The sequence below is a fragment of the Neoarius graeffei genome, chromosome 25 (assembly GCF_027579695.1).
Source record: "Neoarius graeffei isolate fNeoGra1 chromosome 25, fNeoGra1.pri, whole genome shotgun sequence".
Lineage (NCBI taxonomy): Eukaryota > Metazoa > Chordata > Actinopteri > Siluriformes > Ariidae > Neoarius > Neoarius graeffei.
The window spans coordinates 46,543,927-46,688,105 of NC_083593.1; the positions used below are offsets into that span (position 1 = coordinate 46,543,927).

Consider the following 144,179-nt stretch of genomic DNA (forward strand, 5'->3'; position numbering starts at 1 on the left):
ATGTCATTCTTTGATGAATAAAAATTTGACAGCCCTGAAAAATTGGTATGCTATAAATAAACAATAAAGCACTTTGGGATATGCACTGCTTGGACAACTATCAACTTTGGGGTGCAAACAGTAACTATGGTCATGGCCTAATGGTTAGCAAAGCAGTTTTGAGACCAAAAGGTTGCTGGTTCAATTCTCTGGACCAGCAGGAATGGCTGAAGTGCCCTTGAGCAAGGTACCTAACCCCATCTGCTTCCCAGGATGCTCTGGGTATGTTGTATGTTGCTCTTAGGCCCCCCAAAAGCTCATGGGTTCTATATGCTTGGAGATGCATTTCCTGGCTCTTGCAGGCCTCCCTGAAAGTCACTCTTTTTGATAATATTAATGGTTGTTTTTGATTGAAGACTTATTAAGATTCAACTATATTGGTGAGATATTAATGGAATAAGAATAAAACCAGCAGCACAGTGGTGTAGTGGTTAGCACTGTCGCCTCACAGCCAGAAGGTCCAGGTTCAAGCCCCGTGGCCGGCGAGGGCCTTTCTGTGTGGAGTTTGCATGTTCTCCGGGTGCTCCGGTTTCCCCCACAGTCCACAGACATGCAGGTTAGGTTAACTGGCGACTCTAAATTGACCGTAGGTGTGAGTGTGAATGGTTGTCTGTGTCTATGTGTCAGCCCTGTGATGACCTGGCGACTTGTCCAGGGTGTACCCCGCCTTTCGCCCGTAGTCAGCTGGGATAGGTTCCAGCTTGCCTGCGACCCTGTAGAACAGGATAAAGCGGCTAGAGATAATGAGATGAGATGAGATGAGATGAGACTCTCCAGATCTAAATCGGGGACCGGCGCGTATTACATGCATGGTGCGTAAGCGCCTCTTAACACGGATGGCACTTTACCGCAAACTCAGCATAAGGAAGGAGGTAAACCAGATTAGCATGATCAGCAACTATCTCCACACGGAATGACTCTGGCAGCTATGCAGTAGGTGCTTACTTGGACGAGGAGTGCAGTATGTCCGAATGTAGAACATTCGCATGGCAGTGCGCCGTCGCTGCCGCATAGGGTTAACAAGACAAAATTAAACAAAAAAAACCCCCACATTTTCAAAATTGACAAGTCTTTTTATTGGTGTAGTAGCAACTTTTACAGCCATGTCGGCAATATCGTGGGCATAGCGGTAAGGAAATGTTGCATATCAGCCCGATATGTTGAAAAGGCCTAGTTAGAACCCTGCATCACCATATCATTCAGTATGTTTGCACGCGCTAATATTTCACAACTTGTCAAAGTTGATAGAGGTCATGTCAATTTTTTTATCGCATGTACATTAGAGCACAGTATACCTTTCTCTGTATTTAACCCACCTGCAACAGTGAGCATACACATACTCAGAGCAGTGGGCAGCAGTTGGGGGTTAGGTGCAGAAAGTGCTGTTTATTCACTCCACCCACACATTTTCCTGCTGGTCCTGGGAATCGACTCAGCAACCTTTTGATCCCAAAGTTGCTTCTCTAAGCTTTAAACCATGGCTTCCTCAAAACCAGCATATTCCAATTGGCTATTCCAAATTCATCCTTATTCCAAATTCAGCATTTTCTGATTAAGATTGTGGGATATGCTGATATTATTTGGATTTTAGGAGTATTCTTTGGATATGTATACAGCGCATGCAGAATATGCATCTCATTTGGGATTTTTATGGCAGTTTGTAGCACACAGACTCTTGCCTGTTTCCAGTCAGCTCTGGGTGTTGGGCACAAGCCAACTAGACAACAGTTAGGAAAGGGTGGGGTAGAGATGCGGTTGCATGTAAATGGAAACATTAATATTCATAATATTACTTTTGTCACGCATTTGAGTGGCAAAAGTATGTGAACCTTTGCTTTCAGTATCTGGTGTGACCCCCTTGTGCAGCAATAACTGCAAATAAACATTTCCGGTAACTGTTGATCAGTCCTGCACACTGGCTTGGAGGAATTTTAGCCCGTTCTTCCGTACAGAACAGCTTCAACTCTGGGATGTTGGTGGGTTTCCTCACATGAACTGCTCACTTCAGGTCCTTCCACAACATTTCGATTGGATTAAGGTCAGGACTTTGACTTGGCCATTCCAAAACATTAACTTTATTCTTCTTTAACCATTCTTTGGTAGAACGACTTGTGTGCTTAGGGTCACTGTCTTGCTGCAACCTTCTCTTGAGATTCAGTTCATGGACAGATGTCCTGACATTTTCCTTTAGAATTCACTGGTATAATTCAGAATTCATTGTTCCATCAATGATGACAAGCCGTCCTGGCCCAGATGCAGCAAAACAAGCCCAAACCATGATACTACCACCACCATGTTTCACAGATGGGATAAGGTTCTTATGCTGGAATGCAGGGTTTTCCTTTCTCCAAACATAACACTTCTCATTGAAACCAAAAAGTTCTATTTTGGTCTCATCTGTCCACAAAACATTTTTCCAATAGACTTCTGGCTTGTCCACATGATCTTTAGCAAACTGCAGACAAGCAATAATGTTCTTTTTGGAGAGCAGTGGCTTTCTCCTTGCAACCCTGCCATGCACACCATTGTTGTTCAGTGTTCTCCTGATGGTAGACTCATGAACATTAACATTAGCCAATGTGAGAGAGGCCTTCAGTTGCTTATAAGTTACTCTGGAGTCCTTTGTGACCTCACCGACTATTACACGCCTTGCTCTTGGAGTGATCTTTGTTGGCCGAGCACTCCTGTGGAGGGTAACAATGGTCTTGAATTTCCTCCATTTGTACACAATCTGTCTGACTGTGGTTTGGTGGAGTCCAAACTCTTTAGAGATGGTTTTGTAACCTTTTCCAGCCTGATAAGCATCAACAACGCTTTTTCTGAGGTCCTCAGAAATCTCCTTTGTTCGTGGCATGATACACTTCCACAAACATGTGTTGTGAAGATCAGACTTTGATAGATCCCTGTTCTTTAAATAAAACAGGGTGCCCACTCGCACCCAATTGTCATCCCATTGATTGAAAACACCTGACTCTAATTTCACCTTCAAATTAACTGCTAATCCTAGAGGTTCACATACTTTTGCCACTCACAGATATGTAATATTGGATCATTTTCCTCAATAAATAAATCACCAAGTCTAATATTTTTTTTGTCTCATTTGTTTAACTGGGTTCTCTTTATCTACTTTTAGGACTTGTGTGAAAATCTGATGATGTTTTAGGTCATATTTATGCAGAAATATAGAAAATTCTTCAGGGTTCACAAACTTTCAAGCACTACTGTACATCTATAGTACCCCCATTGAATAGTAAGGGGCACAAACGGTCTATTTGACCAGGATCCCAAAGCAGTTACTTCAGCTCTGTTCTCAAAGCTTCAGAAGTCTGATCAAAGAGGTGCATACAACATGTCTAAGTGCCTGAAGGGAAACGAGAGTCTAAAGAATGCAATTCACTTAACTAAACCCTGATTGTGACAGAATAAATGAAGAAATAAGAAATATGAAGACAGACACCATCTTGAAAAATGTTTATTAATCCTTTTAAATCATTGCAGTTCCAACCATTTTTCCATTTTAATGATAAAACTCTATATTTATTTTCCTATAAGTCTTTCTACAAGAGCCAAAGGGCACATAAATAGACGAATAAAAAAGTACTGGGGCAACAGAGGCTGTACTGAACTAAGATACGTCTGGTACCTGAAATGAGGTTTTTGTTTTTTGGCATGTGACATTTTTTGGCTCAAAAAGGCATTGTTTGGCTCAGGTACTGTAACTGTTCAGCAGCAAAATTTATTCAAATTATACTTTTAATACACAAATCAAATGATCAAAATGCTGTATGTTAGCATCTGTCTGCTACCTGAATCTGATATTGGTGCTGAGTGACACTAAGCTATGTGCTGAGGAAGAACAAGATGAACAATATGATTGTTTTGAGCTCCGTGTCATACTTTTGTCCTTTTATCTATAGATAACACTGTCACACAGTGTCTGAAATTCTGTTTAAGACACTGATCATCATGACACAACAGTTTGACACAAGTGTGTAATGGTTCCGGTATGCAGTTTGGAGACTATAAGCTTAAATCACTTATTAAACATGTCCTGCTGATTCAGGTACCTAATTTTTAACTAATCCTTTTGTGACACATTCTCATTTACTGAGATCAGATTTTTAAAAATGTTTGATGACAACTTTACAAAAAACTTATTTGTACACCTTCTTGTTGGCAAATAAAACATCCTGATTCAGATTTGGTCACTTGGTCAGGTATGAAGGAAGATTTCCATAGAGGAGGAAAAAAAAAACCTGACTAAAGTTTATCGCCAGCCGGTTCATGGGAGGAAAAAGCCCCAGAAAGCTATCCCGAGTCATTTACTGGAGTGAAATGTGTCTTGAAATTTGGTGCTGGTGTATTGGATGTGAAATCCTTTTTTACTGATTGTATCATCTGTGTGGAATTTGAGGACAATGGCATCCCCGGCTGAGTAAATTTCATCTGGAGGCTGCAGTGATAAAAAAATTAATTAATTTTTTAAATTATATACATAATAATATAAAATACATGCACACACACACACACACACACACACACGCCACTTTATTAGGAAGACCTATCCACCTGCTGTGAAGCACAATGCATAAAATCATGCGGATACAAATCAAAAGCTTCAGTTAATGTTCACTTCAAACATCAGAATGGAAAAAATTGTGATCTCAAAGTGTGACTTCCTTTCACTGTGGTATGGGTGTTGGTTTGAGCCAGATGGACTGGTTTGAGTATTCCCGAAACAAACAAAAAACAATGAGTGAATGAGGGACGGTTCTGTGGGTGGAAACAAGCATCTTGTTGATAAGAGAGGTCAGAGGAAAATGGACAGATTGGTTCGAGCTGCCAGGAAGAATATAGTAACTCATAGCAACTCTTTACAACCATGGTGAACAGAAAAGCATCTCAGCATGCAACAGCAGAACAACACATTGGGTTCCACTCCTGCAGCCAAGAACAGGCATCTTAGAATCAGGAACAAGTTCCTATTAAAGTGGCCGGGGTGTGTTTTATATATACAGTGGCATGCAAAAGTTTGGGCACCCTTACTGAAAATGTCTGTTACTGTGAATAGTTAAGTGAGCAGAAGATGAACTGATCACCAAAAGGCATAAAGGTAAAGACAACACATTTCTTTTCAGCGTTTTCTGCAAGATTTGTGTATTATTTTTGTTTTGTACAATTGGAGAGTGAAAAAAGAAAAGGAACACCATGTGAAAGTTTGGGCACCCCAATACATTTGAGTGCTCAGGTAACTTTTACCAAGGTTCCAGACCTTAATTAGCTTATTGAGCTGTGGCTTGTTCAAATTCTTCGTTAGGAAAGGTCAGATGATGCAGATTTCAAAGCTGTATAAATTCTCTGACTCCTCAAACTTGTCCCTAAAATCAACAGCCATGGGCTCCTCTAAGCAACTCCCTCGCATTCTGAAAAATAAAATAATTGACGCTCACAAAGCAGGAGAAGGCTACAAGAACGTAGCAAAGTGTTTTCAGGTAGCTGTTTCCTCAGATTGTAATGTTCTTAAGAAATGGCAGTTAACAGAAACAGTGGAGATCAAGGTGAGGTCTGGAAGATGAAGAAAACTTTCTGAAAGAACTGCTGGTTGTATTGCTAGAAAGGCAAATAAAAACCCCTGTTTGACTGCCAAAGACCTTCAGAAAGATTTAGCAGACCCTGGAGTGGTGGTGCACTGTTCTACTATGCAGCGACACCTGAACAAATATGACCTTCATGGGGGAGTCATCAGAAGAAAACCTTTCCTGCATCCTAGCCACAAAATTCAGTGTCTGAAGTTTGCAAATGAACATCTAAATAAGCCTGATGCATTTTGGAAACAAGTCCTGTGGACTGATGAAATCTCATCTCATCATCTCTAGCCGCTTTATCCTGTTCTACAGGGTCACAGGCAAGCTGGAGCCTATCCCAGCTGACTACGGGCGAAAGGCGGGGTACACCCTGGACAAGGCGCCAGGTCATCACAGGGCTGACACATAGACACAGACAACCATTCACACTCACATTCACACCTACGGTCAATTTAGAGTCACCAGTTAGCCTAACCTGCATGTCTTTGGACTGTGGGGGAAACCGGAGCACCCGGAGGAAACCCATGCGGACACGGGGAGAACATGCAAATTCCACACAGAAAGGCCGACGCTGGCCACGGGGCTCGAACCCGAACCTTCTTACTGTAAGGCGACAGCGCTAACCACTACACCACCGTGCCGCCTACTGATGAAATCAAAATAGAATTTTTGGCCACAATGTGCAAAGGTATGTTTGGAGAAAAAAGGGTGCCAAATTCCAGGAAAAGAACACCTCTCCAACTCTGAAGCATGGGTGTGGATCGATCATGCTTTGGGGTTGTGTTGCAGCCAGTGGCACAGGGCACATTTCATTGGTCGAGGGACGCATGGATTCGAATAAATACCAGCAAATTCTGGAAGCAAACATTACACCATCTGTAAAAAAGTTGAAGTTAAAAAGAGGACGGGTCCTACAATAAGACGATGATCCAAAACACACCTCAAAATCTAAAATGGAATACCTCAAGCGGTACAAGCTGAAGGTTTTGCCCTGGCCCTCACAGTCCCCTGACCTAAACATCATTGAAAATCTGTGGATAGATCTCAAAAGAGCAGTGCATGCAAGACAGCCCAAGAAACTTGTAGAACTGGAAGCCTTTTGCAAGGACGAATGTGTGAAAATCCCCCAGGTAAGAACTGAAAGATTATTAGCTGGCTACAAAAAGTGTTTACAAGCTGTGATACTTGCCAAAGGGGGTGTTACTAGGTACTAACCATGCAGGGTGCCCAAACTTTTGCTTCGGGCCCTTTTTCTTTTTTGTCATTTTGAAAATGTAAAAGATGAAAATAAAAAAATTGGTTTTGCTTAAAATATAAAATGAAAGAGTCATCTTTAACTTTAGGCCTTTTGGAGATCATTTCATCTTCAACTTGCTTAACTGTTCATAGTAACAGCAATTTTGACCAGGGGTGCCCAAACTTTTGCATACCACTGTATGTGTGTGTACCTGTGTATATATGGCTGTTGTTAAAATGGTGTCTTTTAGTAGATGTTTAGGGAGACTGACATCTTTTCAGATGTGGAAGTTAATAAATAATTAGGGATATTAGGGAGATGGAGATTATTGGCAAACTTATTGGGAGATTATGCTTTTGAAGAATATTTCCATGACATTTTGTGAGATTAACTGATTGTTGAGGCAGGTTTATAGCAGAACTAATATTTTAAGGGTATTTTGGGCATGATGGTGTTTTTTAATAGAGATAAACATAAGGATATCTGGGGAATTTTAGGAAGACAGATTAATAAAAGCCTTACCCCGGATCCACAGTATCGCCCAAGGCGTGGTGCTTTAGTGTCAGTTCCATCAAACAGCTCCAAGTAATCATATGTGCACTCTGCCTCATTCTCCAGATCAAAGATGTTGAAGATGAGCTTAACTCCAAATCCTTTTTCAGCTGAAATTACCCACTCACACTCCTCGGCTGCGCTGTAATTATTATCACCAAACTGAGCATGAGAGTACAGATCTCCAGGTTCCACCTCAGCCTTCAGAGCTCCACCACACTCTGCAGGATTTTAAAAAAAGATGAAAAAAGGACAAGTTTCTATAAAATAATGCTCGATATTGTATTTCGTTCCTCTAAAATGTTTTTGGGTGTAGAAAGGCAACAGACACAAGGTATTATTTTTATTATCTACTAAATTGTAAGCTTTTCTGAATGAGCCAGAAGAAGCATACATTTGAAACACCAGTCTGTTAACTTAAAATAAAGACAATGGGGAAAAGAAAAAAAAAAAACTTTCAGTCTATTGCACAATTCTATCGAGCTGCCAAGTAAAGGTCTGTTTCACCAGTTTGTGCCAAATATTTAATGAAGGCCATGTGTTCGTATGATGTTACCAAAACATATTACATGTGGGATGTAATAATTCATGCCCAGAAGATATTTAGTTTGTGGTTTCAGAATATTAACTTGTGGCCTCAGTATAATAATTTGTGGCACAGCTTATTAAAAAAAATAATAAGATATCAATTAGCATTTCAGCATAGCATTCAGTATGTTATTTTTCATATTTGGACTTTCCTGTCACACATCCTTTCAGTATCTTTCAGTCTTATCATTTTTGTCAATTCCATGATTTTTCATTTGGCACTACGATAGCCATCGTGGAATCGTTCATCAGTGAAACTTGATATAATCACTGGGATTCGTTACCTTAATCAACCACTTTGTGGAATAAGTCTGTTTTGTTTTTTTAAAGAAGACAACAATGAGTCATTAAAAAAATAGCCTCAATGAGGCTGGCTCTCATACCGGCTGCTGTTGTTGTGTGAGAATTTGAAATCTGATCAATCCTGCAGGAGAAGTAGGGATTTTTGTGAAATTGTACACGACCCCTGTGTAGCCGCATCCATGGTAAGTGGCACCACTTGGTGAACAATTCTTGTTGGTACATGTCTTTAGAGTCTTAGGGGTGAATTTCAGTGAAAACATCCTAGCAGTTTATGAACAGTAGTGTTTAATGTGACGAGTCACCCAAAATTTTCAGACGCCCATAAAATGTTAAATATGACAGGTGGTGCCACCATCTTGACAACTTTTATACATACAGTGGGGCAAAAAAGTATTTAGTCAGCCACCAATTGTGCAAGTTCTCCCACTTAAAAAGATGAGAGAGGCCTGTAATTTTCATCATAGGTATACCTCAACTATGAGAGACAGAATGGGGGGACACAGGGGTCGTGTTGTGTGAGAGTTTGAAATCTGATCAATCCTGCAGGAGAAGTAGGGATTTTTGTGAAATTGTACACGACCCCTGTGTAGCCGCATCCATGGTAAGTGGCACCACTTGGTGAACAATTCTTGTTGGTACATGTCTTTAGAGTCTTCAGGGTGAATTTCAGTGAAAACATCCTAGCAGTTTCTGAACAGTAGTGTTTAATGTGATGAGTCACCCAAAATTTTCAGACGCCCATAAAATGTTAAATATGACGGGTGGTGCCACCATCTTGACAACTTTTATATATACAGTGGGGCAAAAAAGTATTTAGTCAGCCACCAATTGTGCAAGTTCTCCCACTTAAAAAGATGAGAGAGGCCTGTAATTTTCATCATAGGTATACCTCAACTATGAGAGACAGAATGGGCAGAATGGACAGAATTGTGCAAGTTCTCCCACTTAAAAAGATGAGAGAGGCCTGTAATTTTCATCATAGGTATACCTCAACTATGAGAGACAGAATGGGGGGACACAGGGGTCGTGTTGTGTGAGAGTTTGAAATCTGATCAATCCTGCAGGAGAAGTAGGGATTTTTGTGAAATTGTACACGACCCCTGTGTAGCTGCATCCATGGTAAGTGGCACCACTTGGTGAACAATTCTTGTTGGTACATGTCTTTAGAGTCTTCAGGGTGAATTTCAGTGAAAACATCCTAGCAGTTTATGAACAGTAGTGTTTAATGTGATGAGTCACCCAAAATTTTCAGACGCCCATAAAATGTTAAATATGACGGGTGGTGCCACCATCTTGACAACTTTTATATATACAGTGGGGCAAAAAAGTATTTAGTCAGCCACCAATTGTGCAAGTTCTCCCACTTAAAAAGATGAGAGAGGCCTGTAATTTTCATCATAGGTATACCTCAACTATGAGAGACAGAATGGGGGGAAAGAATCCAGGAAATCACATTGTAGGATTTTTAATTAATTAATTAATTGGTAAATTCCTCTGTAAAATAAGTATTTGGTCACCTACAAACAAGCAAGATTTCTGGCTCTCAAAGACCTGTAACAACTTCTTTAAGAGGCTCCTCTGTCCTCCACTCGTTACCTGTATTAATGGCACCTGTTTGAACTCGTTATCAGTATAAAAGACACCTGTCCACAACCTCAAACAGTCACACTCCAAACTCCACTATGGCCAAGACCAAAGAGCTGTCAAAGGACACCAGAAAAAAAAAATTGTAGACCTGCACCAGGCTGGGAAGACTGAATCTGCAATAGGTAAGCAGCTTGGTGTGAAGAAATCAACTGTGGGAGCAATTATTAGAAAATGGAAGACATACAAGACCACTGATAATCTCCTTCGATCTGGGGCTCCATGCAAGATCTCACCCCGTGGGGTCAAAATGATCACAAGAACGGTGAGCAAAAATCCCAGAACCACACGGGGGACCTAGTGAATGACCTGCAGAGAGCTGGAACCAAAGTAACAAAGGCTACCATCAGTAACACACTACGCCGCCAGGGACTCAAATCCTGCAGTGCCAGACGTGTTCCCCTGCTTAAGCCAGTACATGTCCAGGCCTGTCTGAAGTTTGCTAGAGAGCATTTGGATGATCCAGAAGAGGATTGGGAGAATGTCATATGGTCAGATGAAACCAAAATAGAACTTTTTGGTAAAAACTCAACTTGTCGTGTTTGGAGGAGAAAGAATGCTGAGTTGCATCCAAAGAACACCATACCTACTGTGAAGCATGGGGGTGGAAACATCATGCTTTGGGGCTGTTTTTCTGCAAAGGGACCAGGACGACTGATCCGTGTAAAGGAAAGAATGAATGGGGCCATGTATCGTGAGATTTTGAGTGAAAACCTCCTTCCATCAGCAAGGGCATTGAAGATGAAATGTGGCTGGGTCTTTCAGCATGACAATGATCCCAAACACACCGCCCGGGCAACGAAGGAGTGGCTTCGTAAGAAGCATTTCAAGGTCCTGGAGTGGCCTAGCCAGTCTCCAGATCTCAACCCCATAGAAAATCTTTGGAGGGAGTTGAAAGTCCGTGTTGCCCAGCGACAGCCCCAAAACATCACTGCTCTAGAGGAGATCTGCATGGAGGAATGGGCCAAAATACCAGCAACAGTGTGAGAAAACCTTGTGAAGACTTACAGAAAACATTTGACCTCTGTCATTGCCAACAAAGGGTAGATAAAGTATTGAGATGAACTTTTGTTATTGACCAAATACTTATTTTCCACCATAATTTGCAAATAAATTCTTTAAAAATCAGACAATGTGATTTTCTGGATTTTTTTTTCTCATTTTGTCTCTCATAGTTGAGATATACCTATGATGAAAATTACAGGCCTCTCTCATCTTTTTAAGTGGGAGAACTTGCACAATTGGTGACTGACTAAATACTTTTTTGCCCCACTGTACCAACCTGGAGAATATTCCATACGAGTTTGATCAAAATCTGATCACCCCTGTAGAAGGAGTAGCGATTTTTGTGAAATTGCACATGACCCCTGTGTTGCCGCATCCATGGTAAGTGGTGACACCTGGTGAACAATTCTTATTAGTACATGTCTTTAGAGTCTTCTGTGTGAGTTTCAGTGAAAACATCGTAGCAGTTTACGAAAAGTAGCGTTTAATGTGATGAGTCACCCAAAAATTTCAGACGCTCATAAAATCATAAATATGACAGGTGGCGCCACCATCTTCACAACTTTTATGCACACCCACCTGGGGGACATTGTATGCGAGTTTGATTGAAATCTGATCAATCTTGTAGGAGGAGTAGCAATTTTTGTAACTTGTGGACGGACGATGACAATGGACGACAGATGGACAACAGATGACGCATGATGACATAAACTCATCCTGTCTGGCCTGCGGCTGAATGAGCTAAAAACGGCAAATGGAGTGCAGTGCACCATGTACACTACCGTTCAAAAGTTTGGGGTCACTTTGAAATTTCCTTATTTTTGAAAGAAAAGCACTGTTCTTTTCAATGAAGATCACTTTAAACTAATCAGAAATACACTCTATACATTGCTAATGTGGTAAATGACTATTCTAGCTAAATTCTACTAAATGTCTGGTTTTTGGTGCAATATCTCCATAGGTGTATAGAGGCCCATTTCCAGCAACTATCACTCCAGTGTTCTAATGGTACAATGTGTTTGCTCATTGTCTCAGAAGGCTAATGGATGATTAGAAAACCCTTGTACAATCATGTTAGCACAGCTGAAAACAGTTGAGCTCTTTAGAGAAGCTATAAAACTGACCTTCCTTTGAGCAGATTGAGTTTCTGGAGCATCACATTTGTGGGGTCGATTAAATGCTCAAAATGGCCAGAAAAATGTCTTGACTATATTTTCTATTCATTTTACAACTTATGGTGGTAAATAAAAGTGTGACTTTTCATGGAAAACACAAAATTGTCTGGGTGACCCCAAACTTTTGAACGGTAGTGTATAAGAAATACAAAGTCATTTTCCAAAAAAAAAAAGATCTTAAACTGAAAAAAAAAAGGTTCATTGACTTAGCAAAGCAATAAAATATTTGCTTTCCTAGCAGTGGCTAAAGCCTTTCTTCTGCATTACCCAACGGCATTAGAAATTGAGACAGCTGGCACAGAAAAGTACCTGCCTCAATGTACTGTATCTACCCCCCAGTGGTTGTACTTCAACCAGTGTTTAACATAGCAAATCTTGTTCAACAGACTACTTGCTGTTAGCTACCTGTTGTAAAAGAAGCCTCAAAACCCCGTTTCTGCACGGAATTATCAGAGAAAAATTGTAGAAACATCTTGTTGGTGCTGGAAATAACAGGTGGTGGTTCTTTACTTCCACAAAAGCGTCCCAAACTTGGTGATGCATTGTTGGGGCCATTATAAACATCCAGATGATCGTAGGAACATTCAAGTTGGCTCTCCATGTCGATCTCATTAAAGGCCTAAAAGAGGGAAAGCGATATATAATGAAATGGTGCTTGGACGCTCGACTATATTTTCAATATCTGTTAATGTTAACTATGGCTTACTAACTACTTCATCACAATACTTCCTGTTTAACTGCTGGAAAAAAAAATGAGCCACTTCATATTCAAAAACTACCTGACAGAAGAGACTAAGTTTTTGTTCAGTCTGTGGCAGAAACAGGTTGAAGATGGTGAAGGTGTGTGGAAGGGCCAAGGGGTGTCAGGATGCTCCATTAGGAATAACAACACTAGTAGAAAAATAAACAGGAAACATGGACTTACTAGTTTGATTCGATGACCTGGTGTAGTGGTTAGGGCCCAAGTACACACCTTCTTATTGGGATATTTATCTGGCCAGTTGGGACTCAGAATGGATACAGGAATGCTGGTGATCACATGGTCACAATCAGCTGAACATACCAACACACACAAAAAAAAAAAAAAAACTTTCAGCAAAATATTTCATCTCAATTCAGAAATGACAAAATGAACTGTCCATCTGAACGAAGGTTTAAATGGTGGATGTCAGTCTGACAGTTTAATAAACAAAAACAAGAATATCCCCCTCATATAAAACTGTCATGTGATATTAGTATAAATACGCAGGTGATTATCGAAAATCATGCATGCTGAGTGGTCGAGAAATTCAGACTATTTCTCAGTAATCATCTCAAGTGACTCGGCAAAATGGCGGCCAATCAGGCAGTCACCGTAAGTGAGGAAAAATTGCAAATGATGAAAGAAAATGCTGTTCCTAAAAGCACTAAAGATGCTACGAAGTTTGGTCTAAAACTATTCAAAGGTAAGGTGGAATTGTGATTTATTTTATCGATTTCAAAACAAAATATTTTACGTGAATAGGCATAGATAAATGACAAGTCTGTGCTGTGCCTTTATTACACTTTCATGCCGCTTTTGAAGTATGAATTAAATGATCATTTTTGTTAATAAAATTTTTTTTAATAGTCACCTGTGTATTTACACTAAAACAATTATCCGCCTCAGGCTCAGTGAATGTTGGTGAATGATAACCTCGCATGATATTGAACGAGTCGAAGACGAGTTCAATATCATGCTAGCTGAATGGAATATACAGTATCTGATAAACCACAAACAAAAGCCAGTCAATATTATTATTTTACATACAAACTCTCTTCATATCAGCATTCTCGAAGGCCAATGCTAGCTTAACCACGAGTCAGCACAGCAGTGAAGTGACCTTCCAGCCGGTGTAGCGTTCATCAGTAGTGTTAGCGAATGGTAAAAAAGCAGTTAAGCCAGTGCTATCAAGAACAAGCAGCACAGGCTAACGACCGAGAAACTAAGATTTCTGTCTCCAAGCTCTTCTTCCACGCCGCACGCTCGCTACAGTATTTTTCACTCAGACTTAAGTATTTATCTCCCTTTGTAATTTACTTCATTACTTTTAAAATCAACATCGACAGCGACACACAACGGAGCAACCTGGTATCCTGCTGCTAATCCCTTGCAAAATCCTTTGCCCTGTGTTTTTTTTTTTTGGTGTATTTGGCTAAGTTTTGTCTGAGCTGAAGTCCCAGCTCTAATAGTAAGCTGCTTGTAAATATGTGTGAAGAATATCTAATGAAGCACTATAATTTAACACCATCACATTTTACTGCTACAGTATCTCTTTCATTTCATTTATTTTCACTGTATTAGTTCAACCTTCCTTGACTCGGAGACATCAGACATACAGTTCAGCAACTGTAGCAGCTTAATCAGACCTTCATCATAAAGGAAAATTTTCATTTAAAGGTAAACTGTGCCCTACGTAAGCATGCTGGACTACAGTGTATTGGATTAAAGGAGAACTGAAAGCAAATTTTTTATTATCAAAATTCTATTTATTGACTTCCGGGTATGGCGGCCACCTAGGGAGACATGCTTCGCGCCGCTCTGCCGTAGCCACTAACATTTCTACTAAAAATACTCGCAATTATAACATAACTTGGTAATATAAGGTGAGCGTGGATATTGTAATGCCGAAGGCTGCCAATGTAAGTAAAGGAAAAAGCAAACCGTCAAAGCAGCCGAAGCTACCTGACTACCGTGTTAGTGGTGATGCACGGAAAGCTGATGAGGACATGGCGGAGGATGAGGCTAGCAAAGGAGAGACACTCAGAGGGGTGACGGCGGAAGCGGTGCTGGCTGCTATAAGCTCCATGAAAACTGAGTTGACGTCAAGATTTGATGGAGTTATGGCGGCGATAGAAAATATGAGGAGGGAGATAAATGAGTGCACAGAGCGAGTGTCGCAGACCGAGCTGTGGCTATCAACCACCGAGGACAACGTAGTTGGTTTGCAGGCCAAAGTCCACACACTGGAGTCAAAAAATAAAACTTTGGAGAACAAGTTTTTGGACTTGGAAACCAGATCCTGCTTAAATAACTTGAGACTGGTGGGTCTGCCGGAGGGCGCCGAGGGACGGGACCCATGCTCCTTTTTGGAGGAGAAGTGGATCCCGGAAGTACTGGATGCTGCGGCTAATACTGAACGGGCACACCGAATCCGGCCAGCGAGGGACCCAAAGGTGCCACCGAGAACACTTATAATGAAGTTTCTTAACTACAAGGACAAGCAGGCAGTTATGGAAGCTGCAAGGGCTAAAAGGGACATCTGCTACAAGGAACAGCAAGTACGGTTTTACACTGACTTGGCTACGGGGATACACCAGCTGAGGAAGAACTTCGACCCAATCCGCCAGGAGCTGCGCAACTTGGGGATCCGACATGGAGTGATTCACCCCGCCAGACTGCGGATAACACATAAAGACCGGACTTATACTTTTCAAACACCAGCAGAAGCCCGAGAGTTTGTCAGGAAGATCCAGGAGGACACCGGCGGGAGTTAAAATCAAATGGTTGATCATTTGAATACGGTAATGTGGGTGCTATTGGTCTTAAGTGATCAATCTCATTAAATCAGTCTCGAATCAGTCTCATTAAATCAGTCTCATTGAATCATACCATTGAATCAGTTTCACTGAGTCAGTCTCATTAATAATACCATTAATTTTGGTGTTTAATAATAAATTACCAAATACCTAGATTATGGTATATTCCAAATTATTATGGCCACTACTGATGCAGCAATAATATATATTACTTACCGTAGTACATAAACATTACAGCCAATAGCACACTGAAGGCAATTTGGAGTTCTTTGAGATTGTGTGACTTCCAGTATATAGTAGCAACACAGACACAGTTTACAAATTAATTAAATTTATTATAAAAATGATAAAAAATGGGTAATAGTAGTTTAAAATACATTCAATAAGTCAGCAGCAAAAACAGTGAGGTATATGTGTGTGTGTGTGTGTGTGTGTGTGTGTGTGTGTGTGTGGTAGCGTGTGTATGTATGTGTGTGTGTGGGAGCGCGCGCGTGTGTGTGTGTGTGTGTGTGTGTGGGAGCGCGCGCGTGTGTGTGTGTGTGTGTGTGTGTGTATCGCCTCGTGGCCTAAGGACAAAAAGGGGGGTCACCACGTGGCTTGAGACAAAAGAATTAGCCTTGGTTGCTAATGAGACAAAGGAATTAGCCATGGTAGCTAATTCCACTAGCTTATAACATTACTAAATCCACTGAAATCTTGATGTCAAAATATGTGTAATAATGAAATTAAAGGTGTTAGAAAGGATAGGCTGTTGCATGCTTTTTGCTATCTATTAAACAACTGAGAGAACAATATAGAACACAAGATCAGTATGCATAATTAAACAGTTCCTGAGTTTAAATTCACACTGCTTCGTAAAGCTAATTCCTAAGACTAATTTGCCCAAAATGGCAGTCTTACTTCCAGTATCTTGCTTCTATGCAAGATTATGCAGGGATGTCCCAAAATTTCTGGAGTTCACAGAGCTCGTGGAGGCTTCTGCAGAAAGCAGAGAATTCTTGGTCCGACGCTTCGTCGTTCATGAGAAAGAGTCTCTGCTTAATCAATGTGCACAGCGATTAAGTCAGAAGGAATCCGGTCGCTTCCAACTTTTAATTAACTGCTTTGGGCTGCAGTCGTAACATTATTATAACATTATTATTATAATGAACAAATAAAAACCGGTTGTAACTCAAAATGAGTGAGATGGCGCGATTTAAGTAGTTTTACCGTGGCCAGTGGTAAACGAAAGCGCGCTGAATCTTCTTTCTTGCCAGGCAGAAGTCGTGGTTTCGGACGGTCCGGTGGTGGTGGGGGGGGCTCTTTATGTCTGTGTGACCCACGAGGTTCACAGCGCCAAAGAGACCGAACTGGAAGTTTCCGGGTCACTTATAGAGTCATGGAGGAAGTGACATAGGTAATCCCGCCCAGGCGTGACGTAGGTCATCGCGGAAGTTGGTTGATGGGATCTGTAGTTCTAAAAGGGTGGCTGTACCTACAGTAATATAATACCTGAATTATGGTGCTGAAAATCACCATCACAGATTCAGCTTAACCTGTGTTCTGAAGGCGTATTAGTATTTTGAAGGTAATTTCAGTTAACAATATATTATTCATAGTGCATAAGTCTCCACTTCATGATGAGGCTGTAATGTGAGCCCTGGTATCAAGTGCATACATTGATTCACAGGCAGTTGCAGAAAAAAAAAAAAAACGCACACACTAAAATACGTTGGGCTTTTGAACGTACACATTAAACTTAGGATGCATTTGATTTGTGGGGCATATTTGATAAATAAAAAACGCTGTTGGGTATAGACTAAAAATAAACACGCTACATATGTTGCAGATGAGTGTTAATTATTGTTATAACATAGTGGTAGAGATTTTTTTTTCGGTTAGAGGATAACGGAGTGGTTTGACTGATCCTCATTAAGTGTGGAACAGACAGCGATATTGGGAGTCAAGATGTTTTCAGGAGGGCTCCCACGAAAGTGGGAAAGGGGAGGTAGTTCATGTTTAGTGTGTTGGATATATGTTCAAGAATCCATGTTTGTTATGCTCCTCCATAAGGTTTTTTTTTTTCAATATTGCAAGGTAATCCATCATTGTCTCTTGTTAAAGATGTCTCAAGGAGTAAACCTTAAATTTTGTTTCTTGGAACTGCAGAGGTCTACAACAAATTAGAAAAAATAAGGTCATGAATAAAATAAAGCAAATGGACTCCAAAATAGTGTTTCTACAAGAAACGGATCTCTTAGAAAAGGATACTATTAGGATACAGAGGAGATGGCAGGGTAGTGTATATACAGCATCATTCTCATCCCAGGCCAGAGGAGTTATGACCCTCATTCATAAAACCGTCCCATTTCAAGTGAAAAATGTAATTAAGGATTCATTTGGAAGGCATTTAATCATCCAGGGCTCTCTATTGTCAGAAAACTTCTCATTCATCTCATTATCTCTAGCCGCTTTATCCTGTCCTACAGGGTCGCAGGCAAGCTGGAGCCTATCCCAGCTGACTACAGGCGAAAGGCGGGGTACACCCTGGACAAGTCGCCAGGTCATCACAGGGCTGACACATAAACACAGACAACCATTCACACTCACATTCACACCTACGGTCAATTTAGAGTCACCAGTTAACCTAACCTGCATGTCTTTGGACTGTGGGGGAAACCGGAGCACCCGGAGGAAACCCACGCGGACACGGGGAGAACATGCAAACTCCACACAGAAAGGCCCTCGCCTTTCACGGGGCTCAAACCCGGACCTTCTTGCTGTGAGGCGACAGTGCTAACCACTACACCACCGTGCCGCCACTTGGTAAATTTGTATGGCCTTAATACAGACGATCCTAGTTATTTTGTAAATCTGTTCCTTACTCTCTCAACACTTGCAGGACATTATGTAATAGCAGGGGATTTTAACTGTACTTTGAATCCTAGTATGGACAGATCTACAGGAGTAGATCAATCTCATAATAGGTGTAGAGCAGTTATTCATCGCTTTATTAAGGAATACAGCCTGTTAGATATTTGGAGAGAATTGAGACCACATGCCAAAACCTACTCTTGTTACTCAAACACATTCAAGTCATACTCTCATATTGATTATTTTTTAATCTCCTCACAATTGTGATCCAAAATTCATGACAGCTTCTATGATAATATCGTGATCTCAGATCATGCCCCATGTTGTATAGTACACTACCGTTCAAAAGTTTGGGGTCACTTTGAAATTTCCTTATTTTTGAAAGAAAAGCACTGTTCTTTTCAATGAAGATCACTTTAAACTAATCAGAAATACACTCTATACATTGCTAATGTGGTAAATGACTATTCTAGCTGCAAATGTCTGGTTTTTGGTGCAATATCTCCATAGGTGTATAGAGTCCCATTTCCAGCAACTATCACTCCAGTGTTCTAATGGTACAATGTGTTTGCTCATTGCCTCAGAAGGTTAATGGATGATTAGAAAACCCTTGTACAATCATGTTAGCACAGCTGAAAACAGTTTAGCTCTTTAGGCCAACTTTACATTAGACCGTATCTGTCTCGTTTTCTTCGCGGATGCACTGTCCGTTTACATTAAAACGCCTGGAAACGCCGGGAAACGGGAATCCGCCAGGGTCCACATATTCAATCCAGATCGTGTCTGGTCCGGTGCTGTGTAAACATTGAGAATACGCGGATACGCTGTGCTGAGCTCTAGCTGGCGTCGTCATTGGACAATGTCACTGTGACATCCACCTTCCTGATTCGCTGGCGTTGGTCATGTGACGCGACTGCTGAAAAACGGCGCGGACTTCCGCCTTGTATCACCTTTCATTAAAGAGTATAAAAGTATGAAAATACTGCAAATACTGATGCAAATACTGCCCATTGTGTAGTTATGATTGTCTTTAGGCTTGCCATCCTTCCACTTGCAAGTGGTAAGTGACTTGCGCACAGCGGCTCAGTCCCGAATCACTGCTCGTGCGCTTACCTCGCGCGCTCTGTGAGCTGCGGAGGGCCGGAGTGCGCACCCTCCAGAGGGCACTCGCTGTCCAGGGCGGAGTGATTTGGAGCGCAGCCGCTGAGGAGGAAGCGATGAGCCGCACTGACACATTTCTCAACTTACGTGCCGAATGTGATTAGCGTATCCGTGTATTGGCGTTGCTGTGTGCACGCGAATCGTGTATTGGCGTTGCTGTGTGCACGCTAATCGTTTTTAAAAACGTTAATCTGATGATCCGCTGATACAGTCTAATGTAAACCCCACCTTAGAGAAGCTATAAAACTGACCTTCCTTTGAGCAGATTGAGTTTCTGGAGCATCACATTTGTGGGGTCGATTAAATGCTCAAAATGGCCAGAAAAATGTCTTGACTATATTTTCTATTCATTTTACAACTTATGGTGGTAAATAAAAGTGTGACTTTTCATGGAAAACACAAAATTGTCTGGGTGACCCCAAACTTTTGAACGGTAGTGTATATGTGGATAAAAAATTGACAAAAGACCCAGCTAGATGGCACTTTCATCACACATGGTTACAAGATGAAGAATTTGTAAAATATATAGGAAAACAAATAGAAGAGTTTTTTGAACATAACACCACACAAACTTCTGCTAGTATAAAGTGGGAAGCATTTAAAGCTTTCCTAAGAGGACATATCAGTTATACAGGTTCAAAATCAAAAAAGGCACACGAGGAGAGAGTACAATTGGAATATAGAATAAAGACTCTCCAGGAAAAAAAGTTTATGAGAAAAGTGATCCACAAATGGAAAGCGAATTACTGATTTTGAGGGCTGAATACGATAAGCTGTCTGCTTCTAGAGCTGCCTCTAGTCTTCTGAGACTAAAGCAATCGTTCTTTGAACACGGTGACAAATCGGGTAAATTATTAGCATGGCAGATTAGACAACTGGAAACCAAAACATCAGTTACGGTACAACCATTACATCTAATGGGGAAGATATATAGTGGACCCTTTAGAAATTAACGATGCCTTTAGAGGCTACTATAAAGAATTATATGATACTAAAAACGAGATCAACGTGCAAAATCTGAATAGTTTTCTAGATGAACTATCTATACCTAAGTTACCTAACAATGATAAAGATCTGGAGATGGAAATTATTGCAGAGGAAATAGGGCATGCCATTGATAATATGAAGTCAGGAAAAAGGGCAGGACCAGATGGTCTCCCAATCGAGCTATATAAAAAATTCAAAAATAAGTTGCTAATACCACTTTTGGAAATGTTTCTGGAGGCATTTCAGAAAGGCAGTTTTCCACCCTCTATGAATAGTGCTTTGATTACTTTACTGCCAAAATCAGGTAAACCTAACAAGTGTGAAAACATGAGACCAATAAGTTTGTTAAATTCTGACCTTAAGATACTATGTAAACTGTTGGCAATACGCTTACAAAAGTTAATGCCAAATATTATTAATAGAGATCAAAATGGATTTATAACAGGAAGGCAGGGTTTTCACAATGTAAGAAGAGTAGTGAAGATTATTCATACAAACAAAGAAATGTCAGATGCAGCACTCTTATCATTAGATGTGGAAAAGGCCTTTGATAGGGTCGAATGGCCTTATCTTTTCAATGTTTTAGAAAGGTTTGGAATTGGAAGTAATTTCATAAAATGGGTTAGGGTGTTATATAAAAATTCTACTGCAGAAATCTTGACAAATAGAAATATTTCAAAACCAATAAAAATCAGTAAAGGGTGCCGGCAAGGTTGCCCATTATATCCTTTATTGTTTATACTAGCAATTGAACCTCTCGCAATCGGAGTACGTTCACATCAGCAATTTTGTGGTATAACAGTGGGGCCAACAGAACATAGAATATCCTTATATGCTGATGATGTTATTCTATTTATATCAAATTTAAACAAAACAATACCAGTTGTGTTACAGCTAATTAAAACATTTGGTGATATTTTGGGATATAAGGTGAATAACACAAAATCTTCTATATTACTACTCGACTCAAATGAAAGAAAGAATCCAATTCAATTTAATGTTGTGGATCAGTTTAAATATTTGGGGGTACAGATTCTGCCAAGATTGGAAAACATTGTTGAAGCTAATTATGAACCTTTAATGATGGAAATCAATGAATCAATCGATAGATGGATGTCACTACCAGTATCTATAATTGGGAGAATTTATATTTTAAAAATGAATATACACTAAAGAACGCCCACCTACAGTCACACTATGGTACAAGGAAATCTTCAATAATCTCCCACATGAAAGATTGATGGCTATGGCCAAGGGGAAAGAAGATATGTTTCGCAAAATCTGGTCCTCTTTTATAACCTATCTAGCACAAGATCTAAGTTCCCTACTCCTGAGAGGGGAGCTGAGTGAGTTTTGGTCACAGACTAGGCCTAGATCGCCCTCATAATTCCAACTGACCCTAGATGCCCGACTTACTTTTTTTGTGTGTGTGTGTGATAACATTGTCCTCCTGTGTTGTTGTTGCTGTGGACACACCTTTTTTTTTTTATTTATCATTTATGTATTTATTTTGAAATTTTATGTTTTTCTTTTTACCCCTTTATGTATCTTGTATTTTCTTTTCTGTGCCCTTGTTGCTGTCTAGAGGGTGGGGGGTGGGAGGGGATTGTTTTGTAAGTTCTCATCTCATCTCATTATCTCAAGCCGCTTTATCCTTCTACAGGGTCGCAGGCAAGCTGGAGCCTATCCCAGCTGACTACGGGCGAAAGGCGGGGTACACCCTGGACAAGTCGCCAGGTCATCACAGGGCTGACACATAGACACAGACAACCACTCACACTCACATTCACACCTACGGTCAATTTAGAGTCACCAGTTAACCTAACCTGCATGTCTTTGGACTGTGGGGGAAACAGTCGGAGGAAACCCACGCGGACACGGGGAGAACATGCAAACTCCACACAGAAAGGCCCTCGCCGGCCCCGGGGCTCGAACCCAGGACCTTCTTGCTGTGAGGCGACAGCGCTAACCACTACACCACCGTGCCGCCCTGTTTTGTAAGTTGTTGTACAATTTTGTGAAAAAAAAGCAACAAAAAGTATGTTAAAAAAAATGAATATACTGCCGAAGCTACTCTATTTCAAAATATTCCTCTGCCACCTCCTCCAGATTTTTTCTCAAAAACTACAAATATGTTTGCGAGATTTATATGGAAGGATAGGAAGGCAAGACTTTGTTTGTCTTTGTTATATTTGCCATATGACAGAGGGGGCTTAAAGTGTCCAAACTTAATGTGGTATTACTGGGCTGCGCAGCTGAGGTCTGTTATGCTCTACTTTTCAGCAAATGAGCCTCCACATTGGACTGAAATGGAGTCTCATGGTCTGGCGTTGCCTCTTCCCTCATACATATACTCAGACACAGTAAAAAGACTAAAGAAACAAACTAAAAACCCAATAGTAAAGCATATGTTAAAGATATGGTATGATGTTCAAAAATACTTAAAGGAACAGCATACATTATCTCAATATAGTCCAGTATGGGGTAATTGTTTCTTTGTACCAGGGAGATCGGATGCAGCGTTTAAATTGTGGCACTCTAAGGGACTTAAAATGGTCCAAGATCTTTACTTGACAGACTCAGATATTATGATGTCTTTTGAGGAGTTGAGCTTTAAGTTTGGCCTCAACAGGAAACATTTTTTCAAGTACCTTCAGCTTAGAAGCTTTGTTAAAGCAAATCAAAATAATTCATTTACTAGACCCCCACATTCATCCTTGGAGGAAATTATGATAAAGAACAGTTTAAGAAAGGGTATCATATCAGAAGTTTACAGGTTGCTGACATCTTATTCATCAGAAAATGCACAGTATAAGTTGAATACATGGAAGGAAGATTTGCAATTAGAAGTTTTAGATGGGGATTGGAAAACAGCCTGTGCTAAGGCTCACACTATGTCTATAAATACACGTCTTAAACTCATACAGTACAAATGGTTAATGTGGACATCAAGGACGCGTTATCCTAATGGGCTTCATGGTCAGCTGCCCAGGGCCTCGGCCACTAGGGGGCCTCAGAGGTAGCGAGATCGGAAAATATGAAATGATATTTTCAGAAGTTTTGATCATATTGATAACATTTTTGATGCATTTCGCCACCCGTAAGGAAGCCCACCTTGCCCCGTCACATAAATCACCCATCATTGTCAATATGATCACTGTCCACCATGTCTTCACACGCTACGCCAGCTTGAGTTCAATGATTTCATTAATGACTTCGCTTTCCAGAAAAGTAAGAAAGTGCTCTTGTAAGTTGACCCATGGCTGTCAAACTGAATGTGCAAAGCTGTGTGCCACTGCTGTTTGGGACATTACGTGTGTGAAAGGATGAAATGTTTCACATAGCCTAACATTTTGAGATTTATTTCTGAGAAGCAAGATATTTTTCTTTCTTTGTTATCGCTCTTTGTTTTCACGAGTTAAAAGTTGCCTGGATTCCAAAATGAAAACGAACGGTTATATACCAAATGAATGTTCTTGTTCTGAATACTAAAGAAACTGTTGTAGGCCTTGGTTACGTTCTTGACATGTTGTTCATTGACTCACTCATTCAAAGGCTTCTTGAGGCTAAACTTTAGTTAACCAGACTTGTTAACCGTGATGTCTGATGGATTTTTTCACCATGCAATTGCCTATTTCACCATTGCTTTTTCTCGATTAAATAGGTGTTGATGGATATAAAGTTTTATCGTTCAATAGTATTTCTAATTGTGCCACTGTCATTATTTAAGTTTCTGTGTCTAGTTAGACAGGCACGTCTGAGGGGGTGAATTTGCTGAGCGCAGTTGACAACAGGCGGGGGTGGGGCCTCGGGGGGGTGTCTGCCCAGGGCCTTGGCAAGGGTTAACGCGGCCCTGGCGGACATATGTGACACCGATAGATTTAAATAGATATAATAAAAATGTACCAGATGTATGCACAAAATGTATGGAATCCAGAGGTACTCTGTTTCACTGCATTTGGCAATGCAGAAAGATTAAAATATTTTGGGAAGAGGTAAGAGCTATAGTTGAGAAGATTATTTCAAAACAAATCTTACTGGACCCTAAACTTTTTTGTTGGGCTTATACCCAGAGAAACATAAGTATAGTAGGAATGAGCGGGCATTTATAGACCTCAGCTTGCTTTATGCTAAGAAATGTGTTGCATTATTGTGGAAAAAGATTTATAGACCAAGCACTACTCAATGGATAAGACAGATGTTAGCAAGCCTTCCATTAGAGAGAATAACTTACATATTAAAGGCTGAACGGCATGTATTTAAGGACATATGGAGCCCTTTCATCAATTACATTAAGGACTTGGATTTAACAGACGAAGAAGTGGATGACTAGTCTTTGTGGACAATGCAGATCCCGATGACACAGCAGAAATCAAAGTGACCAACAAGAGAGGTGCCTGGAGGTTAAAGTCAGGAAACTGAGAACTTGCGAGCAAGATGGCTGACACTGAGGTCACCGGTGTTCCTGAACTTACCTGTATAGCTCGTTTGAGCTGCTTAAGCCAAAGCTAGGAGCTCAAAAGTACTTTGTTAAGTTTGAGAGATGAGTGCCACTAAAAAGATTAAAAAAAAGAGATGGAGGAAATCAAGCAATCTCTGGCCAATATACAACAGGAGATTGGCAAAATTGCCATGCAGCAAACACAGATCCTCCAGTTGATTGCACAGGTGGACAGCCTCCAGAAGGACGTTGACAAACTTAAAAAGAAGAACAAAGAGAAGGACCAGAAAATAGAAACCATGAAAAGGAGAATTGACGAAATGGAACAATACTCTTGCATTGATGATTTGATTATTACCAGGTTGAAGACCACACACCACTCCTTTGCAAGCGTCACAGCCTCGGCTGCGGCTAACGAGGAGTCCTTGCAAACCGAGGTGGAGACGCTGGAGACCCAGGTCATTCAATTCCTCGGTAGCATGGACTTGCCCATTCAAAGAGAACACATTGCGGCTTGTCATACTCTCCCTCGAAAATCAACCACCCTGCCGCAGCCACCACCAGCAATCATAATAAGGTTTGTGATTCGAAAACACAAAGCCGAGTTACTGAAGTAGCGCAGCAAGCTGAAAGGGACAGGTGTTTACCTGAATGAGCACCTCACGAAAAAAAAATGTTGACATAGCAAGAGAAGCCTGCATAAGCGTGCAAACGGCGCGCTTTTCGGCGCATTCCGCTTTTTCCCCGGCATTTTGGGCGACTTGTGTAATTCGTGCAGATCCTAAGAGTTTTTTTTGGGGGGGTTGCTCTCCGGCAGAGGTGGAAAAACCCGGGTGCAGAAAGTAAAAACCCTGCCACATTTTTGCTCCAGCCAATTCAATGAACCAGCTGATCCTAATTACCACATCCCCTAAGCCAGGTTGATGAGCTAATTGGTGAAATCACCTGTGTTGAGAGCACAGGCAGAAGGAAAACCTAAGCAGGACTTTTACTTTGCCAATCCAGTTTTTCCACCTCTGCTCCAGTAATCCACTCTGGTAGTAATGATAGACCCTAGTACTGTGCAGCCCATACAACGTTTGGTTCCCCCTGGTGGATATATGGAACCATTGACAGCAGAGATAGTAAGATTGACAGTGTAGCTGCTGGCTGCTATTATAATATTCAACAGCGTTCCGTTACAAACTGCTAGCTGCTACACTGTCAGTGGATGGAACCGATGGCTGGGCAATCTGGTTGCTAAGGAACGTGACTCCCAGGCTTTTCCTCAGATAGGTGTGTTCATTTATCAACTTGCTGAATTTCATCTGCTAGTGTGTATTTCTTTGGAGCCTCGGTGACTGGGAGTAAACGATCAGCGTTGAAGTGGAAGTCATTTACTCGTCTACAATCAAAGCGTAAGTGTTAAAATAATTGTGCATATATGACAGCACGGTGGTGTAGCGGTTAGCGCTGTCGCCTCACAGCAAGAAGGTCCTGGGTTCGAGCCCCGTGGCCGGCGAGGGCCTTTCTGTGTGGAGTTTGCATGTTCTCCCCGTGTCCGCGTGGGTTTCCTCCGGGTGCTCCGGTTTCCCCCACAGTCCAAAGACATGCAGGTTAGGTTAACTGGTGACTCTAAATTGACCATAGGTGTGAATGTGAGTGTGAATGGTTGTCTGTGTCTATGTGTCAGCCCTGTGATGACCTGGCGACTTGTCCAGGGTGTACCCCGCCTTTCGCCCGTAGTCAGCTGGGATAGGCTCCAGCTTGCTTGCGACCCTGTAGAACAGGATAAAGTGGCTAGAGATAATGAGACGAGATATATATATATTAACTTTGTCTCTCGTAACCTAGCCTCCTTCATCTAACCATATTAGCCATGACCTATCCTTGGGGTGAAAAACGTAATGTTATTTGAGGAGTTGCATGATGACTGTATATGTTCTCAACGTAGTGTCTACATGGGTTAATGACTATTGTTTTTTGTTCCTAGATAATATTTAAGTGCCGTAATACCGTTCTATACGTGCAAGAATTGGTCTTATTAAAGCTTGTGGCTGTCTGGCTTAGTTAAAATGCTAACCGTTAGCACCCGACTAGCTGCTATTTTAGAACATCGAGTGATCAAATGCAGCGGTCTCAAAAGTAGCCGGTCACCGGCGGCAAATCGCCGTCTGTGGCTTGTTATGCCGCCGGCTATTGTCAGTCGAGTCACAAAACTTAATATTAAATATTTCTGATGGCAAAAAAAGTTGTGAACATAAATTACATCCACTATGTCATGTATGCCCGTTGCCACGTCAACTTTGTTTACATCCTCAACATGAGTACAGCCATTAGCTGTGTTGCCAGATTGGGCGGTTTTAAGTGCATTTTTGCGGGTTTTGAACATATTTTGGGCTGTAAAACGTCAGCAGTATCTGGCAACATATTTATTTACTTAATACAAGAAATTAATGGATGCCAACGTTTTTGCCAAAATGGTATTTTATTTTCCATTGTTTAGGCAGCTTCAGCATCATACTGTGAGATTCTGTTCAAATTTTTTTTCTTCTATGAAGCCTGAGCCATTTATTTTATTAGTTTATAATTATTGTTTAATTTAGTCTTCAGGAGAGACTGCCTGCACACAGTACTAGTATTAATAGTTTTTTTTTTCTTACATGAAAGCTGAGGCATTTATATTATATTTTAAGGTAACTTCATGTTGTGCTGTGAGGTTCTCAGCACTTTAACTTTTGAACCAACAGGTGCATTTGGATAAGTAAAACCTATTTTTCTGCATTTTTGTAGTCCTGGTAATCTTTTTTATTGGTAAAGAGCAATTCCAGCGTTATGGACGTGACACGAACTCAAAATGGCAACAAATGACCCAGTGCATGTTTTATTGTCTCCCAGTATTTAAACAGGTGTTGCATATTTTAAGGCTGTACCATACTGGAGAAGTGATAGAACAAGAACAATTCCCATAGTACATCTCGGGCATGCCAGAAAATGCCAATAAAAGATGCGTTATGGATGTGACAGAAAAAGTATCACTTTTCTTGGGTGACTGTACATTTTTATCAAACTCTGTGAAATTGTAAACCTAATGTCGAAATGGAGATATCCATTTGATAGAGGGGTCCAAGGTGAATATTAAAAAATCTTTGTTTAAAATATTTTGTATTTCATGCAGAGTTTCGGAAGGAAAAGTCAGCGTTATGGATGTGACGAAATTCCGTTATGGATGTGACGCGTCTGAAATAGACATGGCATATGTTTAGAAAATCAGCAATTTAACCACCATAACCCTTTGAAAAACTCTCTAAATATCAGCTAAAACTATCAAAGTTCTTAAATAATATTTAGGATGGCTATTGTTTTGCTGTTTTGTGGATTTTAGCATACATTTCTGTGGCTTGTGGGAATAATATAGAATTGTACATGATCAAAGTTGATTTTAGCTTGGGGTTTACATTATAAGAAAGAAAGACTGACAGTGAAATATTAGGTTGGTTACAAATTGGTTCAACTTATTCACATCTGTAAAATACAGGCCTAGGTGATATCTCTGGGAGTGGTTTTGATGTATTACATGTTGCTTTATTTTTGCATGGTGAGGTTGACATTTACATGGAATTGCCCTAAAGTTGTTTATAGGACCATTTCTCAGTGTCTTTGTTTTTTTAATCAATAGTTTTTCAGTAATAACTTAATATTTAACATATCACTCAATTTTAACCCCCCCTCCCCAATGGGCTGCCCCCATAGTCTCCAAAATTTCTGTGGGAAACACTGGCGTGCGTGACGACGCTAATCAAGCTTAAGCTAGACGACCCGCCTCGAATACCCGTCCCGGGTAAATGTTATCCCAATTTTAGATGACCTGTTCCAAACCATCCCGCCCCATGAAAAATTCGTACTTGCATCTCTCTCTCTCTCTCTCTCTCTCTCATATAACATATATATCCCTATCTCCCTGCACGCTTTGCGTGCATTATGTCTGCTGCTGGCAGACATTTTACCATTTTGCACCCTGCTGTAAATTATTTGTACCCTGCTACTGAGGTTTTTCACCCACGTGACCAAGTCATGTGATGCATCGTTAGGCTGCCATTTTGGACATCACGGCTCGAATCAGTTTGAATGCGAAGAAGGCGACAAACGAAAAACATAAAAGAAAAAGGAGCGAGATGCAGAAAACACCTTCACTATCCAGCGACGTAGGGCATTTACAGGGCGAGCAGAGGGAGAGGTATTTGCAAAAATTGAGGTTAGCAGGCTTAGAGAACGACGTTTACCTGCTTCCACCAGGATTGTTCACTGACGTACGGAAGTACACGAAGCCCTCGTCTTTACCTGACTTCGGCCCACATGATCTGTATACCTATGTATACCTCATTTACTTTCGGTCCTCAGGATAAACAAAATGTTATTAAATGTCATTGAAATAACTTCTTAGTCTGTTGAGACATGGCCCGTTATAAATTTGCTGTTACCAGGCAATGACCAAGAACTGTATTATTAGGGTCGGTGTCTGTGTTGTAGCAGTGTACTAGCAGATAGCTGTTAGCACTAGCTAATATCAACATCATAGTAGCTAGTATGTTACTGTAGCAATGTTTATGTTCAGTCATTTGGATGACTGTTAAAACCTTTCAGTCTCAAGTTTTTCCTTTACTGTATTTACTAGTTTACTGTAATTATGATCCGGCAGCTATTTACACCGGATCCAGTGTAAATAGCTGCCGGAGCGCACTCCGGCTTGCTCCCCCTCAAATTAAGCAGCGCGCTCCGGCTTGCTCCCCCTCAAATTAAGCAGCGCACTCCGGGAGCAAGCCGGAGCGCGCTGCTTAATTTGAGGGGGAGCAAGCCGGAGCGCGCTCTGGAACCTCGGCCGGAGCACTCCGGGAGCAAGCCGGAGCGCGCTGCTTAATTTGAGGGGGAGCAAGCCGGAGCACGCTCCGGCAGCTATTTACACTGGATCCGGTGTAAATAGCTGCCGGATCATAATTACAGTAAACTAGTAGATACAGTAAAGGAAAAACTTGAGACTGAAAGGTTTTAACAGTCATCCAAATGACTGAACGTAAACATTGCTATAGTAACATACTAGCTACTATGTTGTTGACATTAGCTAGCTTGACCTTCAAAATGGCGAACACCGGGGCGTCACGTGACCCTGTGACGTCAGGTGAAAAACCTCAATTCTCCCAAACTTTGAAGCCCCTGCAAATGGTAATGTGTGTGTTATGAGTTCATGGTGCATACATCCATCCGTGGTAGCCACAACATTAGTCACTTAGGCTGTCTAAATTAAGCAAAAACATTGGCAAATTTCGCCTCCTTTCAAAGTCAATGAGAGCGAAGAGAAATTCGTTTGTGTCAGGATGGACCGTAATGAAGTCTGACTGATATTTTGTGTGTGTGTCTGTGTGGTGGTGGTGGGGGGTCCATGTCGCCGCACTACCTCACTCTTTTTTGACCATGGTTGTGTTTGCATCCCTGCCTGCAGACTCAAGAAAGAGAAAAAGATCAAGGCAACATGGACAAGGAATTGTAAAGTGTTCATACGACTCAATGGAGCGTCACCGGAGGAAGAGAAGGTGCTTGTCGTAAGAGAGATCAATGAATTGGAGTAGTATGAGGAACAATGAAGGACTGCCTACTGTGGGGAACATCAAATGGATTATGACATTTTGTCGTAGGCCTACGGATATGTCTTTGGCAGCGACTGGACTTTATGGACCATCACTACTGAACGGTCAACAGTAGCTGGACGTGGAGTGAGCCCAGCCCTGCGCTACAGACGGTTGACTGACAGATGGCTTGCTCAGAGGGATCTGGGTCTGTTCGGTCAGCAGTGTGGTTTTTCCAAACACCGCATCAAGCCGAGACTGACCGATGACCTGCTCTCCAGGTATAGATCTTCTTTTTCTCTATGTCCTCCAGTGACTTACTCCCCATAAACATCGGGGCGATCGCCCCTACCGACTCTGATTTATTAGCATTCAGTCCCTTTGAGCTCATTACGGACAATGACGGAATCTATGAAACTTTCTTTCATCCTGATGTGTCTTATATTGACACAAAATCTGCTAAACTGTCATGTAATTATTTCACTGAAAATCAGTTTAATAATTTGTTTCATGCGGCTGCTTGTCGAGATGCTTTTTCTACTTTCTACCTGAATGTACGCAGTTTGTCTAAAAACTATGATTGTTTGAAAACTTATCAACTCTGACACACTCTTTCAGTTATAGCTTTTTCAGAAACATGGTTAAACGACGATATTTTCAGTCTTTATCCTCTTTTGAAATATAATGGCATTCATTCTTGCAGAAACAACAAAACAGGAGGAAGAGTTTCATTGTACTGTATGTGTCGGATAACTATAATTTCACCAGTAGAAAGGATCTGTGTGCTGATTTTGACATGACGCTTGTAGAGTCTGTATTTATCGACATTCCATCCCTCGGTAGAAAAGGCATTATAGTCGGATGTATTTATAGGCCACCCAACTCTGATATAAACACATTTATTGATGCATTGTATTCTACTTTAGAAATCATAAACAAGGAACATAAATTGTGTGCATTACTTGGTGATTTCAACATTAATTTGCTCAAAGATGACCTGACATCAACAAAAGACTTTGAGTACTCTTTATTCTGTAAATTTTTATCCCTTAATAACAAAGCCATCTCGAATTACTAGATCATCAGCTTCATTAATCGATAACATCCTATTCAATTCTCTAGACTTTGAAATCACTTCGGGTCTATTGGTGTGTGATGTCTCAGATCATTTCCCGGTTTTCCAGATTTTACATGCTACTGACTATCCAAACTTTAAATGCACTAACTCTGATTATGGACAAATGAAATATCACAAATTCATTAGAAATAATTTAGAATCTTTTAAAACAGCCAAATCTTCTGAGATGAAGTTCTCGAGTTACAAGATGTTGATGAAGCCCATCACTCATTTCTAGTACAGTTTAATTCTGCTTTAGAATCATCTTTTCCTTTGATCAACTCAAAATACGATATTAACTCTTCTAAGGGGAAACCTTGGATTTCAGATGAACTGAAGAAATGCTCCCGCAAAAAAATAAATAAATAAATAAGCTTTACAGGAAAGCTCTCACAAACCCCACCCCAGCAAACATAAAAACCTATAAGAAATATAAAAACATATTCATAGCCGAGATAAGAAAAACCAAAAAAAAAAATATACTATGCAGATAAATTCACACAAGCTTCAAATGATATCAAGTCAACCTGGAACCTCATAAACCACTTATTAAATCGCAAACAATCACCTGTAGCTGCACCTACAGAGATGCATGGGAAAGAGAGGATTCTTTCAAATCCCAAAGAAATAGCTGACGGCTTCAAAAATTTTTTTGTCAATGTTGGTTCTGTTCTTGCATCGAGTATTTTGAATTCCCATGTGGACCCATGTAATATGATTAAAGGGCGTTTTCCTCCTCTCCATACCTTCGACTCTCCAAGTGTACAGGAAGTCCATGATATCATCTTGGGATTAAAAAATTCAGCACCAGGTCATGATGGCATAAAGAGCATTTTAATCAAAGAAACTATTAATTATATAATTCAACCTTTAACCCACATTCTTTCCTTATCGTTACAATCTGGAGTTGTTCCCCTTGATCTCAAAATTGGTTAAGTTATTCCTATTTTCAAAACAGGTGATACCAAGGACTTCGGTAATTCTCGACCTATATCCATCCTGCCCTTCTACCCTGCAGTTCTAAAATTTTGGAGAAATTAGTTTATTCAAGAATATCTAAGCATTTACCTGAAAATAACATCCTATATGCACATCAATATGGATTTTGAAAAAAAATACTCAACAGAGCATGCATTACTTCAGCTAACAAATGTTATTTCAACCGCCATGGATGAAAGAAAGTTTGCTCTTGGGGTCTTTTTAGACTTAAAGTAAAGCTTTCGATACTGTCAACCACAGTATTTTGATTTCCAAATTAAATAGATATGGAGTGGAGGATATTGCCCTAATGTGGTTTAAAAATTACTTAACAAACAGAGAACAATATGTATCTCTAAATGGATACTCTTCCACCAAATCCAGAATCATACACGGAGTTCCTCAGGGTTCAATTCTTGGCCCTTTATTATTTTTGATTTATATAAATGATTTAGCCATATCTTGCAAACATCATCTTCCCATATTATGTGTCCAAAATCGCTCACTCGTTCACTACTCTCTATTCCCTATATAGGGAATTACTATATAGAGGACTATTATAGTGAGCTCATTGGTAAAATTAAAACCCACTTTCGGACACTAGTCCATCGCGCTGGTATTTACATCATTACTGTCGCACAATTAAAATGTGCCAGATCAGTCAGCTGGTGGGTTTTCAAAATAATAAATACATGCATGCATTTTTGTGATAAATCCATATTATACTGAGCGTATTTCCTACATTAATCAATACAAAATACCTGCATCTTTCAGTTTTTTTTTATCAAGGCGGAATATTTTTCTTCTTTGCCGCTGCCTTTTATTAAATCAAATTTGAGACTTTTGATTTCTTTCAGCGCGACCACAATGCATGATGGGATATATTGCTTGGTTAGTGATCATCATCGTACACTACTTTTCGTGATGCATTGTGGGATACTTTGAGTGCACTATATAATCCTCACTAAGGTTTCAGACAGCACTACAAAATGGCGTCCCCACTTTCTAGTGCCCTATATAGTGAATAGGGAGCGATTTCAGACAAAAGTCAAAAGACGCACGCGCCCTCTTTCGAATGCTGATGTAATCAAGTTGGAAGTTCTGTTTGTTTTGATGGCAATCAGGAAAGTTTGAAAAAAGTAGGTAGTAATCGTCATTCAAACTCGTTTTTGTGCAATATTTCATTTGGAAAACAGTTTTCAAAATGGCGGCACTGACACCTGGCTGACACTTCACGTTTCAAAGTCTCGCACAAGTCTCATGAAGATCGCGCAGATAAGCGACGCGTGCCGTGGACCAAATGAACTAAATTCAACATGGCTAAAGACCGAATAGGCCGATAAGTATAATATTTAATTGCGATTAGTTGTCAATACGAGTCATGATATAAGGTTACTAAAAGCGAAAACGTAATTGAATAACATGTTAATTAAGAAATAAAGCAAGTTTAAAATGACTTTAGTTCCCCTTTAAATTGTGGGCTGCTTTAAATGCTGCTTTAATGAGTTGTACACTGAGTTGTACTGGAGAAAGAAATGCACACTCTAGTGTGTAAGGGCAATGCAGTGAGAGAGCGTACCTTCCTTGCAGTCATGCATGTTGGCGTGTAAGGTGAATCCGCTGTAGCACTGACAGCTGTAGCTTCCAAATGTGTTGATACACTCATGCTGGCACCCGCCATTCTGACGCGAGCACTCGTCCACGTCTCCAGGGTAAGAAACATAGGTGTTTTATTTACTAGTATACAATTTTATATTATTATATTCAATATTTCATTATTGTTGTCTATATAAGAAGAAGAAGCCTTTATTGTCACATGTACACTCAAGCACAGTGAAATTCCTCCTCCGCATTTAATCCATCTGAAGCGGTCAACACACGCACATACCCAGAGCAGTGGGCAGATATGCTACAGCGCCCAGGGAGCAGTGGGGGGGGGGGTTAGGTGCCTTGCTCAAGGAGGGGAAAGTGCTGCTCATTCACTCAACTCCCCTCACAGTTTTGTTGCCGGTCCCAGGAATCAAACCGGTGACCCTTTGGGCCCGAGTCTGCTTCTCTAACCTTCAGGCCATGGCTGCCCATCTATCTAGCTATCTATCTAGTCTGTCTATCAATGTACACTACCATTCAAAAGTTTGGGGTCACCCAGACAAGTTTGTGTTTTCCATGAAAAGTCACACTTTTATTTACCACCATAAGTTGTAAAATGAATAGAAAATATAGTCAAGACATTTTTCTGGCCATTTTGAGCATTTAATCGACCCCACAAATGTGATGCTCCAGAAACTCAATCTGCTCAAAGGAAGGTCAGTTTTATAGCTTCTCTAAAGAGCTCAACTGTTTTCAGCTGTGCTAACATGATTGTACAAGGGTTTTCTAATCATCCATTAGCCTTCTGAGGCAATGAGCAAACACATTGTACCATTAGAACACTGGAGTGAGAGTTGCTGGAAATGGGCCTCTATACACCTATGGAGATATTGCACCAAAAACCAGACATTTGCAGCTAGAATAGTCATTTACCACATTAGCAATGTATAGAGTGCATTTCTGATTAGTTAAAAGTGATCTTCATTGAAAAGAACAGTGCTTTTCTTTCAAAAATAAGGAAATTTCAAAGTGACCCCAAACTTTTGAACGGTAGTGTATCTTCCAGAGAAGATGGATAAAGTAAGTGTTTTTGGAATAGGCTGTGGATCCAACACCACCCTGATCAGGATAAAGTGGTTGAAGATGAATGAACGAATGCTCGAAATGGTCAAACTTTACTTCACTGTTAATCATTTTGGCATATTTTTATGAAGAGTGGCAATAATTACAGAGTTGAGAGAATGACCTGACTGACTGACTGACAGACAGACAGACACGGCAGGTTTTCCCAAAAGCCTCTTAAGACTAAGAGCATCTTAACTAGGAGAGAGAGTGTTCATTGTGCTGCTTGCTCTACCATTTAGTGATGATCTTTGTGTTATGATGCTTTTGGGAAACTCGGCACAGATCGACAGACAGCTCGTTCGCTCGCTCGCTCACCGGAGAAGAAGGTCGCTTTGAAGCCCCTACGGGACACGGTACTGTCAGATTTGAACTCCATGTGCAGGATGTTGGAGTCGGAGGTGATTGGTTCTGGAATTGCAGCTCCGCAGAATCTCCCATGGAACCTGGATTCACTGCGAACTTCCACATAATCATATTTACACACCTAAAAATTGTTCAGAGAAAGCGCATGAAAGCGAGCTGAGACATTTTACTGCAATCTTTTCTCACATAATTCATAATTCACTTAATCAGATAATAAAATAATGAAAAATAAAGACAGAAAGGCAAACACATTAAAACACAGAAATACACATTAAATTAATAATAATTAATCGTATCACAGAAATTCTAATGCAGTGTTAAATGTTGCATGTGTGAATGCAGCATGTATTAAAGCCTTGTAATCTTAAAGTTGGTTATATATATATATATATACACACACACACACACACACACACACACACACATACATACATACAACCCCGATTCCAAAAAAGTTGGGACAAAGTATAAATTGTAAATAAAAATGGAATGCAATGATGTGGAAAATTCCATATTTTATTCAGAATAGAACACAGATGACATATCAAATGTTTAAACTGAGAAAATGTATCATTTAAAGAGAAAAATTAGGTGATTTTAAATTTCATGACAACAACACATCTCAAAAAAGTTGGGACAAGGCCATGTTTCCCACTGTGAGACATCCCCTTTTCTCTTTACAACAGTCTGTAAACGTCTGGGGACTGAGGAGACAAGTTGCTCAAGTTTAGGGATAGGAATGTTAACCCATTCTTGTCTAATGTAGGATTCTAGTTGCTCAACTGTCTTAGGTCTTTTTTGTCGTATCTTCCGTTTTATGATGCACCAAATGTTTTCTATGGGTGAAAGATCTGGACTGCAGGCTGGCCAGTTCAGTACCCGGACCCTTCTTCTACACAGCCATGATGCTGTAATTGATGCAGTATGTGGTTTGGCATTGTCATGTTGGAAAATGCAAGGTCTTCCCTGAAAGAGACGTCGTCTGGATGGGAGCATATGTTGCTCTAGAACCTGGATATACCTTTCAGCATTGATGGTGTCTTTCCAGATGTGTAAGCTGCCCATGCCACACGCACTAATGCAACCCGATACCATCAGAGATGCAGGTTTCTGAACTGAGCGCTGATAACAACTTGGGTCGTCCTTCTCCTCTTTAGTCCGAATGACACGGCGTCCCTGATTTCCATAAAGAACTTCAAATTTTGATTCGTCTGACCACAGAACAGTTTTCCACTTTGCCACAGTCCATTTTAAATGAGCCTTGGCCCAGAGAAGACGTCTGCACTTCTGGATCATGTTTAGATACGGCTTCTTCTTTGAACTATAGAGTTTTAGCCGGCAACGGCGGATGGCACGGTGAATTGTGTTCACAGATAATGTTCTCTGGAAATATTCCTGAGCCCATTTTGTGATTTCCAATACAGAAGCATGCCTGTATGTGATGCAGTGCCATCTAAGGGCCCGAAGATCACGGGCACCCAGTATGGTTTTCCGGCCTTGACCCTTACACACAGAGATTCTTCCAGATTCTCTGAATCTTTTGATGATATTATGCACTGTAGATGATGATATGTTCAAACTCTTTGCAATTTTACACTGTCGAACTCCTTTCTGATATTGCTCCACTATTTGTCGGCGCAGAATTAGGGAGATTGGTGATCCTCTTCCCATCTTTACTTCTGAGAGCCGCTGCCACTCCAAGATGCTCTTTTTATACCCAGTCATGTTAATGACCTATTGCCAATTGACCTAATGAGTTGCAATTTGGTCCTCCAGCTGTTCCTTTTTTGTACCTTTAACTTTTCCAGCCTCTTATTGCCCCTGTCCCAACTTTTTTGAGATGTGTTGCTGTCATGAAATTTCAAATGAGCCAATATTTGGCATGAAATTTCAAAATGTCTCACTTTCGACATTTGATATGTTGTCTATGTTCTATTGTGAATACAATATCAGTTTTTGAGATTTGTAAATTATTGCATTCCGTTTTTATTTACAATTTGTACTTTGTCCCAACTTTTTTGGAATCGGGGTTGTATATATAAAAATACACACACACTGACATCATTGCCCTCTGTGTCGAAGCTGTGGAACAGCAGTGTGATGGTGTAATGTTGAGGAGCGATGAGCTGCCACACACAGTGTTTATTAGGTGGGTATTCATGAGGCCAGCCAGGACTGAACACGGAGCCATTTAATGCAGTGAAGAAACCTCCACACGCAGCTGCTACACACACACACAGAAAGAATAATTAACATACAACATGCTTTTGTCTAACCAGACTCTGTACTAAATATATTGTAACTACTGGACAGTACAGCAGGAAGGACAATTAACAGTTATTCCATGAAATCGAGTCATACATGGGCTGATAGCCACCGAGGCGCGTAGCTCCGAGTCGGCTATAAGCCATGTACGACAAGATTGAGTGGAATAACTGTTTTATTCTGTCCACATTCACTGGATTTTGAGAAACAGAGCATTTTTATTTAGATTTTTTTGCAAATTCAATAAATTAAAAACTTCATACAAAACGTCCGAAAAAATCATTTCCGCTTAGAATGTAAACAAACCAGTGAAATGACAGTAGCAATTTGTGAAAAAGGCTATAATAATAATTCTTGAAAAATAAAAAAAATTATACGTTCTTACCATCAAATACTTTCATACCATATTTTGTTGCTTTTTTATTTTGGGGGGTTTTGTTTTCAAGTAGAGTTTTTATTTCATCTTCAGTTGCTTCAACAACATGCTCCGCCACTTTGTTTTTCTCTACTCACAGTAGAGGAAAAGGGTTTAGGGTTTTTTGGTGGTTGTCAAACCAACTTAAAGGTGTATTACCGCCACCGACTGGGCTGGAGTGTGGAACAGGAGATATTGGGGGGGGGGGGGGGGGGGACATATTCTTTTAGCTATTTCTCTATCCATTACCCGTAACCGCTTATCCTGTGCAGGGTCACAGGCGAGCTGGAGCCTATCCCAGCTGACTACGGGTGAAAGGCGGGGTACACCCTGGACAAGTCGCCAGGTCATCACAGGGCTGACACATAGACAAACAACCATTCACACTCACATTCACACCTATGGTCAATTTAGAGTCACCAGTTAACCTAACCTGCATGTCTTTGGACTGTGGGGGAAACCGGAGCACCCGGAGGAAACCCACACAGACACGGGGAGAACATGCAAACTCCGCACAGAAAGGCCCCCGTCAGCCACTGGGCTTGAACCCAGAACCTTCATGCTGTGAGGAAGCAGTGCTAACCACTACACCAACCTGCCACCCCTTAGCTGTTTCTGTTTCTTTTAAATACTTGATAAAGTGATATATTTGATTGATGCACTCTGCCGTTTTGTTTTTCTCTACTCATGGTATATGAGCCGATAGCCTAGTCGTAGTGTAGACAATCAGAGCGTGCAATTGCTCATATCCACTGAATGTGGATAGAATATACATATACACTTGCACTGAAATTAACACCACAAGTACAGTGTTCAGCATAAATTAGTCCACCCCCTTTGAAAAGTAACATTTTAAACAATATCTCAATGAACACACACAATTTCCAAAATGTTGACAAGACAAAGTTTAGTATAACATCTGTTTAACTTATAACGGGAAAGTAAGGTTAATAATATAACTTAGATTACACATTTTTCAGTTTTACTCAAATTAGGGTGGTGCAAAAATGAGTACACCCCACAACAAAAACTACTACATCTAGTACTTTGTATGGCCTCCATGATTTTTAATGACCACATCAAGTGTTCTAGGCATGGAATGAACAAGTTGGCGACATTTTGCAACATCAATCTTTTTCCATTCTTCAACAATGACCTCTTTTAGTGACTGGATGCTGGATGGAGAGTGATGCTCAACTTGTCTCTTCAGAATTCCCCAAAGAAAATAATTTCTTTACACCACAAAGGTGAAGGCGACAAGAAGATCAGCAAAGCTTTACTTATCAGTCAGAATACTGTAGCAGAAGTGGTACAAAAATTTAAGAAAGATGGAACTGCAACCATCTCACAGAGACGTCCAGGTCGTCCACGGAAGTTAACACCTCGGCAGGAGCGTCTTCTGATGAGAAGGGTTGAAGAAAATCGGCATGCAAGTTCACTGCAGTTATCTAAAGAAGTAGAAAGCCAAGCTGAGGTGACTATTTCCCGTGACACAATATGGCGTACACTGCAGAGGAATGGCATGCATGGATGCCTTCCACGAAAGAAGCCTCTCCTAAAGCCCAGGCACAAAAAAGCCTGCCTAGAGTTTGCCAGGGCCCATGCTGACAAAGATGAAGACTACTGGGACTCTATACTCTGGAGTGATGAGACCAAGATAAATGTTTTTGGAACTGATGGCTTCAAAACTGTATGGCATCGCAAAGGTGAGGAATACAAAGAAAAATGCATGGTGCCTACAGTGAAACATGGTGGTGGCAGTGTCCTTATGTGGGGCTGCATGAGTGCTGCTGGTGTCGGGGAGCTGCATTTCATTGATGGCATCATGAATTCACAGACCTATTGCTCTATACTGAAAGAGAAGATGCTACCATCACTCCGTGCCCTTGGTGGTCGTGCACTTTTCCAACATGACTAAACACACATCTAAGGCCACTGTTGGATTTCTGAAGAAGAACAGGGTGAAAGTGATTCAGTGGCCAAGTATGTCTCCTGATCTGAACCCAATCGAACACCTATGGGGAATTCTGAAGAGACAAGTTGAGCATCACTCTCCATCCAGCATCCAGTCACTAAAAGAGGTCATTGTTGAAGAATGGAAAAAGATTGATGTTGCAAAATGTCGCCAACTTGTTCATTCCATGCCTAGAAGACTTGGTGCTGTCATTAAAAATCATGGAGGCCATACAAAGTACTAGATGTAGTAGTTTTTGTTGTGGGGTGTACTCATTTTTGCACCACCCTAATTTGAGTAAAACTGAAAAATGTGTAATCTAAGTTATTATTGACCTTACTTTCCCGTTATAAGTTAAACAGATGTTATATTAAACTTTGTCTTGTCAGCATTTTGGAAATTGTGTGTGTTCATTGAGATATTGTTTAAAATGTTACTTTTCAAAGGGGGTGCACTCATTTACACTGAGCACTGTAACTTAGCAGTAAAACAGTGGATTTTGGTGGCTCAAAGTAGTACAAGTATGAGGATGAATGAATCGTTGATACAGTCTGACAGTTTAATTAATCAAAGTGGTGGAAAGCAAAGACATAAAAATTGGTGAGAATGAAGCTGTGTGTGTGTGTTTTGTCTTGTATTTATATGCCCTCACCCTCACAGCTGCGTCGGTCCGTGGTAAGTTCGTATCCGGGGTCACATGCACACCGATAGCTACCCAGTGTATTAATACACCTCTGAATGCACTGTCCTTTATCAGGTCTGGAACATTCATCCATCTCTCCAGAGTAAATGTCAACACACAGGATTAAAAACAACATTTAATTATCTGAACAAACACTGCTTGAATTGCCAGAATGATTTTGCATAACAGTTTACCTTAACCTAGTTCTGGTTTAGTAATTTCAGTTTCTTATGATTGTCTTTATTATAATCATGTATCTTTTTGTGTATAAAACCTTTCACTTCCGATAAAGTATAATTGAATTGTTCTTTACTTATTGTCATGCATATTTACATAACGTGAATTTTCTTTTTTCATTCATTGCAGCAATGGAAATATGCACATGTAATTAAAAATATATTCATTTAAAAATTTGCATGAGTAATGTACCTATTGCAATTGATACAGTGGTGCTTGAAAGTTTGTGAACCCTTTAGAATTTTCTATATTTCTGCATAAATATGACCAAAAACATCATCAGATTTTCACACAAGTCCTAAAAGTAGATAAAGAGAACCCAGTTAAACAAACGAGACAAAAATATTATACTTGGTCATTTATTTATTGAGGAAAATGATCCAATATTACATATCCGTGAGTGGCAAAAGTACGTGAACCTTTGCTTTCAGTATCTGGTGTGACCCCCTTGTGCAGCAATAAGTGCAACTAAACGTTTCCGGTAACTGTTGATCAGTCCTGCACACCGGCTTGGAGGAATTTTAGCCCGTTCCTCCGTACAGAACAGCTTCAACTCTGGGATGTTGGTGGGTTTCCTCACATGAACTGCTCGCTTCAGGTCCTTCCACAACATTTTGATTGGATTAAGGTCAGGATTTTGACTTGGCCATTCCAAAACATTAACTTTATTCTTCTTTAACCATTCTTTGGTACAACCCCGATTCCAAAAAAGTTGGGACAAAGTACAAATTGTAAATAAAAACGGAATGCAATGATGTGGAAGTTTCAAAATTCCATATTTTATTCAGAATAGAACATAGATGACATATCAAATGTTTAAACTGAGAAAATGTATCATTTAAAGAGAAAATTAGGTGATTTTAAATTTCATGACAACACCACCTCAAAAAAGTTGGGACAAGGCCATGTTTACCACTGTGAGACATCCCCTTTTCTCTTTACAACAGTCTGCAAACGTCTGGGGACTGAGGAGACAAGTTGCTCAAGTTTAGGGATAGGAATGTTAACCCATTCTTGTCTAATGTAGGATTCTAGTTGCTCAACTGTCTTAGGTCTTTTTTGTCGTATCTTCTGTTTTATGATGCACCAAATGTTTTCTATGGGTGAAAGATCTGGACTGCAGGCTGGCCAGTTCAGTACCCGGACCCTTCTTCTACGCAGCCATGATGCTGTAATTGATGCAGTATGTGGTTTGGCCTTGTCATGTTGGAAAATGCAAGGTCTTCCCTGAAAGAGACATCGTCTGGATGGGAACATATGTTGCTCTAGAACCTGGATATACCTTTCAGCATTGATGGTGTCTTTCCAGAGGTGTAAGCTGCCCATGTCACATGCACTAATGCAACCCCATACCATCAGAGATGCAGGCGTCTGAACTGAGCACTGATAACAACTTGGGTCGTCCTTCTCCTCTTTAGTCCGAATGACACGGCGTCCCTGATTTCCATAAAGAACTTCAGATTTTCATTTGTCTGACCACAGAACAGTTTTCCACTTTGCCACAGTCCATTTTAAATGAGCCTTGGCCCAGAGAAGACGTCTGTGCTTCTGGATCATGTTTTGATACAGCTTCTTCTTTGAGCTATAGAGTTTTAGCTGGCAACAGCGGATGGCACGGTGAATTGTGTTCACAGATAATGTTCTCTGGAAATCTTCCTGAGCCCATTTTGTGATTTCCAATACAGAAGCATGCCTGTATGTGATGCAGTGCCATCTAAGGGCCCGAAGATCACAGGCACCCAGTATGGTCTTCCGGCCTTGACCCTTACGCACAGAGATTCTTCCAGATTCTCTGAATCTTTTGATGATATTATGCACTGTAGATGATGATATGTTCAAACTCTTTGCAATTTTACACTGTCGAACTCCTTTCTGATATTGCTCTCCTATTTGTCGGCACAGAATTAGGGGGATTGGTGATCCTCTTCCCATCTTTACTTCTGAGAGCCGCTGCCACTCCAAGATGCTCTTTTTATACCCAGTCATGTTAATGACCTACTGCCAATTGACCTAATGAGTTGCAATTTGGTCCTCCAGCTGTTCCTTTTTTGTACCTTTAACTTTTCCAGCCTCTTATTGCCCCTGTCCCAACGTTTTTGAGATGTGTTGCTGTCGTGAAATTTCAAATGAGCCAATATTTGGCATGAAATTTCAAAATGTTTTACTTTCGACATTTGATATGTTGTTGTAGCGCGAATAGCATGTGGGTGGAGCACAGAGGACGGCAGGACAGAGATCAAGGTTTTTCAGATGGCTTTATTGCCGAACTTTTCAGTCTAACAATGTTTTAAACCAAGCAGGCAGAGAGACACACACACACTGTCGGCTCTGCCGGGGAAGAAGCTCCCTTCCGCTCTCCCTTTCCCTCCTTAAGTAGGGCGGTTTACTGGGGAGAACACACACAAAACACAGGTTAATGACACTCAGGTGAAGCGATTCTGCCACTTACCTTCCCCAACTCCGCCCTCCTGTCACAGACCGGTGCTTGACCACGCCCCCGCTGCCACATACCCCCACCACCCGACTCAGGCCGGGCGCCCGTCCGGCCCGCAGCCGACTCCCCCCCCCCCCCCCCCCTTGACGGGAGAGGAAGTCCGCCACGACCATCTGCGCCCCCGGCCTGTGGACCACCTTGAAGTTGAAAGGTTGGAGCGCCAGATACCAACGGGTGATCTGCGCATTGGCATCCTTCATGCGGTGGAGCCACTGGAGGGGCGCGTGGTCCGAACAGAGGGTGAAAGAGCGCCCCAGCAGGTAGTAACGGAGGGCGAGGACCGCCCACTTGATGGCCAGGCACTCTTTCTCAATAGTGCTGTAGCGCCCCTCACGCACTGACAGCTTCCAGCTGATGTATAACACTGGGCGGTCCTCTCCCCCCACCTGCTGGGACAAAACGGCCCCCAGCCCTCTGTCCGACGCATCCGTCTGTAACAAAAAAGGGAGAGAGAAGTCAGGGGAGTGCAAAAGTGGCCCCCCACACAGTGCAGCCTTTACCTCAGAGAAAGCCCGCTGGCACTGCTCCGTCCACTGGACCGGATCTGGCGCCCCCTTTTTAGTGAGGTCAGTCAGCGGGCTGGTGACGTCCGAATAATTAGGTATAAACCTACGATAATAGCCAGCCATCCCCAGGAACTGCCTCATCCCCTTTTTGGTCTTGGGTCTCGGGCAGGCCGCAATCGCTGCTGTCTTATTAATTTGGGGACGCACCTGCCCGTTACCCAAGTGGAAGCCCAGATACCGTACTTCCACCCGCCCAATCGCACACTTCTTTGGGTTGGCAGTGAGCCCCGCCCGCCTCAGCGACCTAAGGACGGCCCTCAGGTGTTGCAGGTGCCGCTGCCAGTCATTACTATAAATAATGATGTCATCTAGGTAAGCAGCCGCGTAGGTGGCGTGGGGCCGGAGGACCCGGTCCATCAGCCGCTGAAACGTAGCGGGCGCCCCAAACAGCCCAAACGGAAGTGTGACGAACTGGTGTAAGCCGAACGGTGTGGAAAAGGTCGTTTTCTCCCGGGATAATGGAGTCAAGGGGATCTGCCAATATCCCTTCGTCAAATCCAGTGTCGAGTAAAAGCGAGCCGTGCCTAGTCGATCGAGCAGCTCATCAATACGAGGCATTGGGTACGCGTCGAATTTAGACACCGCGTTGACTTTTCTATAGTCCACACAGAACCGGACCGAGCCGTCGGCCATAGGAACTAAGACCACCGGGCTGCTCCAGTCACTGTGGGACTCCTCAACGATGCCCATTTCGAGCATGGCCTGAAGTTCTTCCCGAACTACCTTTTTTTTGTGTTCGGGTAATCTATAAGGACGGCTGCGCACTACCACCCCCGGGGGCGTCTCTATGTGGTGTTCTATGAGGTTAGTGCGACCGGGCAGGGGCGAGAATACATCCGAAAACTCGGCCTGCAACTGGGCGACCTCCGTGAGTTGGGTCGGGGAGAGATGGTCTCCACAGGGGACCAGAGAGGTACGAGATGCCAATGTCCCTTTTTGGACCTCCGGCCCCAGCTCCGCCTTCTCCGGAACTACCGACACCAACGCCACGGGGACTTCCTCTTTCCAGAGTTTTAACAGATTGAGGTGGTAGATCTGTAGCGCCCCCTCCCTGTCCGTTCGCCTAACCTCATAGTCGATGTCCCCGACTCGCCGTGTGACCTCAAAGGGTCCTTGCCACTTGGCGATTAATTTGGAGCTCGACGTGGGCAACAGGACGAGTACTTTATCTCCCGGAGTGAACTCTCTAAGGCGCGTGCCCTTGTTGTACAGGCGGGTTTGCCATTCCTGGGCCTGGCGCAAATTCTCCTGAGTTAGGTGGGTGAGCGTGTGGAGTTTTGCGCGCAGATCCATAACGTACTGAATTTCGTTTTTGCTCTGTGAAGGTCCCTCCTCCCAATTTTCCCGCAGTACATCTAAGATGCCGCGCGGCTTACGCCCATATAATAATTCAAATGGGGAGAACCCCGTGGAGGCTTGGGGGACCTCTCGCACTGCAAACAACAAGGGTTCGAGCCACTTATCCCAGTTACGTGCGTCCTCACTTACGAATTTTTTGATAATATTCTTGAGGGTGCGATTGAACCGTTCCACTAAACCGTCCGTCTGTGGGTGATAAACGCTGGTGCGGATCGGCTTAATACCCAGTAGCCCATACAGTTCGCTCAGTGTTCGTGACATAAACGAGGTGCCCTGGTCAGTCAGAATCTCTTTCGGGATTCCAACCTGGGAGATGACGTGGAAGAGGGCCTCTGCAATACTGCGTGCTGAGATATTGCGAAGAGGCACCGCTTCCGGGTATCGCATTGCATAGTCCACCAGAACTAATATAAAGCGGTACCCACGTGTTGACCGGTCTAATGGCCCGACGAGATCCATCCCAATTCTTTCGAACGGGGTCTCGATTAATGGTAGGGGGCGCAAGGGCACTCTTGGAATGGCCGCTGGATTTACTAACTGGCATTCGCGGCACGCCGTACACCACTTACGGACGTCGCCGCGAATCCCCGGCCAATAGAATCGGGCCATTATCCGGGCGAGTGTCTTATCCTGCCCGAGGTGTCCAGCCATGGGATTAAAGTGAGCCGCCTGGAATACCAATTCCTGGCGGCTCTTTGGAATTAACAACTGGGTGACCCGCTCTTTAGTTTGAGTGTCCTGCGTCACTCGGTATAACCTATCCTTCAAAATGGAAAAATAGGGGAAGGGCGGGGTGGCGTTCGGCGGGAGCGTTTGACCATCGATTACTCTCACTTGGTCAAACGCGTGTCGCAGAGTCTCGTCTCGCGATTGTTCCAGTGGGAAATCCGCGAGGGATTCCCCAATAGAAAGAGGAGGGGCCGGGGGCTCCTCACTCTGTCGCGGAGATGACGTAGACGGCTCTGCGACCGCCGCTCCAGCCAAAGCAACACCGGGACCCTCCCCCATCAACCGGCAGGACCCACTCTTTACTAGGCGTGCCATCAAACCCCGAAATCCCGGCCAACCAGTCCCCAAGATCAAAGAGTGGGTAAGGCGAGGATTAACCGCCGCCTTCACTATTGATTTTGCCCCTCTGAAATATATGTGGACCGACACCAACGGGTAGCTGTGAATATCCCCGTGCACACACAACACCTTCACCCCTTGTGCTCCCCCCAATGCCTCGTCTTGCACCAGGCTTTGGCGGATTGAGGTCTGATTGCAACCTGAATCCACCAACGCCTGATATGTAGCCCCTTGTACACTTACCGGTATGCGATACGCTCCGGCCCGATCGAGGGCAGCCTCTGGCGCGTCGGGGAGCCGCACCACCGCCCCCACCTCCATCGCTGCACACTCTTACTGCAGGTGGCCCGGTTCCCCGCAGCGCCAGCAAACTGGCCCAGGCCTCCCCTCTGCAGCTGTGTTCTGAGGCTCACTCACCTGAGGGGGGGAGAGACAGACACAGAAGGGAGAAACGGGAGGGCACCACGGGTGCGGCGGGCCAGCTGGGGTGGAGCCGGCCCCCGCCTCCGTGGTGGGGGAATGGGGCGAGGACGAGACACGGGAGGAGGGGGGAGAGAAAGAGAGAGAGGAGAGGAGAGAGAAGACGATGTTGGTGGTTGTCCTGCCGCCGGAACAGCCGCCAGATGATCCTCCGCCAGTCCCACGGCCTGATCCAGCGACGCCGGGCGGTGGCACTGGACCCACTCCGCGGTTCCGGCTGGTAAGCGGGCAGTGAACTGTTCCAGCGCCACCTGGTTGATGATTCCCTCGGCGTCGCGATCTTCGGCCCTCAGCCACCGCCAGCAGGCGTCCCGGAGCTGCTGGCCGAACGCGAACGGGCTGCCGACTTCCTCCATCCGCAGCGCGCGGAAGCGCTGGCGCTGCTGCTCCGGCGTGCGCCCCACGCGCTGGAGGACAGCCCGGCGAAGGTCGGCGTAGGCCAGCCGGCGATCGGCGGGGAGCTGTAGTGCGGCCAGCTGCGCCTCTCCCGTCAGAAGGGGGAGGAGGCGCACCGCGTGCTGCTCCATCGGCCACCCCGAGGCTTCTGCGATCTGCTCGAACAACGTGATGAAAGCCTCGGGGTCGTCCTGCGGGCCCATCTTAGTTAAGGTGAGGGGAGACGGGCCCGCGGCCGGGGCGCTGGTGGACCCCGCCGACGCGAGGAGACGCCGGAACGCCTCTCGATCTTCCTGTTGAGCCAGCACCAGGGCTTCGAAGCGGAGCTCCTGCTCCTTCTGGAGCGTGACGAGTGCCTGGTGCTGGCTCTGCTGAGCCGTGGCGAGGGCGTGGACCAAGTCCGCGAACGGGGAGGATTCCATGGGGCTGCAGGACTGATGCTCCACCTTGCTCCCGGGTTTCGGCACCACTGTAGTGCGAATAGCATGTGGGTGGAGCACAGAGGACGGCAGGACAGAGATCAAGGTTTTTCAGATTGCTTTATTGCCGAACTTTTCAGTCTAACAATGTTTTAAACCAAGCAGGCAGAGAGACACACACACACTGTCGGCTCTGCCGGGGAAGAAGCTCCCTTCCGCTCTCCCTTTCCCTCCTTAAGTAGGGCGGTTTACTGGGGAGAACACACACAAAACACAGGTTAATGACACTCAGGTGAAGCGATTCTGCCACTTACCTTCCCCAACTCCGCCCTCCTGTCACAGACCGGTGCTTGACCACGCCCCCGCTGCCACAGTTGTCTATGTTCTATTGTGAATACAATATCAGTTTTTGAGATTTATAAGTTATTGCATTCCGTTTTTATTTACAATTTGTACTTTGTCCCAACTTTTTTGGAATCGGGGTTGTAGAATGACTTGTGTGCTTAGGGTCGTTGTCTTGCTGCATGACCCACCTTCTCTTGAGATTCAGTTCATGGACAGATGTCCTGACATTTGCCTTTAGAATTCGCTGGTATAATTCAGAATTCATCATTCCATCAATGATGGCAAGCCGTCCTGGCCCAGATGCAGCAAAACAGGCTCAAACCATGATACTACCACCACCATGTTTCACATATGGGATAAGGTTCTTATGCTGGAATGCAGTGTTTTCCTTTCTCCAAACATAACGCTTCTCATTTCAACCAAAATTTTCTATTTTGGTCTCATCCGTCCACAAAACATTTTTCCAATAGCCTTCTGGCTTGTCCACATGATCTTTAGCAAACTGCAGATGAGCAGCAATGTTCTTTTTGGAGAGCAGTGGCTTTCTCCTCGCAACCCTGCCATGCACACCATTGTTGTTCAGTGTTCTCCTGATGATGGACTCATGAACATTAACATTAGCCAATGTGAGAGAGGCCTTCAGTGACTGAGAAGTTACCCTGGGGTCCTTTGTGACCTCGCTGACTATTACACGCCTTGCTCTTGGAGTGATCTTTGTTGGTCGAGCACTCCTGGGGAAGGTAACAATGGTCTTGAATTTCCTCTATTTGTACACAATCTGTATGACTGTGGTCCACTCACAACTGACTGTCATCCCATTGATTGAAAACACCTGACTCTAAGGCTACATCCACACGACAACGGCAACGAGATGTTATTTAAAAATATATCGCGTCCAAATGGGCAACAATCAGTAAAATATCAGGTCCATATGGCAACGCAACGCTTGCTGAAAACGATGCAATACACATGCCACACCTCTGGGGGCGCTGTAAGACGGTCCCTTCGGAGACACCAGAACAATAGAAGAAGTAACAACGCATGCGCATAAACTATTATGCGCGAGACTTCATATTAGCCACAAAGTCAGGAAAATCTGTTTGTAAAATTACATTATAATGACCAAATACAATGAAAAGTATTTTTCCAGTCTCACCTGTGAAAGGTAATCCCATGTGATCTCGTTTGGACGGCAAACCTGTTGGTACAGTTAAACGCAGCTAATCTTTATTCTCCGCTTTGACCTCTACAATATGGCGGCGAGGATGACGTATGATTCTACGCGGAAGGCGGCATCTTTAATGGTCCGGAATAAATTGAATACTACACGTTGATAGATTAATTTGTTGTTTCTCACCTGTGAAAGGTAATCCCATGTGATCTCGTTTGGAAGGTAAACCTGTTGGTACAGTTAAAGGCAGCACATGAATCTTTATTCTCCGCTTTGACCTCTCCAATATGGCGGCGAGGATGACGTATGATTCTACGTGGAAGGCGGCGTCTTTAATGGTCCGGAATAAATTGGATTAATTTGCTCCTCTACGCCCTTTTTGAGGAATGTATTGTCGGATTTAAATCAACATCTGAAGAGGTGAGATCACTCCTTTTTTTCCCTATTTTTGCTGGTGGGATTGCACCATTACACAATAAATATTCACAGTGAAAATATTTTGTAAGCGCGTTTCATGAACCAAGTTATAGGATTTGTTGACAAATCGCATCGCAATGAGAAGATCATCGGCACTACTGGTGTTAAGAATCAGACCATTTCATAAATGAATATTTTGCTGTAGAGCTGCAGTGTTTGTACAATTGCATGTTTTTGCTTCACTATTACTGTCACTATTCTGCTTCTTGCATTACTACTGTGAACTAACACTGAACATAATAATAATAATAATAATAATAATAATATCCAAGCTCGTGTTTCACTCTCACTAGTGCTCTGTAAGGCTTTTTCCTGGTGATATCCTGGTGATATTCGTTACACTTCTACCCGGTGTGAAGCACTCACAGTCATGTGGTTGTGACGTCATCGTAAACAAATCCTTTCTACTTATCCAGACGACTTCACAACGGCAACGTTGCCAGATCTTTCCACTCTGGAACCCGTTCTCAAAAAGATTGCGTTTTGGGCACCCAAAACACCGGTGCCGTGTGGACGCCAGGCCTAAACGATAAGCAATTGTATCGGAGTCACCTGAATCCGTTGCCGTGTGGACAGGGCCTAATTTCACCTTCAAATTAACTGCTAATCCTAGCGGTTCACATACTTTTGCCACTCACAGATATGTAATATTGGATGATTATTTTCCTCAATAAATAAATGACCAAGTATAATATTTTTGTCTCATTTGTTTAACTGGGTTCTCTTTATCTACTTTTAGGACTTGTGTGAAAATCTGATGATGTTTTAGGTCATATTTATGCAGAAATATAGAAAATTCTAAAGGGTTCACAAACTTTCAAGCACCACTCTAAATGGTCAATTCTTAGTATCATTGTACATTTTTTATGTGCTCTACTGTTTCTTGTGCAATGAAAAGCAATTCATCAAAATAAAATTTCTTTCACAGTTTGGTGGAACAAAAGGTGTAGAACAATTACAGATAACTGTGTCTATAAACAATTCTAAATAGCGGATCATGAAGACTCTGAAGTAAAACTGCACATTTCACGACGAGTCTGCCCTTACTAAAAAGAAGTTTAATCAAGTGTGCTTCTAGTATACTTCTTTTAAACTAAAAATAAGAGTATGCTTTCAGTTTACTTTTTATTTACTTATCAGAGATGTACTTCATAAAGTTATACATAAGTATACTTGGCTTATACTGAAAAGTATCTAGAAAAGTCCAAGTATATTAAGCTTATACTTAAACTTTTGATCAAGATATACTTAACAAAAGTGGAATAAAGTATTAAAATATTTGTGCCTTATGTTTAAGTGGACTTGCCCTGTAGTTAGTTGTGCTTATCCTTTTGGTAGTAGCCTATAAAATACTTCTTTTTCACACATATTGGCTTCTTTGTGATATACGGCAGCATGTTTTAAATCCCATCTTTTAAATCTACATGTACCATCAGTTTGTGGGCAGCTCTGGGGTGGAACAGCTTAAGAGTAAACAGTGTTGGAACTTAAACTTATCTTTTATGTACATCGTGTTATTAACCCACAAAGAGACAGATAAACATTTCTCTTATTTTATTTGCCAACAAATTTGAAAACAAAGGTGAGAATATTGTGACAGACTTGAATCATACTGGCTGTCATTATACGCCATCACCAAAATACATCTGAATTTTTACAATTTCATCAAAAAACAAGTCAAATTTCATCAAAGGTTGTTTTTTTTTTTTAATTTCTCCTGAGGGGGATAATTAAATTTTTTTAAATTATTATTTCTTTTTCTTTAGAGCTTGGATGTCAATTTCAGTTGTCATTGCCATGTTTTTATACTTTTGGCATTTAATACAATGTTGCTTTAAATTTTGATTTTTAAAGAAAATAAATATGTTCTTAAAGTGCCATTCCACCATTGGATGTATTCTTTGGCATAAAATACAATATATTTTGACAACATATATAAATGGTATCACTAGATAGAGAAATCTTTTAGCTTCAAAATGATATATCAAACATAATTTTTTGACAACGACAAGTATATTAATTTTGCGACCAAAGTCGCCTACCCTTTTAATTTCCGCGCGTGATGTCATCGGCAGGTTCCCCTTCTTGTGTACCACGTGACATGTGACATGGCACATATCAGCAATGGCGGATAGAACGCGATAAAAATAATACCAATAAATCTAGCTAATACCAATAAATCTAGCTAACTGAAAGATTAACTCAAAATTTTTCGCAATTTTTTTGGCCCCCATATACGAGGAGAAATGACTCTCTCACTTTGGGGGTTTCCTGGTCTAAAAATAGACCGACACGTGGTACACAAGAAGGGGAACCTGCCGATGACATCACGCGCGGAAATTAAAAGGGTAGGTGACTTTGGTCGCAAAATTAATATACTTGTCTTTGTCAAAAAATTATGTTTGATATATCATTTTGAAGCTAAAAGATTTCTCTGTCTAGTCATGTTGTCATAAAATATATTGTATTTTATGCCAAAGAATACATCCAATGGTGGAATGGCACTTTAATCCTGAGTCTCTGTTGTTATTTTGTGAATTCTTACCTTTATAACTTCATTGTAACTTAAGGTACAAAACACTTAAGTTGTCTACTGGTAGTGTGCATGAGGTAAGGGTTAGGGCTAGAAAACTAATAGTATACCTAGAAGGGTAATTGCAGTATACTTCAAAACTACAAAGCGGACTAGATGTACAGTGCTTCGAGGTCAGCGCGAACCCGGCGGTGGCCATATTGGAAGTCAAACGTCGCTGTGTCAGTGCATTGTTGTTGCTCAGCGAAGCAAAATACGTGTGTCATTGTTGGCTGTAGTAACCGAGGGGAAAAGGGTGGCAAAAGCTTCCACAGACCCCCTAAAGTCGTGACTAACCAGGGAATTGCAGCACAGGAGAAAAGCGAACGGAGGAGACGACAGTGGCTGGCTGCCATCAACCGATCAAATTTAGGACAACTTGACTGTATCCGGATTTGTTCTGATCACTTTGTGGCAGGTAGGTTAATATTGTCTTGAATTTCATAGTTACTAAAATAAATGTGACACAAACTATTATCTTTTAATGATTAATGGATATATTTGTCACATTAGGTAGCTTATGTCTACTGCAGTGCATTGTTGCATCAAATGGCATTTAAGATCTAGGCCTAGTAATGTTTATGTACACATGCTGTTAGTACGTTACATACTAGGCCTACATTTTATTCACTGACTAAAATAATTGATAATTATGCGGCAACAAGCTGGGGTCAGCTTTCCATTCCTTCTCACTAACAGTGTATGGATCTACATTCCCAATGAAACGTACCTTCTCAGCATAACGCTCCCGTGCCTGCTTATCCAAACTTTCACAGTAGTGCTCCATCACTTCAGATGTCTAAATTCTTAAAAAATCCAAGTTTCTAAGCCCTCTAACGCGGAAACGAATCGGTGAATGTTTACTCTATAATGTGTACTTTATGCGCGCTCTGGAGCGAGTGACTTCCAAGATGGCCGCGCCGACCGCATGGTTACTATTTTTAGCATCATCTCGGAGCACTCTATAACCAGTAACTAATAGTATATTTCCAATGTGCTATAAAGTATACTTTTATAAACTAAAAAGTGGACTAGAAGTGTGTAACGAGTAAACCAATAGTATATTTCCAATATACTACAAAGTATACTTTATTAAACTAAAAAGTGGACTAGAAGTATAAAACAAGTAAACTCTTAGTATATTTCCAGTACACTATGAAGTATGATTTTGTAAACTAACGAGTGGACTACAAGTATAGAACTAGTAAACTATTAGTATCCAAGTTTACTTGTGGTATATTGCAGCACAAAATAAAAAATACTAGTTGTATACTCAAAGTTTACTTCTCTTAGACTTAAAGTATACTTTTTATAAACTAAAAGTGGGCTAATTTAGTCCCAAGAAGTATTAGATTTGTTTACTTACAAGTAGACTGTAAGTACATTGATATCAGTATACTTGGTACACAGAAGTATACTTAAGGAAATATACTTTAACTTTACTTAAGTATACTTAATAAAATGAACTTGAACTATACTTCTTTTTGATAAGGGTTGACAGTGTCTGTGCAAAAAATATTCCAAGAAGTCTACCAAGAGTTGGGAGTGTTTAACAATTCATAGTAGGTGAGATGAATAATCATAAAGAAAAGCAGGAATAATAGCCAACCATTACAAAAACAATATCAACCCTGAACATTTCTGGTGCTTTGTGGCCCTAGATATTGCTAAACGGTTTAGGACTGACTGTGGGCATTTAACATAACCATTTTAAAATCAAATGTACCTTTAAAGAAGTTTGCAGCAAATCCAGCTCTATTAACAGAACCATCCGAGACAAACTTCATCCAGAGTTGGTTGGAGCTGCTTTTGATGTCTTGGGGATTTTGGCTCCCACAGAATCGTCCAAGGAGCGGATCACTCTCTGAGCTACCATCACGAACCTCCACGTAATCATACGCACACCTGTCATGTCTCTCCAACTGAGCAACAGAAATACAATGAAATGTGAGTCCACAAATATAAGAGCACACCTCTTCTTCTTCTTCAGTGTTCTGCTTGATGGCAGGTCCAAGTTACTAGGGAAGGATTACAGCAGTGGTTTCCCGTTGCCTTCTACTGGATTATTTATAGAGGTTTGCTCCTCTCAACCCTTCAGACAAAGAGATTAACACCAGGTTTGGTCTAGCTTCTAGCGCCTTTAACGCTCTGAATAATATATGGAAGAATAGAGGGATCACATTGAGCACCAAAATTACAATCTACGAGTGCGAAGTAATCATGACACTGCTCTATGGCTGTGCAACATAGGCTCTTAAACAACAACAGCAACTACAGCATTTGGATGCATTCCATCACAACTACTTACGAAGGATTTTGAATGTCTGATTTTACGACCACGTTTCAAACCGTGAGATAAGGAGAAGAACTAGGTGCTCCACACTAGCAACCGTCATCAGTCATCGACGTCTCCTCTACTTCGGTCAATGCCAAGTGAAAGGCTCCCGTTACGTCTCCTCTACTGCTTGCCCACTCATGGGTCTCGACGCGTTGGGCGTCCCATGCTATCCTTGTTGAAGATCTTAGAACAAGACCTCCGGCTCCTCTTGGGTGACGATTGCAACATCTCGGATGGTGCAAGACTAGCATTAGATCACAACAGGTGGCATCGCCTCTTGTTAACTGCACTGAACGAATGCAAAAAATGTGAACAGGCAGAGCCTTCACCTGACGACGACTGAAGACCTGGACAAGGTAAGGTAACCATTCACACCTATGGGCAATTCAGAGTAGCCAGTCAACTTAGCTGCATGTCTTTGAACTGTGGGAGGAAACCCAAGCACCCGGAGGAAACCCACGCAGACATGGGGAGAACATGCAAACTCTACACAGAAAGGCTCCCGTCAGCCACTGGGCTTGAACTCAGAACCTTCTTGCTGTGAGGCGGCAGTGCTAACCACTGCACCATACTACCAGTTATCAAAAATATGAAATGTATCAAAGTGTCTCTTGTTCCGTTAGTGTGCAGTCAGACTTTCACACATGACTGTACAATTTTCCTCTGAAGCGAAGAGGGACAATGTGAAAGACCTGTGGTTTTTATTTGCTCTTCCTATCTTACATCATCATCATACGTTATCAAAGGTTACATCATTCAGAAGTCATGGTGTGTAAAACAGCCATTATTTACAGAGTTATAAATGTTTTATAGACACTTTTCTCACCTCAAATGCCAGGAAGGAAAGTGCCACTTGAAACCCTTCAGTCACTGTCATCTTCCACACACAAACTTTACTGGGCTGATAGTCCTCAGGGTAGTTAGGTGACTGAATCTGTCCACTGTCAGTCTCCATTTCCCCACCACACATTGCTGCAAATAATAATAATAATAATAATAATAATTGGGGGCGTCGTGGCTCAGGTGGATAAGGCGCCATACCATAAATCCGGGGACCCGGGTTCGATTCCGACCCGAGGTCATTTCCCCATCCCTCCCCGTCTCTCTCCCACTCATTTCCTGTCTCTACACTGTCCTATCCAATAAAGGTGAAAAAAGCCCCCCAAAAAATCTTTTAAAAAAAATAACAATAATATGTAAATAAAGGGTACACATTGTTCCCTATACAAATCTGTACAAACCAAAGAACAAGGGATGTTGAATCAATGTTTAGAATTGAAGGCTATGAGAGAAATCGAATGAAAGAGGCTGAGATGTCTTTATACACTGCAAAAAAAAATTGGAAACTGAATTTGAGGAGAAAATGACTTAATACTTGTGAAATTATCTTGCTGCATGGACAGATATTTTTACTTGATAAGACATCTTAGAATAAGTAGGTTGCAATCGAGAACTAGGTTTAATAATCTCAGAATTGGTGTCTTGTATTCTTCTGATAGGAAATGCTAGATCGTTTCAACTATTTTCAAGATATTTTCACTTGCTAAGATATCATTTTTTTGCAGTGTACAAAGGAAAAATGAGAAACATTTGAGTCTAATCAGAAGGCTGGTGAACTACAACGATTGTAACAACTGGAAATCAGAGACATGGCATGATAGCGAGCCGAGGATTCTGGGAACTGGCTTTCCAATAGAGTGGAGCTCAAGGAATTATGGGAGCTAGCAGCCATAGAGAAATGATTCACAATTTTGAAAATGTGTGTTTGGTCAACCATAGTCAGCCACAATAAGGGAACATGGGTATTCTGTGATAGGTAAGGGACGAAGTTTCCTGCTCAAAGAGTTATGGTTATTTTGGCCTGAGCACAAAAGTCAAAGTCCATCTCACGCCAGAATCTGGTCTTCCCAGGCAGTCTCCTGTCCTGGTACTAACCAGCTCTTTGAGGCATATGGGCGTGGCGCCGGACTTCCCCTACTATTGCAGCATGCCTTGCCAGATGGTAGTAGGTACCATTTTTATGATGGTCTTTGGTATGACCCAACTGCAAGTAGAACTCCCGATCTCCCGATCAAGAGGTGGACACGCTAACCACTAGGCTAACTCATGGTCTGGCCTGAGCACAGACAGAACAAAATAAGATGAACTGGGGAACGTTGTGGATCATACTCAAATGCAAGTCAATTTGGATAAAAGCATCAGATAAATCATTTAAATGTAATGCTGTCCCACCAGTAGGGGGAGTTGGTAAGTCTTGGTCTCACCTGGCTGACCTGAATAAGAGGGCCATGTAATGAGTTCCTTTGTGAAGGTAGTACGTAGACTAACAGTCAGTACCAGTCAAGTTTGGACAGATCTTCTAATTAAGTGGTTTTTCTTTATCTTTATTAATTAAGTGACACTTTATGTCTTAAAGTAATGATGGATGTCGTTTCTCTTTACTTAGCTGAGCAGTTCTTGGCATAATACTGATTACGACTTTTGTTGAATAAGGCTATTTACTGTATTTTTATTATTTACTATTTGATCTCAAACATAGAAAGAAGGCAAGAAATTGCACTAATTACCTTTCGACGAGGCACCTGTTAATTGAAAAGCATTCCAAATGACTACTTCATGAAGCTGGTTCAGATAATGCCAATAGTGTGCAAAGCGTCATCAAGGTAAACAGTGGCTACTTAGAATAATCTAAAATATGAAACATATTGTAGCACTTTTTGTTTACCACATAATTCCATATATGTCCCATACATTATTTCATAATATTGATGTCTTCAGTATTGTTCTTCGATGTAGAAAACAGTCAAAATACAGAAAAACCTGTGAATGAGTAAGTGTGTCTAAACTTTTGACTGGTATTGTAGATATTATCAGTGTCCCATTTGCTTTTGCCTAGCAGCCCTGTGACCAGAAGCTGGTTGAGGCAAGTGTGTGATAATTGAGAAACACATTTTGCTAAACTTACTTGTTAGCTACATTAACCTCATGGCTCCAGGAATCAAACTTCAAATGTACCTTCATACGTGGCAGAGAATCCTTTTCCGACCCAGTTGCTGCTGCTGCGAAACTCAATCCACAAACGACTGTTGGCGGAAACAAGAGACTCCGGAACCTTATCTCCGCAAAAACGGCCTGAATCCAAAAACACAGATGTACACATTTTACACTCCAAACCAAAACCTGCAATTATTTCAAAAACTAACATCCCTACTGACTCAGTATCTCATGTGAGTATCACTACTGATTCAATATCTGATGTGCGTCTCAGAAATGTCCAGACTTGCCCAGCTGCATAGTTAGTTTAGCGAATGTTAATTCTACGTCTAGAGCACTAGCTCTTAATCTGATATTAATTAGCTAGCTAAGTATGCAAGAAATCTAAAATTGGCCAGACGTTGATACTGTGTAATTGCAAACAGTAATTTAACGCTATGCAGTATGTATGTTGAGCTGAAGAAGTGAAAAGATTACAGTAAGGTGAAATACCTATTAAAGGAGATTTCCTCCAGTATCCATCTCGCACCTCCACATAATCATACCGGCAAAGATGGCTTTGGTAGAGATTCATGGAGGTGAAGTTAAGGATGATCTAATCCAAACAGCAAGACATAGGGCCAAAAAATACAGAGGTTGACTGCAGCAATTTAGAGATTAATGGCATAAAATGACAGCCTTTTATCAAGCAGTTCTATAAATGACTTGCAACCATGTGATCAAAATGTGCTACGTCATGAGCATCCGCCATGATGGCAGACATACAAAGCATTTAGGATGGCAGTCGCTGAAAGCGTGTCTGTAAACAATGCTGAATTTTCTCAGTGTTAACACAATTTGAACAGCTGAGGTTTTGACCCATATTATTTAAAAAAGTCAGACTTTTCTGAAGATAAGACACTTCTACCAACCATTGAGGACCCAGATATCGCGTTCTATCTGGTTCGGCTGCCGAAGAATCAAGTCCAAACTTGAACAAAACAAAGCCCATTTTCTGAGTGGGTGCCCAACAGTGGCGGCTGCTGGTTTTTAAAACAGGGGAAGCCCATTTTACGCATTCATCGTAAAACCTGTAGGCCGGATATCAAAGCATAGAAAGGTGTGCCCCATTAGCATAGTGAACTAGACAACCCTACCTAGTGGCAGAAAGTATTTTTGCTTGTACATTTCATGTTATAGTCTGGCTTGCCAGGCTAGTGCCTCATATCCTTAATCAAAAATATCAAACATCCCAAAATCACTGGCTATTCAATGAAGACCCTTGAACATCATACCCTGATATGCAACACAGAGTCTTTAACACAACACCCAGCTGTGCAACACATCCTTGAACATCTTCTGCAACACAGTCTGGAAATTCATAACCAGGTAGGCTATGCAACACACAGAACCTTGAATATTATACCCAGGTATAACCTATAACACAGAGCCCACCATTCTCTTAACATTACTGAACAATATACACACTTCAGATTCATGAACATGAACACTATTTATACACAAATTCTGCCCTCCACTCCTTTTCCAGAAAATGGTCTGTGACCCTGTCATACCAGCTGGTTGTGCTTTCCAGAGACTTCATCAATTTCTGTTAGCAGCTAGCACTGCAGATCCCAATAAGGCTCAAGCTAGCCTACAACCAGATTGAACTACAAATGAAATAAACGGGTGAATTCGCGAATGATCAAACTAATAGAATGGATGAAAGTTAACGGAGCACAACGAGTAATATTTACATTTATTTACAGAGTAATGTACAGAGACATCAATGAGAAGAACCGTTTATATGAAAAGAAATTCGGACAGCACTTTGGCACACGACTACACTTTCTCGACATCCGCTGGGGACTGACTGATCATACTTCCGTGTTCCTCGCCAAAGTACAGAGCCCGCCCTCCTCATGTCTTTCAAACACTACCTCCAATAATCCTTCATCAGCCCGGCTTCTTGTCCCTCCCACTGTCTTGTTTAGTCCCAGAGAAGCCCGGCTTCCCTGGAAGTGACGATTTTGTCGATTTTAACCAATAACAACTAGCCGAAATTGGCTGTTCAGAGCCCTCTCATAGACTGCAACGGATACCCGGCTGCCAGCCATAGAGCCCATTGAAATAAGAAAGGTTACAGCCAGTGTTGCCAGATTGGGCGGTTTTAAGTGCATTTTGGCGGGTTTTGAACATATTTTGGCTGGAAAACGTCAGCAGTATCTGGCAACGCTGGTTACAGCCTGGCAGCAAAGGTGATTCTTGTAGCGAACTGCAAGTTCGTCAGACATCACTCAAATAAGTTACAGGATAGTTATGAACGTAAATACAATCTTGGGCATATATTATGTTATGCAAGTTATTGTTTTAATGAGAATTCAACGTCGTAGATGCCACAGTTTGGGGAGAGAATTTTAGGGGAAGCTCGGCTTCCCTTGTTGTCTCTGAGAAATCGCCCCTGGTGCCCAATGTGGATTGTTTCTATCGTATAATTTTGCTGGCGCTCCTAGAAGCGAAATGGTAATACACGTGTTAAAATTATAACAACGACTGAGTGAACCACAACATTTTATAGCAACACAAAATAAAATTCTTCCATGATATTATCGAGAAAGCTTTTGAATCTTACTGGAGATAAAACGATTACTGCAAACACGAGCTGTTTTGGTTTTAGCCTCTGTTAGATCAGCCCTGCCGATGTTGTTCAGCCGTGCTCGTCTCCTCTCCGTACTAAGACTCAGAGTTTCCTCATGCTCTTTCCGATTCACGGACGGAATGCTAAAAAATCGGAACGTGCCACGGTTACGAGTACTGTTGTGACCACAGCCATATACAGCACAAAGATATGGCAGAGCTAAAAGAATGTTTAAAGCAGTGGAAAAACAAAGAGAGCCGCACACGCATGACTATGTTTTGTATGGAATGTTGCTTGACCCCGCATTTGTATATCCACCAACATGGCCGACATCCGGGTTTCTATTTTGCTTTGATGTCACTTGCAAGTCAAGGATTGCAACCAGACATGACCACTTACGGAAACTGCAAAAATTGCACCAAAACACAGTTTTCACAATGCTAAACACACACATGGCAAACACATTATCGCACAGTCTCTTATAGAATTGGGCAATGATTTTATTGAGATCATCTCGTACAGTGTGTCTTGACTGACTGAATACATTTGTACCAAAGAGCTATTGTGGACATTTCATTTTTGGTCAAAACGTTGGTCTCTATATGAAGGCCAAGACAGCCCTGAAGGAAGGGCTGGGCGGCACGGTGATGTAGTGGTTAGCACTGTTGCCTCACAGCAAGAAGGTTCTGGGTTCGAGCCCAGTGGCCAATGGGGGCCTTTCTGTGCGGAGTTTGCATGTTCTCCCCGTGTCTGCATGGGTTTCCTCCGGGTGCTCCGGTTTCCTCCACAGTCCAAAGACATGCAGGTTAGGCTAATTGGTGGCTCTAAACTGACCGTAGGTGTGAATGTGAGTGTGAATGTTTGTTTGTCTCTGTGTGTCAGCCCTGCGATGACCTGACGACTTGTCCAGGGTGTACCCCGCCTCTCGCCCATAGTCAGATTGGATAGGCTCCAGCTTACCCATGATCCTGCACAGGATAAGCGGCTACAGATAATGGCTGGATGGAGCCCTGAAGGATACGGTGAATAAAGCTGAGCTCAATAAAATCTTGACCCAATTCTATAAGCAATTATCGAATAACATCAGGTTATATGATAGATCGTGTACAAGTATACCTTACTACATTCTGCTTATCTCATTAATCAGCACAGTCCAGGCTCATATAGAAAATCCAATAAAAATAAGCACTTTTTTCAAAGTTAGCTTGAGGTAATAAGGATTTCTTTTTGTCCGTTAGCATGATTTGTTTACATTTCACTATCACCACTGTCTTATCTGTAGCCTGTACCATGATCATCTTTTAGCGGCTTTTTTTTTTTTTTATGAGTAGCGTAGCAGCACTGACACAGATTTTAATTTTTTTTTAAAAAATGGACACCTCAAGATCTCGTTGTTGCCTTCTTTGGTCACAGTGGTATAAAATCACCTACTGTTAAAGGTCCCATGGCATGAAATTTTCACTTTCTGAGGTTTTTTAACGTTAAAATGAGTTCCTCTGACCTTCTTAAGTCACCCCAGTGGCTAGAAATTTCATAATGTGTAAACCAAACATTTGAGAATGGCGCGTCAAAACGGCGTGTTGATAAGCTCTTCCCTTTATTACGTCAGCAAGGGAGATGATCCCCACGCCCCCCCTCTGGATTCCCACCCACTGTATGAATTGCCTCGCCCAGTTGTAGTGAGGAGACCATAGAGGGAGGACACAACAACATGGCATCACCTAAGCGAGCGAAACATGGAAATTGCACTGTACATGGATGTGACAACACAGAAAAGAGTCTGTTTTTACTGCCGACAGGAGAGCCCCTGAAGACGCAGTGGCTTAATTTTATTTACTTCAATAATACGCCGTCAAGTCGACCTAAGACGGTGTATGTTTGTCGGAAGCATTTTCCTGAGGAATGTTTCCACAACTTGGGACAGTACAGGGCAGGTTTTGCACATCAACTGTCACTGAAGCCTGGGTCCGTACCAAGCATCCCTGCCGCATCAGCCACAAACAGCGAACAAGTAAGTGTATAACTGGTCGTTTTGCCGTGTTTTAAAATCGGTGCGTTAGCCTAGCAATGGCTACATTAGCTGTGCAGCTAACCACTTCCTGCAGTTAGCCAGGTAATCTGCGCTACAAAACTAAAGAGTACGCAGCATGCTCTGTTAAACTGAGTTTAGTCTGGAAATTGACTGTAACTTATGAGCTTATGTTTGACTATTGCTCCGCAATGCATGTCTTCTGTTGGATAAGCGATATGTTGCTGTAGTTGCTGCTTCTATCCTCTTTGGTTATGGAGTGCGTGTTCAAGCCTAGGGTATTATACATTCGTAAACTACCACTCCGAACACTCTCACTCTCTGTTCTCTGTGTCACGTTGAGTTTACGAAAGGAGTCCGAGGGAGAACGGGGTTTTGTCTTAGCAGCGTGGCTACAGGCGCTGATAGCAGCGAGTATGTGTGTGCGCAGCTTGGTCAAGCCCCTCCCCCTCCCACCATGGCCCGCCCCCACCCTCTACCCTTCCCCGCCTCCTGCTTCTCATTAGCAAAATGACGCACTGGGAAAAGCGCTGAAATGGGGCTTTCTCCCAGGAGGCTATATTTACGTGCTGAGGGTTCATTTCGAGAAAGGCTGCAGATATAACATCCGGAAGCCTCCACGAGCCCGTTTAAAGCATCAACAAACCACCATGCCATGGGACCTTTAAACATGTTCCATTATGCATTTTAAGACTCGATCTCAACTTGTGATGAAAGAATTCTTTTACACTGTGGTTTTACAACAAGACACAGCAAAACCAGGCTGCAAATAGTTCAGTAGAAACTTGGATTAACAGGAGGTTTTGTTATGGAATGTTGCCTGTGAGTGAGAAAGTGAACCAGAAGATAGCTATATCAGTAATTCTCTCACTTCTGCCTCATCTGATCCTTGTGTCTGTGTGTTTTACCTTTTCTCCAGGTGTAACAGAGATGCTCCATACACAGTGCGTGTAAGCAGAATATCCATCAGGGTATCCAAGAGAAGAGAAATTCCCAGAGCTTTCCTGCAGATTCTCGCCACACTCTGCTCACAAAACATAATGTCATATGAATTCCACCACTATTTCATCCATTCCCCCAGCAAAGCTTTTTAAGTTATTATCTAATTGAGAGGAAAAACTCTCGAAAAAAATAGGAGATGGGTATATAGACGTTAAACTGGGTGGAAACTCCAGGGCCAGGAACTATGGCAAGCTTGGTTTATGTAAACTATGAGGTGAGTTCAGGTAACATAATTTCATATAGTGTCCCAGATAAGAATATGTACAAACTCACATGAAAATAACCTGATGGTTTTGCAACCAACCAAAATGACCATATCTTAACCAACAAGAAGTAGCACAAGTCTCTCCAAGATATTCAAGTTTGCCATTGGGCTTACATCAACAGTGATTTTTATCTGGTGACAGCAAGCAAATGTATGTTGAATTGCTGCATAGACAAGGAACAAAAATATCCAATGACTTCATTTAGTAAGCCAGAATTGTCCCGCTTGGAAGAATCCCTGTGCTGGCTAGGCAGTAGTTGTTTTGCAGGGTTTTCAGGTGGCTTTTACAATTCTTTATCATTTTCATTTCATTTCAATGATGAAGTAATTAAATAATTGTTTAGCCCATGGTTCAAGTCATTCAGATTTCTCCCCAGTGACAACTGGCTGGTAAAATGGTCTACTGTGATGTTCAACTACCCATAAACCAAAAGCAAATAGTGATAAAAGCTGCTGTTCATTTTTTCTTTTTAATATCACCGACAGAATGTTAAGACGTTCCTTTAAATCTGAGACTGTTGTTGTTCCTGCTACTCTGCCAATCCGAACACAGTTGGAACTAGTCATAATTAAAACCATTTGTTCCATGCAGAATAATGACTGACTTACTGGGACATTTGTAGAGCTTTCTTGCTTGAGTGATGTCTCCTTTGCTCAGTTTCATCCTCTGACCAATAGGGGGTCTGATTCCATTCACATCATACCGAGGCAGAATTGTATCAAGGAGGACACTTCTGTAATACACACATTGTGTTCATTTTAAAATAGCTAAAAGATTTTCAACAGATCATTTTGACCATGCAAAGGTCATGGGAAAAATATATATATATAAAATATAGTTAGCTATGGCGGGGCGGCACGGTGGTGTAGTGGTTAGCGCTGTCACCTCACAGCAAGAAGGTCCAGGTTCGAGCCCCGTGGCCGGCGAGGGCCTTTCTGTGTGGAGTTTGCATGTTCTCCCCGTGTCCACGTGGGTTTCCTCCGGGTGCTCCGGTTTCCCCCACAGTCCAAAGACATGCAGGTTAGGTTAACTGGTGACTCTAAATTGACCGTGAGTGTGAATGGTTGTCTGTGTCTATGTGTCAGCCCTGTGATGACCTGGCGACTTGTCCAGGGTGTACCCCGCCTTTCACCTGTACTCAGCTGGGATAGACTCCAGCTTGCCTGCGACCCTGTAGAACAGGATAAAGCGGTTAGAGATAATGAGATGAGATGAATTAGCTATGGCTGGGTTCTTGCCCGAACTGATAATCACATCATCAGCTTTTCTCTGGTTAATCAGACACAAGGTACACCACCACTCTTGAAGGAGCAATTGGGGGTTAGGTGCCTTGCTCAAGGGCACTTGAGCTAGTCCTGCTGGTTCAGGGAATCAAACCAGCAACCTTTTGCTCCCAAAGCTGCTTCTCTAACCATTTCCCCATTGCTTTGTGCTTATAATGCCGAGATTGTGGGTTTAATCCCCGCATGGGCCAAAGGTTTTTATATATATATATATATATATATATATATATATATATATATATATATATATATATATATATATATATATTTTTTTTTTTTTTTTTTTTTTTTTTTTAAATAAAATAATTTAATGATAATTTATTCAACATAATTTCTTGACCATAGGACATTTGGAGCAGGACACCTAGTGAATCCAATTTGTTGATTTGTAAAAGTTTCCGAGTACTCTTTCAGGCTTTTATTTTATATATTACATACATTTCATTTTAGGACATATATTACATAATAATATTTATTTAAATAATATTGGCTGGTGTTGAGTCTTCAACTCCTTCAATATCATGCTAGCTGAATGGAATATATCTGATACACCATGAAATAAAGCCATTATTATTATTATTATTATTATTATTATTATAGTACACATTCCTTTTGGGTGTTCTCTTCTCTTTCAAAATTCTCTCTAAATCTTCCATATTTAATGTAGCAAACCTGGTGGCCATGTTTGTTTACAACTGTCACAGTTGTTCGCTAACACGGAAGTTTTACGTCTCCGGCGTGTGACATCATGTTGTCTTGACAACCATGCAGTATCGTAAACCATATTCAACGCTCATTCTCCTTTGGGTAGAGTGATGTAATGCATGTAAGATAAGCGATATGCTAACAATTTTGCATGCTGTCAAACCAAATCAATGAAACCCGCTAGAAGGGACTAGAGCATGTTTTTATTCCATTGAAAAAGTCTCCTGTATGTATAATAATATATTATATTTAGCTCTTTTAAAAGCTGTTAGATCTTTGTTTGGATATATATTTTTTTCTTATTTTACCCTGTCTGCCTCCCTGCCTCTCCCTATCTATCTTGTTCTCTCTTTGGGGGTGATGGAGGTGATGTGATCACTGTTTGTGGGTTGATTCTGCAGAGTTCTGTGTTCACTTATATCATAGTATTATAGAAATATATATTTAGATAACTATGAATAACCCCTGAGGTGGTGCTGCTGGAAGTTTTCATTTATTTGGGTCAGATCTCAGTATGAAGCAGCTTTGTACCTCTATAATTCGTTTACTCCTCTGTGTGCTAACACGGGGCGTTAATAACTACAGCACGTTTACTCTGTTTGGCTGAATAAATCTCATCTCATCTCATCATCTCTAGCTGCTTTATCCTGTTCTACAGGGTCGCAGGCAAGCTGGAGCCTATCCCAGCTGACTACGGGCGAAAGGCGGGGTACACCCTGGACAAGTCGCCAGGTCATCACAGGGCTGACACATAGACACAGACAACCATTCACACTCACATTCACACCTACGGTCAATTTAGAGTCACCAGTTAACCTAACCTGCATGTCTTTGGACTGTGGGGGAAACCGGAGCACCCGGAGGAAACCCACGCGGACACGGGGAGAGCATGCAAACTCCGCACAGAAAGGCCCTCGCCGGCCACGGGGCTCGAACCCGGACCTACACCAGCGCTGACCACTACACCACCATGCCGCCCCTGAATAAATCTGTGTCTGAGTATTACATAATAATGAATCTGTAATTATTAATCAAAATGAATCTTCAGAGAGTTTATTCAGTTATTTTGATTTGTTATTTTCATTTGTCTGCTTGACGAAGTGCGAGTTATAGTGTTTGAAATGACACAAAACTATCAGAGGAGGATTTTGAAAGGGATTTTTATAACACTTTTAATAAAAGAATCATTTGAGGATTGTCTGGATTATGATAATGTTTTCGATCTGTTACGTTGTTCGTGTATTTTTCCTTTGAAAATTTTTAATCTGCGTGTTGTATCTATCACAAACCTGGCTGTGAGTGGGCTTTTTGTCGCTGTGTGTTTTATCATCATGCATATTTAAAGAAAAGAATTCATCTAGAGGAGTGATATAAGGTTATCACACCTAGAGAATGTGTTTGTGGAGTAGTGCATGATGCTGTCGAAGTCGTACGTCTCTCCTAATGAGTTCACTTCATCCAGCTCCATCTTCAGGAAATTATACTCCTGGCCTACACATATAACAGAACGAAGGTGAACACAGATGATGTGTATTCACTCAATTCAATTCAGTTCAATTTTATTTCTAGAGACATTGTCATGAAACAGTTGAACAGAAATTTAGATGTATATTTATATGTAGATCCTAATGAGAAAGCCAGAGGTGACATTAGAAAGGAAAACACCCTGACACGACTTGAGATGAGGAAGAAACCTTGAGAGGAACTCAGTCAGAAACCCATCCTCTTCTGACTAACACTGCACAGCGTAACTATAAATCATTACTCCTATATGTTATATTACATTGACAAATGTCATATATTATAAAAGTAAGGAGTACCAAGTCTGCTGAAAGGTCTGTTCAATATGAGTATTATCATCTTTATCAATACATCACCAGTTTTTAGGCACAAATATCTCGGTAACAATAAAGGTATTTTATCTCATCTTACCTTACCTTATTTATAGTATCCATGCTACGGTTAACTACAACCCCGATTCCAAAAAAGTTGGGACAAAGTACAAATTGTAAATAAAAACGGAATGCAATAATTTACAAATCTCAAAAACTGATATTGTATTCACAATAGAACATAGACAACATATCAAATGTCGAAAGTGAGACATTTTGAAATTTCATGCCAAATATTGGCTCATTTGAAATTTCATGACAGCAACACATCTCAAAAAACTTGGGACAGGGGCAATAAGAGGCTGGAAAAGTGAAAGGTGCAAAAAAGGAACAGCTGGAGGACCAACTTGCAACTCATTAGGTCAATTGGCAATAGGTCATTAACATGACTGGGTATAAAAAGAGCATCTTGGAGTGGCAGCGGCTCTCAAAAGTAAAGATGGGAAGAGGATCACCAATCCCCCTAATTCTGCGCCGACAAATAGCGGAGCAATATCAGAAAGGAGTTCGACAGTGTAAAATTGCAAAGAGTTTGAACATATCATCATCTACAGTGCATAATATCATCAAAAGATCCAGAGAATCTGGAAGAATCTCTGTGCGTAAGGGTCAAGGCCGGAAAACCATACTGGGTGCCCGTGATCTTCGGGCCCTTAGACGGCACTGCATCACATACAGGCATGCTTCTGTATTGGAAATCACAAAATGGGCTCAGGAATATTTCCAGAGAACATTATCTGTGAACACAATTCACCGTGCCATCCGCCGTTGCCAGCTAAAACTCTATAGTTCAAAGAAGAAGCCGTATCTAAACATGATCCAGAAGCGCAGACGTCTTCTCTGGGCCAAGGCTCATTTAAAATGGACTGTGGCAAAGTGGAAAACTGTTCTGTGGTCAGATGAATCAAAATTTGAAGTTCTTTATGGAAATTAGGGACACCGTGTCATTCAGACTAAAGAGGAGAAGGACGACCCAAGTTGTTATCAGCGCTCAGTTCAGAAGCCTGCATCTCTGATGGTATGGGGTTGCATTAGTGCGTGTGGCATGGGCAGCTTACACATCTGGAAAGACACCATCAATGCTGAAAGGTATATCCAGGTTCTAGAGCAACATATGCTCTCATCCAGACGACGTCTCTTTCAGGGAAGACCTTGCATTTTCCAACATGACAATGCCAAACCACATACTGCATCAATTACAGCATCATGGCTGCGTAGAAGAAGGGTCCGGGTACTGAACTGGCCAGCCTGCAGTCCAGATCTTTCACCCATAGAAAACATTTGGCGCATCATAAAATGGAAGATACGACAAAAAAGACCTAAGACAGTTGAGCAACTAGAATCCTACATTAGACAAGAATGGGTTAACATTCCTATCCCTAAACTTGAGCAACTTGTCTCCTCAGTCCCCAGACGTTTACAGACTGTTGTAAAGAGAAAAGGGGATGTCTCACAGTGGTAAACATGGCCTTGTCCCAACTTTTTTGAGATGTGTTGTTGTCATGAAATTTAAAATCACCTAATTTTTCTCTTTAAATGATACATTTTCTCAGTTTAAACATTTGATATGTCATCTATGTTCTATTCTGAATAAAATATGGAATTTTGAAACTTCCACATCATTGCATTCCGTTTTTATTTGCAATTTGTACTTTGTCCCAACTTTTTTGAAATCGGGGTTGTATCTTCAACAGAGTGTTACCTGGCTGGATGTTCTCTCTAATAATGCTGACGTGCGTGTCTCGATCAGGCCGTGTGTGTTCATGCCAGAAGCCGATCACATGACCCAGCTCGTGAACCACAATGCCGAATTTATCACAGTTCTTGCCAATGGAGATAGCCTGAGGTCCATCACCCCTCCGACCTACATAAGAACAACATCTAAAAAACACAAAAAATTATTTCTGAAAAAACACATACCGTGTCTGCTGTCATTAAATAAAATCTGGGGTGTGGTTCAGAAGGTAGCAAGAGGACATCTGGATAGTTAAAAGGAACATAACATGTACTTTTCAGTGAAGACCATTATAAAATTCTGTTTACCATATGAAAATATGATTTAAAAATACCACAAATCTTAATATCGGAACATTTCTAAAGTTCGTGTGTTCTTACCCACATGGTCGGTACGTGAAGATGATGTAGCTCTCCTCAGACGTTCTTTCTATGAAGGTTACACAGACGTGTCTCTCCCAGTGCCGCATGGCCTGTTTAAAGATGGCTCTCTGACTGCCTGAGAAGAGGAATTTAAAACCAAAAAAATGTGTCACGTCAATATATTTAATTTGTATCACCTTAAAAGTACTCTCAGCCTCAGATGCTTTGTATATATATATATATATATATATATATATATATATATATATATATATATATCTTTGTTTATCTGATAGCTTTTGGACACTTTTCTGGCCACAAGCTTCAGGATCTTGAAGATTGCAGTCAGGCTGGCTCTACGCACTCTGCACATGGATAATCGTATTTGAACACAATAAACTTTTTGGATGATCACTGCAATGAAAAATGTTCACATACACCTGCCCAGGGTGTACCCCACCTCTTGCACGAACTCAGCTGTGATTAACTCCAGCCAGTTTCCCCTGCAACCCTGACGGATATGCGGTATAGATAGTGGATGGATACTCTTATCTCATGTTAGCTCCATTATCTCATAAATATATCAAAGTCACGAGACATCACTGCTGTGATAGAGCAGCAGGAAAAAGATGGAAATGAAAAAGCATGTTCTTCGGTGTGTATGTCATCATGAGGAAGTCTCACCACTGAAATTGGCACTGATGACGTAAGGAATGACACCATCGGGCCAAATTCTCTCAGTCTTCGCAGTAGCAGCTCTCTTTCTACGAGAAATCTTCACCCTGTCCCAAAATTCACTGTTCTGTTGGCTCCGATTGGATGCAGCTTCTGTTTCTCCATTTCTGTTGGCTGAGAGATTAAAAATGTAAAGAAAAGGAAGGAACAACAACAGCCTGCACTGCTTTTGGACAACAAGAGCACAAATACTGGTTATTCAAACCCAACATACTGTAGTCTGCATACACACACACACACCTGAGACAGTGTTATTAGAGCGTGAGGTGGTTTGTGGAGAGTCTTTCCCAGTCCAGTCTCGTCTAAAGAAGCGTAGGTCATCCTTGTCCAGAGCGATGTCTCCCACAAATGCCACTGAAACGCAACCACAGCACCAGCTAATGTTAGAAAAAGCTAATAGTATCACCAAGCACTATTTTCCCACTTAAAAACAATTCATTTTGTTGTAAGTGTATTTTTAGTGTGATTATAACACAGACCATTACGCTTAGACTGCACAGGAAGCATAACTGACATCACTGAAAATATTTAAAGGACGACATTGTGGTCTTTTCAGTCAGACTCATCGTGCTTGGTCATGATGCAGTAATCCGTGTAAATAAGCAGCTTCTTTTCCAAACATGTCAGAGAAAGACGTGATTTCTTAACAAATCAAATCACGTAGACAATTCAAAGTCTCAATCTAGTCCAAAAATCTCATTCATCTCATCTCATTATCTCTAGCCGCTTTATCCTTCTACAGAGTCGCAGGCAAGCTGGAGCCTATCCCAGCTGACTACGGGCGAAAGGCGGGGTACACCCTGGACAAGTCGCCAGGTCATCACAGGGCTGACACATAGACACAGACAACCATTCACACTCACACCTACGGTCAATTTAGAGTCACCAGTTAACCTAACCTGCATGTCTTTGGACTGTGGGGGAAACCGGAGCACCCGGAGGAAACCCACGCGGACACGGGGAGAACATGCAAATTCCACACAGAAAGGCCCTCACCGGCCACGGGGCTCGAACCCAGGACCTTCTTGCTGTGAGGCGACAGCGCTAACCACTACACCACCGTGCCGCCCCTAGTCCAAAAATAAGAAGAGGAATATATTTTTTTAAATCCTTTCAATTGCTCACAAGAACATGTTTGGTGTCCTTAATGGCCTTTTCTCTTCCCCCTATATTTTCCACTGATTCTCCTTTTATTTCTCTGATTCTGTCTCTTTGTAGATCTCTGTCTTTCTTTCAGTCTCTATCGATACATATCCATTAGGGGATATATATATATATATATATATATATATATATATATATATATATATATATATATATATATATATCCTATACACATTCACTGGATATGAGCAATTGTGTGATTGACTACTGTACTACTAGGATATCAGCTCACATACTGTGAGTAGAGAAAAACAAAATGGCGGAGCGTGTTGTTGAACCAGCCAAGGACAAAATAAAAACTCAAAAATAAAAAACCCCAAAAATACAAAAAAAAAAGGAATAAAAGTATTTGATGGTAAGAATGTATATTATTTTATTTTTCAAGAATAATTTTTCCACAAATTTTTCAGCATTTTTCACAAATTGCTCCCGTCATTTCGCCGGTTTGTTTACATTCTAAGTAGAAATGATTTTGTCAGAGGTTTTGTACAAAGTTTTTATTTATCAACTTTGCAAAAAATAAAAATAAAAATGCACTGTTTCTCAAAATCCAGTGAATGTGGATCTCGTCATACATGGCTTCAGGGGAAGCCGTGGCCTAACAGTTAGAGAAGCAGCTTTGGGACCAAAAGGTAGCTGGTTTGATTCCCTGTATCAGCAGGACTGGCTGAAGTGCCTTTCAGCAAGGCGCCTAACCCCCAAGTGCTCCGGCAAGAGTGGTGGTGTACCTTGTGTCTGATTAGCCAAAGAAAAGCTGATGAGGTGATCATCAGCTTCGGTGGTGCCTGACTGAAACAGAAAAAAAAAAACATACATGGCTTATAGCCAACTCAGCGCGATGTGCCTTGTCGGCTATCAGCTCATGTACAACTCAGTTTTGTGGTATAACAGATTTAGATAGATAGATAGATAGATAGATAGATAGATAGATAGATAGATAGATACACACACGTTTGTTTCACTATCCCTGTGAGGACCTTCCATTGACAATTATTAATGCTGTGCCTGCATCTCAACCTAACCCTAGCCTTAGTAATGAAAAGGAAACTTTGTGTGTGTAAAAAAAAAAAACACAACAGCAATTTCCTAACGGGGACCATCCAAATGTCCTCACAAGGTCAAAATTGTCAGATTTTACTATCCTTGTGGGAACATTTGGTCGTAGTATATAAACACACACATACATACATTAAAACAATGTATTAATACTAGTGCTGTCAAGCAATTAAAATATTTAATCGCGATTAATGTCGCGACTGTCATAGTTAACTCGCGATTAATCGCACATTTTTGTCACATGAAAAACCATTGTAATTCTCTTATCAGCATAAAAAAGTGAATGGGCTTGCTCACCGTTCGAACTACGGGGGTACACGGGGGAGCCGAGATCCCCTGAAACAGACATGAGATCCCTTGAAAACATGATTTGGGAAATGTTGGGGGGTCTCTAAAATATTGGCAAAATGATGTTTACTGACATAGCAATCGTGTGTAACGGGAAGCATTTGCATATCCGAAGTGAGCGCGCGATGGAGAGCCGCGCTCTGAGACAAGCGCAAGCACCCCCCCCAAGGGAAAATAAGGGACCCCCCCGAAAATATCGGCATAGTTCGAACACTGGTTGTACCAATGTTTTTTTTTTTTTATTGCAGAGCATAGCACGTCTTGTCACAGCCACTGCAAAGTGGGGCTGGAGCCGCCGATGGGAAAACGAAACCTAAGCCGAGCACCGTGGCTCTTCGGGGGAGGGCAGAGGACTCTGGCTGTGCGGGGCGTGGCATCATGTCACAGAGCGTTAATCTCGCGATAAAAAAATTATCACCGTTAAAATTGAGTCAAGTTAACGCATTAATAACGCGACATTTTTGACAGCACTAATTAATACACAACCCCAAGCTATGCAGCCCTCCTGCTCTGCTCTCACACTTGGAGTAGAACCTATGGTGGGTTTTCTAAATCCCTTAGCAGCAGGATTTAAAATTTCAGTGCTTTAATTAAACTGTGACGGTTTCACCCACCCCTCCCGTTCATCATAACAGAAACAGAACAGATGAGAAACAAACACTTTTGTGACACTGTAAATATTGGACAGCTTTATCATCACACATAATTGATTAGACTGACGTGTGTGTGTCTTGTGATTGTGTCCGATTTGTGATGGACTGACTCTAATCTGATTGGATGTGATGGGGGGGCGTGATCTGTATACAGATCCCCTTCTCCCCTTGCTGAACTGTTTGAGAATGATGAGACCATTTGTGGGTGTGGCCTGATTCTTCTTCATAGTACTTGTGTGTGACATGACTGAACATTTCTGTAGTCGGCATTTCGGGTCTTCATTAGGAACTGTTTATAATCACTGATTCAAGTGGGAAAAAACAACACATTCAGTAACTCTCACTGATAATTTTACTCCAACCTCAAGTCAGAAAAAGTATTTCATTGCAGACAGAATGAATCCAAGATATTTCATGGTTTTTTTCTGGTCAACTTCATTTCATTTGTTAATATACATCCATTCCTGCATTTCAGGCCTGCAACGCATTCCAAAAAAAGCTGGGATGGGGCAATTTAGGGCTAGTAACGAGGTAAACCAATTAACTAATGATATGGTTAGAATCAGGTGATGTCAACAGGTGACTGTAATCATGATTTGGTACAAAATCAGTATTCAGGAAAGGCCAAGTCTTTGAGGAGCAAGATGCTGTGTGCTCTGGACTAAAGGCAAAAGCACCAGGAACAAGTCCAAAACCCAGGGTCTGTCATGGTATGGGCAGAGGTGGACAATAAAGAAGTACATTTACTTGAGTACTGTACTTATTGAGTATCTGTACTTTACTTGAGCATGGGCGCCGCCGGGGGGGAAAGGTTAGAACAATTCTAGGGGCCCAGCACAGCCATGGGGCCCTTTAAGGGGCTGATAATATGCTTTTAATGATTTTAATAAGACTTTTGAAATAACAACAATGCAATATTCCATCTGGTAAAATGAGCTAATTGAACAACGTTGTCTATTTCTTGAGTTCTTCAACATATTGTCATTTAACCCTCCCTCCAGTTCTGGTAGAAGCGCGATGCGTTAAATCTGTGTGCTGATCAGTGCAACGCTACTTGCTGTTGTGTCGCGGTGCAGCAGCCAGCCAGCAGTGGAGTGCGTACAGTCTATGATCGCTAAATATGAAGAGTGGCTGTCAAAAACGTAAAGAAAGGCAGCTGAAAGCTGAGAGGGACTGGAGAAGCAGGCAACTGGTCACTCAGTTTTTCCCAAAGAAAGGTACTGTAGCTATCGCTCACATGTGTGTTCAAAATATTAGCGAATGGTAAATGAACAGTATGAACGTGGTTGGATTAGCCTATCAAGAGAACACTTTTACAGTTTGTACAGTGACATTTTTTCCATTTTAATAACTGAACCGACTTGTGTGATAAACAAGATGAAATATTACGTTATGCTGGTGCTAATAACTAGTGCTAATAACCAGTTTCATAACTAATGGGGTGCCCTAAATATGCACAGATTCAGCCTCAGGGGGACCTCCGCCCTACCAAACCACTGAACCCCCCTTTGGAGAAGGAGGTAAGCAGCAATACAACCCATAAATGCTTTAGGATTGAAGTTTTTAATGAGCGAGCGCCATATACAGTTTGCTAGATTAAAGTGTTGCTAATAACGGACACCAGTCAAGTGTTTGACATGGTTACGTGTGTGGAATGTTCACACGTTCTAAACCATTGGTTTCAAATTGAGGAGCTGGAGAAAGCGCAGCACACATAAAAGAGGGATAGAGGTTACAACATATGAAGAAATATGTACGTAATTGATCAAATTGAAATGTCACTCTGTGTCACTTTGAAATAAATTTATAATAAGATGTTTCCTGTCTTTTATGGGTAACATTTGTAAGGCTACTGAGCATGGAGTTCATTTAAATGCATCAAACTTGTCCTAGCACAAGAAGGCATGTGGCAAAATCTTGAATTTTCATTTGTGACTGTAAATGCACCAGAATTAGTCACTGACCAGTTTTCATCTAGTCCCTGGTAGGTTAATACATACCGTAAAATGTAATAATAAAGTCACAAACTCAAGGTCCATTGGGCTATCAAAAGTCAAATAATGACAATAGTGCAATTGTGACGAGGGTGGGCAAAGTTGGGGGCCCAAAATTTCTGGCGGCGCCCTTGTACTTGAGTATTATTATTTTTGGAAACTTATGACTTTAACTTCACTACATTTGAAAGGCAAATATCGTACTTTTTCTTCTACTACATTTCTATCAAGGTCTTCGTTACTATGCAGCATCTTTGGAAGTGGATGTTTTTTCTTTTCTTTTCTAAAACTCGACTGATTTTTTTGCAGGTGACACTGAGAGCCAATCAGTAATCACTAGGGTCACGTCACATCCATAGACTGGATAAAATCAAGTTCAATGATTTCTCAGCAGCGTTATTTGAACACGATCAGTTGATGGCAGAATGGAAGGAGGCAGTTCTTCTGAGGAATGCACACGCACCCATGGCCTATGAACCCATGTTTCAGTTTTCTGAAAGGAATAAAGAGTCGTTTTGTTTTAAACGTTTGCTTTGTTTGCCTAAAACAAACCACATCACAGCCTACAAAAACTCGCCGTCCAACCTGCGGAAGCATATTGAGGTCTGTAAACATTTTATTCCAAGAGAAAGCTTGTAGTGAAATTGTCTATGCTTTTAGAGCTAGCGATAACGTTGCAATAGCTATGCAGTCTGGTTAGCCAAATGACTTTCTATGGATTTGCCCGTCAAGTTGCCGTAGCCTTGTCCACGGCTAACGTTTACACGTAGCTAGTTAACTTGGACACTGTTAGTTAGCATGTAAAAACTGAGTTATGCAAACATAAATAACTAACTTATCTGAAGTCCTTTCAGAAATATATGTTTTAGCATAATCTTGCCAAATAAACAAAATATAGAAATCTTTCTTTTCTAGTAGCTAGTATGATTTTGAGTTTGAAAAGAGTTTGTTAGCATGTCAGATGGCACTTCACTGACTAGCTAGCTTAACGTTAAACCACAATGATGGACAGCATGCGTTCATTTTATGAATTCACAAAATAATCCAGTAGGTCGCTTCAGAGGCATTAGGTATTATAAGCGTTGTGACAATAATACAACAATGTGTTGGCAGAAAATGTACTTTTAATACTTAAGTATTTTTAAAAGCAAGTAATTCAGTACTTTAACTTAAGTAAAAAAATTGACTGGAGAACTTTCACTCGTATCGGAGTAACATTTGACCAGTGGGATCTGTACTTTGACTTAAGTAATGAAGTTGGGTACTTTGTCCACCTCTGGGCATGGGGTTGTTTCAGTGCTCTTGGCAAACGTAACTTACACTCCTGTGATGGCAGCATTAATGCAGAAAAGTACATTGAAATTTTGAAGAAACATATGCTGCCTTCAGGACGACATCTTTTCCAGGGAGATTTCAACAAGACAATGCAAAACCACATTCTGCACACATTACAGTGACATGGCTGTGGAAGAAGAGGGTGCGTCCCGTCTGTCCCCAACGGAGAATGCGTGGAGAATTTTGAAAGGAAAAATATTACAATGATGACCTCATACTGTTGCACACCTTAAGACCTGTTTGCAGGAAGAATGGGACAAAATAACACCTGAAAAATTTCATCACTTGGGGTCTTCAGTCCCAAATGTGTTGCAAGAATCAAAATTGAAACTCCTGAAGTAAAACATAAAAGAATGTGCTGTTGTATTGTTTTGGGCGTAATACCGGTCAAATATTATTTCCAAATTATTGTTTTCAGTTTTAATTTCAACATACCGTCACAACTTTTTTCTGATTTGGGGTTGTAGACGTGGTGTCTTCATAAACAACTCAGTTTGGATAAAAGTATATCCTGAGGGAATAATAAATTTATCAACATTGTGTTTTGCTTTTATATATATATATATATATATATATATATATATATATATATATATATATATATACACACACACACTACCGTTCAAAAGTTTGGGGTCACCCAGACAATTTTGTGTTTTCCATGAAAAGTCACACTTTTATTTCCCACCATAAGTTGTAAAATGAATAGAAAATATAGTCAAGACATTTTTCTGGCCATTTTGAGCATTTAATCGACCCCACAAATGTGATGCTCCAGAAACTCAATCTGCTCAAAGGAAGGTCCGTTTTATAGCTTCTCTAAAGAGCTCAACTGTTTTCAGCTGTGCTAACATGATTGTACAAGGGTTTTCTAATCGTCCATTAGCCTTCTGAGGCAATGAGCAAACACATTGTACCATTAGAACACTGGAGTGAGAGTTGCTGGAAATGGGCCTCTATACACCTATGGAGATATTGCACCAAAAACCAGACATTTGCAGCTAGAATAGTCATTTACCACATTAGCAATGTATAGAGTGGATTTCTGATTAGTTAAAAGTGATCTTCACTGAAAAGAACAGTGCTTTTCTTTCAAAAATAAGGACATTTCAAAGTGACCCCAAACTTTTGAACGGTAGTGTGTATATATATTTCTGTACTGTATTTATTTTGTTACTATGGAAACAACGAAGCGATAAATGAAGCAACGTATTTGATTTGTTTCCAGGATGATTTCATGTGAACGGCTCACTGTTTGGTATTTGCATGTTTGCATGGTGTGATGCAATGTTGATATTGTTCAATATTTTATTATCTTTCTAGCCCAAGGCCAAAGAGTTCAGGACATCATTCAATCTGACAAGACGGCTTGTTAGTAAAAACAGATGTTGACTATGCTGTGTGTGTAAACACCATACACACTCCCTGAAGATGAGCTTTAATGGAGATGATTATATTGCTCATTTGTGATGAAGAGAAAACTAATTTTGTGAGACAAAATGAAAACGACCTGTAAAATTGGCTGCCGTTCTCTGTTCAGGCATCTATTCAGTAATAACACGGTGTGGGCAAAATCATTTTCTCACACACAGATGCAGACGTGTGTTTTTCCTGTAAATGGAGGTTCGTGATTGTTCAGTGGATTAACGTGGCTTAACGCAGCATGGTATTCGATGCGTGAATAAAGGCCTCTGTGTGTGTGCACGCATGCTATTCACAAATAAAACCAAGTTTTGTTTAAACTCTTGTCCAAGCTGCATGCGAGTTCTTGAAACTGATTGATCAGAAGGTGTTGATTAATTTTCTATAACAGCAGCTCTGACTGTAGGTAAATCACGGGTTTGTATTAATGTGCTAACTCCAATACCGTATTGTTTCTATAGATCATTCACAGGGACTCCTGCAGTGCATCTCTACATAATACAAGACTAATAACGAACAGATTTAAAAAGTAGAAAAAAAATGTATAAGTGTTGATACTGAGATGTTTTCTATTGATGTTTAATATTTAATATAATTTTATTAGTTTTTCCTCCCTAGGAAAGTCTTCAGGACAGAGGACTTTGCACTTTCTAGTTTCCCAGTAACATAATAAGCTGCATTTTTTTTTCTTAATAACTTCAAGGGGGAAATAAAAGAGCAGCTGGTGATGGAATGACATTTATAGCTGCTATAATGAACAATGAAGGATAAAGCAGCTAGAGATAATGAGATGAGATGAGATAATGAACACTATAGCAGGAACTAACTTGTTTCAGGACCTTCAACAATATTAAAGGAACAGTCCACCGTACTTCCATAATGAAATATGCTCTTATCTGAATTGAGACGAGCTGCTCCGTACCTCTCCAAGCTTTGCGCGACCTCCCAGTCAGTCAGACGCGCTGTCACTCCTATTAGCAATGTAGCTAGGCTCAGTATGGCCAATGGTATTTTTTGGGGCTGTAGTTAGATGCGACCAAACTCTTCCGCGTTTTTCCTGTTTACATAGGTTTATATGACCAGTGACATGAAACAAGTTCAGTTACACAAATTGAAACGTAGCGATTTTCTATGCTATGGAAAATCCGCACTATAATGACAGGCGTACTAACACCTTCTGCGCGCTTCGGCAGCGCATTGATACGGAGCTCAGATATCAATGCGCTGCCGAAGCGCGCAGAAGGTACGCCTGTCATTATAGTGCGGACTTTCCATAGCATAGAAAATCGCTACGTTTCAATTTGTGTAACTGAACTTGTTTCATATCACTGGTCATATAAACCTATGTAAACAGGAAAAACGCGGAAGAGTTTGGTCGCATCTAACTACAGCCCCAAAAAATACCATTGGCCATACTGAGCCTAGCTACATTGCTAACAGGAGTGACAGCGCGTCTGACTGCGTCTGACTGACTGGGAGGTCGCGCAAAGCTCGGAGAGGTACGGAGCAGCTCGTCTCAATTCAGATAAGAGCATATTTCATTATGGAAGTACGGTGGACTGTTCCTTTAAAGGTGACTATAAATGTTTAAGTCTGAAGAAAAAAAAGGATGAGGTATACTTTAATTTAGAAAATGTAATTTCTGGCAAATTGCTATATATAAAGAGGAGTAAGTGGAATAAAACACTTCAAAATAAGTGTAGTGTAATTAGTACACAATTTTTCCAGAGGAATAGGATGTGTCAGACAGAAATCATTCACTGTGTGTGTGTGTGTGTGTGTGTGTGTGTGTGTGTGTGTGTGTGTGTACACACAAAAAGTGACAGTGTAAATGAGAGAGAACTCTCAGCAATATCAACATTTCTCTCCAATTATAAGCTTTCTGGGAATAGAGCATTTGAAGCCCAAGGAAGACTGGAGGACTGTCAGGAAAATATGACTGGCAGTGGGAAAGACTGCAGCTAGGGGTGGGGGTGGGGTGTGGGGGTACTTACCTTTCCCACAGGCCTAGTTTCTTCATAATATATAATATTATAAAGAAACAATATTATTATCATCATATTGCTTATCCTCTATGTATTACGCTACTCTCCCCAATGGATAATGAGCATGCAATATTGTTATAATATTGCACGTTGTCAAGACAGCACGACGTCACACGTCAGAGCTTATGCAAAGATCCAGTGGCAAAACTTTTCTGCTGCGTCTGCGCACAATCATTTCTTTGTCAGCCGGGAAAGAGAGAAGACGAGGCTAATCCAGTGCTCGGTTTAAGCAGTAAATAAAGAAACTAAAGATGCACTGGACACCCAAAAGGCTACCAAAACTTCATTATATATTCTTCACGCATACTTACAAGAGAAAAACACACCAAGGGACATTGAAAAAACTGGAAAAGAGACACGTCAGACATGCTAGCGAATGGCTCTGACAGTTTGTAAACAAACTTGGCAGTGAGGTTTGCTTCTTTAAAAGCAGAAGATTTTGAGAGAATTTTGGCCGCCAGGTTGCTCCGTTGTGTGTAGTTGTCTATGTTGATTTTAAAAGTAACTAAGTAAATTACACAGGGAAAATAATACGAATAGTAATACTAAGCAGAAGACGATGACTATTTGGCTTGACTGTGCTAGCAGTGGCCTGCGCTAAAATTACACCAGCTAGAAGGTAACTGGACTGCCGCACTAACAGCACCGAGTCGCAGGTAAGCTAGCATCGGCCTTTGCTAACGCTACTGCTATGCCGGCTGGAAGCTAACTGGACTGCTGCACTAACAGCACCGAGTCGCAGGTAAGCTAGCATCGGCCTTCGCTAATGCTACAGCTACACCGGCTGGAAGGTAACTGGACTGCCACTCTAACAGCACTGAGTCACAGGTAAGCTTTTGAGAATGCTGAAATGAATAGTGTCCATGTATTATAATAATAATAATAATAATAATAATAATATTGGCTGGCTTTTTTTGTGGTATATCAAATATATTCCATTCAGCTACTCGTCTTTGACTCGTTCAGTATCATACTAGCTGAATGGAATATATCTGATATACAGTGGTGATTGAAAGTTTGTGAACCCTTTAGAATTTTCTATATATTTCTGCATAAATATGACCTAAAACATCATCAGATTTTCACACAAGTCCTAAAAGTAGATAAAGAGAACCTAGTTAAACAAATGAGACAAAAATATTATACTTGGTCATTTATTTATTGAGGAAAATGATCCAATATTACATATCTGTGAGTGGCAAAAGTATGTGAACCTTTGCTTTCAGTATCTGGTGTGACCCCCTTGTGCAGCAATAACTGCAACTAAATGTTTCCAGTAACTGTTGATCAGTCCTGCACACCGGCTTGGAGGAATTTTAGCCCATTCCTCCGTACAGAACAGCTTCAGCTCTGGGATGTTGGTGGGTTTCCTCACATGAACTGCTCGCTTCAGGTCCTTCCACAACATTTCCATTGGATTAAGGTTAGGACTTTGACTTGGCCATTCCAAAACATTAACTTTATTCTTCTTTAACCATTCTTTGGTAGAATGACTTGTGTGCTTAGGGTCGTTGTCTTGCTGCATGACCCACCTTCTCTTGAGATTCAGTTCATGGACAGATGTCCTGACATTTTCCTTTAGAATTCACTGGTATAATTCAGAATTCATTGTTCCATCAATGATGGCAAGCCGTCCTGGCCCAGATGCAGCAAAACAGGCCCAAACCATGATACTACCACCACCATGTTTCACAGATGGAATAAGGTTCTTATGCTGGAATGCAGTGTTTTCCTTTCTCCAAACATAACGCTTCTCATTTAAACCAAAAACCTCTATTTTGGTCTTTATTATTATTTTTTTATTTAGCTTCGCCTCAGAAATAATAATACAAACAAAAAACAAATTAAGGTTTAAAAACTAAAGTATAAAAACTATTACAAAAGAGTGAGGCAGGATAACCACAACAGTCCTAGACCAATTACTGTGGGCCCGACTATGAAAATAAAAAAATGAAATTAAAATAATTTACTAGCCAAGAATGAGTTGATATAAATATACAAACCAAACATAATTTAAAATTAAGCTATATACTAAACAATTAGGCATGATAGCCACAATAGTCAGTAGGCCAATTACTGTGGGCCCGACCATGCAAATAAAGTAACTGAAAACTAGGCTATTTGAATATTAATATGGACAATAAATATATACTAACTTAAAAGCAGCATGATAGTTCTCCTATCATGCTGCTTTTAAGTTAGTATATATTTATTGTCTCATCCATCCACAAAACATTTTTCCAATAGCCTTCTGGCTTGTCCACATGCTCTTTAGCAAACTGCAGACGAGCAGCAATGTTCTTTTTGGAGAGCAGTGGCTTTCTCCTTGCAACCCTGCCATGCACACCATTGTTGTTCAGTGTTCTCCTGATGGTGGACTCATGAACATTAACATTAGCCAATGTGAGAGAGGCCTTCAGTTGCTTAGAAGTTACCCTGGGGTCCTTTGTGACCTCGCCGACTATTACATGCCTTGCTCTTGGAGAGATCTTTGTTGGTCGACCACTCCTGGGGAGGGTAACGATGGTCTTGAAATTCCTCCATTTGTACACAATCTGTCTGACTGTGGATCGTTGGAGTCCAAACTCTTTAGAGATGGTTTTGTAACCTTTTCCAGTCTGATGAGCCTCAACAACGCTTTTTCTGAGGTCCTCAGAAATCTCCTTTGTTCGTGCCATGATACACTTCCACAAACGTGTTGTGAAGATCAGACTTTGATAGATCCCTGTTCTTTAAATAAAACAGGGTGCCCATTCACACCTGATTGTCATCCCATTGATTGAAAACAGCTGACTCTAATTTCACCTTCAAATTAACTGCTAATCCTAGAGGTTCACATACTTTTGCCACTCACAGATATGTAATATTGGATGATCATTTTCCTCAATAAATAAATGACCAAGTATAATTTTTTTGTCTCATTTGTTTAACTGGGTTCTCTTTATCTACTTTTAGGACTTGTGTGAAAATCTGATGTTGTTTTAGGTCATATTTACTGTATGCAGAAATCTAGAAAATTCTAAAGGGTTTACAAACTTTCAAGCGTCACTGTACCACAAAAAAGCCAGCCAATATTATTTAAATGTGCAATGTTATTTTATGCATGGGTACTTGTATTTGACTGGATATGTTTTAGGATTTTCTTTTGCCTGAACCAATAGTTATCAATAAACAAAAATGTTAAAGGCTATTACTGTTTTGAAGATAAAGAGTTGGGGGCAAAACTGGTGCTATTATATAATGACGCTCTGTCTAAACACTTGAATTGCATGTTTTTTCATCCATTATGGCATCTGTTTAAGTAATATACACACACACACTTAAGTCCTACTCTTGAGACCAATTTCAGAGTAATATAAATTAGTAGCAATCCCAAGAGAGACACCTCAACTGTGTCGAAGTAGAAACACGATTTGAAAAACATGCATGATGAATATTTATGATGTATTTACCTGCCTTGCATGGATCCCTGTAGTTGACTGCATCTGTTTCAGGATGATATTTAACTTCCAAATTGAAGCCGATGGCCAGCAATAAACAAGAAGGCAGGAGCAAAAACGTCCACTGGGACTTCATGATGAGTTTTGACCACATATGCAAAGTAATGGATTAGAACACAAGCTTAGCTCTCTTCTGGGTCTTTATTCTGGACCAGTGAGTCGCTAAAAGACAGCCGGGCAGCAAGCCATACTCAGAGATTGCAAGCTTTCCACTCACACACACTCTCACACACACACACACACACACACACAGCACCTCATTTCATTAACATGTTGTGTACCGCACATGACTCATCAGTTGAATGATAGTTCCCACAAAACGGTGTGGTTTGTCCATCTCTTAAACATTAATTTAACCTGTATGATTAACCATCACTTGGTTTTACTCTTTCATTAACCAATGATCATTTTCTTTTTGAAAATTTTTTTTTAATTCATGGGTAATATTTGACATCTTTAGTGCAATATATTCTGAAATAAAATATTTTGTATTTTATAAATAAGGCAAGAAATTACAGGTAGAAATTGGAACTTCGGTCCAGGCTTGTAGCACTCGAGTCCGACTCCTGCCCTAATTTTAAGAACTCGTGACTCAACTTGTACTTGAGCACTGATGACTCGGACTTGGACTCGTGCATTAACTGCATTCGGACTTGTAAATTGGAGACGAGGACTTGGATTTTTTCTTTATTTTTTGTAACGTGCCATAATAATTTGGCAAAAGATAATTATCTACATTAATTTTTATACTAATTTCGTGCAAGAGTGTTACACCTGCACCCCTTGGCATGTGCATCAAATAGACTCTCGGATGCGCTCCGGACAGTGCACACGCCAAGTAGACTCTCGGGCGCGCTCCAGACAGCGCACACACCAAATAGACTCTCGGGCGCGCTCCAGACAGCGCACACGCCAAGTAGACTCTCGGGCAGAGCCGGTTCAGACCTCCATGGGGCCCTAGGCAAAATTCTGCTAAGGGGCCCTCTTAACTGAACCCCAAAATGTTCAACAGTCGCACCTGACACCCAGTGCTTCCACTCATCCCCCCCTTTAAACATATTGCACTAGTGTCGCCACCTGTTGGTCTAACTCCAAATAAATACAGACCAAATCATCTCATCTCATTATCTGTAGCCGCTTTGTCCTGTTCTACAGGGTCACAGGCAAGTTGGAGCCTATCCCAGCTGACTACGGGCGAAAGGCGGGGTACACCCTGGACAAGTCGCCAGGTCATCACAGGGCCGACACATAGACACAGACAACCATTCACACTCACATTCACACCTACGGTCAATTTAGAGTCACCAGTTAACCTAACCTGCATGTCTTTGGACTGTGGGGGAAACCAGAGCACCCAGAGGAAACCCACGCGGACACGGGGAGAACATGCAAACTCCACAGAGAAAGGCCCTCGCCGGCCACGGGGCTCAAACCCGGACCTTCTTGCTGTGAGGCGACGGCGCTAACCACTACACCACCATGCCGCCCACAGGCCAAATCAGACCAAATCAAATCGAACTAAATGTGTAACAAATTACTCACCATTAAAAATGTCCCTTTCTGCACTTTCTGGATGCAAAATCATCAATGAATGTCGTCATATGATATTTGCTTCCCCACATCATGGTTGATGCTCATGATGGCCAAACCACTCAGACGTTCCTGGGACATGGAAGATCTCAGATAGTTTTTGATCATTTTTAACTTGCTGAAGCTCCTCTCAGCTGAGGCAACTGTCACAGGCAGAGTGACAGCAATTCTCAGGGCTATCCAAAGGTTAGGATAGAGTTCCTCCAGATTTTTCTCACAAAGGAAAGAAAGCAGCTCAAAGGCAGTCATATTAGCTGATGGTAGGTCCTCTTCTGGACTTGTCTTTGGGGTAAGAAAAATCTACTCCTGGCCTGACTGGACCTCTGCGCACTAACTCAGTCCGCATACAGTCCGTTAAGACTGGGGGCCAGTCTGCTGGATCACTTGGTGGAGCAGAGACTGTTGCTTTAGGGTCTGAGCTAGCTTCTGATGCTTGCTGTGCACACGTGGTTGTGTGAATAGTGGCCGAGGTTGCCTGTTCTTCCCCCGTGTCTGTACTTGACAACGGTGGCTGTACTGGACCTGTGCTGCTGCTTGTACTAGCTGAGGCAGCTGCATATGACTCATCTGTGCTGGTTGAAGGTGGCTCATCTGTGCCTGTCCTATCTGGTTCTGTCCCTCCACTGGCTGACTGGCTGGACTCTGTGCTGCTTGTTAGAAACTTAAGCATAGCACCCGTAAAATATAGATAAGGCTACTATTAATTCGGCTCCTTCAAATTGGCTGCACTTGTTTTACCTTCAGATACTGTACTTAAAATGTGGGTGATTTAGATTATTATTTAGCACCATTGTCATAATATTTCACGAGTTTTATTTATTCACTAATATATCTGCATCTATATTTGCCTGTGGGCTATCCAAGCAAACAAAATTCAATCTTAGTAAATATTTATCCATTACTTTCCATTTTGTATAAGTCCAGTTGTAACTACACTCAGAACGATTGATATAACACTTAAACTGTAGAAGCCAGCAAGATGCACATGGAGACCGTCCGGGGTTTACCCAGGGCTCACCACCCTGTTATGTAGATCAAACACCGACTAGCCCCGTCCCTCCCACTCGGAGAGGAGAGTTACCTGACTGCTGTTCCCGCTATTCATTTTCATGCAGTTTCTTTTTCCTTTTTTCACTCCCCGAGGGATAACTCCGCTTCATCTTGCTAGGTTGATGCACATGCACTGGGAATCTGACGTGCGCGAGCATCGTCACTCCCCCCACGGGGCCTCTATGAGTTTGTGGGGCCCTACGCAACATGTGTAGTGTGCGTATTGGGTGAACCGGTACTGCTCTTGGGCGCGCTCCGGACAGCGCACACGCCAAGCAGACTCTCGCGTGCGCGCTGTAAACAACTTGCACCTGCACAGGATTAAGACCAGCGCACCTATATAAAAACTACGAAAACACACTTACTTTGCGAAGTATTGAGTTGCGTTGCTGACACATTACCAAGCTTTATTTCTTTGTTTGGGTTCCTGATCCCTGATTTCCTGTTTCTCGTCTTTGATTCTGCTGAGTCTACGATAGCCTGTTTGTGCGTCGCTTGACCTATTGCCCGTTTCACCGTTTTACGATTTTGACTGCCGTTCTGGATTGTTTACAGTCTTCACTTGTATTAATAAACACACCTTCTGCACTTACATCCGTCTCCCAACCATCTCTGACAGAATACTTTACACTCCCTGACTAAGAGAATGCGCATTCACCTGTTCATACATCATGTTCAGGAACCAACCAATGTTAATGGCGCTAAAACAGCCACCGTCAAATGGTGCGGTCCGAGTGTTGGACTCGACTCAAAATTTTCTTTAATGACTTGGACTTGAACACTGGGGACTCGAGACTGGGCTTGGACTCGAGGTTTAGTGACTCGACTACAACACTGCTTTGGTTGCATTGAACATTTTTCAGGCGAAACTGTATCTATAAAACATTTATACTTAATTTGCAGTAATAAAAATATCAGATCTCAGCAGTAATAAGTTTATTTCACTAGTTTTGTCCACTCACAACCACCACAACAATTAAATATCATATCATGTTATGCTTAGTATAAATACCTGGGTGTTCACCTGAACAATAAACTGAACTGGACTACCAATCCAGATGCCTTGTGCAAGATGGGCCAAAGTCGTTTCCACCTGCTGAGGAGACTGAGGTCCTTCGGTGTGTGCAAGACACTGTTGAGGACGTTCTAGGACACTGTGGTAGCATCTGCTATCTTCTTCGTCATGGTCTGTTGGGGATGTGGAAGCTCTGAGAGGGACAGGAAATGGCTGAACAAGCTGGTGAAAAGGGCCAGCTCTGTCCTGGACTAACTGCCCTCTGGACTCCACTGAGGAGGTGGATGAGAGGAGGACGTTCGCTAAGCTAATGTCAATCATGGACAACACCTCCCACCCCCTACATGAGACTGTTGGTGCTCTGAGCAGCTCCTTCAGCAGCAGCACACTGCTGCACTCACGGTGCAAGACAGAAAGCTACCGCAGGTCTTTTATCCAAACCCCTGACAGACTCTTCAATAACAGCCTGGTGTAACGTAGCACTGTTTTCCAATCACCTTTGTCACTTTATTCACATCTCATCACCATCTTCTCTTTATGCTGTGCAATTACATTACTACTGGTACAATATCCTTTTCATTTGCAAGTATCACCAAATGAAGGTGATTTTTTTTTTTTAATAGGATGGTGACCTACACTATCTTTGACCTAAACGTTTTGTCCAGAGCTACAGAGGCGACGTGGCTTTTGTACAACAGCTCAGGTGAATGCTAGACTCTGATTGGCCAGAAGGTGCTGATTCATTTTCTATAACAGCACCTTTGACAGTAGTTCCAGCTGCAAGGCAAATCACAAGTGTATATTAATGCACTCATTTCTATAGGAACACCTCATACAGTCTGGCAAACACTCCACAGAACCTAAGGCTAATAATAAACATTAAAAACACGTTTGTTTGTTTCTTTAACAATCACTGACATGAAGTTTTGTCTAAAAAGATGCTCTATCATTTATGGAATGAGTCTCCAGTGTTAGAGCTTTATAAATCATTTGGGTTTCCACTCGAGGAAAGTCTTCCAGGTCTAAAAAAAAAAAGTGTACATGTAAGCGTAGCTATCCTGTTACAGGAAAACAATCAACTTCAGGGTGATAACGATCTCAGCTTTGCCTCAGGCCATATCACACCAGCCTGTCAGTGATTATTTTCCTATAATAGCATGTCCCCGAGTGGTTCATTCATTTTATGCTTTGCATAAATCATGACCACAAATCAAGTTTTTCTGTATCTGTGTCATGGTAACTAGGCCTATCGTCTGTGAGAAATGAATCAGATCATTGCGTTCACAAGAATATAAGCTTGGAGATGATTGATAATTCATCATATTACACCTTACTTAAACCTTAGAAAAAGGGATAAAGACATACTGGAGTCACTGGTAATGTATCATTGCTTCATGTTAAACAAATTCTCAAAGCAAATATAATATATCTCATCTCATCTCATCATCTCTAGCCGCTTTATCCTTCTACAGGGTCGCAGGCAAGCTGGAGCCTATCCCAGCTGACTACGGGCGAAAGGCGGGGTACACCCTGGACAAGTCGCCAGGTCATCACAGGGCTGACACATAGACACAGACAACCATTCACACCTACGGTCAATTTAGAGTTACCAGTTAACCTAACCTGCATGTCTTTGGACTGTGGGGGAAACCGGAGCACCCGGAGGAAACCCACGCGGACACGGGGAGAACATGCAAACTCCACACAGAAAGGCCCTCGCCGGCCCCGGGGCTCGAACCCAGGACCTTCTTGCTGTGAGGCGACAGCGCTAACCACTACACCACCGTGCCGCCCAAATATAATATATGCCAAATAATTAACTGAAAACGACGTATTATGTTCCAACAGCAAATTACGTTGTTGACTAAAATTATATGATTCATTCATAATTAGTGATCACAGCTTAATGAATAGCCCTCAGTCACATTAGTGTAATATATCTGTATAATAAGGGGGGAAATTCAGTGACCTTTTTTTTTTCTTCTTTCACCCAGTGTGATTTTAAACTGTAGTGTAGTTCATCAGTTCGACCACTAGATGTCACTATTGTATTTCATTCCATAATACTGGCTTATACAGTCCACAAACAGCACAGAAAGTGTGTTTATTGGGGTCTTTGATTGTTAGTTTTATAGTGTGCTTTCTGTTGGTTTAAATTAACTACAGAAAGTTTATTTCTGAAGTTAAAGTTTTGAGCTTGCTCAACGGCTACAATATTTATGCCGTATGTCTTATCAGGTGGTCGATTTGGTCAGTCGAATGCAAGACTGAGGTGATTGATTTTCAGAAGCTGAGATCTTTGAACTGTGTGGTAATTTTCAGATGTAAAAAGCAGCAGAGGAAATATAATTGTGATGTAGATACAATTGAGAAAAAAATATATTATAGGTACTATGACCATATATGGTGGCACGGTGGTGTAGTGGTTAGCGCTGTCGCCTCACAGCAAAAAGGTTCTGGGTTCAAGCCCCATGGCTGGCGAGGGCCTTTCTGTGTGGAGTTTGCATGTTCTCCCCGTGGGTTTCCTCCAGGTGCTCCGGTTTCCCCCACAGTCCAAAGACATGCAGGTTAGGTTAACTGGTGACTCTAAATTGACCGTAGGTGTGAATGTGAGTGTGAATGGTTGTCTGTGTCTATGTGTCAGCCCTGTGATGACCTGGCGACTTGTCCAGGGTGTACCCCGCCTTTCGCCCGTAGTCAGCTGGGATAGGCTCCAGCTTGCCTGCGACCCTATAGAACAGGATAAAGCAGCTAGAGATAATGAGAAGATGACCATACAGTTAGGTCCATAAATATTTGGACAGAGACAACATTTTTCTAATTTTAGTTCTGTACATTACCACAATGAACTGTGAACAAAACAATTCAGGTGCAGTTCAGACTTTCAGCTTTAATTCAGTGGGTTGAACAAAATGATTGCATAAAAATGTGAGGAACTAAAGCATTTTTTTTTTAAACACAATCCCTTCATTTCAGGGGCTCAAAAGTAATTGGACAAATGAAATAATTGTAAATAAAAATGTTCATTTCTAATACTTGGTTGAAAACACTTTGTTGGCAATGACTGCCTGAAGTCTTGAACTCATGGACATCACCAGACGCTGTGTTTCCTCCTTTTTAATGCTCTGCCAGGCCTTTACTGCAGCGGTCTTCAGTTGCTGTTTGTTTGTGGGCCTTTCTGTCTGAAGTTTAGTCTTTAACAAGTGAAATGCATAATTGGGTTGAGATCAGGTGACTGACTTGGCCATTCAAGAATATTCCACTTCTTTACTTTAATAAACTCCTGGGTTGCTTTGGCTTTATGTTCTGGGTCATTGTCCATCTGTATTATGAAATGCCGACCAATCAGTTTGGCTGGATTTGAGCACACAGCATGTCTCTGAATACCTCAGAATTCATCCGGCTGCTTCTGTCCTGTGTCACATCATCAATAAACACTAGTGACCCAGTGCCACTGGCAGCCATGCATGCCCAAGCCATCACACTGCCTCCGCCGGGTTTTACAGATGATGTGGTATGCTTTGGATCATGAGCTGTACCACGCCTTCGCCATACTTTTTTCTTTCCATCATTCTGGTAGAGGTTGATCGTGGTTTCATCTGTCCAAAGAACGTTCTTCCAGAACTGTGCTGGCTTTTTTCAATGTTTTTTTTAGCAAAGTCTAATCTAGCCTTTTTATTCTTGAGGCTTATGAGTGGCTTGCACCGTGCAGTGAACCCTCTGTATTTACTTTCATGCAGTCTTCTCTTTATGGTAGATTTGGATATTGATACGCCTACCTCCTGGAGAGTGTTGTTCACTTGGTTGGCTGTTGTGAAGGGGTTTCTCTTCACCATGGAAATTATTCCGCAATCATCCACCACTGTTGTCTTCTGTGGGCGTCCAGGTCTTTTTGCATTGATGAGTTCACCAGTGCTTTCTTTCTTTCTCAGGATGTACCAAACTGTAGATTTTGCCACTCCTAATATTGTAGCAATTTCTCAGATGGGTTATTTCTGTTTGTTTTCGCAGCTTAAGGATGGCTTGTTTCACCTGCATGGAGAGCTCCTTTGACCGCATGTTTTCTTCACAGCAAAATCTTCCAAATGCAAGCACCACACCTCAAATCAACTCCAGGCCTTTTATCTGCTTAATTGAGAATGACATAACGAAGGAATTTCCCTGAAATATCCATGAAATAGCCTTTGAGTCAACTGTCCAATTACTTTTGGTCCCTTTAAAACAGGATGGCACATGTTAAGGAGCTGAAACACCTAAACCCTTCATACAGTTTTAATGTGGATACCCTCAAATGAAAGCTGAAAGTCTGGACTTTATGTCCATTATATAACTATAACCTGAATATGTTTCAGTAAACAGGTAAAAAAAAAAAAAATTGTGTCAGTGTCCAAATATATATGGACCTAACTGTATATCCACTGGAATCTAAGTACTATTTTAATAAAGAATGTTCCATGGTCAGAAAGCTCATAAATCAGGCTCCAGTAATTAACTGAACTCTTGTACAGATTTTTAAAAATGTGTGGCTAAACACTTAAAATATTAGGGTTTTTTTTACATTTTACAGGGGCCCCTGATTTGACAGCTCCTCATGTACAGCATATCAATAAGGATACAAATTTCCAGCTTGCGAAAAGTTTTGAGCTTGCTCAACTGCTACAATATTTATGCCGTATGTTTTATCAGGTTGTGAAACACACATGAACGAGATGTTGGTTTGTCTAAAACACACACACACACACACACACACACAAAAAGGGGGTCCTGAAAGTGCAGTGCTCCATAATTATACAGTGGTGCTTGAAAAAGTTTGTGAATCCTTTAGAATTTATATTTCTGCATAAATATGACCTAAAACAACATCAGATTTTCACACAAGTCCTAAAAGTAGATAAAGAGAACCCAGTTAAACAAATGAGACAAAAATATTATACTTGGTCATTTATTTATTGAGGAAAATGATCCAATATTACATATCTGTGAGTGCAAAAGTATGTGAACCTTTGCTTTCAGTATCTGGTGTGACCCCCTTGTGCAGCAATAACTGCAACTAAACGTTTCCGGTAACTGTTGATCAGTCCTGCACACCGGCTTGGAAGAATTTTAGCCCGTTCCTCCGTACAGAACAGCTTCAACTCTGGGATGTTGGTGGGTTTCCTCACATGAACTGCTCGCTTCAGGTCCTTCCACAACATTTCGATTGGATTAAGGTCAGGACTTTGACTTGGCCATTCCAAAACATTAACTGTATTCTTGTTTAATCATTCTTTGGTAGAACGACTTGTGTCCTTAGGGTCATTGTCTTGCTGCATGACCCACCTTCTCTTGAGATTCAGTTCATGGACAGATGTCCTGACATTTTCCTTTAGAATTCGCTGGTATAATTCAGAATTCATTGTTCCATCAATGATGGCAAGCCGTCCTGGCCCAGATGCAGCAAAACAGGCCCAAACCATGATACTACCACCACCATGTTTCACAGATGGGATAAGGTTCTTATGCTGGAATGCAGGGTTTTCCTTTCTCCAAACATAACGCTTCTCATTTAAACCAAAAAGTTCTATTTTGGTCTCATCCGTCCACAAAACATTTGTCCAATAGCCTTCTGGCTTGTCCACGTGATCTTTAGCAAACTGCAGACAAGCAGCAATGTTCTTTTTGGAGAGCAGTGGCTTTCTCCTTGCAATCATGCCATGCACACCATTGTTGTTCAGTGTTTTCCTGATGGTGGACTCATGAACATTAACATTAGCCAATATGAGGCTACGTTTACATTAGACCATATCTGTCTCGTTTTCTTCGCGGATGCACTGTCCGTTTACATTAAACCGCCTGGAAACGCCGGTAAACGGGAATCCGCCAGCGTCCACGTATTCAATCCAGATCGTGTCAGCTCCGGTGCTGTGTAAACATTCAGAATACGCGGATACGCTGTGCTGAGCTCTAGCTGGCGTCTCATTGGACAACGTCACTGTGACATCCACCTTCCTGATTCGCTGGCGTTGGTCATGTGACGCGACTGCTGAAAAACGGCGCGGACTTCCGCCTTGTATCACCTTTCATTAAAGAGTATAAAAGTATGAAAATACTGCAAATACTGATGCAAATACTGCCCATTGTGTAGTTATGATTGTCTTTAGGCTTGCCATCCTTCCACTTGCAAGTAGTAAGTGATATGCGCTGGGATCACACACACAGCGGCTCAGTCCCGAATCGTGGCTTGTGCACTTCACTCGCGCGCTCTGTGAGCTGCGCAGGGCCGGAGTGCGCACCCTCCAGAGGGCACTCGCTGTTCAGGGCGGAGTGATTTGGAGCGCAGGATGCCTGCGGAGCCGAGCGTATCCGTGTATTGGCGTTGCTATGTGCACGCAAATCGTGTATTGGCGTTGCTGTGTGCACACTAATCGTTTTAAAAACGTTAATCTGATGATCCGCTGATACGGTCTAATGTAAACATGGGCTGAGAGAGGCCTTCAGTTGCCTTTGTGACCTCGCCGACTATTACACGCCTTGCTCTTGGAGTGATCTTTGTTGGTCGACCACTCCTGGGGAGGGTAACAATGGTCTTGAATTTCCTCCATTTGTACACAATCTGTCTGACTGTGGATTGGTGGAGTCCAAACTCTTTAGAGATGGTTTTGTAACCTTTTCCAGCCTGATGAGCATCAACAACGCTTTTTCTGAGGTCCTCAGAAATCTCCTTTGTTCGTGCCATGATACACTTCCACAAACATGTGTTGTGAAGATCAGACTTTGATAGATCCCTGTTCTTTAAATAAAACAGGGTGCCCACTCACACCTGATTGTCATCCCACTGATTGAAAACACCTGACTCTAATTTCACCTTCAAATTAACTGCTAATCCTAGAGGTTCACATACTTTTGCCACTCACAGATATGTAATATTGGATCATTTTCCTCAATAAATAAATGACCAAGTATAATATTTTTGTCTCATTTGTTTAACTGGGTTCTCTTTATCTACTTTTAGGACTTGTGTGAAAATCTGATGATGTTTTAGATCATATTTATGCAGAAATATAGACAATTCGAAAGGGTTCACAAACTTTCAAGCACCACTGTAATTTTCTTCTCCGTGCAGAACAAACAACACACAGAGCCTCAGTGTTACATTGTTAAATCATGATTTATTTCCCATTCTGTCTTTCAAGACTTGAACACCATAGCCAACTTCTCCTTAGTGGATTAATCCGATAGTTAATTAGTATGCTAATGAGGGAACCAGAGTGAAAAATCTGCCTCGTGTTCCACACTACACTTGTGGGACACATCAGACGCACACTTCATGATGGGGAAGTTGGCGAGGTGGTTAAAACTTTAAAAAACACAAGGCAGGTCATGAGCACCTTAAATTTCCTGAACACAGTATTATTACATTTAAAAAAAAAAAAAAAAGCGCCAAAAGAAAGGCACCGAGTTATAAAGGTCACTCAAAAGGGGGGGGGAGGGGGGGGGACACACACAATCTGACTCAAGTACTTTCCATGATGTTAGTTGGAACGTCCAGAGACTCCAATATTTACAAAGTTTAGCACAGTTTCTCCCCTTTCATTATAAAGTGGGCGGGGCTAGTCTCATATACATTCCACCTCCTCATCAGATGTCACTCATTACACTGGCACACTCATCAAACCAAGACACAGGAGATACACCAGGAGTCTCAGACAGACACCTGCTAATCAGGTCCGGTTAGAATTATTAGGCCACGCCCACCAGGACCAATCAGCTGGCTTGTTTTATTCAACATCCAGCACAGTACAGTCTAACTGATCTAGAAATGTTCCAACACCTTCGTTTGGGATCATACAATGTGTTACACCACATTCTGTAGGACTTTTAGCCTTGTAAAGTCCGAAACCATCAAAACGCACTGGAAACGAGGCTCTGCGTTTCCAGTGAACTGAACAAAACAAACAAACAAACAAACAAAAAAAAAATCATAAAGCAAGGCTGTGTTTCAATAATTTCCAATAAGCCATCGTTTAGTCCGCTTAGCCACGTTAAGTGCAGTTATGTTATCACACAGGGAGCAGGGCGTTCATGAAGAACATCGTCGTACATATTTCTCCAGTAACACGTCTGTCTTTAAAGCCCCAACAAGGAATCAAAAGACGAGTAACGCCCACGTTACGGTGTTTCACAATCATCTCTAGCTAGGTCTCAATTTCATGTTAAGGCACAAACCGCAGTCAAGAGCATAAATATGTAATCACTCGATAAAACGATGAAAGATGAGGTGCTGAAGGCGGCTGTGTCGGTTATAACCAATGTGGGATTGCTGGTAAAAATATTAACGTACATGTTTAAATCATGAATGTAGTATTATGTTCATAAAATGGATCTGTGCTGAGGGAATGGAGTTTATTTTAATTTCCCTGACTACAAATTGTCTGAGAAGTCCAGCTCGAATACGTCGCAGAAAGGTCTTGGATCATACGGACGAATCAAAAGCAACTTGTTAGTTTGCGAGTAGACGTTCGGCCTCGGTCTCAGCTTTCTGGAAAGATTCTCCGTTCAGTTCGATGGCCTACAAGTATATAGATTCTCATTTCCAAATATAATCCTTCAATACCTGCATCATCACTTTTTTAATCCTGATGTTAGAGAAGTTTTTCAGATATTTTTATGGATTCTATGGCATCCTTTACAATTTACATACTGTAAATATTTTAAACAAAAACGCAAACTAATATATACAGTATATAAAATAGATTGCACAGTGATTCAGAGCTGCTGCCTTTTTTTTTGTGCTAGAAAGATTAAATTTTTGTTGTAGGTTTAAGTATTGTTGAAATACTTGAAGTATTTCCTTATCTGAAAACCAAAACAACAAGAAAAAAAATTGCTACATTTCTTCTTGCAAGACTCCTGATTAGGGCTTTAAAGTATCTACAAATTTTTACATCCATATAATTCAGTTAAAATACAAAACACTGATCAGACTTTACATTCTGCAAAGTGCAACTGCTTAGTTTCCGTTACAAAAAAAAAAAAACCTTTATAAATCGCACTAATTAATGCTGCGAACACACAAACGGGTCTGAAAAGTGGAGTGCATGGCTGAAAGCTGATTTATTTTGTCCTCTAATGCCTGAGGATTCAATACAACTTGGGTCAACTTGCCATCCCGTCCAGAAAGGAAACAAAACGCGACCTGCCTGCGTTCCAGGATGCAAAATAAAAATAAACAGCATGACTGATTCTCAGCTGTACAGGTTAAAGATGGCACAGCCACGTGTCCAAAAAGAAGTGTCGTCATCTTAATAATAATAATAATGTGCCAGTAATATTTTACATGTTATTTACAAATGTACATGATAAGAACGGAAATTATTCTCTAGCTGTACGTTCATAAGCATCTCTGTCGGACTCTCAGCTCGGCTCACATTCTGTTCATCTATTAAACACGAGAAAAGAAAAAAAAAAAAAAGGCTATGGCACGCAGGAGGAGGGCACCGACACATTGGAGTTCAGCGCTGGGATCCTGGAGTGTGTGTGTGTGTGTGTGTGTGTGTGTGTGTGTGTGTGTGTAGTAGAGCAACAGCAAGTGAGTGTGCCACCACACCAGCCATGAGGGCACAAAGAGGAAGAGAACAATGAGAATTTTCCTGGGGAAGCCAGTCAAAGTCCATTAGAACTCATCTTGGATTTCTGCGCCATTTCTGCACCTTTAGCCTGAAGGAAAGAAACAAACATCTGGATGAGCTACAGAGAGAGAGCGAGAGAGACACATACACTTAAAGGAACAGTCCACCGTACTTCCATAATGAAATATGCTCTTATCTGAATTGAGACGAGCTGCTCCGTACCTCTCCGAGCTTTGCGCGACCTCCCAGTCAGTCAGACGCGCTGTCACTCCTGTTAGCAATGTAGCTAGGCTCAGTATGGCCAATGGTATTTTTTGGGGCTGTAGTTAGATGCGACCAAACTCTTCCGCGTTTTTCCTGTTTACATAGGTTTATATGACCAGTGACATGAAACAAGTTCAGTTACACAAATTGAAACGTGGCGATTTTCTATGCTATGGAAAGTCCGCACTATAATGACAGGCATACTAACACCTTCTGCATGCTTCGGCAGCGCATTGATATCTGAGCTCCGTATCAATGTGCTGCCGAAGCGCGCAGAAGGTGTTAGTACGCCTGTCATTATAGTGCGGACTTTCCATAGCATAGAAAATCGCTACGTTTCAATTTGTGTAACTGAACTTGTTTCATGTCACTGGTCATATAAACCTATGTAAACAGGAAAAACGCGGAAGAGTTTGGTCGCATCTAACTACAGCCCCAAAAAATACCATTGGCCGTACTGAGCCTAGCTACATTGCTAACAGGAGTGACAGCACGTCTGACTGCGTCTGACTGACTGGGAGGTCGCGCAAAGCTCGGACAGGTACGGAGCAGCTCGTCTCAATTCAGATAAGAGCATATTTCATTATGGAAGTACGGTGGACTGTTCCTTTAAGGGCATCAGTGGTGAGGAGTAGATTTAGAAAGTGACTGGTCATGTGACTAAAGATGGTTTTTAATTAAGTTTCTTGTTGCTTTGTGACTTGATAATGATAAAATGTACAGTACCAGTCAAAAGTTTGTACACCCCTCCTCATTCATTTCTATATTCTCAGTATTTAATACACTGGAGGACAATACTGAAGACCGCAAAACTATGGGGGGGAAAAAAAAAAAGTGCTAAAAAGCAAAAAAAAAGTTTGATATTTTAGATTCTTCAGCATATCCAGGGTTCCCCTTCCTTGATGACGTTTTGCACACTATTAGCATTATCTTAACCAGCTTCATGAGGTCGTCACCTGGAATGCTTTTCAGTGAACAGCTGTGCCTCGTCAAAAGGTAATTAGCGGACGGGTTTCTTGCCTTCTTAATGCGTTTGAGATCAAAACAGGAAATGGTAAATAATAACACAGTAAATAGCCTTGTTACTACTACAACAACTGTAGTAATATGTACTTACTGACTGAGTGGGAGGGCCGGACGGGAAAATATTTGGCTCGAGGTCATGTTGTACGGACCGAGCGCCGCACTCGGGCCGTACAAATGACTACGAGCCAAATAGTTTCCTGTCCGGCCCAACCTAACTCAGTCGATAAGCATTTTATCATATGACCTTTTTTAAACCAATATACACAGTAGAAAACAATGAACAATGGTGTGCGAAAATCTTCCTGTTGTTGCCGTCAAGCTAGTGTTGAATACTTTGCGAAAAGGAAGACAGAGTGTCAGGTTCGTCGTCTAAATGTCCTTTTTCCTTCGCTTGTATATCAAAACTGCATAGCAAGCTGTCTAGCTGCTTAGAGCGGATGACTGGTATGTCTCTTCCCTCCTGAACTTCAAGAAACCTTTTGAAAACGGTCATGTCGTGCTTAGTCTTTTTTTACAGTGTTTTCTTGCTGTTGCTGTCCTTGTATATACACAAGGAGTGAATTTCTTCACTCAAAAGTATCTTTTTTTTTTTTCGACAATTTCAGCTTGTTTGATTAGGTCTGTCTGAGAAATCATCTGGATAATAAAATTCACTTTCGCTGTGCTCAGTTGAGTCGTTCATTTTATAAAGTAACAATTCAGAGCAAAACGAAAACCGCAGAAGCGAGGGAAACGGGTCCGGGGCTGCATACGGCTTTTTCCGGACCGGATTCAAAAATCCGTATCTGCCCGGTCACGTCAGTTTATCCAATGGTTTTATTAAGAGTGCGCACGCGGGTCTGTACGGGTCATATGATGATCCATATTAGGTCAAGAACCGCTCAACTCCGTAAAGAGAAACAACATATTATTACTTTAAGACAAAGTGTCTTAATTAAAGGGGAAGAAAGGGCAATATATATACGGTTGCTGATGTGACAAAGTAACGTATTCTTAAGTATTCTATCAAATTTATGTACTAGAAAACAACGAAATATCTTGGTAATTGTAAATATAATAGTCGGTACGCTAAACCGCACAAGAGTCGCCATTTTTAAAAGACCGTGACGTCAGCCCTACCCACTGCACTAGGAGAGAAGCGTGTAATCATGGCGTCGGGCGCATCAACTGAAAGCGACAGCTCTGTCGAATCATACGAAGAGATCCCGCAAGACACACTGCAAGCAGGCTATGGCTTAGAAGGGTACCAGTTTGACCCTAGGAGAGGTACTCTCAACTCCGGTGATGACGAAAGAAGAGAAGAAAGCTCGAACTCGCTTGGTGTTTTTCAGTGGAAACGAGTGAAAAGACACGTCTGGAGGATCGTTATGCTTTCCATCGGTCCTGTTATTACACCCGAAAGCAACACACTGTGGCATTGTGTAGCCGATCACTTACAATTCATCCTGCTTTCCGATTCACACGTGCTCGTCCCAACCTCAGTGAGCCAACACAACTGGGCACATACATACGTCATGAGTGTTACGCAGAGAAAATGAACGTGCGTTCTGATTGGATAAAATTAATATCATGGCGGGCTGTTCAAACTGCGGAAATAGTTTGCTCGAGCTACTTTCAAAACACTATAACTTTCCAACCTTAGAACAAAAAAACTTTTGTAAGTCTTGAATAAGGTTCGTCAATGTGTGTTTTATTGTTATATTTACTCTATATATTGCCCTTTCTTCCCCTTTAAAAAAAAAAAAAAAAAAAGACAAGAGTGCTCAGAGAGCACAAGACCCCCCCCCGGCAACTACATCTATGGGTCTGTCTCAGAAACTGGGTACTGTGGGGGTACCCCAATAAACATACTCACAGCCAATAAACTATACGGTTTTGAATGGTGATGTTGGTTTTAATTTGAAATAAAATGATGAAAGAAATAATACAGATAAAACTAAATCTTTGATGTGAACACTTCAGAATTTGGCAAAAATTCTGCAAATTTGTGGAAAAATGGCGGCTTGATCTGGGACACGATAAACGGTTGACTACATCGCATTCCCTTAAAAAGGTTGTAGTCCACTGAAAAGTCTACAGTTATCACTAATTGTATTTTAAGTTGTAACCTTATACATCTAAGGATTGGTGCGCTCACAGAATAATCATAACCGTGATAAAACATCATGCAAAATATTTGATCACCGTTGTAACTCCGTTTTCCACAAACCCAAAACCAATACGATCGTGTGTTTTGATCTAAACGGAAAGCCTCAGGGTCGAGGTCACGACCTTACCAAAAGTAGTAACTTAAAATCACTACGCCATATAAATATTTAGTTATAAATCTGCTATTTTGTTTTTTTTTTAAAACGAAAGCTGAAAGTTAGGTATAGAATATGTTTCTTACAGAATATGTTACGATGGTAGCTGGTCTTGTATGAATTTCTGAGCTATAAAATGAATTGTGGTCTATTTTTTACCGTAGCGTGTTATTTGTGTGCGGGGAAGGACACACATTAACAATTTCCACATGTAGAATGGAATTTTCCACTCCAACAGTTAGAAGTTGATCGCAATTCCATTTGCGGTCTCTCTGTTACGCGGGTGATCTGTTCGGACGTTATCGCTGAAAAGCTGAGTTTTGACAGTTTTATTTTGTTTTCGTCTTGCAGTATAAGGCAACAGAATGTTTCTTTTTCATATTTCGTAGTGTTTGCATATTTTTGGCCAATATTTTGCAACCATGGTCAATTTAGATCGAACTTTTGATAGAATCTACGGCCAGTCACTTTGCCCCGCCCCCGCCTCGCGCTCCGTCCGGTGCGGTAGTGATGTCCCGTTGCTCGCGCGCCGCAGCAGAGACCCGCGCAACCTTCAGCCGGTACAGTCACTGTTCTTTTACCACCGCCGTTATTCTCATCTTTCCGGTGTGTTCTTGATTTTTCCATTGTGTCCTATTTCGCCGTATCAAATACCCAAAATGTATCATATTATTCATATTTAAGTGAATAATCAATTCAGTCACCATAACTCAGCATTTTTAACCCGAGCAATCAAAAAGAGGAAATTTATTCGATATTTTCACTCATCTGTGAAGGAGGGGCTTTAATTCTTCATGATGTAGTTATTTTATATGCAAATCAATTTTACAAAAGCATTTGAATTGTAATAATTTTCCACAGTGGGGGCCAGGTAAAGCAAGATGCTATCTTTATTCTTATTAAACATGACAAAAGAAACAGTGAGTGTTAGGTAAATGACAAAAAAAAAAAAAAGCAAAATTAGAAAATTTATCTTTTGACCATAATGTCCCAAATGAGAGAGCGGTTTCTGAGACGGACTCGTATGCTAAAAGCGCTTAATACACCCTCATGAAATTGTCAAGTTTCATGAAATTCCTCCAAAAGTTGTGAGAGGAGTTGATTGCAGGTGGTGAGTACTGTATTTTTGGGACTATAAGGCGCACTTAAAATCCTTAAATTTTCTCAAAAATTGACAGTGCGCCTTATAATCCAGCGCGCCTTATGTATGCTTACTGACCGATTTTATGGGGTACAATGCGCTCAAAAATTTGTCGAAATGTGCAAGTATGACTTTGGTAAGCAACGAAGCCGCTCCGCTCAATGGATATTCGGAGCATTACGGTACGCTGTGTCACTACCTGATCGGCCCCGTCACAGGACCCCGAGCAGTCTACAAGACTGCCTGACTGTAATGTCTAAACTAGAAGTGCATTCATGTAAGGCAGCCCGGGCCCGGAGTACACGCTAGCAACAATAAACCAATCGGAGAACGGTATTTAGTACGCTTACCCCCGCCACTTTTTATACGTAATACGTACTGTGCTTCAACATTATATTACAGTACATTTGTGTGTACGTAAAAGGACCCCCAAAATGGCACCTGTTTAGAGGCATGCTTACGAAGCGGGTTTCAAGCGGGTTGGAAGAGGAATGAATCAATAAGTGAGTGTATTTTTCTGTACCGGTATTTGTTGTTACAACTGAGTGGAATAAAGTTTGATTTACCGGACTGTGTTTTGCTTCATGCGCCTTACAATCCGGTGCGCCTTACGTGTGAACATAGACACGTTAATTCACAGTGCGCCATATAATCCGGTGCGCCTTATCGCCCGAAAAATACGGTACCCTTTCCTGGGACAGACATCACCGTGACATAATCCCCCTTCGGGACTTTCGGCCAGGGAGGAATAATAAAACACCACTGAATTCAAAGGTGTGTCCAGATTACTGACTGGTACTGTAGCTTTGATTCCATTTCCATGCTCCTCCAGAAGGTTACAGCAGAATTAACAGCTTTGTACAGATCACAGAAAGGGGATCATGAGGATTCTGGAGCCTTAAAGCAGGAATTGAGCTGAAAAAACTGTAGACTGGTTCAGAATTCCTAACACATGGGGTCAAATTATATAACTCAGTTACTCCTTCGCCAGTAAGGAGCAATCCTAACCCATATACAATACAAAAAACACACACTTACATGGATTAACTGAGCCTCTGGTGATGGCATGTCCAAATCACACTGCTTGTCCGCTAATTCCTCCACCTGACACACACCGAAAACGGTGTTAACAATAACGTTATATCAACATAACGCACACAAAATTGAAATTAATTTAAAAAACTGAAGGCAATTTCATCATCAAAATGCCATTTCTCTCATTTTATTAAAATATAGGAACTCGTTTTTGCAATGGCCGTAAACAAGATTCGTTGAGACCTGTGCGAGATATCGTAGGACGGAAGTAAAACGTACAGCGGAAATCAAAGTGACCGACATCTGCCAACGTTGTCAAAAGACACGCGCGCCATCTTTCAGAAGGAAGTTTTGTTTGTTTTGATAGCAATCAGGAAAGTTTGAAAAAAAAAAGTCAGCAGTAATCGTCATTTAAACTCGTTTTTGCGCAATATTTCGTTTGGAAAACAGTTTTCAAAATGGCGGCACTGACATCTGGCTGACACGTCACATTTCGAAGTCTTGCACTAGTCTCGTGAAGATCGTGTGCGATAAGCGACGCCTACCGTGGACCAAACAAACTAAATTCAACATGGCTAAAACCCGAATAGGCCGATAAGTCTCATCTCATTATCTGTAGCCGCTTTATCCTGTTCTACAGGGTCGCAGGCAAGCTGGAGCCTATCCCAGCTGACTACGGGTGAGAGGCGGGGTACACCCTGGACAAGTCGCCAGGTCATCACAGGGCTGACACATAGACACAGACAACCATTCACACTCACATTCACACCTACGGTCAATTTAGAGTCACCAGTTAACCTAACCTGCATGTCTTTGTACTGTGGGGGAAACCGGAGCACCCGGAGGAAACCCACGCGGACACGGGGAGAACATGCAAACTCCACACAGAAAGGCCCTCGCCGGCCACGGGGCTCGAACCCGGACCTTCTTGCTGTGAGGCGACAGCGCTAACCACTACACCACCGTGCCGCCCCAGGCCGATAAGTATAATATTTAATTGCAATTAGTTGCCAATATTAGTCACGATATAAGGTTCCTAAAACCGAAAACGTAATTGAATAACACGTTAAGAAATAAAGCAAGTTTAAAAACGACTTCAGTTCTCCTTTCAGAAAGCTTATGGCTCTTACAGACAGCGTCCTACCAAATTCACACCAGTAAAAACTACATCACACACAATCAATTCAGCCTTTTCGAATGCAAGTCGCAATTTGGTAGGAAAATTCAGCGAAGTGCAGAAATTCGGCGAGTTTCATAACGTTTGATATTTCGGATAAAGCAAAGTACTCAAGCATCTAACAATAACTGGTTATTTTTTTTGCGGTCCGGTTGCCATCAAATCCTGTGCTCTGATTGGCTGGCGAGCAGGGCCGCATTATACGGTACGGACCCCAGTTACGGACCTCTGGCGACTCGCTCATTCACAACGACAAACAGTTTTCACATTTCTCAGAATAGCATTAATTTTACAGCATGGATAGCGATAACGACAGTGTTCACAGCGAAAGCGAGTTTTACTACCCTGAGGAAGAAGAAATAAAAGAAAACATTTCAGGAGAAAACTAAAAACCTGTAACTGTTGCTAACGCCGAGCAAAAACATGGCTGAATCCTGAATGACTCCTATTTGTATAAATAGGGGACTACATAGGCGGCAAAATGTAGGTTTTTTTCCTGCCATGGAAGTGCACTTGTATACCGAGGAGGAAGCAATTTGCATTACAGCCGTGAATGAGGATTCAAAATGGCGGCTCGGCTCGGTTTTCCCTTTCGGGCGCTCTCGTTTTCTGTTAGAATTTGGTAAAGAAAAAAATAAATACATTATTTACCAGCTTAAGGTCGGTCCGTATGGTGAAATACCGTGACCTTGGCCTTAAATACTGACCACAACCCAGAGGGCCTCGGTCAGTACTTTCAAGACCTTGGTCACGGTATTTCACGACGCGGACCTCCCAGCTGGTAAATAACATACATACAGACTACAGGGTGGAAGACCGAAGCGATTTGACAATACAATATCAATCCTGTGATGCATCACAATACACTTTTCTGAAATATAATTGGGGGTTTGTTAAATAAATAATGTTATCATTTAATAGTCTTCTACTGTATCGCATTTCCTGTGTTTATTTTTGTAGGCAATAAAGTATTTATCACTTTTTTTTTTAAACATCATTTTGATTGGCTGAGTGAGCTGCAAATAACTGCCTACAAATAATAGTCCACACTAGAGCCCTGCACTCCCGCGGGAGTCCCGCGGGACCCGACGCAAAGCAGTGCGGCGCGGGACAAATTTTGAAAGCTCATTGCGGGCGCGGGCGGGAGGGGGAGTGCACAATGCGGGCGCGGGCGGGAGAGGTGATAAGCTGCAGTCCCGCTAACTAAAAACGTGTTTAAAATAAAATTTATAAATTATTAATTTATGTCTATCGTATATAATTTGTGCTGGATATTTTATTTGGCATTAATAAAAACATTTTAATATGCCTAAATTTGAGGATGTGGTCTAATCTCGCGTACGTTTCCGATTCCTTTCCGCTCTTCCGTGTTTGAGATCTCCGATCATGGCAGAAGAGCAGAGCTCCTCTAGTGAAGCTCACAGTGCTTCAGAAGCAAGTGCTGCTTTAAAAAGAGGTACATTTACCGTTAAAAAGTCGAGTATTAGTCCTAAGTATTAAAAAGTATTAACTAGTATTAAAAAGGACTGTGTATCGCACAGATTGTTCAATTTAAAAGCTAGAAATAGACAGTGTATAATCTGAGGAGCTGGTTGTGGTTGCGCAGCACTTCATATGAGAGGAGAATGAAATCGCGGTTGGAATCATAACGCCACAGACTCGGAAGTGGGAGTGCGAGTGCGCAAAGCGAGAGCTGTCAGTCAAAGCGAGAGCTGTCAATCATGAGCGCATGCAGCGCTCAACTTGGAATGTGTCAGCAGAATGTCAGAGTCTAAACAATAAACTTACAATAAATGAAGGATCGGTCAGTGGAGAGCTCAGCTAAGCTCAGCATGTTTAATTCCCCAAGCCAATGACAAGAACTTGCGTGAGAAATAACGCGAACATCTGCATCATGCGGGATTTGCGGGCGGGAGTGGGACAAATTATGGCAGGCGCGGGCGGGAGCGGGACTGAAAATCATAATTCTTTGCGGGAGCGGGACTGCACAATGCGGGAGCGGGACTGAAAAATCTGTCCCGCGCAGACCTCTCGTCCACACTTTTGTCAACATGCCTCAGTTTCTGTATTGTTTGACTCATCATGCAAACTTCTTCAATATTTCAAAATAATTTTTGAATGATAAAACAATTATTGGACTTGGTTTTCACAGAATATCATGATTTGGTAGTGTCTCTGCCTTCAGCATCAGCAAATAACTGCTGCTGGCTCGCCATTAACAAAATCACGACATTTTGCTCAGCCTCATCCAATAACTGCTTAATATTAGCATTGCTAATATACAGAGACACAGACATTAGCAAGACAATTAGTCATCAGAGGTAATTTCCGGCAAGAAAGAACATGCACGAGCTGTACGTTACTTAAAACAGTATTTATTGCTGCATATTGTCATTTTTGTGGCTACTGACTCAGAAGCGAAGCGAGGCAGTAGCCACGAGGTCATCGTGTTGTAAGAATGAGTGTAACAATAGCAAAACTTCGTAACCAAATCAGCACTCATCCTGATCAAGTTTGATTACCCGTCCTACTTCTATATAAGCTTCGGAACCAATCAGAACCAGAAACGAAATAAGAGAAACCTCGTTATAACGGAAGATAATCAGCAGATAAAAAGAGAAACGAAATTCACCTCGTGGTTCGCCAAGGCTACCGATTTGATAACAAGTGGTTTTTATTTTAAGAAAATTTCCATTTTGATTATCACAGCTTTAATTTGGTCCTTCTGAAAGGTCAAATGAAAGGTTTTGTACGGGGTTTTTTTTTTTTGGCAGATATATTGAAAGGCCGATCTCAAACCTCCGCTGTTCGCTTTAGAGTCTTTACACTACATTTGTGAAACAAAATGTGCTCATTAGTACTAAATACTGCGAAGACAATTCATGAACAAGTGCTTTCTTACTATTTTGAAAATAGCACTAGATTTTGAACAAAAACCACAATAAACAAAATACTACACGCCCTGATGCTGCTCACAGCTTGGTGATGCTTGCAAGAGATGAGGCGAGTATAATTGATAACATATACTGTATATACGCATTATATTTACTGTACGGACATGGGATCAAAAAACAAGTTTATTTAGGAGTAGCCGCCACATGGACCCATAGGGTACCTATTTTTGTTGCCATATGTTGTACAAAGAAATAAAGTGTCACGGTCCCAGGAGTACGCTGTAATAAATGCAGTATGTATTTTGTGTGTGTCTTGCAGTGTATGCACACAAATAGCTTGCAATAATAATCTTTAAACTATAAATCAAAAGTATATTTTAAAAGGGTTATTTTTTAGATGCAATGCTACAGAAACCTATAACCATCTGATATAACCGATAAAACCCATCATGCATCTCATAAAATATCTTAAAGGAACAGTCCACCGTACTTCCATAATGAAATATGCTCTTATCTGAATTGAGACGAGCTGCTCCGTACCTCTCCGAGCTTTGCGCGACCTCCCAGTCAGTCAGACGCAGTCAGACGCGCTGTTACTCCTGTTAGCAATGTAGCTAGGCTCAGCATGGCCAATGGTATTTTTTGGGGCTGTAGTTAGATGCGACCAAACTCTTCCACGTTTTTCCTGTTTACATAGGTTTATATGACCAGTGACATGAAACAAGTTCAGTTACACAAATTGAAACGTAGCGATTTTCTATGCTATGGAAAGTCCGCACTATAATGACAGGCGTACTAACACCTTCTGCGCGCTTCGGCAGCGCATTGATACGGAGCTCAGATATCAATGCGCTGCCGAAGCGCGCAGAAGGTGTTAGTACGCCTGTCATTATAGTGCGGACTTTCCATAGCATAGAAAATCGCTACGTTTCAATTTGTGTAACTGAACTTGTTTCATGTCACTGGTCATATAAACCTATGTAAACAGGAAAAACGTGGAAGAGTTTGGTCGCATCTAACTACAGCCCCAAAAAATACCATTGGCCATGCTGAGCCTAGCTACATTGCTAACAGGAGTGACAGCGCGTCTGACTGCGTCTGACTGACTGGGAGGTCGCGCAAAGCTCGGAGAGGTACGGAGCAGCTCGTCTCAATTCAGATAAGAGCATATTTCATTATGGAAGTACGGTGGACTGTTCCTTCAACACATCTTGATTTAAAAAAAAAAAAATTTTGGTTGTGTCAACCAGTGACAAAACGACTGAAAGCACTTTTTACTCCTGTCAACGTGGGGAAAAAACTGAATAAAAAACAAACAATGCTGAAATTATTAATTTAAGCCTAGGTCACAACCGGACGTACGATTTTTTGGCCGTGCGATTTTTGGCGTTTCCCAAATCACTGCGTTTTTGTTTTTTTTGTTCATGGAGAAAGACGCACGTTGGTCGTAAGTTTGTCTTGCAACCTGGAAAAAAAACATAAGTGCCCGCAGAGTTTGTTTGACATGACAAAGAACCTCTGCGGCCGGTCTGCGGCTCGAAAATCAGCACGTCACATGCGCGCCCTCCGTGCGTTTCTTGCGTTTTTTGCACGTAGACCGGCCATAGGAGCATGTATGGCCGGTTGTGATCGAGGCTTTACAAAAACATACTGCACAAGCAGTGCTACGTTTCTGGAAGTCCTCTGAGACCGAGGTAGACGAAGCTAATGCTACAATCACATGATTAAGCCAAATTTAAAAATAAATAAATAAATAAATAAATAAAAAGGTGTTTCCGGTAACCCGACCGATCGAGAATTTCTGTGTCAAAATTGCCAACCGTAAAGTTATTACAAATTTCCCTCGATATTTTAGTGTAAGCGGCGTTAGACTGTCATAATTCTTTGTTTCAACGCATTCAAGTTGTGAAAGAAACGATAAAAAGCAAAATGTTTCGCCACTTCTATCAGCCCCCCTGCATAAACATGGGTGCAGCCATCTTGCGCAGAACACCATAACTCGAACTCTCGCGATATTCACGTCGATCGCGTGAGTCGTCTGATAAACTAACATCATGGCGGCCACTGACGGCGGATATCTGCAGCAACTGTGGAAATGGAGACGCAGAAACTGATCCTGACCTTACCAAACATTACAAAACTGTACTACCATCATGTAGGGACTGTAAGGAAATGCGAATTGTGCCTGTTTGCCAGCGACCATTTGGCAAGGTGGCAAAGCGAAAATAATTCTACTTCTATGTTACCAGTTGTGTCTCATGTTCTGCCAAAGCGTTAAAACGTTTAAAGATTTAAAACGGTGATTTTTCTTAGTCACAGTCAGAATATTTTGATAACATCTCATATAATATAACGTGTACTATTGAAAAAATTTTGTGCCAAAATGTTCTGCAAAATATTTAATATGTTTATAGTTAAAGACTTTGAATTAAAAGACTAATTTTTACTATAGTAAAAATACATTGATTTAAAATGCTGAATGTCTCAGTATATATTTTAATTAGTGACTAGTCACAATTTTTCAAGTTTTTTTTATTCGTTTAAAGATTTAAAGCCAGGGCTTTGAACCGGTTCAAGGAACGAAAACGAAAACCGGGAACTTTTTCTATTTCACATGGAACAGAAACGAAACCAGAAACTTTATTATTTTTTATGTTCCGGAACAGAAACGCTTATTAAAAATAATGGTAACTGATTAATACCGGTTTTTATTTCGTTCCTCAAAGTTTCCGTAGCCTACAAATAAAAAAGTCATTCTTCTCCTGCGCAAGTTTCTATGACCTGCTGGGGTTCACTTCCTGTGTGACGTTCGCTGACTGAATGGAGAGAGCGGGAGGGTGGACTACGATCACGTCTCCACATCTTAAATAAGAGGTAAATATTGCAGTCTATCGTTATTCGAAAACGTCAATTTCAAACACGACATCAATACATGTGTCCATGTTAATGAGAGGCTCGCGAGCATTAAATGACGTTAACCTCTGTTAGCCTATCAATGCATAGGGCCTGACTCGCCTTTGGTAACACACTAAACGAATTATCTTTCATTTTTGGCACTTTTTCTGTTTGTGTAGATGGGAAGACATACTGAGAATCCAGATCGCCAACATTTGAAATAATAATTGTTTTGAATTATTTCTTGTCTTATTTAATGAAGGTTGTAATAGAATTAGCCTACATTTGGCTTAAGCTGGATGAGACAGAGACATAATTTTATAGCCATTTGTTAAACAGCTGACAGGGAACGTAATTAACCATTCCGGGAACGAAATTTTTTTGTTCTAACCGGTTCGGGAACATCTATTTAATGGTGGAACCCAAAACCGGAAACGTTAAAATTCCGTTTCTGTTCGGAACGAACCAATAGGAAAAAAATTCTGGTTCAAAGCCCTGTTTAAAACACTTTAATTTTATTATGATGTGTGGTATAAAGGATTGTGTGCCAAAATACTATTTTGTAAGATGTTTACTTGTGTTAATTTTTTCGAACAAAATAAAAAAATTCAAGAAAAAAAAAAAAAAAAACCTTTCCTACCTACCGACCCTATTTTAGTATTTCATGTTACCTGAAACACACCATCTTTTTTTTTTTTGGCCTTAGCAGTGTTTCGCAGTTTCTCTTTTTACATATCTATGAAATGGATAAATTTTTCCCATGAAATTTCCTAGGGGCTTTATCTATAGGAATCCGTTCACGGATACTGAAAAGAACACCAGCCTCACTAACCTTCCTGTCCTTGATGACGGGGGCGGAGTCAATCAGTATTTCCACAGGAGAGGAACGGGACGTCGCTGCAGCTTCACTCTCAACAGGAGATTTCTATTACACACACAAATATACGCACAGGTCACATTACGTACCATTTAGCTGAACTTGGAGACATCTTATCAGTCGTACATGTGCGCGCGCGTGCACAAGGAAACGTCTAACATTCCCAGTACAACAAAACCGTTTGAGTCTCAAAGGCCAGACTAAATCTGAAACTGTTCCCTGTATACTGCACTAAGTAACCACTTTCTAGTAGTGTGCATCAAAAAAGGGTCCGATATTAGGATTTGTGGTAAAGTTTCTTTAAATGTTATATTCGAGCCACAGTCATTTGTCGGAAGTAATCGTGTGTGTGTGTACCAATCAAAGATGTGCCGTTTTAAGTAGCGCACACTGGGCACTCGAAGTCTGTGTGAGTGAGAGCTTGTGTATTAAAGTTAACTACATTACGACTGAATGCATCACCATGGACGCATCTGTTAAACATTTTCACTGAACTCTGATTAACCTCAGTCATGCGAGTTGCTGTATTATGATCAATCAATTCAATTTTATTCATATAGAGCTTTTAATTAATAATTATTTTCCAAAGACGACGTGAATATCAGAGATTATTACACACACAGGTCACTTTTTCCATGGAATAAAAATAATCACTTTTTTCGCGGTCCGGTTTCCATCAAATCCTGCGCTCTGATTGGCTGGCGAGTGGGTCCGTATCCTACGATACGGGCCCCAGTTACGGACCTCTGGCGACTCACTCGTTCACAACAACAAACATACTAGTAGTTTGTGTCAACATTTAAGATTTATTTATAAGATTATCAGAAATCTTATAAATTTTTGCAAGCATTTCTCAGGAGAATAGCATTAATTTTACAGCATGGATAGCGATAACGACAGTGTTCACAGCGAACGCGAGTATTACTACCGAGGAAGAAGAAATAAAAGAAAACATTTCAGAAGAAAGCTAAAAACCTCTAACTGTTGCTAACGCCGAGCAAAAACATGGCTGAATCCTGAATGACTCAATTTTGTATAAATAGGGGACTACATAGGCGGCAAAATGTAGGTTTTTTCCTGCCATGGAAGTGCACTTGTATACCGAGGAGGAAGCCATTTGCATTACAGCCGTGAATGAGGATTCAAAATGGCGGCTCGGCTCAGTTTCCCTTTTGGGCGCTCTCGTTTTCTGTTAGAATTTGGTAAAGAAAAAATTAATATATTATTTACCAGCTTAAGGTCGGTCTGTATGGTGAAATACCGTGACCTTGGCCTTGAATACTGACCTTGGCCCAGAGGGCCTCGCTTAGTACTTTCAAGACCTCCGTCACGGTATTTCACGATACGGACCTCCCAGCTGGTAAATAACACATGTATTGTATTCCCTTCTAGTGGGTTTATTGATGGCATGCAATATTGTTATCATATCGCTTATCCTCCATGTATTACACCATTCTCCCCAATGGAGCATAAGGGTCTCTGCATGCTCTTGCGACAAGGCTTTCGCAGATAGCTTTTCGCAGACAGTTGTAATTTATCGTTGAGCGGGGAGTAATAGGCATGCGCGATGTTATTCACCACCACAACACAAGGGGGCGCGAAGTCACGAAATCGCTAGGAGTAGTTGGTGGGTGTGGTTAGTGGAGTGCTTATCCTCCGGTTACTTATAATTATGTTTATAATGACTAGAACTGGAGTCGTATAGATGTACGTACTTCCTCGATCAACCGCTCTTCGTGCTGCTCCATCTTCGCTCGTGTTTTTAAAAATGGCGGTAGTGAAAACAAAACAAACCGGGAAAGTAAGGAAGCGGAAGTGCGTGTACAGCGGATGTAGAGTGGACCAATCAGAGCCCTCTTGTCTGCGACGCTGTCTGCGGTGGTCACAATTTTTGGGAGGTGCGCGCAGGGTACGCGCAGAGCGTCTGCGAAGGGGGGGGCTTCGCAGACGCTATCTGCGAGGACTGGGTTGTCAGCATAAATTGGCCTTAAGTGTGCAATATTGTTATAATATTGCACATTGTCCAAACGACGCAACATCACACTTCAGAGCTCATGCGAAGATACAATGACAAAACTTTGCTGCTGCACATGCGCACAATCATTTCTTCGTTGGCCAGGAGAGAGGAGTTAATTCAGTGCTTGGATTAAGCATTAAATAAATAAACTGAAACTAAAAACGCGCTGAACACCCAAAAGACTAATAAAGTCTACCTGTAATGTGCAATTTTTCCGAGCCTCTCAATAAGGCAATATTTCTGTACTTTTTCACAGTAGATAATGCAAATAGCCCTCTGTATTTAATCTTTCATTTGTCTAATTTTTATTTCAGTTTTATTTGTCATCTGTATGACATTTTCTTGCTACTGTAACACGTGAATTTCCCCGATGTGGGATGAATAAAGTGAATCGAATCTAATACTTCATTATATACTCTTCACGCATACTTACAGGAGAAAAACACACCAACAGACATCGAGAAACTGGAAGAGAGACACGGAGATGTAAAACTCCTGCACTAGCTTTTGACTGACAGTTTGTACACAAACATGGCCGTGAGGTTAAGCTTTAGAGAGAAGTTTGAAAGAAAAAGACAGGCTGAACACCCGAAAGGCCGCCAAAACTTCACTGGATGATGTTCACGCACATTTACAAGAGAAAAACAGACCAACAGACAGCGAAAAACTGGAAGAGCGCGCAATAGTGGAAATATTGCCAAAGTTCTACTTGGAGGTGAGGAAAAGTGACGAAGACTTTTACAAGAGGACTTCACTCAGCAAAGCCCTTTTGTTTTGAACAACTGCAGCGTAACAATCAACTACGACCAAAAGTAACTGAACTTGAACAGGTCAACCTGGATGTCGCTTGTATACAAGTTGGGTTGTTGTTCAGGCTTTCTGGACTTGTACCATTTTTATTGTTCGAACTTTGACTTTGTGACAGAACATTGAATTACATTCGATCAGGATCAGCATTCAATATTGGTAAGTGACCCCCCTGTTCTTAACTTTTTGTAAAATTTATAATTGTTAAATCGAATGTGTATGTATAATAATGGCTTTTTTCATGGTATATCAGATATATTCCATTCAGTTACTCATCTTTCACTCGTTCAATATCATGCTCACTGAATGGAATATATCAGATATACCACTCAACACCAGCCAATATTATTTAAATAATAACTGAGACAAAGTCTTCAAACCCATGCAAACCATGGGGGAAGCCATGACCCAAAGGTTCAAGAAGCAGCTTCAGGACCAAAAGGTCGCTGGTTCAAATCCCTGGACCAGCAGGAATGGCTGAAGTGCCCTTGAGCAAGGCACCTAACCCCCAGATGCTCTACAAACTGCTCTGGGTATGTTGTACATCACTCTGAATAAGAGCATCTGCTAAGTGCCTGCAACGTAATGTAGAAATGAGTGTGTGATCAGTTTCGAATGGTCCTTGATGCCTCGTTATCATGTTAGACGCCATCCTAAGATGGGTAGGTAGTTTTTGTTTTATGCCATTTCAGCATCTGAGACCATTTCATGGCAAAATAATGGCCCTTTTCCACTACCCTTTTTCAGCTCACTTCAGCTCGCTTCAGCCCAACACGGCTCGCGTTTCGACTACCAAAGAACAGCACGACTCGGCTCGCTTCAGCCCTGCTTAGCCCCTAAAACTCGCACCGTTTTGAAGTGGGGCTGAAGCGAGCCAAAGCGAGCCGAGTGAGGCTGGGGGCGTGAGCAGACACTCCCTTGTGCACTGATTGGTGAGGAGGAGTGTCCTCACATGCCCACACACGCCCCGCGAGCACGCTGGGATCTGTAAACACCGTAAACCCGGAAGAAGAAGAATTACGAATTACGAGAATTTCTGAAGCCTTATGCGCCTCGCCTCATCTATACGCTCTTGCCAGTATCTGTTGGCGTTGTCGGTGACAACAAGCCACAGCACCAAGACCAGCAACACTAACGACTCCATGTCCTCCGTGTTTATTGTTTACTATCCGGGTCGTGAGACTACCGCTTAAAAGCTCACTGATGTCACTGTTTGCGCTGCTTAACGACATCACGTGACGTCCACCCACTTTCGCTAACTCCACCCAATGTGTCCACCCACTTCCAGCCAGCACGGTTCAGCGCGGTTGTAGTCGAAATGCAACTTCAATAGCCCCGCTCAGCTCGACTCAGCCCAACTCAGCACCGCACGGCTCAGCCCAACTCAGCCGCGTTTGTAGTGGAAAAGCGGCATAAGTGTACTGTAAAATCTATACAAGTAGTTAAAATAAATACAATTACAGTGATAAGTAACTAAACAAGATGCTTCAAATACAGACGTGGTTTAAAAAAAAAAAAAAAAAACCTTTCCCCTGATTCGAACAGATCCTGTATGTGTGGCAAGTTCTACTTTTCGCTTTATCTGAGCACTCCTCATACATGCCAACCTATACGGAATGTCCGTATTTTATACGGATTTGATTCAATAAACGTAGTATACGGGCGTACAAATAAAGTTATACGGATTCTTAAAAAAAAACTTCAAGATTTATTTAGAGCTATAATCAATTCCCACGATGATAAAAGAGCACATAACATTTACAAACGTACTGTACACTACAGAAAGCACAAACAGCCAGTAAAGAGTCTTATGGAATCACGCGTTATCTTGTGGTAGCGAGACTTCGTTCCACTTTTGATCATGCGCACACCGCATTGCGAGAATCCCGCCAACCGGGAAGTAACATTTTGTTTGAAAAGCAACTTTCACTAGCGACTGAAAAGATTCTGAATGGGCGCTCCGGCAAGATCAACACAGACACTTGCTGTGACGTGCAGCCTCATGAGGTATTGGTGCAGACTGCTAAAAAAGCTGTCATGGAGTACAATTCAGAACATTAGAGTGACACTTTGTGTTTTTGTCAAACATTGGAGCTTTGTATTCATTCTGAAGGTTTATTGTTATTAATATTGAATAAAAAGTAACTTGGATATATCATTGTTAATTATCATTCAAATTTTAGGCAAATTATTTTAATTTGCATCTTATAAGGATTTTATAAAGGGAAATACGGATTTTGGAGGTTGGTTATACAGGTTTGATTGACCGAAGGTTGACATGTATGACGACTCCTGCATCTTAGGAAGAAGGAAAAGGAGGAGAGAGAAAAAAAAAAAAAAACTCTACCTTTGCCCATCAGTGATGTGTGTGAGCAATCAAAATATATCTTTTATATGCATTTCAAACCCTACGTACCTCCAGTTTGGGCACAGGAGGAATAACAGGAACTTTAGGTTTGAGGTCCGTCAGGTACATGGCTCTGGAAAGCAGCAGCAAAGATGGAGGAACGTTTTCCTTCAAGTGCAGATCCAACCACTGCAAAACGCACAACACACCACGACATTAATGATATTACCACTGCGTATACCTTCATCAAGAGTAAACACTTCAGAATTCGTTGCAGATCCAGTCACATGAAGCATACAGCACCTACTGGTCGTCTCTTCACCGAGCTATGATGTCGTACCTGTTGCAGTTGCTCTCGTAGCTGATCTGTAGTGAGGCCGAGAGATCGCATCCCTCGACTTCTACACGCAGCCTGAAGCTCTGCTACAGTCATCGCTGAGACACCTTCCTTAGAGATCATCTAAAAAAAAAAATTTAAACACGATTTGGGGGCGGGTGTTTAAGAAATAATTAGTACACAGACATTTTACTGACTATATTACAAGTCATGAGCTACAGACGCACAAGCAGCAACTACTCGTTACCTCGTCGTCAGCTTTGATAGTGCGCAGCTGCATCATGAGCTGAAAGCGCAGCAGGTTGTTGGTGCCGATGGCCTTCAGCTCCAGCAGTTTACACAGAGCCACAAGCTGCGGGCGCTCCAAATGCTCCAGTGTCAGTTCATCCTCGAACAGCTTGGAGAATTTCACGAGGTCTTTCGTGCTGGGCTGCTCACCAGTGTGTCTCACCTGGACAGAACAACCAGAGTGACAAAGGGTTTATTTATGCAGTCACGAATCAGATTTGGGCGAAATATTGACAAAAACGGGCTTTATTTCTATTTTCTCCCAGCTCTGACTTGACAGTGTGTGATGTCACATTATAACTAAACAGGCCCGGCGCCAGGAACAGTTTACTAAGGGGGCAATTAGAAATCGCAAGGGGGCAAATATTTTTCATATAGTGTGCAGTAGTGATGGCGGTCTGACAACATGTTTCAAACAATTAACTGCACCAACCACAAAACCACGGCCCCGAAGGTCGCTTTAGTACGGGAAAATCATGTGACATATTACCAGGGCAGTTGCGCTTTATCAACACCCATGCCCACCTGTTAACCCTCCCCTCCGATTTTCTCACAGACACGCGTTACAACCGGAAAGATGCCAAACATAAAACAACACACACAAACCTACAGGCAAGTCCTTTAAATTTAAAATACATACAAATAGCTCCGCGGCATGAAAACAAAACGTCAATGCAAGTCTAATGGCCCTTTTCCACTACGCTTTTTCAGCTCACTTCAGCCCGACACGGCTCGCGTTTCGACTACCTCAGAGCAGCACGACTCAGCTCGCTTCAGCCCTACTCAGCACCCAAAACTCGCACGGTTTTGGAGTCGGGCTGAAGCGAGCCAAACCGAGCCGAGTGGGGCTGGGGCGTGAGCAGACACTCCCCTATGCACTGATTGGTGAGGAGGAGTGTCCTCACATGCCCACACACGCCCCGCGAGCACGCTGGGATCTGTAAGGCAGCTGGGCCATAGAAGGTTCACACTGCACGCTGCATGCTGCACACTACACGCTACACGCGTGTAAAGAAAAGTGGACAAACGTAGCATGACTTGCTCTGGGCCATAGAACGGCGTTCACGTTGCACGCTGCACGCTGCACACTTCACGCGTGAAGCGTGAAATGAACATGCACACTTTTTTCTAGGCGTGAAGATGGAAATTCCAGTCAATGCATGCGGTCACCGCCGCGCCAGCCAATCAGAACGGGTCTAGGGAGATAACTCTATGCTTTCAGGGGAAAACTTCAGAAAAAATATAATTGAATGGTATAATTGAAAAATAGTTCTTCATCGGGATTGTCAAGCAGATTATAGAATGTTCGGTGAAATTCACCACGGGTTTCTCTCAGAAGGAAGTGTTCTCGGCTCCAAATTCTGTTCCTTTTTCTCTTCCTCTGTCTCAGTAAAAGCAGAATGAGGCAATCGTCGTCATCCGAAGAGTCCATATTGTTGGTTACTCGGTCAAAGTAGAACAGACGCAACACGTGAACATCCAAGCATGAAGTTTAATGGCCCAGGGTCCGGTTCTTCACGTGAACGTGTAGCGTGCAGCGTGCAGCATGCAGCGTGAACCTTCTATGGCCCAGCAGCCTAAACACCGTAAACCCGGAAGAAGAAGAATTACGAATTACGAGAATTTCTGAAGCCTTATGCGCCTCGCCTCATCTATACGCTCTTGCCAGTATCTGTTGGCGTTGTCGGTGACAACAAGCCACAGCACCAAGACCAGCAACACTAACGACTCCATGTCCACCATGTTTATCGTTTACTATCCGGGTCGTGAGACTACCGCTTAAAAGGTCACTGATGTCACTGTTTGCGCCGCCTAACGACATCACGTGACGTCCACCCACTTTCGCTAACTCCACCCAATGTGTCCACCCACTTCCAGCCAGCACGGTTCAGCGCGGTTGTAGTCCAAATGCAACTCCAACAGCCCCGCTCAGCTCGACTCAGCCCAACTCAGCACGGCACGGCTCAGCCCAACTCAGCCGCGTTGGTAGTGGAAAAGCGGCATAAGGTACTTGGCTCGGTGGCCAAAATCATAATTAAAAAAAAAAAAATCAACAGACCCCGCGGCTGCACCAGTAATAGCCTTCCTGACTCGCACCGAGTCAACGCTAACCACTTAATCCGCGATCCCAGTTTAGGTGTGTAGGGGACAAAACACTCTGAAGTGATGAATTTTCACCCCCGCTGCATGGGGGGGGGGGGGGGGGGGGTGTGACGTCAACGACACATTCTTACGCAATTTGTGCACAAAGCGGACCATATATGAACACATACACCAACATAAACGGAGATAAACTTAGCCTACAAAGAAAGAAAATGGATTCACAATATTGTGATTGAATTTGTTTAATTCGGTGGGGGAAAGACTACTCCCGTAAACTTGACTGCATATTACAGGATATTGCAGAGACACTGCACTTGTAAGTGTCATAACAACCAATCAGATTTGTTCTACCGTGCCAGTTTTAGTAGTGATTTATGTGAAATGTATTTTTGTGCAATGCGCAACCACTTAATATTTCGTATTTGAAAATGCAAATTATTAATACGTCTATAATACGTTATATTTTCATAAGAAAACAATTAAGTGATCTGAGTCTCCGTTGAGGGGGCGGGGCTGTAGCCACGAGGGGGCGACGCCCCCTTTCGCCCCCCCCCACGGCGCCGGGTCCGTAACTAAACCGAGACGAGTTGAATTGAACAGAACTGATTAGGCTTCTGTTCATTTCGTTACAGCACATGCCGTAGCTCTCCAACAATAAGATTCACTCTGTGAGGAGCTCAGACTGAGCGAGAACAGTTTTAAACAAATACCTCATACCCTGTGTTTATTACACTGGCTCCATACACATCATGATCTCAACAGGAAGCCCAGAAAAGATTAAGTAGTAGTAAATAAAAATATTTCCACTCATTTTATGGTATTGTACTGTACCTGTTGTATTTATGGTTTTTATATATCGTAGGCAGAACAAGAGTGCTCCGACAGCACCATATCCCCCGCTGGCAACCGAGCCATAACTCTGGTAAAACGCGACTGAATTGAACGAAATTAAAATATGCACATTACCGACATATAACAAAGAATCCTGTCAAGTTTTGTGAAATTCCTCCAGAAACTGAGAAAGGAGTTGATTTCAGAAGGTGAGTACCCTTCCTCGGACAGACATCGCCATGACATGATGATAAAAATTGTGAGGGAAGTTGATTTCAGAAAGCAACCACGCCTTGATGAAATTAACAAACTTGTATTTTGGCAATCAAGGGCAGAAGTCTGGGAACATTTGCCCAAATTAAACAAAATGTCAATATGCGTATAACGGTCATATAACAAAGCCTTTTGCCAAGTTCAGTGAAATTCCTCCACAAATTGAGAGAGGAGTTGATTTTAGAAGAACGTACACCCTCATGAAATTGTCAAAGTTATTTAATCAAGGGTCAAAACTCCGGGAAAATTTTCACAAACGAATCGCAATGGGGGCGGCACGGTGGTGTAGTGGTTAGCGCTGTTGCCTCACAGCAAGAAGGTCCGGGTTCGAGCCCCGTGGCCGGCGAGGGCCTTTCTGTGCGGAGTTTGCATGTTCTCCCCGTGTCTGCGTGGGTTTCCTCCGGGTGCTCCGGTTTCCCCCACAGTCCAAAGACATGCAGGTTAGGTTAACTGGTGACTCTAAATTGACCGTTGGTGTGAATGTGAGTGTGAATGGTTGTCTGTGTCTATGTGTCAGCCCTGTGATGACCTGGCGACTTGTCCAGGGTGTACCCCGCCTTTCGCCCATAGTCAGCTGGGATAGGCTCCAGCTTGCCTGCGACCCTGTAGAAGGATAAAGCAGCTAGAGATAAGATGAGAATCGCAATAGAATAGAACAGCTCTGTCATTGTAAATAAATACAACTAAATTAAATGCAATCCTTGGTGCGCAAAAAAAAGGCATCTAAAAACCTATGAAAATAATACAAGAAACTAATAAATATATTAAAAAAATTAAAGTTATTTAAAACAGCAGTCATCACTTGCAAACATTCACATCCTGTGGTGTGGAGGGTAGGGATGGCGAAAACTAAAAAAAAAATCTTGACCGACCACCGAGCCTCATTAGCCGGTTAAAGTCGGTTAACCTACGAGTTTAAAATTCCAGAATTGGAATTATTAGAATCTATTCTAAATCTAACTGCGAGCATCCGCACATTCAGTCCCAGTCGCTGCCCTCCACTCACATTACCTTTTCTACAGCGCGAAACATTTAGTCAAACGCGGCACTCATGTCGAGGGGTTTGTATTGGAGCGGAGGACAAATGGCTCCAGCTTAGAGACAGTTTCAGTTGGCCATGATGGCGTTGAAAATAAAGTCAAGTGCTAGAAGAAGTACATAACATTCAGTGATGGGAATAACAGCGTTAAAATAAAGGCTGTTATAACGCCGGGTAATCTAATTAATTAGCTACAATCGTTATAACGCCATTACCAATACAGCGGTCTCAAAAGTAGCCAGTCACCGGCGGCAAATCGCCGGCTATGGCTTGTTATGCCGCCGGCTATTGTCAGTCGAGTCACAAAATTTAATATTAAATATTTCTGACAGCAAAAAAAAGTTGTGAACGTAAATTACATCCACTATGTCATGTATGTCCATTGCCGCGTCAACCGTGTTTACATCCTTGACATGCGTGCAGCCATTACTGCCACCCGTGTTGCCAAATTGCGCAGTTTCCCGCCCAATTTGGACGGTTTTAAGTGCATTTTGGCGGGTTTTGAACATATTTTGGGCTGTAAAACGTCAGCAGTATCTGGCAACATATATTTTTTTTTTACTTAATACAAGAAATTAATGGATGCCAACGTTTTTGCCAAAATGGTATTTTATTTTCCATTGTTTAGGCAGCTTCAGCATCATACTGTGAGATTCTGTTCAAATTGTTTTTTTTCTTCTATGAAGCCTGAGCCATTTATTTTATTAGTTTATAATTATTGTTTAATTTAGTCTTCAGGAGAGACTGCCTGCACACAGTACTAGTATTAATAGTTTTTTTTTTCTTACATGAAAGCTGAGGCATTTATATTATATTTTAAGGTAACTTCATGTTGTGCTGTGAGGTTCTCTGCACTTTAACTTTTGAACCAACAGGTGCATTTGGATAAGTAAAGCCTATTTTTCTGCATTTTTGTAGTCCTGGTAATCTTTTATATTGGTAAAATTGTTTATAGGACCATTTCTCAGTGTCTGTTTTTTTAATCAATAGTTTTTCAGTAATAACTTAATATTTAACATATCACTCAATTTTAAACAACCCCCGCGCCTCCCCCATGGCTTGCCCCCATAGTCTCCAAAATTTCTGTGGGAAACACTGGCGTGCGTAACAACGCTAATCAAGCTTAAGCTAGACGACCCGCCTCAAATACCTGTCCCGGGTAAATGTTATCCCAATTTTAGATGGCCTGTTCCAAACCATCCTGCCCCATGAAAAATTCGTACTTGCATCTCTCTCTCTATCTCTCTATCCCTGAACGCTTTGCGTGCATTATGTCTGCCGCTGGCAGACATTTTACCATTTTGCACCCTGCTGTAAATTATTTGTACCCTGCTATTCTCCCAAACTTTGAAGCCCCTGCCAATATCAACACGCCATTACTGCATGGTATTGAAGTTGCTCTGAAGCCGTCACCGACTTGGCTCACAGACATAAAAGCTGCGTTTGTCACTCCCCCTCCAGACACCGCTGTCATTTCATTCTCTCCCCTTCCCTCCAAAAGTCGGCATCTGCGCCTTTAGTTTGTGTGGAGAGATATGATCTGCAATAACATGCATTGTTGGCTACAGACCGAAACGTACTTTCAGAATGCACTGGCCAAGGCAGGACTAAACTCAATGTGCCTTCTAATAATAATTTAAAAAAAAAAAAAACAGAATAGTAATTTGTAAGCTAAAAAGCCTGTGTCTACACTTTTCTTTCGCCGAGTGGCAGCTGTCTTCAACTGGGGCGGGAGGGCGGGACATGACTGAATGGGTGTTTCTGATTTGTCAGCTGTCGTCCTTACACCGCATGGCACGCCCCAAGCGTTTACAACACAGAATTCCAGGTTCTCTGCTCCAAAATCGGCAGCTTCAAAACGATTTTTTTTTTTTTAACCGACAACCAAAAAAAAAAATTTAACCGGTTGACGTTGATTCGGTCAACCATCGGTCAAACGGTCATCGGTTAACATCCCTAGTGGAGGGCAGTGCATGAGCCCATATTGTATCATATTTGTATTATTGATTGTACAGGCTTGCTTTATTCAATGCCCTTATGGCACCGGCATAGAAACGGTCCCTAATCCTGTTTGTCCTAGCGGTTTGCCCTGCAATGTGTGTATTACTGTCATAAAACAAGGCCTTTTGCCAAGCTTCGAGAAATTCGTCCAAAAATTGAGAGAGGAGTTGATGTCAGAAGGCAAGCACACCTTCATGAAATTGTGAAAGCACAAGGTTGTTAATCAAGGGCTACAACTCCGGTGAAACGCGACCGAATTGAACAATATGCGTATTCCCGACATATAACAATGCCCTTTACCAAGTTTTGTAAAATTCCTCCAAAAATTGTGAAGGAAGTTGATTTCAGAAAGCAAGCACACCTTGATGAAATTGCCAAAAGTACAAGTTTGTTAATAATCAAAGGCATAACTCTGGGAAAATTTGCCCAAATTAAACGAAATTTCAACACGCATATACTGTAACTCTCATACAACAGTGCATTTTACCAAGTTTCGTGAAATTCCTCCAAAAATTGAGAGAGGACTTGATTTCAGAAGGCGAGTACCCTTCCTGGGATAAACGGATGGGCGGAAATCGCCACGACAATGCCCCTTTGGGCCTTTCAGCCAGCGGGGGATAAAACACACCATTATGGCCAAAACCTGATTTGGGTTCAGTCAAAGTGATCTCAAAGTTCCCCCCCCCACAATACACCTCACATATACAGATCCAGGGCTCTCAAGTTTTGAAGTCAGTCCAGAGTGAGATTTTGTCAGGAAGGGCAGGGGTGGTGTTGGTGAGGGGTGTCGGGGGCAGCGCACAGGGGAGGTGTAGGAGGGGTTTATGATTAGTGTTGTGTGTTAAGTGTTAGTGGCAGATTTTGAGGCCTTCGGTACAGCGGTAGGGGGCTCCTAGCCTGGGAAATCCCATGCTGCTTTGCACAATCATTCCGATCTGAAAAGACAGCATTGAAACTATGGTCTAAAGGCTCGCCTGAGTTAGGGAGCCAATCAGAGAGTGGGGAGGGGTGGAAAGACGGTGACGCGTACTACTCGACAAACAGAAGCTTGTAGTTTATTTGGGACTGTTTACGGATCACATTTAACATGGCGGCGAGCGAAACGAACCAAACCAGCTTCTCTCATATTTGCCTTGCACAAACGGCAGTAATCGTTCGGTGCCATTGTTTTCCTATTTTTGTTTTGCATTCTCTTTCTCTTTCCTTCTCTTCTTCGCCTCTTCGTCGCTCTAACTACGTCACCGGGTACAACTGCCATGATTGGCCATGGGCTACGTATACGCCAAATGATAGACATTCGCAACGTCCAATAAACGGCCGTTGACAATCGTAAACCACACCTCCCCTACGAGAAATTCAATAGGCGGATTCCAGACCATATTTCACTTGTGATATGGTCTGGTGTTAACCAGACTAGGGGGCTCCCACTTGAAACACAGTGGTTCCAGGCCTGCCATTTTAACAGCCATGATTGAGGAGAGAGTTCCATCAAGGGCAACGTGTAAACAGAAGCGCGTAACGATCCACTACTATATCTGTATTTTGCAGTTTGGCACGTACCCAGTAAAGGAAGAGATTTATAAAGAAAAATATATATCACACTGAGTTTTCATTCAAGTGTGTAACACTAGGACTAAAAACAGGTGTCAAAAATAGCTGTTGAAATTAGCAAGGATTCAAGATTGAAGTGGCGAGACAAGCTCACAGACACTGGGCAAACTGATAGTTAACATTATTAGCTGGAGACAATATTCCCCAACATCAGCTCTCATCATTTTTGTGATGCAAGTACTAATTTCGTTCAGGAAATACAAAATCATATGATGAGATGATTTACTGTACAGTAGGCTACTCATTGAACATGGCACTCCTGCGTAGTCCAATGTGTGTCGGTCTGCACTTCACCGCATCATCTTCTTTGGAAAGTTATTGGCGGGATCTCGTAAATTTTACCCGGATACAACAATGCTATTTTTTGATTGGCTGTTTGGTAGCTACATTTCTCAATTTATAGAGATCTTGCAGTCACGTGACCGGAAAGTACACAACCGCCATCTTGTCGGTCAAAAACACCGCTGAATACTGCTGCACTCGTGTACAGAATGGATCAATTTCAACCGACGGACTACACGGCTCATTTTTCTAATGAACAGATAACTAGATACATGTCTAAAATAAACAATCTACAGATTTGTGACCCTTATGGCTTACCGGACGGAGTTTTCACGACCGGATTTTGAACTGCCAGCGGAATACCCGGACGTGTATAATTAACTCATTAACTTTCCCTCGCTGTTCAGTGGTGAAGCACTGTGTGCTTATAAATCTCTGGACAGTTATCTTTACAGAAATTCAGGATTTGTCAGCGACTCAGATGTGGCATCTTGTAAACAAGAATCCTCATTGGATGGGTAAGTCACTTAAGTATTGAGTATAGCACTGACCAGCCGATTATAGAATAGAATAAGGTAATTCCAGCTGTAATTCCAAATCGTCCGTCTTGTTTACATGGATCTGGCGTTGGAGAGGTAGAGGCTTGGCAGTGGAGATTTGAGTGGCTGTTTTCTGAGCTTAGTCAACAGGCCGGCTCTGCAGCCTCGCTTTTGCTTCTGCTCCCGGCACCGCCTCCTTCGCTTTGCTTCCGATAACAATCCACGGAGACCCTGCTGGTCTCGCTATCTCGTCCGGAATGTTTTTTTTTTTTTTTCTCGTCCGGAATGTTGTGCATGTCATGGAAATCGCTACAAACCGTCATTTTCTGCTGGAAACCAATGTCCAGTAAGTCCATACGGTTGTAGTGGATATTGAAGTCCGGTACAGACGAACAACACGCAAAAATACACACAAAAAACATAAAAAACGTGCACAGGTAGGGAGAGCTTGTAGCCGCAGCCGTTGTAGTAGAATTGTATATAGTAGGGTTTTCCAGAAGAAAAGGTAGAAGTAAAAGCAGAAGTAGAACCAGAAGTAGAAGGCGGAATATGGCGTTTGACCGACAAGATGGCGTCTGTCACAATCTGGATCGGCTGTGACGTCACATGCAAGTGCTCCATTGACCGGTGTGTGGCAAGCTATTTCTGAACTCTGCAGGAAACCGCTTGATGCCTGCTCTTCTTCCACAGTTTAAAAAATAAAATAAAATAAGCGGTGCACCGTGGTGGGCGTTGTCTTAGTAATTTCTGTGCGTGAGAGATACAAGGTTTGGAATGTGAGCATATGAACTGCGTGTGTCTCACGCCCAACGCGTGAGACTTGAGAGCCCTGCAAATCAAACATTCCCCATTAATGTTTCGCAATAACCTCGAATAACCTTTTCAGAAACTAGGTGAAGTGTTAAATACAATTTATGCTGTGTTCACACTTATACCGGTACGAAAGTGGTATAACTGTATCGATACAAAGTATACCGGTACAGTTTAGTGCATCTGTCCACACTAGCGAGAAATGTTTGCGGTTTTCTTTCATGGTAGTTGAAATGCGCGTGCGCGAAATGTTTCCGTGGTTACCGAGTAACTTCCTTCTGAGAATATGGCGGATGAAACAACGCGCGTGCGCTTTTTGTTGTCAATGTACAGTCTGTATTTCTGGTGGTCATTTATTCAGTTGAATCGTATAAAACGCGCGAGGCAGTTGAGAATGAAACAAAAAAAAACGAATCTCCCTTTCTCCTCCTCACTTTCTCCCTCTTCCCTTCTCTTCCCCTCCCTTTCTCCCTCTTTCCCCCCTTTCTTTGCTCCATGTAGCTCCACGGTCATTTTGAGCCATTTTGACGTCTTATTTACAGCTGGAAAGCACGTGCGTATTGTATTGTATGAATAACCCGGAAGACATAGGAATGGTTCATTGCGCTTGCGCATTATATTTGTATCGATACAGAACCGCTTCATCTGTCCACACTACAGCGAAGCGCTACAGTACCGATACTGTACCGGTACGAAACCCATACATTTGTGGGTTTCGTACCGATACAGTTATACCGCTACAGTACCGGTATAGCTGCTAGTGTGGACAGGTGTTGCAGTACGAAAGTAGTTTTGTATCGGTACAAAATCCCTAGTGTGGACAGGGTATAAGAGAAATGCTTATACCTGAGAGACGACTAACGTCAGACTCAGATGTGCATCTCCGAGTGGTATAAAGATGACCTGAACATCAGTTACAGCACTGATTTCAACTCACTCCACTACAAACGTGTTACAGTTTCAGTGTGGCTCTCGTATCAAATGACACAAACAAAACAAAAAGCATTCCTTGTGTTTGTTAGAGAAAGTGGGCTGAATACATAAGCCTCATCCCACTTCTACCAAAAGTATAAAAACATTACTTGATAGGAGGTGTTAAGAAAATAGGGTCGCCTCCATTTTCCATGGGGACCTCAGCTCTCATACCTGCTGTAGATAAGTGGAAAATTTCTGCGTCTCGTCTCCTCCCACAGCCGCTTTGTTTCTGCGGGCCATCTCGGCAATAGTCTCCTGCAGGAACTTCGCCAGCTCTAGTTTAGCTGCCAGTCCCTTCTTCTGCTTCTCCACCTGCAGCATCGATTAAAGATATAAATGACAAAAACCTCATCCTTCTTTCATCTCAACGCTCTAGCTTGGGGGAAAAAAAAAAAAAAAAAAACCATGGCCCAATAACCACGTACACCAGTGATTCCCAACCAGTGTGCCGCGGCACATTAGTGTGCCGTGAGAGATCATCAGGTGTACTGTGAGAAATTATCCAATTTCACTTAATTGTTCCAAAAATTATTATTTATTTACTGCAAATAATTTGTCTTCGTTCGTCTATGCCAGCGACGTATAGTGACGGGCAGAACAATTAAATACTCTTCCACTAGATGGCAGCAGGTAGCTAATTAACCTGTGTATCTACCTGTTGCCATTCAAACAATAGAATTAGTAATGCTTCAGGTGTGACGGCGGTGATGGCGATGGATAAATATTTGAAAAGAAAAAGTACACAAGCCAAACTGGGTCCTGGAGAAAATTCTGACCCAGATGAAGGCCCTAGTATGAGTAGAGGTCAGAAGAAAGCAAAAAAGGTGATTTTCCACAACCTATCTATGCGAGCTGGGCTTTTCAAGCATGACTGCTATAAAAACTAAAAAAAAGGAGAGAGACTCAGAGCTGTTGAGGAAGATTCATGTGTGTCTTTCTTCAATTCCTGCGAGTATATCAGCTTTGTGTTCAACTAAACAGGCCCAGGTTTCACACTCAGTAAATTGAGACTAGATGATCGATATATTTCATTATATATACTTTTTGTGACATTTTTGTTTGGTGGTGTGCCGTGGGATTTTGCGAATGTAAAATACGTGCCATGGCTCAAGAAAGGTTGGGAAACACTGACGTACACAATGCAGCACACTCCATCACACACATGACATTTTGTTATTGTATTTTGAACTAATAAGCAGGAGGATCCCTGAGCTTGCATTATTTTAGGCACCGCAATATATTCTAAGGCTTCAACAGACACCTCAAAGCAGATTAATCAGTACTTGCCTTCTTCGATTCTGTCTCGAAAGTAGAGGGAAGCATTTCAGGGAAGAGCTTGAGGAAAACCGGAAGCAGGAACTCCATGAAGGGGACAATGATGAACACCATGAAAGGGACAAGACGGAACAAATCTGCACACGTCCTCATCAGCTGCAAAGGGAGGGGGGGAAACCCGTTTAGCATTCGCTTCTAACTTAAAGCCTGAAGTGGTAAACAGAAACCAACTCTGCAGGGTTTCAGCTCACTTCCTAGCCTTTGTTATGTACAGTATGGTGCTTCAGTACAAGTTCTTAAGGAGTCGTTGCAATTTGCACTGCTGGTGGCTATTCAGGACTTAAATAACAAACAGCCAAGATAATTCCATTATACAGTCATCTGCAAGGTACAATTCAGCGTGAAAAAGTGGTTTAGTTTTGTAATTTAGCTTCATCTTAGCACTTTTTAAGCATCATGGACCAGTGAACAGATTAGTTCACAAATTAAGTTTTTCGGAATGTCTCGAGCTCTACAGCTAGTCTCTACTCTGGTGCTTTAGCTACCTTCAGCCAAATCATTTACTGAAAAGCATGTGAATGGATTAAAGTGCATATCCTGGACCAATTTCATGTTTTGTTTTTTTAATATGAAAGTATGTCCCTTTACACACACATCCAGAAGGGTAATTTTGCACAATTTTTTTCCATTTGTCTACAGCAGAAAAAACTAAAATAACAAAACACGTCTGGAAAAATCCCAAGGGAGTCTGAAGCCAGATTCGTGATGTCACCTGCGGAAGCGCCAGCAGGCTGCGAGAGCTTTGCACGGTTTCAGTGCACAGCCTGTGTAGACCAAGCGCTCCCATTTCTCTCTCATTGTCCGGTCTTTTGGGAAATGATGAGTACTAATCCCATCATGATTGGTGTTGCTACACCCTCCTACGATACATCTGTTAACCATTTTAATAATTACGCGATAACGTTGAACAAATTTGCAGAAAACCACCAGGTCGTTTTCTCACAAACAAACCAGCGTTGACGTAGGATTCAGAAGGAGGCGTCCCGCACGCGACGTCACGAAAATCAAATGTTTGCCGGGAAATCCAAATGCCAAGTTTTTTCAGAGGCGGGCCAATTCGCCTCAAATGGCTTGATTTCAACTGAATTTGTCTGGTATTGCGCAAGGTAAAAAAAATTGCACAAAATGTGACCGATATTTGACCATATAAAATAGGAGAATTACATTGATCTTGCTCCTGAATTCACCCGTGATATGCACTTGAACGGGAATAGAAGCTTCATTACAGAAATCGTGACTTTTCATGTATAGAGACACTGAATGGCAGTCATTTTTATATGTTTATCAGCTCTGCTACAGTACAGTCTGACTCCTGAGAACCCCTGGTCTAGCCTGAATCCTTACTACGCAAAAGCTTTAGGAAAATGCTAGGAAGAACAGGAAATTCAGGATTAATTCAATAGACGAGATGACAACAAACATGGCTCGGCAAGTATCGCTGCCAGACCACCCCGGGCATTCTCTGGGGTATTTTGGACTCTATTTTAAAATAAAAACACCTGAAGACATGAAACCTGGATGATACTCGAGCCTCGCTTTCATACATACAAGTCGAAATCCATTCCAGAGACGGACAAATATCTCCGAACAAACCCAAACTCAGACTCACCAGGACTCACTGTGGTATCATTCATTTTCTCCAGTACATGTTTTTGTTACCTTTTAGAACTAACATTTAAAGGGCTGATGACATGTTTTTGACATCTTTGGCGATGTTTTATAACATAAAAAGTAATTCCCGATGATCCATATATTAATTCACGAAGGCGCCTATTTTACAAGTTATGATGATAAACGCGGCTATTTGGGCAAATTTGACAGGGCTGCAGCACCCAGGAGACGAAGGAGGAGGAGGAGCTATATGACGTCAGCGAAAGAACCTTCCTCCTAACTTACCAGTTTGTTGTTGATGCGACAGGTGTTCAGTTTATCATTATTAGTATTTTTATTAGACATTATTATACATTATTATATATATATATAGTTATTACGTCTTCGGGTTGTGTTGCCGGCTTTTGCTCCAAAACCCACAAGGATGGGATAAGTTTATTCACGTTTCCCAGAGATCCCGAGCTGCATGCGAAGTGGGTGAAGCAAGTCAGGCGCACTCGTGACAAGTGGGAGCCCTCACCAACATCCGTCCTGTGCTCTGAACACTTCGATTTGGATTGTTTTGACACCCTTCCCAGCTTAAAAGAATCTCTTGGGTATGCAGTTCAGCACAAACGTGTGTTACTACCATCAGCAGTGCCTACACAGTGTTGCCAGATTGGGAGGTTTCCCGCCCAGTTGGGCAGTTTCAAGTGCATTTTGGTGGGTTTTGAACATATTTTGGGCTGGAAAACGTCAGCAGTATTTGGCAACAGATACTGCTGACGTTTTCCAGCCCAAAATATGCTCAAAACCCACCAAAATGCACTTGAAACCGCTCAACTGGGCGGGAAACCTCCCAATCTGGCAACACTGCCAGTATTCCAGAGGGGGTCTACTAGTAGCTATGCCGGATCCAAAGACAGTCCTCCTGTCAGAACATGTGTTGTGAAACGACATAAGATAAAGGTACGTAGAGCTACATGATAATCATAAATGTAATCATAAAGTCGGCGTGATATCAGTCATGTATTTGCTTGTGAAAGCTTGCGGCTTTCATGTAACTGCTGCCTAGCAACGAGAGGCAAAGGGTAAAGAGGGTAGGCTATCATAGATTCTATTCGGAAGAGATCAACACAATTCTAGACTCCCAGAAGAGGAAGAGCTAGCACTAGAGAGTTCACCGGCGTTTTCATGCGCCATTTCCATTGAGTAGAACCAGAGTAGAACAGCCAGTGAACCGCAGCGTGTTCTTCCGCTGACGTCACAACATGGCCGCGAGCCACGGACCCAGTTTTCTTGCGCTGTGCAATTAAAAGTTGGATATTTGCGTAACAACAGCTTCTTTTCACGTAATTATAACAGAAATCTAACATGTTTGCCATGTTGTATAGTTTATTTAAGAAACTGCATAGAGTCATGTTCGTGTCATCAGCCCTTTAAAGGAGAAAAAAAAAAAAAAGTCGAACCCTGACGACAAACAGTCACTGCTGATTCTGAGCCATATTCCCCTCCCTCCCAAAAAAAAAAAAAAAAACCTCCCAAAACCAAAAGCTAAGCACTGTCTGTCTGATGAAAAAGCCAAGAAGCAACTCCGTACCATCCCAGAATTTTACCCCAAATTGTCATTTAAAAAAAAAAGTGACCTATTACACCCCATTTCCAAAAGTTTCCACAGTTCCGAGATCTTAATGAAACATCTGCAAGACGCTTTGGTCAAAATACCACAAGGATAAAAACACCACAGCTGCCTTCTCACCCAGTCTAAACGCCACTGTTCAAAACAGCAGATCTGAGCGTCTGTTCCTTTCAATACTAAGGACTCGGTCCGACAATACCGATAACTATAAATAAAATCGCTCCCCTGCAGTTTCTCACTGGTGCTCACACCAGACCGATAACAATCCCTGTAGCCCAGGCCTGGGTTTATCCGTATCCGTGAGATCGCTTCTGGAGCCATTTTTCCAGGCCTGGATCTGATCCGATAAAACATCTGACCAACCAAGTAATTGTTTACATGCGACGTCGTCTGAGTGCGTGCTATTTCTCCCGGGGCATCTTTGTACATCCTTGTTATGTCGTGAAGTCATGGAATACAGATTCACAGAAAATTAAAGATATAATACAAAGCACGGATCTTTTATTCACGGATGTGTGATTTTCCATGAAATATCAATAGCAAATTAATAAAGTAAACATATAAATGCAGGTAAGATATTTTAATCATGACCTGACAGTCCAAATATTTAATTTTTTTTTTTTATCTGTGATGCATCAGCCGTATGAAATCGGGAACCAATCTGTAATATACTGAAACGTCCGTGACTGAGCCGTAAATTATTAGCATATGTATTAAAATCCGTAACCACTCCTTATTTTTTCGCGGTGCGGTTTCCATCAAATCCTGCGCTCTGATTGGCTGGCGAGTTACGGACCCCGGTTACATACCTCTGGCGACTCGCTCGTTCATAACAACAAACTTAGTAGAATTTTTTGTCAAAATTTCTTTTTTTTTTTTATAAGATTTATTTATAAGTTTATCAAAAATCTTATAAATTTTTGCCAGCATTTCTCAGCATAATAGCATTAATTTTACAGCATGGATAGCGATAATGACAGTGTTCACAGCGAAAGCGAGTTTTACTACCCTGAGGAAGAAGAAATAAAAGAAAACATTTCAGGAGAAAGCTAAAAACCTCTAACTGTTGCTAACGCCGAGCAAAAACATGGCTGAATCCTGAATGACTCAATTTTGTATAAATAGGGGACTACAAAGGCGACAAAACATTGTTTTTGTCCTGCCATGGAAGTGCACTTGTATACCGAGGAGGAAGCAATTTGCATTACAGCCGTGAATGAGGATTCAAAATGGTGGCTCGGCTCGGTTTTCCCTTTCGAGCGCTCTCGTTTTCTGTTAGAATTTGGTAAAGATAAAAATATATTATTTGCCAGCTTAAGGTCGGTCCGTATGGTGAAATACCGTGACCTCGGCCCCTCTATTTCACGATATGAACCTCCCAGCTGGTAAATAACATGTATTTTCTATCCTTTTTTTTTTTTTAATTGTATTTCCGTAACCTCTCTGTATTATATCGACCACTGGAGTGTGCACATGGGTTGTTTTGGAGTCCAAGCTGTACAGGAAGACCCGGAATAACGTGCTACTACTTGGAAAAAACCTCTGAAGAAGTTGCATGCATTTTTATTTAGCGGCAGAACCAAGCGATGATATAGTTGTGGTGTGACTGCTCCAGATTAATTATAGGTATAGTTATAATTAACAGTGTTGTCGAACCGGCCCCTAATGAGCCACTGCTCACCCCACCCCCCTCTTCTGCCAACTAATCAGGTAGCACTTTCTTTATAAATATTCATTCACAAAGGCAGCTCTCAAGCCATGAGTGGAGATACCTAGATGAAGGAGTGCGATAATGCTACTGATCTCCACTTGTGGCACAGAAACAGGAGCCGAATCCGAACGTCTTGTTGAAGCTCATGTTTTCTGAAATGGGCAGAACCAAAGAAACTGACTGGTGCCCCTTTTCCACCAAAGCAGTTCCAGGGCTGGTTTGGGGCCAGTGCTTAGTTTGGAACCGGGTTTTCTGTTTCCACTGACAAAGAACTGGCTCTGGGGCCAGAAAAACCGGTTCCAGGCTAGCACCAACTCTCTGCTGGGCCAGAGGAAAGAACCGCTTATGTCAGCGGGGGGGCGGAGTTGTTAAGACCAACAACAATAAGACCGTGAAAGATCGCCATTTTTAAGCGACAAGAAGCAGCAGCTGTACAAACGCAAAGTCATCCATTATTATTATTATTATTATTGTTGTTGTTGCTGCTACTTCTTCCGTGTTGTTTTTGCTTCGATATTCGCGCCAAGGTTTATGCAAAACGTAGCGACGTAACTGACGTATACAGCGACGTAATGACGTAGCTTCCCTTAGCACCGCGAGCTATGGAAAAGCAAACTGGTTCTCAGCTGGCTCGCAAGTTGAACGAGTTGTGAACCAGCACCGGCTCCGAACCAGCCCTGGAACTGATTTGGTGGAAAAGGGGTATGGGTGTCTCTTATTTCAGAGTTTGTGGGTTTACAGACTCCAGATACCCAAATGTACAAGCTCTGAAAAAGTGAGTTTTCCATAACGTCCCTTTTAGTATACATAAGCACATGTACCGCAGTCAGTCGTGGATTTTTCCATCCATCTGTATAATTATATATAAAATAAAATATCTATTTCCACATAAATAGAAACCGAGTTTGAGAACCTTTTTTTTTTTGCAAAATGACCACCAGTTTACTAAACGAGTCATTCCTATTTTTAGATATCAAATCACCTAAGTGACTAAGCTTGTAACTAAATAACCCTCTCTCTCCCTCCCCTCCTGAATCCGCCCCTCAGGCTGAAGACCCTCCACCCTCCTCAGCGCTGCTTTCCATCGGTGACTCTGTGTCTTTGCATGTGTAAATTCCCCTGAACGTACCCGCCTCCTCTCCCTGCGGGTGAGCTGTTGTCCATGCAGCAGCCTCCACACCATGCGCCCGGCGATCTTCGTATCGATTCCCAGCAGCCGGAAGCCGTGGTAGTAATGCTTCAGCTCATCCAGCACTCTCTGACCCACGGATTTACGAGCCACGGCTTTGGTGGGCTCGGGAACGACGTCCTCCTTCCTCTGTTCACCTTCAGCGGGGGTGTTCTTCACTTCCTGCAGCCAGGTGCAGGAGGAGTGAAGGGTCCGAGCGGGGACGCAGAAGGTCTGTGGGTTGGTGGCGTGGGAGATGTGAAGGTAGAGGGGTCTGGGAGCACTGCGGGACGAGAGCTCCAACGTGGCGATGTGGTAACGGATACAGGAAGAGGGAGAGGAGAGAGGAGAACAGCCATGCCGTTTGGAAAGCAAGTACGAGCCTCTGAGGAAGGAAACAGAAAAATGCAACACAAAAAAAAACAAATCAATTAGCCAGTCTTGAGTAGTCGTATTCCAGTTAAGTCATGTTAAATTTAGTAGATTTTAAACCGTTATCACTGTAATACTAATTTGAGACCAAACTTGCATTAACAATCTACCAAATATTAAATCTCATCTCATCTCGTCATCTCTAGCCGCTTTATCCTGTTCTACAGGGTCGCAGGCAAGCTGGAGCCTATCCCAGCTGACTACGGGCGAAAGGCGGGGTACACCCTGGACAAGTCGCCAGGTCATCACAGGGCTGACACATAGACAACCATTCACACTCACACCTACGGTCAACTTTTACCCTGTCCACACTAGGGATTTTGTACCGATATGATACTACTTTCGTACCGCAACACCTGTCCACACTAGCAACTATACCGGTACTGTAGCGGTATAACTGTATCGGTACGAAACCCACAAATGTATGGGTTTCGTACCGGTACAGTATCGTTACTGTAGCGCTTCGCTGTAGTGTGGACAGATGAAGCGGTTCTGTATCGATACAAATATAATGCGCATGCGCAATGAACCATTCCTACGTCTTCCGGGTTATTCATACAATACAATACGCACGTGCTTTCCAGCTGTAAATAAAACGTCAAAATGGTTCAAAACGACCGTGGAGCTACATGGAGCAAAGACAAAGTTGTGTGTTTGTTGGAGCTTTGGGGAGACGAGCGATGCCAGGAACAGTTGGAACAGGAGATTCGTTTTCTTTGTTTCTTTCTCAACTGCCTCGCACGTTTTATACGAGTCGACTGAATAAATGACCGCCAGAAATACAGACTGTACATTGACAACAAAAAGCACACACCGCCATATTTCATCCGCCATATTCTCGGAAGGAAGTTACTCGGTAACCACGGAAACATTTCGCGCACGCACATTTCAACTACCGTGAAAGAAAACCGCAAACATTTATCGCTAGTGTGGACAGATGCACTAAACTGTACCAGTATACTTTGTATCGATACAGTTATACCACTTTCGTACCGGTATATATGTGAACACAGCTTTAGAGTCACCAATTAACCTAACCTGCATGTCTTTGGACTGTGGGGGAAACCGGAGCACCCGAAGGAAACCCATGCGGACACGGGGAGAACATGCAAACTCCACACAGAAAGGCCCTCGTCGGCCACGGGGCTCGAACCCGGACCTTCTTGCTGTGAGGCGACAGCGCTAACCACTACACCACCGTGCCGCTTCCAAATATTAAATCATCATCTCATAATCTCTAGCCACTTTATCCTGTTCTACAGGGTCGCAGGCAAGCTGGAGCCTATCCCAGCTGACTACGGGCGAAAGGCGGGGTACACCCTGGACAAGTCACCAGGTCATCACAGGGCTGACACATAGACACAGACAACCATTCACACTCACATTCACACCTACGGTCAATTTAGAGTCACCAGTTAACCTAACCTGCATGTCTTTGGACTGTGGGGGAAACCGGAGCACCCGGAGGAAACCCATGCGGACACGGGGAGAACATGCAAACTCCGCACAGAAAGGCCCTCGCCGGCCACGGGGCTCGAACCCGGACCTTCTTGCTGTGAGGCGACAGCGCTAACCACTACACCATCGTGCCGCTCCCAAATATTAAATCATTTCAGTATATTTAGAAAAACGCATCCATGAGGTGGAGAAAAGAAGGGAACCTTATGAGCTTTCCTTTTAAAACAAAAATAATTAACAACCTCACCCTGCTGTTGCTTCATGAACATCAGGTATCATCAAAACTCGAGGGGATTCCCGTGTGAAACAAACAAAACTGAAAGCAAGTCCAGAAGTAAAAGCAAAACATCAATGATAAGATCGTGTTGGAAGAAAACAACCAGTAAGTTTCACATCATTTTCATATTTCTGTATTAAATATCTACATGCTTAATTTTTTTTTTTTGTAAACTCACTAACACATTTTGCCTCGAGTGTGTAAGAAAGGAAATCAGCTGCAGGGGTTTAGCAAAAACACAATAATGGTCCTGATCCACTGTGCAACATCCAGCCAAGATTATATAATCTTTTCCACGTACAGCGGGTTTCAGACCTCGAATTTTACTCAACATTGCTATTCTGGATGAAGCTTCGGCATCACCACCAATTAACAAAACACTGTCAAAATTAAAACGTAAAAATTCACACCAAACCAGTACCCCATTTGTATCAAAGACTAACGATGATGATGCATTCAGACCAAACATGGCGAATATTTCTAAGCAGTAGCCACATGTACGCATAGGGTACCTATTTTTTTTTCTTCCCCACGATATCTTCATCATAAGTGCGACCGGGTGAGGTTTGTTTTGCCTGGCAACATTTTTTTCTTCTTTCCTGGGATTAAGTAGCCATCTGCGCAGGCGGAGAAAACTGCTAGTCGCCGGCGCTTGTGGAGTTCTGTTACAGGCAACGTTTTCACTCTAGAACGCTTGTTTTAAAACAGGAAAGCAATTCATTCACTCAAAACAACACTGATTTGACCAATTACAGTAATCAGGCACTAAACTTGAGTCAGGACCACAGCTACTTTAACATACTACAAGTTGCAGACAAAGTAACAAAGACCAAGGCTAGTAAATGCGTCCTATAAACTGCACGTTGAAATCTGACTTAGCGCTTAACATCAACACAAGTCAAACCACACAAATGGCTTTTAATTATTTTAGGTCACTAGTTCATTTTCTTATCAGAACAAGCATCACAAGTGTTTCTTGTTTTCCTTCATCATTGATTCCTTAAGGCCAATTTATGCTGACAACGCAGTCCTCGCAGACGGCGTCGCAGATGGTGTCTGCGTAGCCCCCCCACCTTCGCAGACGCTCTGCGCGCACCTCCCAAAAATTGTGACCACCGCAGAAGCCTCGCAGACAAGAGGGCTCCGATTGGTCCACTCTATATCCGCTGTACACGCACTTCCGCTTCCCTACTTTCCAGGTTTGTTTTGTTTTCACGACCGCCATTTTTAAAAACACGAGCGAAGATGGAGCAGCACGAAGAGCGGTTGATCGAGGAAGTACGTACATCTATACGACTCCAGTTCTAGTCATTATAAGTAACCGGAGGATAAACACTCCACTAACCACACCCACCAACTACTCCTAGCGATTTCGCGCCCCCTTGCGTTGTGGCGGTGAATAACATCGCGCACGCCTATTACTCCCCGCTCAACGATAAATTACAACTGTCTGCAAAAAGCTATCTGCGAAAGCCTTGTCGCAAAGCATGCAGAGGCCCTTACTTTTACATTAAAAAAAAAAAGTTTCATGAGGTTAACTGATCAAAAGTTACCAGTTGATGCGTTTGCTTTATGGGCCTTTTAAATAAAAATAAATTTAAAAAAAAGTTTGTGATATTTGTAGCTGCCTACTTCGTCCACAAACTTCGACGGCATTGTTGGCAGGGCAGCCAGAGCGCATTTTCACACTCTCGCCTGACCGCACCATAAGAAACGCTTTCAGACTGTGTTTAAGTTGTGTTTCAAATTAAACTTCAGGTTACTGATCATTTTGTCAAATATGAAAGGGATCCGATAGTACACTTCAACAGTAACAACCCCAGGCTTACAGAGACAGACAGACACAGCAACATCCTCTATGTATTTTTTAAATACACAAAGGCTACATTCACACTGCAGGCTGAAGTGACTCAAATCCGATCTTTTCGCCCATATGTGACCTGTATCCGATCTTTTATTGACAATATGAACGACACAGATCCGATTTTTTCAAATCCGACCCAGGCCGTTTGGATATGTGGTCCTAATTCCGATTCCTATCTGCTCTTTTCATATGCGACTTCAGTCTGAACCGCCAGGTCGCATTCATCCGACTTACACGTCATCAACAAGCCACAAACGTCACTATTCTGCGCTGAAGTAGGCGACGGGTCTCTCAAAAAAAGTTACAACAACATGGTGCATGACCACGGGCGCAGATAGAGGATGGGACTCGTCCCACCCAGATTTAAATTCACCTCGTTCGGTCCCCCCCACTTATAGGGAGGAAAAAACGTCTATGCTGTCTTTCTTTGCATAAGGCAAACCTCACGGAAAACTCAAAAGACTAATTACCATTCGGTTTATTGAGGTGCACGGCAGTGTATACATAGTTGCAACAACTCACATAAAACAAAAAGAAAGACTGATATTCGGTTGGTTGAGCTGCGCAGACTGCACAGGTTGCGAGCTTGAGCTTGGTTGCTATGGTTACTAACAACAAGTTTGACAGGCATATCGGGGTTGGTTTGCTGGCAGCTTTGTCCCCCCCAGTTCAAAAAACGTATCTGCGCCCCTGCGCATGACATCAATGCGAGGGACGCTTCGGGCTGTGAAGGTTCTGAATCTTCTCAATGGAAGGACGCAGAGGTTAGGGAGCTGATTTCCATTTGGGGGGATGCAGCTATTCAAGCTAGATTGGATGGGTCATACCGCAACCGGGCGGTTTTACTTCCGTAAACACTGGCCATGCTCACTGCGTGTGACGTCGTCGTATCCTGCAATGCGCATGCGGAACACTTTTAGGTCGCTTTTCGTTCATACTGAGGATCACATACAAGTCGCATATATTTGTTAATGTGAACGACCTCACAAAAAAATCGGATTTCACAAAAAAATCGGAATTGAGCCTTAAGCCTTGCAGTGTGAACGTAGCGCAAGTTTCCTTTATTATACTTCACCTATTAGGATTACCTGAAGCACTGTGTTATTTATTAGATTTCTTAATTTAACTACTTTTAGATGAGGTCAATGGCTTTAAATTGTATTAAATCCAAACGATTTTCCTAATTTAAAAAAAAAAAAACCTTCTATGACTTCTTATCAAAGACTTTAAGCGTTTACATTAGGCCATTTATCAGACGCACACCGTTATCCAGACTGACCGTTCATTCGAGTTTACAAGGTCAGGGACGTTAAGTGGTTAATAAGCTCATCATTCAGGGAACTCCAAGATGATGTGCAATTTTTTAGCACCTGTGTCCTTAGTAAACACTGATATGCGCTTAGGCCAAGAACAAAATAATTGTTTGTTTCCTATTACATCTTGAAAAAAAAATAGGGTAGGTAGGTAGGTCTTTTTATTTTATTTTATTTTTAATCACACAAAATGGTTGTTGGTAGGTTTTTTTTTTTTAATCAATTTTAGGTGTGGGACAAACAGTGGCACATAGTGGGGAAGTGTCATTCTGTGACTCAACCATCCAGAACCAGGCCTAAGAAAACCAGTGAAGCTTGTGGAATACAGGATTCGGAGCCCATGGATAAAATATGGAGTGCTCGGACGCTTAAAGGAACTATAAGCATAACAACTACAAATGTTTTCACAACACCATCTGTCATACTCTAAATTGTCGGTTTCCAGAACCCCCACAAACAAATGCATGTATGTATATGTACAGCTGATGTACACAAAATGGCGCCCACAACAAGCAAACTTACCCCGTCTTCTTCACAGAAACAAAAGCTCTGCCGCCCGCCATGAGCACTTGGAATGCATTATTTGTCACCTTTGTTGCCTCTACTTCTGCGTCCTCGTGTACTTTTAGTATTTTTGTTTTGATAGCTAACATTTTTTGAAACTCCGGCTTCCGTTTACATTCAAATGTCAGTGCCCGCAAGCAGTGTTGGGCACGTTACTTTCAAAAAGTAATTAGTTATAGTTACTAGTTACTTTTCCCAAAAAGTAACTGAGTTAGTAACGGAGTTACTTTGTCATAAAAGTAACTAATTACCAGGGAAAGTAATTATTCCGTTACATTTTGTTCCCCCTCAAAAAAAAATCTAATTCAATTAGTGTAATCATAATAAAAGTGAATGTTAAATGTGTTTAATGACTGAAATGGACACTTAACAGAACCAATTAGTAATGTTATCTACACTATATTAATATTTTTGTGGGACAATGTGAGATAAGACATCTATCAAATGTAATATATTTTTGTAGTTATTAAAATTATGTTACTAATTACTGGCCACTGACGAGGACAAACGCTTTGTTCCTCGACATAATGTGCATTGCACGTAAACACTCTTGCCTTTTATTTCAAGTAATGAAAAGTAATGGCTGTATTTCCAGTGTGAAAGCGCAGTGCTGGGCTGACCGCTCGCCATCACTGTCTCTTCTGATTGAAAGAGTGCGCAGTAGTGCAGTAGGCGTGGTCTACCTACGTATGTTGTCCAAATCTACTCTGATTGGCTTACTGTGCCGTTGTCTCGTGTCTCCCCGCCCCACACTAAAGCAGAGTAAAGAGAGGCTGAACGAGCAGCGTGCCAGATGAGAACAGCTTTAATAAAGTAACGCATAGTATTTTATTGTAAGTAACGGGAACGGCGTTATAACGATGTAAAAAGTAATTAGTTAGATTACTCGTTACTAAAAAAAGTAATGCCGTTAGTAACGCCGTTTATTTCTATCGCCGTTATTCCCATCACTGCCCGCAAGCCAAAATTGCTGAGCAGGCTTTCCAACGTGACTTCCATCGTGATATCGATACCGCCGTTAGCCTGGGCGCTGTGTGTATACTGTTTGTATGACTCGTCCAGCGGAGGATGATAATGTTCGTAGAGTTCTTTTACAGTTGAAAACTTATAAAATGAACTTATTGTCTGACAATCTTCCGTGTGGTCGCAACCGATCACGGTAATCGAGAACACTTCGTTGGCCGCCATGATGCCTAGCGTTGTGTACAACACAATGAGGTCATGACGTCAGATTGAGGCCGTGAGAAATCCGTGAGTGTTTCTTGTCCGATATATGCGTTTTAGAATTAGTCACTTGTCAGATCGACAATATTACGCAAATCGTAATGCAGATTTTTTTTTTTTTCAAAATTTATTGTTGGTCGGCGAAAATACATTTTTTTTTAAACATCTAACAAAAAAGTCTAGGGTCGGGGCATTTTTTAAACGGTCGGTCAGGTAACCGGAAACAAATAATTATTTTTTCTTGGCCTTATGTACCCAAATACCCAGCAAATCTCATTACTACCCTGGGTTATAATTCATGAATCATTCTGGATGAGCACCCTATAATTAGCCTAAACCCCCCTAACACTTCCTTTATTTCCTTCAAATTGCTTTTGCGCCCAAGTACGAAAAAGGGGTCGGCATGTCTTCAAACAAAGTGAAATAAGAAAGCAAAGAAATAAAACACACACACACACACACACACACACACACACACACACACACACAGAGTATTCACAAGAACATAAAAGCAGTCTCAGTACAAGTTGAGTCTATTTAAGAGAGAGTAGGGTGGGGTGGGGGAACACTGCAAAATCTGAATGCGAAATGAATAAATACTGCTCTCAAAAAAAAAAAAAGTGTTCTTGATTAAAGACAGGAATAACCGCCATACACGTCACCTTTAATAACAAAACGATGCGAGTGCGATTATCAGCACGCATGTACAAATCAGCAATTAAACGGGCGGCACGGTGGTGTAGTGGTTAGCACGGTCACCTCACAGCAAGAAGGTTCTGGGTTCGAGCCCAGCGGCCAGCCATGGCCTTTGTGTGTGGAGTTTGCATGTTCTCCCCGTGTCTGCGTGGGTTTCCTCCGGGTGCTCCGGTTTCCCCCACAGTTAGGTTAATATGGGGCAGCCTTGGGCTGGGGTGCCCCTGAGCGAGGCCCCTAACTCCCGATTGCTCCCCGGGCGCTGTTAGCATGGCTGCTCATTGCTCATGTGCGTGTGTTCACTGCTTCAGACGGGTTAAATGCAGAGAGGAAATTTCACAAGTGTGTGATGAATAAAGTTGTGCTTTCTTCTTTTAAACAACCGAGTTAATCACATCTCTGAAAACCTAAACACCACAACACCTCACCTTGATCTTGTGACTGCGAGCAGCACCTGGGAGCTGAACACCGCCATGATTACGTCTCAGCACGCCGTCCTGCCAAAAAAAAAAAAAAAATGCAGACAGGCCTGTTAAGTCAACAAAAGGTTAGCAGTAGGGAAAAAAACAATCCGGTGTCATAAATCAGCTCAGTGTCATCTTGGAGCAGCTTTCAGCTTCCTGTGGAAAAGAACACACTGATGTGGAGATGTGTCACAACGTCAAACGACTTCAGCACATGCGTGTCAGATTGCTGCTCAATAAGACTACGTTCAGACTGCACCCTGAAACGACCCATATCCGATTTGTTTGCCCATATGCGAGCTGTATCCGATTTGTTATTGACAATCTGAACGACACAGATGCGATTTTTTTCACATGCGACCCAGGCCGCTTGGATATGTGGTCCTAAATCCGATGCATATCCGTCATTTTCACATGCGACTGCAGTCTGACCGGACAGGTCGCATTCATGCGACCTACACGTCATCAACAAGAGACAAACGTCACTATTCTGCGTTGGCTAATCCCGCCTCTTTGGTGGAAAACAACAACATTTGTACAGTTTTCAGAATTTAAATAGACTTTTATAGCATTGATCAAGCTAATGGTGGATTTGGTAGGGACCTGGATGTTGATCTGTTAGCCTGATTAAATAAAACAGTTTCTATAACTTAAACCATCCTGTATTACAAGATTATAAGATTGTTCTGGAAATTTCCAGTAATTTGACACCTTCGGTCTCATTAGTCTGCTGCCCACATTAATCAGATTCAGGGTTTTTTCTAGAAAAATTTAGTATGAGGGCGCTCACCATGGCGAGGGAGCGAAGCGGGGGGGGAGATGGTGCCGATTGTCCGTCCCCCGCCGTGCAAAGCCTTTGAAAAATGCTCCAATGGGACATTCTGAGGCTATCTGAGAGGGAAATTGTAGCAAATTGTCTGTCAACATTGAAAAAGAAAGAAGTAATCTTCTTCTGCCCCGGACAGTCTTTGGCTTTCTTCCGCTTCGTGCCGCGGGACGACATCTTTAAATGCCCAAGTGTCAACAAAAACAACTC

At 41.9% G+C, this 144,179-nt stretch overlaps 2 protein-coding genes across 3 annotated transcripts in view; both read right to left on the bottom strand.

Moving 5' to 3' along the window:
• Nucleotides 1-3,576: 3,576 nt before the first annotated feature.
• Nucleotides 3,577-84,352, bottom strand: bmp1b (bone morphogenetic protein 1b). The gene is made up of 20 exons (XM_060908594.1): nt 84,229-84,352; nt 71,000-71,113; nt 70,709-70,873; nt 70,043-70,160; nt 69,630-69,808; nt 67,421-67,526; nt 64,656-64,780; nt 63,688-63,803; nt 58,626-58,728; nt 58,155-58,271; nt 55,966-56,111; nt 54,528-54,723; nt 41,188-41,313; nt 37,962-38,125; nt 35,854-36,022; nt 34,403-34,528; nt 13,054-13,181; nt 12,534-12,747; nt 7,384-7,634; nt 3,577-4,492 (listed from the first exon to the last, which is right to left on the bottom strand). Exons 1-20 carry the CDS (start codon nt 84,350-84,352, stop codon nt 4,358-4,360), a joined length of 2,922 nt encoding a protein of 973 aa, XP_060764577.1. The 3' UTR covers nt 3,577-4,357.
• Nucleotides 84,353-95,059: 10,707 nt separating this feature from the next.
• The window catches only part of letm2 (leucine zipper-EF-hand containing transmembrane protein 2), a 51,092-nt gene continuing 1,972 nt past the window's right edge, over nt 95,060-144,179 (bottom strand). The window contains exons 2-11 of one of the 2 annotated variants that reach the window (XM_060908325.1): nt 143,108-143,176; nt 134,816-135,239; nt 128,699-128,842; nt 127,583-127,723; nt 116,907-117,110; nt 116,663-116,782; nt 116,392-116,511; nt 111,107-111,199; nt 103,312-103,377; nt 95,060-97,627 (exon numbers count right to left, since the gene is read on the bottom strand). In XM_060908325.1, coding sequence (XP_060764308.1) covers nt 97,574-97,627; nt 103,312-103,377; nt 111,107-111,199; nt 116,392-116,511; nt 116,663-116,782; nt 116,907-117,110; nt 127,583-127,723; nt 128,699-128,842; nt 134,816-135,239; nt 143,108-143,154 — 1,413 coding nt within the window. In that variant the 5' untranslated portion in view covers nt 143,155-143,176 and the 3' untranslated portion in view covers nt 95,060-97,573. The remainder of the gene's footprint in view (nt 97,628-103,311; nt 103,378-111,106; nt 111,200-116,391; nt 116,512-116,662; nt 116,783-116,906; nt 117,111-127,582; nt 127,724-128,698; nt 128,843-134,815; nt 135,240-143,107; nt 143,177-144,179) is intronic. The other variant, XM_060908326.1, reaches the window with a different exon arrangement.

Bases quoted from the DNA above. Each gene is read 5' to 3' on its own strand.
- bmp1b (XM_060908594.1), bottom strand. From the start codon at position 84,352: ATGAAGTCCCAGTGGACGTTTTTGCTCCTGCCTTCTTGTTTATTGCTG. The intron at 69,809-70,042 runs GTAAGAACACAC...TGTGTTTTTTAG, and splicing joins TTCACGTACCGACCATGTGG to ATGTTGTTCTTATGTAGGTC. The intron at 4,493-7,383 runs GTAAGGCTTTTA...TTATCACTGCAG, and splicing joins GGCGATACTGTGGATCCGGG to CCTCCAGATGAAATTTACTC.